This window comes from Rhinoderma darwinii, chromosome 9 (assembly GCF_050947455.1).
Source record: "Rhinoderma darwinii isolate aRhiDar2 chromosome 9, aRhiDar2.hap1, whole genome shotgun sequence".
Taxonomy (NCBI): domain Eukaryota; kingdom Metazoa; phylum Chordata; class Amphibia; order Anura; family Rhinodermatidae; genus Rhinoderma; species Rhinoderma darwinii.
In genome coordinates, this window is record NC_134695.1 from 103095625 (window position 1) to 103221313 (window position 125689).

At 43.8% G+C, this 125689-nt stretch overlaps 1 protein-coding gene and 1 pseudogene across 1 annotated transcript; both read right to left on the minus strand.

Annotated features, from left to right (window-relative positions):
• Nucleotides 1-11147: 11147 nt before the first annotated feature.
• Nucleotides 11148-100512, minus strand: LOC142660228 (polycystin-1-like protein 2). Its single transcript, XM_075836812.1, has 43 exons — nucleotides 100167-100512; nucleotides 97688-97852; nucleotides 97105-97284; nucleotides 94537-94647; nucleotides 93156-93303; nucleotides 89124-89350; nucleotides 86344-86748; nucleotides 86046-86138; nucleotides 85087-85124; nucleotides 82483-82606; nucleotides 82165-82372; nucleotides 78744-78861; nucleotides 77210-77354; nucleotides 75523-75726; nucleotides 70889-71034; nucleotides 69628-69813; nucleotides 64466-64591; nucleotides 64138-64296; nucleotides 62953-63077; nucleotides 61755-61881; nucleotides 60984-61112; nucleotides 60516-60741; nucleotides 59626-59816; nucleotides 59308-59538; nucleotides 58760-58861; nucleotides 58380-58558; nucleotides 57393-57539; nucleotides 57057-57256; nucleotides 55557-55780; nucleotides 39892-40102; nucleotides 39348-39576; nucleotides 38846-39074; nucleotides 38647-38743; nucleotides 35435-35569; nucleotides 33767-33952; nucleotides 33334-33661; nucleotides 33021-33154; nucleotides 32783-32910; nucleotides 23245-23405; nucleotides 21343-21553; nucleotides 19645-19746; nucleotides 17375-17506; nucleotides 11148-13349 (listed from the first exon to the last, which is right to left on the minus strand). The coding sequence occupies exons 1-43, from the start codon at nucleotides 100510-100512 to the stop codon at nucleotides 13236-13238; spliced, it is 7407 nt and encodes a 2468-aa protein (XP_075692927.1). The 3' UTR covers nucleotides 11148-13235.
• Nucleotides 48811-51025, minus strand: LOC142661283 (extended synaptotagmin-1 pseudogene; annotated as a pseudogene).
• Nucleotides 100513-125689: the final 25177 nt, after the last annotated feature.

Sequence of the window (125689 nt, forward strand, 5' to 3'; positions counted from 1 at the left end):
AAAACGCATACGTAGCTGATTTCAAGAGAAACAACCTCTGAATCTAGTCATTTTTTGAGAGGATTTTAAAAGCGCTTTTGGTGTTTGCAAACGTATTTTGAGGCGTTTTTTTTATAGTGTCAATGGAAAATCAGCTCAAAAAGGCCTCAAGAAGTGACGTCAGTTCATTTTACAAGGCAGATTTTTACGAGGCTTTTTTTAATTCAGCATATGAACATCACAGTGTATTTCTCAAGGAAATCAATGGGAAACTGTTTGCAGGCGTATTTCAAATCGAGCATAATACAAGCCTTTTACGCTCCAAAATACGCCTGTAAGTAAGCCGTTTGAACATACCCGTAGGCAGCAATGGTGAGGACCTGCCACTGTGCTTTTTCATGGTCAGATTCCTGGTTAGTCTATGAGACACATGCTGCTGCTTTCTTTAATAGGTAGAACGGGGTGACTTGGAACCCTCATTTTAGTGATTGGCGGGGTCCCAGCAGTTGTTTCCCCCAGTGATCATACATTTATTATCTATCCTGTGAATAAATGTGTTTAGTGGGATAACCCCTTTAACGACGAAGGATGGATATATCCGTCCTAAGAAAGAGCTAGTTCCCGCATAGATACGGATACATCTGTCACTCTGATATCGCGGGTACTGCCACTATACACACAAGATCAGCGTCAGGAGTACGGCTGCTAGGCCTCATTTACACGAGCGTGTGTGTTTTGCGCGCGCAAAAAATGCAGCGTTTTGCGTGCGCAAAAGGCACTTGACAGCTCCGTGTGTCATCCGTATATGATGCGCGGCTGCGTGATTTTCGCGCAGCCGCCATCATAGAGATGAGGCTAGTCGACGTCAGTCACTGTCCATGGTGCTGAAAGAGTTAACTGATCGGCAGTAACTCTTTCAGCACCCTCGACAGTGCATTCCGATCACCATATCGAGTAACCTGTTTAAAAAAAAAGAGGTTCGTACTTACCGAGAACTTCCCGGCCGTTGCCTTGGTGACCCGTCCTTGGTGACGCGCCTCTCTTGACATCTGGCCCCACCTCCCTGGATGACGCGGCAGTCCATGTGACCACTGCAGCCTGTGCTTGGCTTGTGATTGGCTGCAGCTGTCACTTGGACTGAATTGTCATCCCGGGAGGTCAGACTGGAGGAAGAAGCCGGGAGTTATCGGTAAGTCAGAACTTTTTTTTTTTTTACACGTTCACGTATATTGGGATCGGAAGTCACTGTCCATGGTGCTGAACCAGTTTAACTCTTTCAGCACCCTGGACAGTGACTGTCTCCTGCCGGGTTCGGTCAAAACTAGTTCGGCCGAACCCGGTAAAGTTCGGTTCGCTCATGTCTAAGACACTCCGTTCGGATGCTTGTAAACAGAAAAGCACGTGGTGCTTTTCTGTTTACATTCAGTTTGACAGCTCTTGCGCGAATCACGCGCATGACTTCAATGGGTGCGTGATGCGCGAAAAACGCAGATTTTTAGAACATGTCGTGAGTTTTTTTCAGCGCACTCACGCTGAGCAAAACTCACGGACTGTCTGCATGACCCATAGACTTGTATAGGTCCGTGCGACCCGCGTGAAAAGCACGCGAGTCTCACGGACGTATATCACGTTCATGTAAATGAGGCCTTATACACAGCCTGGCCCCTGTTGTAGCTGCCGTAATCAAAGCGCTCTCCAGTTCCGTCAGTTTAACCTATTAGATACCGCTGTCAATAGCGAATGCGGCATCTAATGTGTTTGACAGAGGGAGGGAGCTAACTCTGTCACCCCATCGGCACCCCCATGACCCAACAAAGACCCCCAGGTCTGCCAAAGGCATGGCTTAATAGATTGCCTGTCAGTTTTACACTGACCGGGAATAATGCTTTGGTATACTAAGTATACCAAAGAATTCTATAAGCGATCAACAGATCGCAAAGTGAAGTCCCCTAGTGGGACAAAAAAAAAAGTAAAGCAGTTAAAGTTTATGATAAAAAAAAAAAAAAGATTACAGTAAAAATAAAATAAAACCACTTTTTTCCCCAAAAATGTTTGTTTTATTTAGTAAAAGTGTAAAAAAAACAACCATATATGGTATCGCCGCGTTAACACATTAACCAAACGCAACAATCTATGCCAAAATTCCTTTTTTTCTGCCATTCCCAAAAAAATAAAAGTTTATCAACAAGTCCCATGTACCCCAAAATAGAACCAATAAAAACTATACCTTGCCCCACAAAAAACAAGCCCACATACGGCTACATCAACAAAAAAATAAAAAAGTTACGGCTCTTGGAATGCGACGATGCAAAAACAAGTCTTTTTTTTTAAAAGGGTTTTTATTGTGCAAACGTAGGAAAACATATTAAACCTTTACATATTTGGTATCCCCGTAATCGTTCCGACCCTTAGAATAAAGGTGACATGATATTTACGCCACATAGTGAACGGCGTAAATTTAGGACGCGAAAAATCAATGCTGGAATAACTGTTTATTTTAATTTCTCTCCTAAAATAAAGTTCATAAAAGTTAACCAATATATTATATGCACCCAAAAATGGTGCAATTACAAAATAAAACTCGTCGCTCAAAAAAACAAGCTCTTATACGGGTATGTCCACAGAATAAAAAAAAGATATGACTCGGGGGCGTGGCTTAGCTATGGAGCCGTGAGCACGCGTTCTGGGGGAGCTCCGCACCAGCAGCTGAATATAAGCCATCTATTCAGGGTAAACCCGGCAGGCGATGCCAGGAAAACGTAGGGGAACCTGCCCTGGAACTTCCCGGTCCTTACCTCGCTCCTCTGGCCGCTGTAAAAGTATGGAGCGCTTCCTCTCCTCCTCACAAATGGCCGCAGACCCGCGAGCAGTAATGGCGGACGCATTGCCGCCACATCCGGCGACAGACATTTCGGCTCCCTCTCCTCCTGCTCCCCTGTTGAAGCCAGCTTATGCGGTCACGACTGCCGACACCGTGCCTCCCTGCTGCAGCACCCAGGATGCGGTAAGCTCTGTCTCTCCCCTCAACATGTCCTCAGTGGGAGATTTGCCCACCATTATACCACACACATATGCCCCTGAAGTACAGGCTGGGCCATCGGGCTTACACGCTGATCTACAATTACTGAGGGAGATGATACAAGCCCTCCCCACCCGGCAGGATCTTGACACTCTGGTGACCAGGGTTGAGCAGGCACATCAGCAAGATATAGCTGACCTGCGTCAGGATGTGATCAGAATAGACTCTAGTGCTCTTACATCTGAAAATACTGTGTCTGCTATTGACTCCAGAGTATCTGCTTTGGAAAGAGCTGCCACGGACACTAGAACACATTTACAATCCTTGGCGCTTCAGTTGGATGATCAGGAGAACAGAGGACGCAGAAACAATGTGCGTCTAAAGGGCCTTCCAGACCTCGGCCCACGAGACGAGCTGACAACTAGAGTTTCTATCATATTCAACAAGCTCACTAATCGACCGCCAGAAGCGACTTTCCTCCTGGACCGTATTCACAGAGTTTCGCGCCCAGGCCCGCTCGATCTGTCTTCTCCACGTGACGTACTATGTCGACTACACTATTATACCGACAAAGATGCAATTATTCGGGGTGCTTGGTCACATGGTCCGGTCTCAGTTGAAGGAAGTACGGTTACTATATACCCTGATGTCTCCCCACGGACACTCTATATGAGACGGCTTCTACATCCTCTGCTTGAAAAGATCAAGTCTGCAGGCGCCACTTATAGATGGGGACACTCGTTCCATGTTGTCGTTAAGAACTAGGGATGCACGGTGCATCGAAACTTCGATACTGTTTCGATACTGTGCATCCCTAAACGGTTCGATACCGCTATTTCCTGTATTTTGATACTGAGCTGCGCAGCCACACAGCTCAGTATAGTAATACATGAATGTATGGGAGCGCGGCTGCGGCTGTGTAATTCAGCCACAGCCCCGCTCCTGAGTCATGATAAGTTTGCGGGGTCAGGATGATGCGATGCGGCCATCGCTGCACTAATGAGCGGCGGCACTGGAGACAGAACATGGCGGGCGCTCTACAAAACACCCCCATGTTCTGTCCTCAGTGCCTGAACTGCCGCTCATTAGTGCAGCGCCGGCCGCACCTCCTCATGCTGACCGCGCGCGCACTTCCTGTCAGGAGCGGGGCAATGGCTGTATTACACAGCCGCAGCCCCGCTCTATAACGGCGGAGATCAGAGAAACCTCTCATCTCCGCCGTTATTCCCCTGAATGCTGCGATCACAGCTGACTGCAGCATTCAGGAGAAAATGAGAAGGGGGGATGCCCCTGGATCGCGTCACCGGGAATTCCTGTGACGCGATCGAGGGCCATACCATATATGGGCAGACAGCCCAGGGTCTATTTACGGACCCCAGGGCTGTCTTACAATATTTCATGTTGTTAGGACATACCCAAGTATGTCCTAACAACTGCCTGTGTGCTATCTGTCCACAGGCTAATGTACTGGCACATATCTGATATATGTCAGTACATTAAAGTTTAAAAATAAAGTAAAAACAAAGTATTGTTAAATTTTAAAAAAAATACACATACGCCTTTTTTACAATAAACATTAAAATAAGTCTCAATACATAAAATATTCACACATTCAGTATTGGCGCGCACAACAATTTTTTTGCATCATTTATGATGTGTACGCTGTAAAAAAATGAAATAAACACGGCTTTCATTCACTTATTAATGTGAGGCGCGAGGTGCGATGAATTTACCCTCCATGTTCCTCACATTAATAGTAATTAACCCCATCATGTACCTCGCACATTAACCCATTATGACTGAGAAACATGATGGGATTAATTACTATTAATGTGAGGCGCGTTCAAAATTCATCACACGTCGCGCCTCACCTCAGAAAACGTAAGAATTTTTTTTATTACTGTTGGCAAAAGTATCTAAATTGGTATCGAAATCGCAATACTAAACGAAGTATCGGTATCGAAGTCCAAATGCTGGTATCGTGACATCCCTATTAAGAACAACTCTGGCTTCTACCTCCTGCGCCACTCCTCGGATCTTGAGGGCCTATTTCGTTTTCTTCAGATCGAGTCTTTCCCAGTTCCGGACTGGTTACCTCTGGACACAATTTAACAACCTCAATGTCGTCGCCCCAACAGACCTAGCCAGCCCATCCGAAGCAGATCCATCCCGGGAGCACCACATCTTCCGTTAATCGACCTCTCCCGCCGGGTCCCGCTCGAGGCCTAAAAGAGGACATTCACGATAATATGCTTTTACTAGTCACTGTTTTACTAGGCCGCCTGCAGCATTGTCGTTCAAGGGACTCAATGTCGCTAAATGTTATTTTGTCCATTTAATGCTTTGCTATGCACCTAACAAGGTTCTCTTGCAACCAAGTGTTTTGCCCGGCTTTTTCATAAGATACCCAGGTTTCTTGTATAAATATAGTGGCTGCTACAAGTATCTACCTAGCCCTCAGGAAATGCGGGCTGTTTATACCGTATTAGCTTAAGTGTCAAGTATAGACCGACATAAAATTGGTTAGTGTCCGAAGATGATTATAGGGTGTGTTATCACCTGCAGCCCATGAGGCACTTAGCCTACTGTTACCTCCCCCATTCCCTCCCTCTTGATGATTCGATATACTGGACAGCTGATTGCGACGTGGTTTAGGGGGAGTCTCACATGATTCTTCTAGCCTGTATCTCCTGTATTTTAAAAAGAGATGCACGTTGGTTTTATCAATGTTTGTGCCTCCGTCGCCTCCCCCTAGGTAGGCGATGGAAGAAATGGTTTACTGTTTGATGATTATGTTTGCTCCCCCCCCCCCCCACCCGTGGTTTTCCAGGTCCCCACAAATCTAACAACCTTCCTTTACAGGTTTTTGTACCTTCTAGGAGTCGGCCTTTGGGCCTCTTTCTTGTGTACCGTCTAAATCTCTTTCTTTCTTATCCTTACCTGTCCTCTTTTCGTCCCTTCCTTATCCTTCCACTTCCCCTCCCCCTCCATTGCACCCTAGGGCAGACATGACGCAACACACACACAAACGGACCTGATAATAGGCTCATTGAATGTCAAGGGGTTACACAGCCCTGGAAAACGATCCATACTTTTCAATTTGCTGAAAGGCAAACATATACAGGTGGCGTTCCTTCAAGAGACGCACCTATGTCAGCAAAAACCTTTCAAACTCTCTAACGCATGGTTCCCCAATGCATACCATAGTTTTTCTCCTGACACGAAATCCAGGGGGACAAGTATTTTGATCTCCAGATCTCTCCCTTGGGAATTCAAGGGGTCTCACAGTGATGGATTGGGACGGATGCTCTTGATCAAAGGAGCTATTGACTCTCAAGTATACACCTTTGCTTCATTTTATCTACCCAACTCCGGTCAAGGCACAGCCCTTGTTAGCTTTTTGAATGCTCTGGAGGAGTTTGGAGAGGGTACCATTGTTCTGGGAGGAGACTTCAACGTAGCGCTAGATCCCACTCTAGACACTTCCGTAGGTTCGTCATCATTCTCGAGGGCACATTTGCGCCGCATTATGAAATCATTTCACGAACATCAATTAGTGGACACATGGCGGCCCCTACATCCAGCTGATAGGGACTTTTCTTTTTACTCCGCAGTACACGACAAATACTCCAGAATTTATCTTTTTTTCGTCAAACATCACTCGCTACACTCTATACGCTCTGCCGACATTGACTCAATTTCCTTTTCAGATCACGCTCTAGTCACCTTGACCCTCTCGCTACATTCCCCTCTATACCGCCAATCTCAGTGGAAATTGAACCCAACGCTTCTTTCGGATACAGTTGTTATTGCAGATATTCAGCGCAATATGGCTGACTATTTCGCAACTAATGTCACTGAGACCACCAATCCTCGCATTATCTGGGAGGCTCATAAATGCGTGATCAGGGGTATATTTATCAAACATGGAGCCCGCCTGAAGAGGGAACGGGCGTTGGCCACGGTCCGCTTGCTGTCCGAGATTGAGATCCTTGAGATCTCACACAAACGTTCCCGTGACCCGGAATGTAGGATTGCCCTCCTCCGCAAAAGAGGGGAACTGCGTACCATACTGCTGGCCCGAGCCAAGGCTACGCTTTCTAAATGTAAACGTCACTATTATGAATATGGCAACAAAAGTAGTAGATCTCTGGCTAGAGCCTTACGTATTCAACAAACCCAGAATTATATACCCTCCATAGTATCCCCCTTACAAACACGGCTTCGTTTGCCGTTGGATATAGCCTCTGCATTCCGGGATTTCTACGCTGCTCTGTATAATACGGACTCTACTAATACGTCCGTGGCATCCCGTGAATTCAGGTCTAATATCTCAACTTACATCGCAGATTCTGGTCTACCCGCCCTATCGGAAGAAAATATCACTAGCCTGGAAGAACCACTTACTACGCAAGAACTCTCATACGCTTTAAAACATTCCCGAATAGGCAAGGCACCTGGCCCAGATGGATTCACAATCCAATACTATAAAAAGTTTCTAACGGCTCTGGGTCCGCATTTCCTAGCCTCCTTCAATTCCTACTCTGCCTCCTCCCCCATCCCTCCCGATGCCCTTAGGGCTCATATTGCGGTGATCCCCAAGCCTGGGAAAGACCCTACACAATGTGCTAGCTACAGACCAATATTCCTCCTCAATACGGATATCAAATTGTTTGCCAAGATTTTGGCGGATCGTCTTGCACCACTGATTGGAAGAGTTGTGCATACAGACCAGGCAGGGTTCATGGCAGGTAGAGAGGCACGTGACAATACAACTAGAGCCATCAATCTTATCCACAAGGCCAAAATCTCCAATGTACCCCTTATGCTTTTATCTACGGACGCGGAAAAAGCGTTTGATAGAGTCAACTGGACTTTTATGGAAGAAACCCTCTCACGTCTTGGCCTTGGATCCCATATGATGGGCTGGATAATGTCCCTGTACTCATGCCCATCTGCCCGAGTTCGAGTGAATGGACTTCTCTCAGAGGAATTTTCTATACACAATGGCACCAGACAGGGCTGCCCCCTCTCACCCTTGATCTTTGTACTGACACTAGAACCCTTTTTACGCCATATACGTGCGAACCCAGATGTGAAGGGACTAGAAACGAATACCTCAGCTAACAAGGTGGCTGCTTACGCGGACGATCTGCTTTTTTTTCTGACCAATCCAACCGTCTCCCTTCCTAATCTCATGCGGGAATTCCAACGCTTTTCAAGTTTATCCAATTTTAAAATTAATTTTTCTAAGTCCGAAGCCCTGAATGTTTCTCTCCCACCCCATCTTTCGGTTTTAAATGGAATCCGACAGCTCTGAAATATTTCGGGATTCGCTTATCAGCAGATCTGAGATATCTCTTCCAATTGAACTTTCCTCCACTCCTTGCTGAACTTAAGGCAGACTGCGCCAGATGGTCCAAAGGCACCTTTACATGGATGGGTCGCTGTACCATCTTCAAAATGAATGCACTTCCCAGGCTACTATATCTATTTCAGACCCTTCCCATAGCCATCCCAACACAGTTCTTTAAAACGGTCAATTCTCTTCAGATTACGTTTGTTTGGAATGGTAAGACTCCGCGTCTCTCCCGCACACTATTGTGTCGATCCAGGGCATCGGGAGGGCTTGCACTCCCTGACGTTCGCACCTACTACATCGCATCTCATCTTGCTCGGGTAGTTGATTGGTGCAGACATGCGACCTTTAAGTCTTGGGTGACTCTGGAACAGAGTTTCTTCTCTATTCCATTATCGGCTATCCCTTGGCTACACCGTAGCCAACTCAGACATCTCCACCATCACCCTACTATAGGCCCAACAATAGTATGCTGCTCTCTCCCTTCGGTAAGGACATCTTGCTTGCCACTCCCTTCCTCCATGTTTCCGATACTGGGCAATCCATCCTTTCCCATTAGCATGACGGACCCAACTTTCCGTACATGGCAGACCTCGGGATGGTATCGTGCAGATCGGTTCTTGACAGACGGTGAATGGCTCTCTGTTGCGGATCTGGCCCAGATTCCAGATCTTCCTCCGCTGGGACACTGGCGTTCTCTGCAACTACGACACTTTTTAGCCTCTATCTCATCTCCTACATCCTACCAAGTGGTCAAGTCCCCACTAGAGATACTTAATACAGGCTCTGATTTAGCTAGACATACATTGTCCGCAATCTATAAAATCCTTATGGATCCCCCCGATATGCCCACCCCTACATACATTTCAAAATGGGAAGAGGATCTAGAGATGACCTTCTCCCCCACACAGGGGCAGCGTATACTCCTTATAGCTCAAAAAACTTCCATCTGCTCAAGATACCAGGAGGCAAGCTTCAAACTACTCTCTCGCTGGAATAGGACCCCAGCCCGCCTACATAGCATCTTCCCCACAGCGTCCCCTATGTGTTGGAGATGTGGGCAAGACATTGGTACCCTCCTTCACACCTTCTGGTCATGTCCCCTCCTTACCCCATTCTGGGAAGGCATAAAACGGGTGATAATTGAAGTCACAGAGACAAGTATAACTTTGGATGCGGCCCTCTTCCTTCTTCATCATTGCGACATCCCAGCGAACAAATATAAGCGCTCTCTGCTCCACTTTCTAGTGATGGCAGCACGTCATTGCATCCCACTACGTTGGAAGGATCCTTCTCCCCCTACGCTATCCCTCTGGGTTTCACAGGTTAACGACATCATGCATATGGAGGACTTGACATCCGTTATTCATGACTCAAGCTCCAGGTTTTGTCAAACTTGGTCTCAATGGATAGTTTTTCAGGATTCGGACTCCTATAAAGACATCATACGAGAGCCACATTCCTTTAGTCAGCCTGAATAGCACCTCAGCCTTTGGGATGCAGTGGAGGGTCCCCTCCTTCTCCTTTCCGCTTTCACTTTCTTTCTTCATTCTCTTGCTTGGGAATTCAGCTCCAGCCTCATTTTGGAGATTTGAGATCCCCTTTCATTATCTTCTCTTTTTCAATCAGAACACTGTTGTATAACAATGTATTTATGCTTTTTGTACATTTGCTGTCGGATTATGTACTCTAAATGTGCATTGCCTTGTTGCATGTACCCTTTATGTTACAAAATGGACCTCTTGGGTCAACAAAATAAAGAATTAAAAAAAAAAAAAAAAAAGAAAAAAGATATGACTCTTGGAATGAGACAGTGAAAAAAATAAAAAATAAATCCTTCAGAAAAGGGCTGTATCTGCAGTTCTCAATATTTCATTATATAAGCACCTGGTGCCACTGGTCTCCATCTAGTCGTCCCCCACCTACTGCACTCTAATCGGATAATTCTGCATTTTGCCTTTTTTTCTTGATCTGTGCCTGTTTTCTGGGCCCCCTCCCCCCTTTCTCTGTCTCCTCTTTCTTTTGTTTGTCCTCTGTGCTCTCCGTAGCGTTAATTCTACAAGTCGACTGCGGGAGGAAGATTTGTACACAATGCCAGCGAAGAACAGCAAACTCTATTTCCACAGCAATGCGGCTGATGTATGAACATCTCCGATCCTGGTCTTAAGTGTGTTCTTGCTTATCCTTGATGTGGACCCTCCATGGTCCTTTAATTACGCATCTTACCCCATGGTTTGGGGTTATCACCAGTCTTCTTATTACTTTTGTACCTTTACTTGTAAATGTAATAAACCTTCAAATTTTCAAAAACAAAAAAGTGGCTATGCATCTGCGGTTACTGATGGGCGGTATAAAAACAGTCGAGCACATATCTTCAGTTCATGATAATGGATTGTGACCAGGCAGACAAGGCCACTTCTTTACTGGGAACGCAGACCGGACACCCCTGTTTTTCAGAAATGATCATTGGGCCTCTAGTCATACTTTTATGACATGTCCAGTGGCACTTGATATGATAAACCCTTTAACCTAAACTTTCAATAATGTATTGTTGATATTATTAGTATTCGTGCTTTGAAATCGGTACACGTATGCTTATATTGTGCGCAGAAAAATGGCGCACATCCTCAAATTTGGCACATACGATTTCTATTACCCGAGCCCCCTTTTCTATACACTTTTAAAAACGCAATGAAAATAAGATAACAGGAAAAAAGACACAATAAAGATATGTACAAATTATCTGCTTGAAAATCTTGTAGATTTATTATGTGTAATTTTAAGTCAGCAAAAATATAATATAGCTAAAATAAAGAGATAACACAAGACATGGATGTACAGAGAATAATATACATAAAATAATAAATAGAATAGCTACATACAGTTACATCATGGACTTTGCATTGTGGCATTTTCTTCTATTCACAACTTGAACAATACTTGCTGCTCGTGACTGGAGATTGTGTTCATGGTTTGCTGCCTAGAAGGTTTATTAGTGTAGAAAGTGAATGTACTCCTGGAAAAACAAACGTTACCACTAAACATGTACAGGTACAAGTGCAGGCGACCGCGAATGCTGATAAACCCCGTCAGCGCTGGTTAGTTTTCCATAACTTGGACAACGTAGCCTAACGGTGGCATCCCTCACCTATCCGCTATTATGGCATCTGTTTAACGTATACGTCATGAGCTTTTCATGGTATATACATTAAAATCATGCTATAATAGGCTAGAGGTGACGGATGACACTGGTATCCGTCGCCGGCGTCCATCACCCATAGACTATTATAGAATCCGTTTATGTATACACCATGAAACACTCATGACGTACACGTTAAATGGTTGCCATAATAGTCGATAATAGCCATACAGTTCATACAACATCCATAAACTCCCATGTTAAAAAAAAAGTTTATACTGTGCAGTAAACATATTTTATGTAATCCCATTTTATGGAATAGCTTAGTCTACTACGCTATTCCATACCTAAAAAAAAAGGACACACTTTTGACCTCCTTTGGGTGAAGGGAGCCCTATGGATACATTTAGCGTGTACGTTGGGAGCTTTCCTGAGGTACGCGTTGAATGTAGGGCCGCACGTAATGTGAATGGGGCCTTAATCAGTTTCAGCACTTTTTAAATGGATATTCCAACCATAGATATTTATGGCATATTCCTGGGATAATCCCTAAATGTCTGATAGCTGAGAGGTCGCACCACTGGGGGTTCTGTATCACCTATTGTGCCTTTGAACACGGCAGAACGCAGCTGCAAATTGGAGACGTGATGGGGGTGAGTCGGCATTGCATGTGTGCGACACTATCCTTTAAATTAATTTATTAACAAAAGTGTCCCATGGCTCTAGTTGTAAGTAAAGGGCCCATGACCTTCAGGCTACATGCACAAGTTGCGTATTTTGCTGCGGAAAATACGCACCAAAACTGCAGGAAATCCGCAGGTAAAAAAAATGCACCAGATCTCACGTTTTTTTATGTGTTTTTTTGGTGCGGTTTTTACGTTTTGCTGCGTAAATCAGGTTCGTTTTCATGCTGCAGGTTTTGGTCTGATTTTACTCCGAATTAGGCAGATACAATTCGCAAGAGAAAACGCAAGATAAATTGACATGCTGCGGATTTTAAAATCTTCACCGCAGGTCAATTTCCGTCCTGAAAAATACTGCAACGTGTACATGAGATTTCCTGGAATCTCATTGACTACGCTGGTACTGTATCACGCTACGGATTTGCCCCACCAAATTAGCGGCATTTTTGCATGCAGTTTTAAGTGCGGCCAGATGTTACATCAAAGTCTATAGATAAATGCACTACACACAACCGTGTTTTGGTTTGTAGCGTTTTTGAGCCAATTTTGTGGTCAGTGGCAGCTGTTTCATACGCAGCACGCTCTCGGTATGGTGTTTTTTCCCCATAGGCTTCTCTATAGGACTTCAAAAAAGCATGTACAAAATAACAGCAAATGAAAGACACCACAAAAAATGATACTAAAAACGCCATAAAAAAAAGGCACATTACATTTGAAAACGGCTAGCGTTTTTCTAAGTGTTTTTTTGGTGCAGTTTAATTATCAGAAAAATTCTGTGTGTAAAGGAAGCCTAAATGTCTTAGGGCCCAGACCACTCTCAGTCCGCCCCGGTTACACACAGGTACTATTTTTCTAAAATAAGTAAAATCAGCTTTATATAGCAGAAGGACATCCATAAACCTTGAGCACAGGAAAAGAATGAAACCTGATGACAATTACAGAAACCAATCAGATCTGTGCTGTCATTTTTCTATAGAATGAACATATGACTGGTTACTATGGTTACAGCGCATTAACATAAACAATTGTTTGGATATATAATATAGATCTAGATCTTCAGTTATTCTGACAATTTGCATTTGTCCCACCATCCTCCTTCTTACGCCGTAGTCCAAGAAAACTGCAAATTTTCATCAGCATAAGATCAACAATTTCTTCCTCTTCTGACGCCTGTATAGAAAAGAATACACAATAAACACTTCATGGTGTGTTACCACAAGAGCATCTCCTGACATGTTGGCTCTGTTCACACCTGCGTCATGATGCAGTGCCCAATCCGTAACACAACAGATATTACTGGCGTCCATGATGTTGTGGTGTCTGTCGTTTTGATGGGAAAATTAGTAATAGACACAACGCTATTCTTCCCATCAAATATTGCGGATTTGCCACGGATGTGAACACAGCCTAAAAGATGGAAGAATTAGACTTAGGCTGGGTTCACACGAGCGTGGCGTTTTTGCGCACGCAAAAACGCGGCGTTTTGCGTGCGCAAAAACCACTTAACAGCTCCGTGTGGCAGCAGCATATGATGCGCGGCTGCGTGCTTTTCGCGCAGCCGCCATCATAATGACACTCCATTTGGATGTTTGTAAACAGAAAAGCATGTGGTGCTTTTCTGTTTTCATTCATCCTTTTGACAGCTGTTGCGCGAATCACGCAGTTCGCACGTTAGTGCTTCCGTGCGACATGCGTGGTTTTCATGCACCCATTGACTTCAATGGGTGCGTGATTCGCGCAAAACGCCCAAAGAACGGACATGTCGTGACTTTTTTTCAGCGGACTCAGGGCAGATTCAGACGAACGTTGCGTTTTTGCGCGCGCAAACAAAGCGGCGTTTTGCGCGCGCAAAAACCATTTGACAGCTGCGTGTGTCATCCGTGTATGATGCGCGGCTGCGTGATTTTCGCGCAGCCGCCATCATAGAGATGAGGCTAGTCGACGCCCGTCACTGTCCAAGGTGCTGAAAGAGCTAACTGATCGGCAGTAACTCTTTCAGCACCCTCGACAGTGAATGCCGAACACAATATACAGCAACCTGTTAAAAAAAAAGAAAAAGTTCGTACTTACCGAGAACTTCCCTCCCGGCCGTTGCCTTGGTGACGCGTCCTTGGTGACGCGCCTCTCTTGACATCGGGCCCCACCTCCCTGGATGACGCGGCAGTCCATTTGACCACTGCAGCCTGTGCTTGGCCTGTGATTGGCTGGAGCTGTCACTTGGACTGAATTGTCATCCCGGGAGGTCAGACTGGAGGAAGAAGCCGGGAGTTATCGGTAAGTCAGAACTTCGTTTTTTTTTTACAGGTTCATGTATATTGGGATCGGAAGTCACTGTCCATGGTGCTGAAACAGTTTAACTCTTTCAGCACCCTGGACAGTGACTATCTCCTGACGTCGCGTACCGGAATTTTTTTTGCCGGGTTCGGCCAAAACGAGTTCGGCCGAACCCGGTGAAGTTCGGTTTGATTATCCGGGTTCGCTCATCTAAAAAGACACTCCGTTTGGATGTTTGGAAACAGAAAAGCACGGGGTGTTTTTCTGTTTACATTCATCCTTTTGACAGCTGGTGCGCTGTTTCAGTCGGTTCGCACGGAAGTGCTTCCGTGCGACCTGCGTGGTTTTCACGCACACATTGACTTCAATGGGTGCGTGATGCGCGAAATACGCTGAGATATTGAACATGTCGCGTTTTTTGCGCAGCTGACAAACGCTGCGCAAAAAGCACGGACTGTCTGTACTGCCCCATAGACTTGTATTGGTCTGTGCGTGGCGCGTGAAAACCACGCGGCCCGCACGGACCGAATACACGTTCGTGTGAATCCCCCCTCACGCTGAGTAAAAATCACGAACATGTCTGCACGGCCCCATAGAGTAATATAGGTCCGTGCAAATCACGCGTGTTGCACGGACATAATTCCCGTTCGTCTGAATGAAGCCTTAGTTAGGGGTTTGCAGCTGGGACGTCCACCAATGTCCCGAACAAGAGGGTCTCAGTATTTATTTTTACCGGTGGAATGGCCGCACACTTGTAAGATTCTTCAACCCTATTGATCTTAAGGCCGTGATCACACACACAGTTTTAATGCACTTTTTAAATCAGTTTTTTTAGCCAAACTCAGAAGTGGACACAAAAGAAAGGAGATGCATCAGTCTTTTCATTATACCTTTCCTTCTTTTTGGATCCACTTCGGACTTTGACTAAAAAAAACTGAGCCAAAAAACTGCATCAAAACTGTGCGTGTGATCCTGGCCTTATAATCTGTGCGTACCATCTGCTTGTTCAGGCCACAGCTCCCAGACCTCTACCAATGCAATGTGACTATTTCACATTTCTGACTGACATGTAGAAATATCGTTGAATTTGTATATCAAAATAATATGTTAGTAAATAAAATACAATAAAAACATATAATATTGGATAAAATGCGAATGTTTTTGTGCTCATGCTTGGCAAATGCTTGCTGTATTGAGAGAGTTGTATATAGGCAGTCTATAGACATGATATAACATAGGCTGTTACACCTACATGCACACCGGAGAGCACATTAGTAAGTTATCACTCACTGCCCTTGGACGTCTATTTAAAAACCTAAAGTATTTATTTACTGTAGATAAAACACAGAACACAATGTTAAGCAACCTCTGATTCTTAGGCTTCGTTCACATCTGCGTCGGGGCTCCATTCATGGGCTTCGTCGGACCTTTCCGTCAGGGGAACCCATGAACAGAACCCAAACTGAAACAAATGGAAACCATAGCTTTCCGTTGCAAATTGTTTCCGTTTGTCACCGCTCTGTAAGGTTTCCGTTGTTGTCACACAGTGCAGTAAAATTAGGGTTAATACCCGGGATTACTGCAAGTGGCATGATTTTGTCACGGTTTTGCAAATAAAATGTTGTTTTGCTGAGAATTCGACGTAACCTCGACAATAAACTGCAATTTGACCGCACCATGTGAATAAGCTCTAATTTACCGTATGGTAGACAAGCCACATAAAAGATACAAACTACAGCTGCCTTAGGACCTGTTCACATTGAGGTTTGTTTGCTTGCAGAAAAAATAAGCCTCAGGAATTTCCTTCAGGAATTTTGAGGAAGATTTTGAACTCCATGCACTTTTTTTTCCTGCGTTTATCGTGTCATTCTTTGCCCATGGCCATTGACTCTAATGCAAGTTTTTTTTCTGCCTCCCATTGATATAAAATAGGAGGTCAGAGGTGGAAGCTGCAGCAAAAAAAGAACATGGCACTACTTTTTCCTGCAAGCGGCCAAAAGCCGCCCAGAAAGAAATCTTCTCTGCCTCCCATTGAAATCAACATGGGTGATTTTGGTATTTTATTTTTTTTCGCTGATTCCGTCACGGTTCCTGCGTCAAAATCAGCACCAAAAAACTCAGTGTGAACTGATTCTTAGGGTATGTTCACACGGCAGCGTCCGTAACGGCTGAAATTACGAGGCTGTTTTCAGGAGAAAACAGCACCGTAATTTCAGCCGTAATGGCATGTGCAGGCGCTTTTTGCTGCGTCTATTACGGACGTAAATGGAGCTGTTTTTCCATGGAGTCAATGGAAAACGGCTCCATTTACGTCTGAAGAAGTGACATGCACTTCTTTGACGCGGGCGTCTTTTTTACGCACCGCCTTTTGACAGCGGGGCGTAAAAAAAATGACCATCGGCACAGAACATCGTAAAACCCATTCAAATGAATGGGCAGATGTTTGCCGACGCTATTGAGCCGCTATTTCGGACGTAATTCGGGGCAAAAACGCCCGAATTACGTCCGTAATAGTGTGTGTGAACATACCCTTACAGATTACTGATCATTTGGATATTAGTCAATCCCTCCTCTTTGGTTATTTTAAGGAGCACAATTTAGGAATGCTGCGAGTTTAATAGGACCCCAAATCTACTTCAGGAATAATACGGGCAATAGTATGGGCAACTTTACATGGGAGCCTGCAAGCCAAATTGACAACAAGGTAGCCAACGGAGATTTTCAGAGTGATATACAAATACTGACAAGGCTTATAGTCACATGTCCCATTTTTATAGAGCATCAAGTAAAAGTGTTTTTTAAAAATATTGCCTGAAAAAAACATAACATATCATGGCAGAGAATCACAGAATTTTTGTATTTTGTGGCATCCTCTGTATCACTGTAGTGTTGCCGATTCATTCACTTATATCATCACTAACCTGGTGATTCTTTTGTTCTTCAGTGAATGCCACCAAGATAACCGAAATAAAGAGATTCAATACCACAAAAGTCATGAAAATAATACACGATCCAACCAGGAAAGAGCCCAGAACTGGATTATAATCCAACACCTAAGAAGCGAGAGACATAGAATAATCATGATGTTGATAGAAAGTGGTGATCAGCAGTAGCCATTGTGCTCAGGACATCCATGCGGACCGTGGCCTTCACCTCTGCTGGAAAATGTAGGTCTTAGGCCTCATTTACACGAGCGTGTGTGTTTTGCGCGCGCAAAAAACGCAGCGTTTTGCGTGCGCAAAAGGCACTTGACAGCTCCGTGTGTCATCCGTGTATGATGTGCGGCTGCGTGATTTTCACGCAGCTGCGTGATTTTCGCGCAGCCGCCATCATAGAGATGAGGCTAGTCGACGTCAGTCACTGTCCATGGTGCTGAAAGAGTTAACTGATCGGCAGTAACTCTTTCAGCACCCTCGACAGTGAATTCCGATCACCATATCGAGTAACCTGTTTAAAAAAAAAGAGGTTCGTACTTACCGAGAACTTCCCGGCCGTTGCCTTGGTGACGCGTCCTTGGTGACGCGTCCTTGGTGACGCTCCTCTCTTGACATCTGGCCCCACCTCCCTGGATGACGCGGCAGTCCATGTGACCGCTGCAGCCTGTGCTTGGCTTGTGATTGGCTGCAGCTGTCACTTGGACTGAATTGTCATCCCGGGAGGTCAGACTGGAGGAAGAAGCCGGGAGTTATCGGTAAGTCAGAACTTTTTTTTTTTTTACACGTTCACGTATATTGGAATCGGAAGTCACTGTCCAGGGTGCTGAACCGGTTTAAACTCTTTCAGCACCCTGCACAGTGACGGTCTCCTGCCGGGTTCGGTCAAAACGAGTTCGGCCGAACCCGGTAAATTTCGGTTCGCTCATGTCTAAGACACTCCGTTCGGATGTTTGTAAACAGAAAAGCACGTGGTGCTTTTCTGTTTACATTCAGTTTGACAGCTCTTGCGCGAATAACACAGTTCGCACGGAAGTGCTTCCGTGCGACCTTCATGGTTTTCACGCACCCATTGACTTCAATGGGTGCGTGATGCGCGAAAAACGCACGATTATAGAACATGTCGTGAGTTTTACGCAACGCACTCGCGCTGCGCAAAATTCACGCATCGTCTGCACTGCCACATAGAGTAATATAGGTGCGTACGACACGCGTGAAAAGCACGCGCGTATATTACGCTCGTGTAAATGAGGCCTCAAGGGGGTTTTACACTGGGCAATTATCGGGCAAACGATCGTTCATAGCACACTCGTTACCGATAATTGACCTGTGTAAACGCTCAATCATCTGCTGATCGTATCGTTTTAAAAAAGTAAAATATTATTGTTGTCGGCAGCACAACAGGGAGACTCGCTGCCGGCATGATCATAATGTATGGGGACGAGCGATCAGAGTAACAACCGCTCGTCCCCATCCATAGCTCCGTGTGACAGGAGCAAACGAGCGACGATCAACGATGTCTCGTTGATATTAGGGCCTTTACATAGCAATTCTGTCGCGTTGATCGGTGTTCTCTGCACCGGCCAAAATCGGCCGTTGTAATAGATGCTTTAGCTGTAGTCATAAACGGAACTTCTAAATACACATGTATAATACAACATTTCTGGTGCTTTTTTTTAAATTATTTTAGCAACTTTTTTTGACTTAAACGGCACAATGCAAACTCTTAATGAGTCAAGTAGGAGCAAGTTCCTGCAGTACAGCTCTATTGCTATTCTAGATCTGCAGCAATTTCCATAATCTGAACAACGTGGGAAGATTTTATAACTAGTGTCTGAGGTCAAATAATCCTATTTTCATATTCTTGTCCACATGGCATGAGGACAGGAGGTTGGGCCACTCAAGGGAGACGAGATTTGCAGGTAATTTGAACTTTTAAGGGTTAAAGATCCGTGTACATTCCATGTAATACTGAAGTTTGTGTGGGATCTGCAACCCCTCAAAGTTTAATTTTGTAGTGTTTTTTTCCCTTTGGGTGCTTCAACTTGCTGTCCACCTCGCCTGTAGCCAAGAGTATAGAAATAAGGTTTTATGGTGATTCTGCATATCACAAGAATAGCAGATATTGAATGTAGACCCCGCAGTTGCCAGGCGTCGCAATGCAAAATGTAAGTTTTTTGGAAAATTCCACTCTTCTCTGTGTATTGCTCTCGGTTCATTCATGTCTATCTGCAACAATGAACTACGTTTGACAATACCTCCTCATAGTTGAAGATTCCCAGCTGAAGGCTGACCATAGTCTTTGCAGAGTCGAACACAGTCTTGTAAGAATTCAGCTTCCATCCAAATATCAAATTACACTGCAACCATCGGAAAAAGTCAAATATTAACAAGATTATTTAGCATTTTCCATAAACACTACGTTTTTTGAGTAGTGACGTCACATCCATTGAGACATGACTATGGCAGCCAACTACGGCACAGCTTTGTGGACGCAACATCACAGGACAGAGACATGATTGGCTGCTATGGTCATGTGACATGATGTCTCGCGGACCCCGACGGTGGAAACAGAATATTTGAAAGATTGTTATTTCTCAACCTCCAGCACAGTAAAACCTCATTCACATGCGGCATAAGAAAATCCTCATTGGATTGCAAGCATGCTGCAGACTTTCAGATACACAGAAGGCTTTTCTGTCGCAGACTATTGCAGCAAATTTAACCTGCACTGCAACAAAACCTTCTTCAACCCATGTTTATTTAGTTGCAGATTTTTTAGGCTGTGGATTTAGGCTTAAAGTTTAAAAGGGGGTTATCCCACCACAACTTTTCACATATCCAAAGGATACATAATAAGTGTTTGATCGCTGAGGGTCCCAGCGATGAAGAGAACGGAGCGGCGGTCACGCATGTGCACTGCTGCTGCATTCACTCTTTGTGGGACTGCCGGGTGATGTACTTGGCTATCTCTGCCAGTCCTATAGGGAATGAATGGAGCGGTAGAGCAAATGCGTGATTGCTGCTCCGTTCATTCAGGGGATTCAGGACCCCTGTTCTCTTGATCAGTGGTGGTCCCAGCAATCAAACACTTATCAACTATCCTGTGGATAGGTGATAAGTTGTTGTAGTGAGATAACCCTCTTAACTATTATATAATGAAATACTATGCAACTTTCTAACATATTTTGTGCAGAAAACCTGTCCTGACCTAGTCCTTTCTACTTACAGCTTGAGGGTTTCTCACAATGTATCAGTGTAGAGAGAGATTTGTGCTGCTGTGTTCACATCTGCATCAGGGCTCCGTTCTGCGGTTCGTCAGAGCTTCCCGCCAGAACAGGACCCTGACTGAAACAAACGGAAACCATAGGTTTCCGTTTGCATCACCATTGACTTCAATGGTGATGGTTCCGGTGCCAATGGTTTCCGTTTGTCTCAGTTGGGCAAGGGTTCCGTTGTTTTGACAGCATGAATAGCAAAATTAAACACTAGGCCCCATGCACACGACAGCAAAAAACCTCCGTTTTTGCGGACCGCAAAAACGGAGCCATTCACTTTCATTGAACACTGACACCTTTCCGTAGCACTACGGAAGGGTGTCAGTGCCGTGGAAATGTTACGGGAATTATGGAACATGTCCGTTCTTTCGCATTTTGCGGGCCGTGCTCCCATACTTTGTATGGGAGCACGGGCCGAAAATGCGGCTGTCAGTCAGCGGCCGGCCGTGCCCGCAATCGCGGGCCGTGATTGCGGGCACGGTCGTGTGCATGGGGCCTTACTGCCAGGTTTCCATACAGATTAAAGCTGATCACTGGGGGTCCCAGCAGGGGGACACTTTGTGATCAGGTTATTGTCAATGGACCCTTCTAGAAAGTAGGGATTGTCCAAAGCGGAGAATTCCTTTATATAAAAAACATGACAACAGCACTGAAGTAATAGAGCACTAAGGCACTCACAGCAATGGAATAGGCCAGAAACATTATAAGAATGACAGTAATAAATCCGGAGATGTCTCCCCAGGCTCTGCGTAGTGTTGCAGTGATCATGTTAAGTTTTGGATTCAGTCTCAGGAGATGCCACAGTTTAATGGTTGACAGAAGTACTAGGAAGGCAATGAGGTAGCCCAAGGCAGCATCTGCTGCTGCAGTTTCATTAAAGCTTACAAACCTAAAAAAACAAAACATAAGATTAGAAAAGAAGAAAACAATGGCATTATTTTATTACATGTCCACTATAAAGAAGGGTAGAACAACAATGACAGTATTTGGAATTAAGGAGGAGAACATTTTTCAGTAGCAGACTTTTCATTGAATGTTTGCACCACTGTAAGTGCAATGTGCCAGTCTTCTTAGGCTATGTTCATATGGTGTTACAGTGTAAGTCGGGCAACCCTCGCAATGAAGGCCTTCAATGTATGCCACTCTATGGTATACAGTGGCATACGTTGCCCATTGACTTTGCAGTACGGAGCTGCAGGGGACTCAGTGTGCCTTCATACAACCCCTTGCAATCCTGTCCTGATCATGTGCTGCTCACACAGGTCCACAGCTATAAAAAAGATCTCTAGTCAATCACTTATCTAGGGCAGCATATTCAGCTGACAGATCCGCTTTAGCTCTGCCTGGTCTCTCTGCTACAACCATTTCATTAGCTCTGTGATCAAATACTGAATGAAGCAGCTACTTCTTTCATTCAGAGCAGGAAATCCCAGCACAATCTGGAGTACCAATCTTAAAGAACTTGTGTGCAAAGCCTGTACAGCAGCAGACAGAGTCCTTACAGCTCCATATTACAGAGCCATAGGCACTCCATGTGCTGACGACGGCACTGTATTCTCAACTAGAGGCAATGCTTCTAAGGGGGAATACCTCTTATACGGAAGGTACATGCCATATCATGCAATGTAATCCATGGGAAAAAACATCAGTGCTGTTTTACGAATACATAGAGGACAAATCCATAATATGACAATGTGCATTAGCCCCTACATGCAGCCAATAAGCCTAGTCTGTGTGTATACAGGGTCTGTTATCACATCCCATACTCTCAGGAAGTCTGTACCTTGCTAGGGATGCTACAGTTTGATTGACAGGGGGATGAGTCTCCAGATTACTACTAAAAAAGAATCAATTTACAAAGTACAAAACCTCTCGGGGGACTGCAGACAGTGTGCTGCATTAGAACAGCATGTTGTGTAATCTGTCTTTACCACTTTTAAAACGAGCGCCGATCGACAATGCAGCTTGTCGATCGGTGCTCATTGCTCCCTTGAAACAGAAAATGATTGATCGTTACTACGATCGCTCGTCCCCATGTATTTGCATCATGTTGGCAGCACATCTCCCTGTTTAGATGTGCTGCCGACTGGCGATAATTTTTTTGTCGGCATAAAAGATGTGATCATCCGATGAACCAGCGTTTTACCGTTCATCGGCTGATCGTTGACGAGTTTACACAGGGCAATGATCGGGAACGAAGGTGCATATGAGCGCTTGTCTTCCGATTTTCGGCCCGTGTAAAAGGGCCTTTACTGTGCCACTTACAACCCCATTATACTGTATGTAGCACTTGTTAAGCAACAAGCTAATTGCTGAGATCATTTGATGTACTTTGTAGTACACCCTCCTGTTTCTTTATTGCCTCATTTACTAGTTGCTTCTTTCTTGCAGCAAAGCTGGTTCAAAGTACATTCTCGGAACAGCAGGATACTAATCCCAGCAAGTATTTTATGCTAACTCATCTGCTCTGTACTTTACACTGGGAGGCCACACAGGCTACACAGCGCTTTACCCTGCAGAGCATTTCACATTATTTATATTTACAAAATATGGATCATAGTGAGAACATTTCCAATTTACTCCTCCTTGTGGTCCTGGTAGTAGTTGATATCTCTATTTCCAAGAATGGTCCTTTTCACGAAGACAGACAAGGCGCTCCAACTGATTAGAATTATTGCCAACTCCAGCAGGTTCCACTTGCTCCGAAAATATCCCCACTTTAGAGTTTTCATGAGTTTTCCCTGTAAACAGTGCACATAATAATAATAAAAAAAATAATAGTAATAATAATACCTATTTGTAAAGTTTATCATACTCAACCTCTCCTTAAGGTTAGTTCACACGGTGGATTTTGATTCCATCCTCCCATTGACATCAATGGGAGGTTCGGGCGGAATCCGCTGGAAAGCGAGCAGGACGCTTCTTTTTCCCCACCAGCTGAAAAAATCCACTAGCAGGAAAAAGAAGGGTCCGACTCCCATTGAAATGAATGGGAAGCAGAATTTTGTAGCTGGATCTGATGCAAAATTTCCTCTGTGTAAACATATCCTTATTGTTCTATTCTTTTTTCTTCAAGATATTTAGATAAATATTAGAAAAATGGTATAAAGCATCCAAATTGGTTACAGGACTCACTTCGTCTGTAGAAATCTAAGAATATACACTACCGTTCAAAAGTTTAGGGTCACTTAGAAATTTCCTTATTTTTGAAAGAAAAGCACAGTTTTTTTCAATGAAGATAACATTAAATTAATCAGAAATACACTTTATACATTGTTAATGTGCTAAATGACTATTCTAGCTGCAAACGTCTGGTTTTTAATGCAATATCTACATAGGTGTTGTAATGGCCGGAAGGAGGTGAAGGGAAAGTGAGCCCTAATCTACCCACCGCCCTGTCCCTGCCTACTTGCAACGACCCGCCCTAGGCGACGAGGTACAACTGGGCGGCGGTCCCTACGCTGTCTAAGTGCACAGGAAAACAAACAGGGAACATGCAAGGGAAGGGGCAGTAGCCACGGAACGCCACGAGGAAACGGAGCGGCGAACGGACAGTCAGGACCAGGACGAAGTGAGTACACCCAAGCGGGCAAGGAGACAGAAGTAAGCCAGGGGCAAAGCAAGCAGGTCAAGCAGAACTGCAGCAAGGCAGAAGCACGGCAGAAGCAGGCTGGAGCAAGCAGCAGTGGGGCCAGGAATCCAAAAGAATTACAAGCACTGAGGGAGAGAACAGGGCAGGTAATAAAGGACAGGGGGCGGAGCTAACTCCGACAGACCAGGCCGCGATAGGCTCTCCCACTCCTGAGCCTGCCACCCTGGTTGGTGGGAGATGGTGTCAGTCGAACAGGTCTGGCCTCAGGTGTGGATTGATTAATCCCAGGAGTATACCTAGATGAAGTACCTGGCAGATCCCTAACAGTACTCCCCCTTTTATGAGGGGCCACCGGACCCTTACTAAGGGGACCCGGTTTAGTGGGGAAGAGAAGGTGGAACCTCCTGATCAATACCCCAGCGTGAACATCACGGGCAGGTACCCAAGTCCTCTCCTCCGGCCCGTATCCTCTCCAATGGACCAGGTACTGGAGGGAGCCCTGGACCATCCTACTGTCCATAATCTTGGCCACCTCGAATTCCACCCCCTCAGGGGTGAGAACGGGAACAGGAGGTATCCTCGAGGGGGACCAGGACGGGGAGCAGCGTTTAAGGAGGGAGGCATGGAAGACGTCATGTATGCGAAATGATGGGGGGAGCTCCAGACGGAAGGATACAGGGTTGAGGACTTCAATGATCTTATAAGGTCCAATAAATCGGGGAGCAAACTTCCTGGACGGGACCTTAAGGCGCAAGTTCCTGGACGATAACCAGACCAAATCCCCGACGACAAACCGGGGGTTAGCAGAACGTCTACTATCCGCCTGAATCTTTTGTGCGCTCTGGGATGCCTCTAGGTTCTTCTGAACCTGGGCCCAGACAGTGCACAGTTCCCGATGAACATCCTCTACCTCAGGATTATTGGAACAACCAGGGGAGACGGAGGAGAATCTTGGGTTAAACCCGAAATTACAGAAAAACGGGGAGACCCCTGACGAGTTACTAACCCGGTTATTCAAGGAAAATTCAGCAAGGGGAAGGAATGAGACCCAATCGAATTGACAGTCAGAGATGAAACACCTTAAATATTGTTCCAGCGATTGGTTGGTCCTTTCCGTTTGGCCATTAGTTTCGGGATGGAAGGCGGAGGAGAAGGACAGATCAATCTCCAACTTTTTACAAAAAGCTCTCCAAAATAAGGAAACAAATTGTACCCCTCTGTCAGAAACGATATTGACTGGGGCCCATGGAGACGCAGGATGTGTTTCACAAACAAAGAAGCTAACGTCTTGGCGTTAGGTAGCTTCTTAAGGGGCACAAAGTGGCACATCTTGCTGAAGCGGTCGACTACCACCCACACCACCGACTTGCCCTGAGATGGAGGCAAATCGGTGATAAAATCCATGGAGATATGGGTCCAAGGTCTCTGGGGAATGGGCAAGGAACGTAGTAGGCCCGCAGGTCGGGACCTAGGGGTTTTGGACCTAGCGCAAACCTCACAAGCGGCGACGTAAGCCCTAACGTCTTTAGGCAACCCAGGCCACCACTAGTTTCTGGTAATGAGGTGTTTGGTGCCCAAGATGCCAGGATGACCAGATAGAGCGGAGTCATGGTTTTCCCTGAGTACCCTCAGCCGGTATTGCAGGGGAACAAACAGTTTGTCCCCAGGGACGTTCCCGGGAGCTGCACCCTGATCAGCCGCGATATCAGAAGCTAAATCAGAATCCGTGGCAGAGACGATTATACCAGGGGGTAAAATACAAGCAGGATCCTTCTCAGAAGGAGGATTGGCCATGAAACTACGTGACAGAGCATCAGCCTTAATATTCTTGGACCCAGCCCTATAGGTAACCAAGAAATTAAATCTGGTAAAGAATAGTGCCCACCGAGCTTGTCTAGGATTAAGCCTCCGGGCCGATTCTAGGAAAACCAGATTCTTGTGATCCGTAAGGACCGTTACCTGGTGTCTGGCCCCCTCCAGGAAGTGCCGCCACTCCTCAAAAGCCCATTTAATGGCTAGAAGTTCGCGGTTGCCAATATCATAGTTACTCTCCGTGGGCGAAAACTTCCTAGAGAAGTAAGCACAGGGGCGGAGATGGGTGAGGGAGCTGGTACCCTGGGACAAGACGGCCCCCACTCCCACCTCGGAAGCGTCAACCTCCACAATAAATGGCTCCTCTTGGTTGGGCTGAATCAGCACGGGGGCCGAGATAAAGCACTGCCCGTGGCAGCCCGGCCAGCAAACGAGACCTGAAAGGGAAGCAAAATTTTATTGCGTTTCACATTAACGGGAAATACCTGTGCGCCCAAGTGACCTCCCCGATGATCACTTAGGCGCGGAAGTTTTCCGGCTTCTTATTCTTGCGCCTGGGACAGGTGTTCAGTAGATGCTTGTCGTCCCCACAGTAGAAGCAGAGACCATTCATTCTGCGAAACTCCCTACGTTGTCGAGGGGACATGGAGGCCCCGAGTTGCATAGGTACCTCCGAGTCCTCCGTGGAGGGGCGAGGAGACGGGACCTCGGGGGGGATCGCAGAAAAGTCAGAGGGGAGCACACTGAAGCGTTCTAGCTGACGTTCCCTGAGACGTCGGTCAAGTCGTACTGCTAGGGCCATAACCTGGTCAAGGGAGTCAGACGAGGGGTAGCTAACCAGCAGATCCTTCAGGGCGTCAGATAATCCTAACCTAAACTGGCACCTTAGGGCCGGATCGTTCCACTGAGAAGCTACGCACCACTTCCTAAAATCAGAACAGTATTCCTCAACCGGTCTCCTACCCTGACGTAAGGTCACCAGCTGACTCTCGGCTAAGGCAGTCCTGTCAGTCTCGTCGTAAATGAGTCCGAGGGCAGAGAAAAAACGATCAACAGAGGAAAGTTCAGGGGCGTCAGGAGCCAAGGAGAAGGCCCACTCTTGGGGCCCTTCCTGGAGTCGGGATATGATGATACCCACCCGCTGGTTCTCGGAACCTGAGGAGTGGGGCTTTAGGCGGAAATACAGTCTGCAACTCTCCCGGAAGGAGAGAACCGTCTTACGGTCCCCTGAGAACCGGTCAGGTAACTTGAGGTCGGGTTCTAGAGGTGAGGTGAGGGGTACTACTAAAGCAGCGTCACCCTGATTGACCCTTTGGGCCAGGGCCTGGACCTGTAGGGAGAGGCCCTGCATCTGCTGGGCCAGGGTCTCAAGGGGGTCCATGATAGCGTCAGCGTAGGAGAAATGGTAGACTAGGTAAGGGCTTGTAATTATGTAATGGCCGGAAGGAGGTGAAGGGAAAGTGAGCCCTAATCTACCCACCGCCCTGTCCCTGCCTACTTGCAACGACCCGCCCTAGGCGACGAGGTACAACTGGGCGGCGGTCCCTACGCTGTCTAAGTGCACAGGAAAACAAACAGGGAACATGCAAGGGAAGGGGCAGTAGCCACGGAACGCCACGAGGAAACGGAGCGGCGAACGGACAGTCAGGACCAGGACGAAGTGAGTACACCCAAGCGGGCAAGGAGACAGAAGTAAGCCAGGGGCAAAGCAAGCAGGTCAAGCAGAACTGCAGCAAGGCAGAAGCACGGCAGAAGCAGGCTGGAGCAAGCAGCAGTGGGGCCAGGAATCCAAAAGAATTACAAGCACTGAGGGAGAGAACAGGGCAGGTAATAAAGGACAGGGGGCGGAGCTAACTCCGACAGACCAGGCCGCGATAGGCTCTCCCACTCCTGAGCCTGCCACCCTGGTTGGTGGGAGATGGTGTCAGTCGAACAGGTCTGGCCTCAGGTGTGGATTGATTAATCCCAGGAGTATACCTAGATGAAGTACCTGGCAGATCCCTAACAGGTGTATAGAGGCCCATTTCCAGCAACCATCACTCCAGTGTTCTAATGGTACATTGTGTTTGCTAACTGTGTTAGAAGGCTAATGGATGATTAGAAAACACTTGAAAACCCTTGGGCAATTATGTTAGCACCGCTGTAAACAGTTTTGCTGTTTAGAGGAGCTATAAAACTGACCTTCATTTGAGCTAGTTGAGAATCTGGAGCATTACATTTGTGGGTTCGATTAAACTCTCAAAATGGCTAGAAAAAGAGAGCTTTCATGTGAAACTCGACAGTCTATTCTTGTTCTTAGAAATGAAGGCTATTCCATGCGAGAAATTGCCAAGAAACTGAAGATTCCCTACAACGTGTGTACTACTCCCTTCAGAGGACAGCACACACAGGCTCTAACCAGAGTATAAAGAGAAGTGGGAGGCCCCGCTGCACAACTGAGCAACAAGACAAGTACATTAGAGTCTCTAGTTTGAGAAATAGACGCCTCACAGGTTCTCAACTGGCAGCTTCATTAAATAGTACCCGCAAAACGCCAGTGTCAACCAGTGGCGGATTAAGTAGACCATGGGCCCTGGGCTGTTACCCAAACTTGGGCCCCCCTTCCTCACCGCCACCCTGCCGCGCCGTAACTATTTTTAACACTACCTTTTTGGGCAAGCATTAACAGTGTTACGATTTCCCTTGTCACAGCGCGGTGTCCCTACATACTGACAGTATCACACTGTGCAGGGACACAACCTCCTGACAAGGGGAATTGTCTATCAGTCCTGGACTGCAGAAAGACTTTTTGTGAAATACAAGGATTCCTATAATAAACATGTCAGGAGAGGTGACAGATTCTCTATAAATCTAGTGACTCACAGGTGACGACGTCTCAGATTCTAGTAGTTTTTTTCCTCTTTTCTTCTCCATCCGGTCCAGCGCTCATGACGACTTCTCCCGGCCATGACTCATTTCTGCAGAATTTGCCACTCAGACGTCTCCTCACTTTTCCAACATTTCCACACCTATAAACGAAAATAAAGTTATCATGGTGCCACATACTGTACCCCTAAATATAATAGCACCAAACACTGCGCGCCTGAATATAATAATACCACACATTGTAAAACACCACATACACACAGCCCCCTGTACATAGTGCTACACACAGCCCCTGTAGATATTACACAATCCCATAGATAGCGCCACATAGAGAACCCTGTAGATATTACACACCCCCATAGATATCGCCATACACAGCCCCCTCTATATATCACACATCCCCCCCCATAGAGAGCGTTACACACAGCCCCCTATAGATAGTGCCATACAGCCCCCCTGTAGAGAGCGCCACACAGCCCTCCCCCTTGTAAATAGCACCAAAAAGCCCCCCCTATAAAGAGCGCCACACACATACCACTGTGGAAAGCACTACACAGCCCCCCCCCTTGTATATAGTGGCACACAGCGCTCCCCCTTGTATATAGTGGCACACAGCGCTCCCCCTTGTATATAGTGGCACACAGCGCTCCCCCTTGTATATAGTGGCACACAGCGCTCCCCCTTGTATATAGTGGCACACAGCGCTCCCCCTTGTATATAGTGGCACACAGCGCTCCCCCTTGTATATAGTGGCACACAGCGCTCCCCCTTGTATATAGTGGCACACAGCGCTCCCCCTTGTATATAGTGGCACACAGCGCTCCCACTTGTATATAGTGGCACACAGCGCTCCCCCTTGTATATAGTGCCACAAGGTTATGTACACATTTAAAAACTTTATATTATATATATATATATATATATAAGTATGTGTGTGATTGATTGATTTCATTAAAAAATCTTTTCACTTTTTGAGATACGGCTGCTTTGTATCCTGTATCCGTCAGGTCAGCAGGACTGACAGGATCAGTGACACGCAGGATCCACCTCAAATCTATCACATCTAAGATTATAATTTAGTGCAGGGCCCGTTTCACTGATCCCGTCAGTCCTGCTGACCTGACGGATAAAGGATACAAAGCAGCTGTATCTCAAAAAGTGAAAATATTTTTTAATAAAACGGAATTACAAGTTGCACCAAACACACATTTTTATAAAAAATAAATAAACACGACGTGATTTTTGCGACGTTTTTTCCGTAGACAATTGCTATTTTAGAATTTTTATTCATAAAGTTTGAAAATAATAGTAAAAAAATAAGCTTTTTTACGTTTCAGCTATTTTTTTGGGTAATAACACAGTTTTACCCTAAAATAGACCTGTTATTTGTAATCGTCATTGTTTACCGTAAATTTTAATATATTACATGTCTATATTAGGGTAATTGGGTCAGCGCTAGCGTTACAACAATGATTGGCGGGGGGGGGGGGTGTTTTTATTTTGGGGTGGGTATTTTATGTGTATTTATTATTTCTTTTTTTTTTGCACTTTACTTTACTATTTTTTTATTACTATGGTCTGTCCCCCAAAGGTCAAAGAAGACCTTTGGGGAACTTTATATATATTTTTTCTTTATTTTACACCAGGTTTTTCCACTGTAACTGGGGCTGCACAGCAGCCCCAGTTACAGGGGAAATCAGCCCTCTCATAGTGACGATTGTCACTAATAGGGCTGTGCTGGGTCTAGTTAGACCCAGCAACAGTCTGTCACTAACGGCACCCGGCGATCATGTGACCAGTCACATGATCACCGGGAGGAATAGAGACAGCGCCGCTGCTGCGGTCTCTATTCCTATACACAGCGTTCATTGAACGCTGTGTAAGAAGACATCGGAGAAGACAGAAGCAGCGAAAGCTGCTTCTATCCTCTCCTCAGGGTCCCCGGCAGTCACTGACAGCCGGAGACCCGACATTCAGCTGCCCGATCGCGCGGGCAGCAAGTTAAAACCCGAGCCGTAGAAAGTCTATGGCTCGGGTTTTAAGGACCCATCCCTGACCGCAAAAATACAGCCAGCGGTCGGGAACCAGTTGGGTAGGAGGATAACTAACCTCAGCGCCGGTGACCGCCCGGCTCTTCTCTTCTCTTGCAGCTTTGGAGTAACAGAACAGCCGTCCGTCGCTGTTCTGTTACTCAATGGCGCACTTGTCAGGGAGGCGTGTCCTACCCCTTTCCCAGGCAAATTCCCTGCTCCTCCCCTCCTCATCTTCGGAAGTTAGCAGCGCTAGCGCGCTGAATAGGTTTGGAAGATGTGCGGTTCGGGCTGCCATGGGCCCCCTGGGAGCCTCGGGCCCCGGGCGGCCGCCCGAATCGCCCATATGATAATCCGCCACTGGTGTCAACGTCTACAGTGAAGAGGCGACTCCGGGATGCTGGCCTTCAGGGCAGAGTGGCAAAGAAAAAGCCATATCTGAGACTGGCTAATAAAAGGAAAAGATTAATATGGGCAAAAGCACACAGACATTGGACAGAGGAAGATTGGAAAAAAGTGTTATGGACAGACGAATCGAAGTTTGAGGTGTTTGGATCACACAGAAGAACATTTGTGAGATGCAGAACAACTGAAAAGATGCTGGAAGAGTGCCTGACGCCATCTGTCAAGCATGGTGGAGGTAATGTGATGGTCTGGGGTTGCTTTGGTGCTAGTAAAGTGGGAGAATTTCATCCTACAACAGGACAATGACCCAAAGCACACCTTAAAAAATTATGCAAGAACTATTTAGGGAAGAAGCAGGCAGCTGGTATTCGATCTGTAATGGAGTGGCCAGCGCAGTCACCAGATCTCAACCCCATAGAGCTGTTGTGGGAGCAGCTTGACCGTATGGTACGCAAGAAGTGCCCATCAAGCCAATCCAACTTGTGGGAGGGGCTTCTGGAAGCATGGGGTGAAATTTCTCCCGATTACCTCAGCAAATTAACAGCTAGAATGCCAAAGGTCTGCAATGCTGTAATTGCTGCAAATGGAGCATTCCAAGACCAAAGCAAAGTTTGAAGGAGAAAATTATTATTTCAAATAAAAATCATTATTTCTAACCTTGTCAATGTCTTGACTATATTTTCTAGTCATTTTGCAACTCATTTGATAAATATAAGTGTGAATTTTCATGGAAAACACAAAATTGTTTGGGTGACCCCAAACTTTTGAACGGTAGTGTATATAAAAGTAATATAGAGTTAGGGGTGGCGTGGTGCTAGTATTGCATATCTAACAGTAAATTACTTTTTTATCCATGTCATGTAGCAATTGCGCCCATACGATTAGTTGGAACCAAATTGCTAGTGCTCCTGTCACTTTCCACACAACACTTTCATTCCAATGCTTCTGTGTCACTCCTGTTGCTCCATCCTTCTCGTATAAGAGTAGAGAAAAGCAAAAAGCGAATACTTAAACTCTTGAACCTTGCCCTTAACCCCATCTCTGTTTTACGTCATTGTATGCTTTTAACTTTGTAGGAAGTCAAAGTTGCACTCCTCGTTGTATGTACAGCTGACAACCCCTATAACATTATACTACAAGACAAGTCCTGGCTGCAGAGGACACAAAGAAATGTATGGCCCCACATGCACGAGTCCCTGTAGCCGCTGCTATTCACCAGCCCACTAATGTATGTATGGCATTTAACCGTTGAGAAGCAGGGACACAAGAGTTGCATGTGCACTGGAGAAAGCCGGCCTATGGTACATCACGACATTTGTGAGGTCAATATTACACATTCATTCATCTTCCTAGGATGTGAACATTATAAACATCTGACAATGGACGTCAACCAGACCTCATCAGACTTCTATACCTGCATCACCATGTAGTAAATAACAAAGAGAAAATAAATAACTTCAGCTGCCACCACAAAGATGTGTAAGCCATCAGTGTACGGGTACAAGCGGATGCTCTGCAGATCAGCATGAGTCAGGAAGGTGCCTTAAAGACAAGAAGGAGATGGTGATACTTTGATTTACTGCATTTCTCTTGCTGCAAGATCTCCATAGTTGCTGATCAATATGTAACAATATTATCATCGCTGCTCCTACCTAATGCATTTGTCTCAAACATCAGCCTGACAAGGCAGAAGAGGTTGACGTTGGCATTGTAAATGGTAAACTCCACAAAAACCGCCCTGGTGTGGGTGTCCAGCCAGACATTGTTAAAGAGATACTGCAAAATCCTGTACGGGATATAATGATTAAATATTAATGTAAGAGAAGACTATGTTCACTTCATGCTTTTAACATAGGAAAAGATCATACCAATTTTTTGGGCATTATCCTATACAATTCTGCACTTTGCTTGGAACAAAGATGATTGACTTAGTTTGCTGGATATAATTGGGTTACATATATTTACCCAGATGCAGTCGTTCGATCACCTCCTAGATTCACCACGTAGCCCCCTCCCCGGTATGTGGTCAATCGACCCCAAGTTGGGTGACTTCGAAGTTTCATCTGGCTTCTGTAGCTCCATGCCGAGTCGGAATCAGATGCATTGCTGAGAATTGAGATATTCCACTGTTCACCATACTGGTCCATATCTTCTGCATCCAGAGAATAAGGAGCCCGACAGTCTTCAATTGTGGTTTGTAGGACATGAGCTACAGGGCACGAGTCGTTCTTGACGCGAACTTGACGGATTCTCACGCTGCCAACAAGTTTTGAGTTGCCATCTGTTACAAAACCTGTTTCAAAGTAAACACATATTAAAGGGATTATCTGGTTTAAAATAAAACAAAAACACAATTTCAATTATTATAAGGGCATATACAACTACGAATAATACCAACCTGGATAAGTTCCATATAAGTTATTGATCAAGGTAGTGTTTGCCCAGTTAAAGAAATCTTGGTAACTACAAACTTTCTCAAGTCCATTAGTGAAGCTATTTTCAATATGCTTATTGAGGTAGTAGGAGTTTGGATCTCTCTGCCCATATGCAACGAGAAGAAGCATCCATAGAAATCCCAAGTATGCTGCAAGATAGAAGTTACAGTGATTCCTTATGTAACATAAAAAAATTACATAAAACAGCTGTTTTTATCTGTTTTCAGAAAATTTTATTTAGGATTAAATGAGTCTAAGGGGTGTGTCTATTTCCAAATGAGTCTAAAGACTAGAGCTTCAGTGATGACTTTCACCAATCACATTGTCTATTGCACAGATGTGAATGGTAAAGGCACATGATAGGGAAATCAGCTGTTAGCTTGTAGAAGAAGCTGCTAAGGTGTATTCCTAGCTAATGAATATAATTATAAAGCAGCCATTTTTTTTTTAAAGAGGTACTCCTATCTCGGACATTTAGTGCATATTTACAAGATATGCCATAACTGACCGATAGATTTATTATATCATTCTAACATGATTTATACAAAAACATTAAAAAGAGAGCATTTTGGTGGTGACAGATAATCTAAAAATAAGGCCCTATTACACCGGCTGATTTTGGCCGGTGCAACAAGCGCCGATCAATGAGACAGCTTGTTGATAGGCGCTCGTTTGCTCCTGTCACAAGGAGCTATGTATGGGGACGAGCGGTTGTTACGACGATCCCTCATCCACATACATTATTATCATGTCGGCAGCGCATCTCCCCGTTTACACACCAAGATGTGCTGCCGACAACAATATTTTACTTTTTTAAAACGATAGGATTAGCAGATGAACAAGCGTTTGCTTGTTCATTTGCTGATCGCTGCCCTGTTTACACAGGTCAATTATCGGGAACGAACGCTCAATGAACGCTAGTCTGCCCGATAATCGCCCAGTGTAAAACCCCCTATGCTCTTCAAATGAAAACACTGCAGTACATTATAAGATGCATAACCCTCCAATCAACAAGATATTGAGACTACAATAAGATCTGTCACAAATCTGGTCATGTAAGGCTATCCCATTTTTTATTGCAATTCTACAATCAGACCATATGGCTGTGTAGGGGGAATATATGATTATCTGACACACTTCTATATTGGGATACCTCTGCCATATCCCCAATCCTTCCTTATTTCACATACTGGGGGACATGAGGACAGGCAGATGTATCAGCACCAGTCAGATCTCTTGACAAATTTGCCCGTCTTTAGACATATCAGAAGCAGGGCTTAATCCCATTTCGATTATGCTACCTCAGGTATTCAGAGGTTTATTAGGACTCACTCCCTAATGTAATATATTGGGTAAAAAAAGGGAGGAAAATCTACCTGTTGATTTTTCTTAAAAGGGGTAGGCGGCCAAATTGATGGCTATAATAGTACAAAAAGCTGTGCACAGTCATCATTAGACGAAGAGGCATGATGCTTCCCTAAAGACGATGCCGCTTTGTGTACGTTTTTGGCAGGAGTCACAGTGGTCCTAGCAATATGCCACCAATGTCTGTGATGAGCCAACCCTTTTAAAGTATATTTTACTCATATGTTGTACCTGATATACCGGAAGGAAATGTGGTGAAAGCTTACCCAATATTTCCCGTATTAAAGCGAAGACCCTTTGCTCCTTTATAAAGGTATTCTTCATTCTTGAGACATCAGTAGGAGGAGGAGGCTGGTAAATGTTACTGTCTCTGTGAGATTCTAGCAAAACATTTGAATCTCCTGTGGGAATAAAAAAAATGGTCTTATAGGTAAGTTATATTTAAATCTCCTTTCTGATTATTAAAACTTTAGCCCAAAAAAAATCTTGTCTCATTAGATTTTTTTAAACTGTGTTTCATAATTTTAAAGGAAAGTGACTAAACTTAGGCCTCGTTCACATCTGCATTCACGTTTCTGTTGTTCTGCTCTGTCAGAGGAGCAGAATGGAAAAACTAGAAGCGCCGGTTCCGTTGCACGACGGACACCGCTGGCAGCCAACATTATTATCATTGATGAATACCTATACGAGTATAGACCATTGGCATACGCCAAACAATAATGCGTCCACACAAATCATAAAGCAAATATCAATACCTATACCAGACTGTGAAGACTACTAGTATATCCAGAAAATGAAACACATATAGCACAAGTCATGTACCATGACAATATAAAATAAACTTTATTGAAATATACATAACATATTGGCCATCAAAATATAAAAACAATATAGCACACAGTTAAAAAGGAGAGTATGGAGGAGCTGCATGAATAATCCAATATATATGCTACCATACTATAAACATCCTGTGATGTGGTAACAAATGCAGATATCTATAGAAAAGATGATCATATAGATCAAGTATTTGGACAACAGAAGCACATAAATATATTTAGCACCTGACAGAAGAGCACACAATTGTGCATGCATATAAAAGTATACAGCTAGAGCTCCAAGTTGCACCCAAAACAAAGACCATGCTTTATAAATAAAGGATATTGCACAAACCCATGGACTGCATGATAGGAAGCACGCAGGAACACTCCACACTGACCGCCCCCGACGCACGTTTCGCCGTCAGCTTTCTCAAGGGGTACTGACTGATGGGATAGTGGTTGTTTTAAATATAAAATGCAGAGGGAGGGGACTACACGAATAGCCAAACACTAAGCAGTGTTCACAGCATATGGAGATCTGCAATCACAGATCAAATTACACCTACCATGCTGCAGGCACCATTAGGCTATGTTCACACAGGGCACTTTGCAGGAGGAACATCCGCCTCAAAATTCTGTTTGGAAGTCCGAGGCAGATATTCCTCTCCCTGCACGCCGATTTACGCTGCAATTCTCGCGCCGCTCTGCGCCCGCGGCCATTGAGCGCCGCGGGCAAAAAACAGCGCGAGACACGCTTTCTCCTGCCTCCCATTGAAGTCAATGGGAGGTCAGAGGCGGAAGCGCCCGAGGATAGGGCATGTCGCTTCCACTTCCCGCGAGGCAGTTTCACTGCTCGCGGGAAAAAGACCCCGACGCCTCCCATTGAAATCAATGGGAGGCGTTTTCGGGCCGTTTTTGCCGAGTCTTGCGACGCGGTTTCCGCGTCAAAAGAACTCGCCAAAATACTCTGTGCGAATACAGCCTCAATGTGCACGGACGACGGAAGCCACATTCGTCTCTGCGGACGCCATCATACCTGCTTGGCGCATGCGCACCGGCACTGATCCGGATGTCGGAAACTGTGCCATGGACTTAAACTACAAACTGCGCATGCACACTGCAAAAAGACTAAAGGGAGGGGCTGGCATTATACAGGGAAGGGTTAGTGGCCATTTAAGAGCCTGGCAGTTAAGCCAGAAACCCAAACACGAGATAAAGGTCATGTACTGACCAGGAGTGCCGTATATAGCACTAAAACAATCTACCCCGGGAAAACATATAAATAGTGAAAGCATAGTTAATACATTAGTCGGTACTTCCGAGTACCTGGGTATCTCACAAGGTAGTTGAGACATTATCACTGGACAGCTGGAGCACGCACATAAAAATCCCATATACATAGACGTGAATGAATATACATGCATACATAAATACACAACAATATCAATATTCTACACATATTAGTACATCACTGTAAATAGCACCATACAATTAAAAATTCCACTTTATTTTACAATAAATACCATCGTAAAAAAAATAAAATAATTTTTTGACATATATAAATATACAATGTACCCCCATATAAACAAATAATAGTAAATAGTGTACATTATTATCATTGATTTTAATGATTCCCTGTATGGGACCCCGTCTATAGGTCAGAGCAGAAAGCTGCTGCAAACAGCAACTCTACTTTTCTCTTCCATTCATTCAAATTGGCTCCATAAAATACTATTTTTCCCACTTGCTTTTGCGACCCCTTTAACAATTTTACATGTTACAAACATAAATTAAACAACACAAATTTTGCTACTTAAGTACCTTCTATATGATTTTTTTTATTCAATATTCTAAAACAAAACCTTACTGAACACCTTTGGACGACTCATTTCTATTTCACTGGTCCCCCAACAATGAGCTGATCAAAATGGGGCTCTTCCTAATGGAACCCCTGGTAATCCCTCTACTTCAGGACACCCCTGCTTTAATAGGGTGCATGGAAGAGTACAACCCTTCTAAAGTCCTATGCCACACGCCAGCATTATGTTTTTCATCTGTCCCTTCTTTTCCCTATCTTTGGCGCCCATTGTCCTAGATTATGCAGTGAACATGAACCAGCAAGCCACTTCTTGTCTGTATTATGGGTGGTGCTTTATTTAGTATATAACTACTGGTGACCACAGATTTTGTATCTATAATATGTAAAGAAAGCGTATCACCTATACATGAAGGTATTGACAGTAGTAGATGAAACGGAAGGATATGAGTGGAAAATGGCAAGCAGCATGATGTAAGTTATTTTACTGTAAAAACATAACAGAAAAATTATTTTGCAAGTGGAGTTTAATGCCATGGGAGAACAGTAGACCTCTGTTCTACATTTTGATGGATAATGTTGAGAAATGGTAAACTTCAATATTAAAGTAAATATATTGAGCAAATAATTGCTAGGTTTTTATAGTTGGCGGACCACAACTCACACTTGTCCGATCTACATAAGGACCCTCGTTTAAGATATACAAGGGATGTGACTTGGTATCTAGAACGCATGACTTCTTTCTCTGTTGTGTTCATATTAACCAAAAATCACATCGTGTTTATGGTGCCTCATTGCTTGAACAGGAGAATACTCCTCCTGTTGAAGAACTCTTGTGAAGTACCTTGTGCCGAAAGGTCTCCATGAATGGTGGTTTCTTCCTCATCTTCTGGTTCAACTTTCTTTAAAACTAGAGCGAAAAATGCTGCGAAACCAAGTACCTGTAATGTATAAGAGAGAAATATTATAACAACATCAAAGTCTGTACCCACTAACACCTTCGAGTATGTATATACTATATAAGCAGAAACTTCCTACTACACCTTTAAAGGCTGCGTGATGAAGAGACTCTCAAAAAATGAGATGGCCATTGAAATGAGCCACTTGATGGAACTGTCCTTCCCGTAATGCAAGCCATACAACATAGTGAAGAATCCAGATACACCACTAGTAGCCAGCACGAGGAACCATCCAATGAAGACAAACCACCAGGGCAAACCCTTGGGGGTGTTTTTCTTCTTCTCCTCTGAGAGACTCATAGTGGAGGAACATCTGCAGAACATTAAGGCAGAAGAAGATAAAGCTAGTCAACTAAATATATAACAGATAATTACTATGTTCTAGCTCTAGGAATAAGATGGCTTTAGATAACCTATAATGTGGCATATATATATATATATATATATATATATATATATATATATATATATATGTATATATATATATATATAATGCATGGGCATACTTGTACTCTCTGCGGTGAAATGTCACTTGAAACAAAAGGTGAGGTAAGTGTAGGTGAAAGTTTAGTAAACCGGATCTCACATTTCACTAGTAGACGCAGAGGCATAGAATTTGTTCTCCAGGACTTCCTTCATGTGTTGGACTTGTGAAACAGCCTGGATGTAATTTTGAGGGTTCTGAAACTGAAGAGGTCCTAGAAGCTCCAGCTTCTTCTCTATGTGCTGCAACTGCAGGTAAAGGTAACGGTTTTGATCTCCTCTAGGATGTCTCTCTCCAAGTCCTTTTTCTGGGGTGGGGGTTCTCGTTTCATCTGGAAACAAAATGCATGAGTGCAATATCTGAGTACATACCCAAGCTTGGATTAAGTGCAGAGGCGTGACTAAGAATTAATTGCCCCCGTCCCCCACCTCATTGACAGTAAGCAGAACTGAAGCAACAGAAAGCATTAAGTTATTTTACTTGAGGAGCGTTGAAAGGGTCCATAGTAGTGTCATATTCTGTACATGGGAGAACCCATATAGTAACACTAGATAGAATGCCATCATTTTTTATTTGTTCCCATAAACAGAACAGAGTTTAGACAGCTCTGCTGAAGGGAAATATCTGAAGGATCTGGGTAACTTACCATGTAGGTCTACAGAGCCCAAGCTGAGGGTCAATGACCTCTCCTTCTTCTTACTATCATCATAAAACTCTTGACCAATTCTGTTCTGCCTCAGGATGATGTCTTCTACTAGTGATAAAAGTTTATTGATATCCGCTGACTTCCCAATATCTACATTGGGTAATGGAGCCTTCTGGGCTTTAAAGAGGGAGTTGGCAATTCTTCTGATGTCCTATGAGGCACAGAGGTGAATAAAACTTTATTGGTGTCATTCTTCATTAGTATGCACTATGTAACAGTATTATTGATACTTGCCATACACAAAGCTGCATATGATAAATCTGGCTTATATCAGGACATCCTGTATGAGCCAGAACACAATCCTCTAAATGAGAGCGGCTCCTACTCTTAAGAATAAGAAAGCAGCGTATATGACTGTATAAGGCCCTGTTCACATATGCACTTTCACATTCCATCTGGGTTTCTGTCACTGGTTTCTGGTGGCCAGTAGAGTTGGACTGGCCCACTGGTGCATCAGAGGATCCTCCGGTGGGCCCTGGCATGGACATTAGAATGGCTGCTTCCCCCTGGTGACTGGTGTTGAAAACAACATCTCACCGGGAATCTGGATAGGTTTACAAGTGCACTGTGCAAGGAAGGGGCTCTCAGCCTATCAGCACACAGTTTACATCTCTAGTGCCGCAGAGGAGAAGGACAAGTCACTGACTGCATGCACATGACCCCGTGCACATGACCGTTCATCCGTAGTTACGGTCCATGAATACGGGCCCATTCATTTCTATTGGCCACAGACACCTGGTTTCAGTGTTTCCGTGTGCTGTCTGGTGTTAAAACTGACTTTACACGGACAAAAAATACGTGTGATTAAAGGCTATGTACACCTTTGAAAGGGATTATTTTTTTTTTGTCAAGCAGGACCTGTAAGGGGCCTAATTATTATCTTTGCTATGGACCCCTCTCCCCTACTCTCCCTATATGTATGTCGCTGTTCCCAAAGCAATATAAATTGAGCGCTTTGCAGAGCCCTTGTTGGATCATGCAAAAAATTCCAAAACGCCATAAAATAGATGCAGGGTAAACAACTTATCAAAGTAATAGAACACAATTACTTACAAACAATAAGCTTTTTGCAACCAATAAAACATTACGATGCTTTGGGACATATAATGCATATCCTACTGAAGTAACAAAAATCTTTGATAAACATTGGCAGATACTGAGGGCGGACCATGACCTATGGGAAGTGAACGGAAAATAACATAGTATCCCCTCTACGAAAGGACAAAACCTAAAAGACATCTTGGTAAAAAGTAATAAAAAGGATACCTGGTTCACATCTAAATAGTGGTATCATCGTCGGAGTGCTGGAGTAATATATGTGGCCAACTGCACATTGCAGTCTATATGATAAGTGTCATGTATTAGATATTTTTAATGACACTGATTATTGACTTCCGGATACTAAGTCTGTGGGCATGCGCTATAGATTGTATTTTGATTCACGGAGAGTAAGGCTGGATTCACACGAACGCGGCGTTTTGCGCGCGCAAAAACCATTTGACAGCTCCGTGTGTCATCCGTGTATGATGCGCGGCTGCGTGATTTTCGCGCAGCCGCCATCATAGAGATGAGGCTAGTCGACGTCAGTCACTGTCCAGGGTGCTGAAAGAGTTAACTGATCGGCAGTAACTCTTTCAGTGACAGTGAATTCCGATCACCATATCGAGCAACCTGTTTAATAAAAAAAACACGTTTGTACTTACCGAGAACTTGCCTCCCGGCCGTTGCCTTGGTGACGCGTCCTTGGTGACGCGCCTCTCTTGACATCTGGCCCCACCTCCCTGGATGACGCGGCAGTCCATGTGACCGCTGCAGCCTGTGCTTGAGCTGTGATTGGCTGCAGCTGTCACTTGGACTGAATTGTCATCCCGGGAGGTCAGACTGGAGGAAGAAGTCGGGAGTTATTGGTAAGTCAGAACTTTTTTTTTTTTTTTTACACGTTCATGTATATTGGGATCGGAAGTCACTGTCCAGGGTGCTGAAACAGTTTAACTCTTTCAGCACCCTGGACAGTGACGGTCTCCTGACGTCGCGTACCCGAAATTTTTTTGCCGGGTTCGGCCAAAACGAGTTCGGCCGAACCCGGTAAAGTTTGGTTCGGTTGTCCAGGTTCGCTCATCTCAAAGACACTCCGTTTGGATGTTTGTAAAAAGAAAAGCACGTGGTGCTTTTCTGTTTACATTCATCCTTTTGACTGCTCTTGCGCGAATCACGCAGTTCGCACGGAAGTGCTTCCGTGCGGCATGCGTGGTTTTCACGCACCCATTGACTTCAATGGGTGCGTGATGCGTGCAAAACGCCGAAAGAACGGACATGTCGTGACTTTTTTTCAGCGGACTCACGCTGATGAAAAATCACGGACATGCCTGCACGGCCCCATAGACACATATAGGTCCGTGCAACGCACGTGCAAATCACGCGCGTTGCAAAGACATTTTTCCCGTTCGTCTGAATAAAGCCTAAGTCCAGGTACAAGCGCAGTTTGTTCTATTAAACATTTTACAAAGTTATACAAATACATGTGCACTGGGTGTATAAATAATGAATTACGAATAGAAGAATAAACCATCTGAACGAAGATCGTGAACAAGCGCTATTGATTTTATTTCGCTCAAAGAGGATAAGTCTAGATGCAGTCTTGGATACTGCGTGAGTTGTAATATTTTTTGTACAAGTCTAAGAGATGTTTAATATGAGCGCAAGTGCGAAATAAATGGGATGGTAACACGGTCACTGACTGGCTCAATTTGCTCCGTGACCCCTGCACGTCCTATAGGAGGTTATAAAAGATATGGGATTCTATAGTCTATACACCTTATCATTAGCCTCAAACCCCCGAATACGTCGCACGTTGGTGAAATACATTGCGGAAGCTTTTGTTTGAGTTCTATTTCGCGATCGCCAGCATCTAAATAACTATAAACGTGAATAAGCGTAGATAGAATCTGCAGACTAGCAGGGTTGACATTGGAACGTCAGCAGGGGTAAATCTGTTTATTTTGTGCAGCATAAATGAATGATCAGTATTCCCAAGTGTGACATAAATACTCTATATTAGCTAGCGGTAACAAACAATGTTAATATACTGTAGTAATAGCTGGTAGATCAGTGTTTTAAAGAGTATTCTTTTTGATTTATTGCTATAATAATAATAAATATAGTAAAAGTAAACATTTTAAAGCTAAGGAGTATCAGGGTATGTTCACACAGCTTATTTTCAGCCGTTTTTCTGGCCATAAACGCCCCAAAAAACGGCTGAAAATACAGGGGCTGAAGACCTCCAAACATCTGCCCAAAGATTTCAATGGGAAAAATTGAGTTTCATTCCGACGGGGTGTTTTTGTTACGCGGCCGTTTGTAATAACAGCGCAAAAAAAGAACACCACGCAAAAAAGTAGTACATGTCACTTCTTGAGCCATTTTTGGAGTCGTTTTTCATTGTCTCAATAGAAAAACAGCTCCAAAAACGTCCGTAAAAAAACCCATTAAAAAAGCTTGATACTTTAAAAACGACTGAAAATCAGAGGCTGTTTTCCCTTGAAAACAGCTCCATATTTTACAGCCATTTTTAGTTTAGCGTGTAAACATACCCCCAAGAGTAGTAGCTGCTAGAGTTAGATCATAGTCACATAATCCTAGGTCCAGGACTATGATAGATCGCTAAAGACTGTAATAATAAGCTGTATATTGCTTGAGGTTGTCATAATATATACTATAGTGCTGAAAGCTGTAATAATGGTTTGTTGTTGGAGACTAATAATACACTGTCTTTACCTGGAGGCTCTAACAATAATCTGTCAATTGCTGGAGGCTGTAATAACACACTGTCTATTGCTGAAGGCTGTAATAACGCACTGTATATTGCTGGAGGCTGTAATAACACACTGTCTATTGCTGGAGGCTGTAATAACGCACTGTCTATTGCTGGAGGCTGTAATAACGCACTGTCTATTGCTGGAGGCTGTAATAACACACTGTCTATTGCTGGAGGCTGTAATAACGCACTGTCTATTGCTGGAGGCTGTAATAACGCACTGTCTATTGCTGGAGGCTGTAATAACGCACTGTCTATTGCTGGAGGCTGTAATAACGCACTGTCTATTGCTGGAGGCTGTAATAACACACTGTCTATTGCTGGAGGCTGTAATAACGCACTGTCTATCACTGGAGGCTGTAATAACGCACTGTCTATTGCTGGAGGCTGTATTAACGCACTGTCTATTGCTGGAGGCTGTAATAACACACTGTCTATTGCTGGAGGCTGTAATAACGCACTGTCTATTGCTGGAGGCTGTAATAACGCACTATTGCTGGAGGCTGTAATAACGCACTGTATTGCTGGAGGCTGTAATAACACACTATTGCTGGAGGCTGTAATAACACACTGTCTATCACTGGAGGCTGTAATAACGCACTGTCTATCACTGGAGGCTGTAATAACGCACTGTCTATCACTGGAGGCTGTAATAACGCACTGTCTATCACTGGAGGCTGTAATAACGCACTGTCTATTGCTGGAGGCTGTAATAACGCACTGTATTGCTGGAGGCTGTAATAACACACTGTCTATCACTGGAGGCTGTAATAACGCACTGTCTATCACTGGAGGCTGTAATAACGCACTGTCTATTGCTGGAGGCTGTAATAACGCACTGTCTATTGCTGGAGGCTGTAATAACGCACTGTCTATCACTGGAGGCTGTAATAACGCACTGTCTATCACTGGAGGCTGTAATAACGCACTGTCTATTGCTGGAGGCTGTAATAACGCACTGTCTATTGCTGGAGGCTGTAATAACGCACTGTCTATTGCTGGAGGCTGTAATAACGCACTATTGCTGGAGGCTGTAATAACGCACTGTATTGCTGGAGGCTGTAATAACGCACTGTCTATCACTGGAGGCTGTAATAACGCACTGTCTATTGCTGGAGGCTGTAATAACGCACTGTATTGCTGGAGGCTGTAATAACACACTGTCTATCACTGGAGGCTGTAATAACGCACTGTCTATCACTGGAGGCTGTAATAACGCACTGTCTATCACTGGAGGCTGTAATAACGCACTGTCTATCACTGGAGGCTGTAATAACGCACTGTCTATCACTGGAGGCTGTAATAACGCACTGTCTATCACTGGAGGCTGTAATAATGCACTGTCTATCACTGGAGGCTGTAATAACGCACTGTCTATTGCTGGAGGCTGTAATAACGCACTGTCTATTGCTGGAGGCTGTAATAACGCACTGTCTATCACTGGAGGCTGTAATAACGCACTGTCTATCGCTGGAGGCTGTAATAACGCACTGTCTATCACTGGAGGCTGTAATAACGCACTGTCTATTGCTGGAGGCTGTAATAACGCACTGTCTATTGCTGGAGGCTGTAATAACGCACTGTCTATCACTGGAGGCTGTAATAACGCACGGTCTATCACTGGAGGCTGTAATAACGCACTGTCTATTGCTGGAGGCTGTAATAACGCACTGTCTATTGCCGGAGGCTGTAATAACGCACTGTCTATCACTGGAGGCTGTAATAACGCACTGTCTATCACTGGAGGCTGTAATAACGCACTGTCTATTGCTGGAGGCTGTAATAACGCACTGTCTATTGCTGGAGGCTGTAATAACGCACTGTCTATTGCTGGAGGCTGTAATAACGCACTGTCTATTGCTGGAGGCTGTAATAACACACTGTCTATTGCTGGAGGCTGTAATAACGCACTGTCTATCACTGGAGGCTGTAATAACGCACTGTCTATTGCTGGAGGCTGTATTAACGCACTGTCTATTGCTGGAGGCTGTAATAACACACTGTCTATTGCTGGAGGCTGTAATAACGCACTGTCTATTGCTGGAGGCTGTAATAACGCACTATTGCTGGAGGCTGTAATAACGCACTGTATTGCTGGAGGCTGTAATAACACACTATTGCTGGAGGCTGTAATAACACACTGTCTATCACTGGAGGCTGTAATAACGCACTGTCTATCACTGGAGGCTGTAATAACGCACTGTCTATCACTGGAGGCTGTAATAACGCACTGTCTATCACTGGAGGCTGTAATAACGCACTGTCTATTGCTGGAGGCTGTAATAACGCACTGTATTGCTGGAGGCTGTAATAACACACTGTCTATCACTGGAGGCTGTAATAACGCACTGTCTATCACTGGAGGCTGTAATAACGCACTGTCTATTGCTGGAGGCTGTAATAACGCACTGTCTATTGCTGGAGGCTGTAATAACGCACTGTCTATCACTGGAGGCTGTAATAACGCACTGTCTATCACTGGAGGCTGTAATAACGCACTGTCTATTGCTGGAGGCTGTAATAACGCACTGTCTATTGCTGGAGGCTGTAATAACGCACTGTCTATTGCTGGAGGCTGTAATAACGCACTATTGCTGGAGGCTGTAATAACGCACTGTATTGCTGGAGGCTGTAATAACGCACTGTCTATCACTGGAGGCTGTAATAACGCACTGTCTATTGCTGGAGGCTGTAATAACGCACTGTATTGCTGGAGGCTGTAATAACACACTGTCTATCACTGGAGGCTGTAATAACGCACTGTCTATCACTGGAGGCTGTAATAACGCACTGTCTATCACTGGAGGCTGTAATAACGCACTGTCTATCACTGGAGGCTGTAATAACGCACTGTCTATCACTGGAGGCTGTAATAACGCACTGTCTATCACTGGAGGCTGTAATAACGCACTGTCTATCACTGGAGGCTGTAATAACGCACTGTCTATTGCTGGAGGCTGTAATAACGCACTGTCTATTGCTGGAGGCTGTAATAACGCACTGTCTATCACTGGAGGCTGTAATAACGCACTGTCTATCGCTGGAGGCTGTAATAACGCACTGTCTATCACTGGAGGCTGTAATAACGCACTGTCTATTGCTGGAGGCTGTAATAACGCACTGTCTATTGCTGGAGGCTGTAATAACGCACTGTCTATCACTGGAGGCTGTAATAACGCACGGTCTATCACTGGAGGCTGTAATAACGCACTGTCTATTGCTGGAGGCTGTAATAACGCACTGTCTATTGCCGGAGGCTGTAATAACGCACTGTCTATCACTGGAGGCTGTAATAACGCACTGTCTATCACTGGAGGCTGTAATAACGCACTGTCTATTGCTGGAGGCTGTAATAACGCACTGTCTATCACTGGAGGCTGTAATAACACACTGTCTATTGCTGGAGGCTGTAATAACGCACTGTCTATTGCTGGAGGCTGTAATACGCACTGTCTATTGCTGGAGGCTGTAATAACGCACTGTCTATCACTGGAGGCTGTAATAACACACTGTCTATTGCTGGAGGCTGTAATAACACACTGTCTATTGCTGGAGGCTGTAATAACGCACTGTCTATTGCTGGAGGCTGTAATAACACACTGTCTATTGCTGGAGGCTGTAATAACGCACTGTTTATTGCTGGAGGCTGTAATAACGCACTGTATTGCTGGAGGCTGTAATAACACACTGTCTATTGCTGGAGGCTGTAATAACGCACTGTCTATTGCTGGAGGCTGTAATAACGCACTGTATTGCTGGAGGCTGTAATAACGCACTGTCTATTGCTGGAGGCTGTAATAACACACTGTCTATTGCTGGAGGCTGTAATAACGCACTGTATTGCTGGAGGCTGTAATAACGCACTGTCTATTGCTGGAGGCTGTAATAACACACTGTCTATTGCTGGAGGCTGTAATAACGCACTGTCTATTGCTGGAGGCTGTAATAACACACTGTCTATTGCTGGAGGCTGTAATAACGCACTGTCTATTGCTGGAGGCTGTAATAACACACTGTCTATCACTGGAGGCTGTAATAACGCACTGTCTATTGCTGGAGGCTGTAATAACACACTGTCTATTGCTGGAGGCTGTAATAACGCACTGTATTGCTGGAGGCTGTAATAACGCACTGTCTATTGCTGGAGGCTGTAATAACACACTGTCTATTGCTGGAGGCTGTAATAATGCACTGTATTGCTGGAGGCTGTAATAACGCACTGTCTATTGCTGGAAGCTGTAATAACACACTGTCTATCACTGGAGGCTGTAATAACGCACTGTCTATTGCTGGAGGCTGTAATAACACACTGTCTATCACTGGAGGCTGTAATAACGCACTGTCTATTGCTGGAGGCTGTAATAACACACTGTCTATCACTGGAGGCTGTAATAACACACTGTCTATTGCTGGAGGCTGTAATAACACACTGTATTGCTGGAGGCTGTAATAACGCACTGTATTGCTGGAGGCTGTAATAACGCACTGTCTATTGCTGGAGGCTGTAATAACACACTGTCTATTGCTGGAGGCTGTAATAACGCACTGTATTGCTGGAGGCTGTAATAACGCACTGTCTATTGCTGGAGGCTGTAATAACACACTGTCTATTGCTGGAGGCTGTAATAACGCACTGTCTATTGCTAGAGGCTGTAATAACACACTGTCTATTGCTGGAGGCTGTAATAACGCACTGTCTATTGCTGGAGGCTGTAATAACACACTGTCTATCACTGGAGGCTGTAATAACGCACTGTCTATTGCTGGAGGCTGTAATAACACACTGTCTATTGCTGGAGGCTGTAATAACGCACTGTATTGCTGGAGGCTGTAATAACACACTGTCTATCACTGGAGGCTGTAATAACACACTGTCTATTGCTGGAGGCTGTAATAACACACTGTATTGCTGGAGGCTGTAATAACACACTGTCTATCACTGGAGGCTGTAATAACGCACTGTCTATTGCTGGAGGCTGTAATAACACACTGTCTATCACTGGAGGCTGTAATAACGCACTGTCTATTATTTTTTTTATAGTTTTATTTACTGGGCAGGCTATGATGGAACAAGTTGAAGATGGTCGTTCCACTGCAGCTGGGGAGATGAGGTAACGGCAATGGTGGTCTTCTGGCCATCATGCCTTTCTATGAAGATGTTCTTGGTTATGCAGAAGTCATCCTAGTGATGTTATGAAAATAAATTGGATGTTAAGTGATGACATTGGTGAAGAGAATATGTTACGTCTGAGTGTGAAGAAGCCACTTCTTATCACTCAGTAATGGTCACATCCGGTAAATTTGTCACATCAGGTAAGAAGGTCACATCCGGGAAATAGGTAAAGTTCGGTAAATATGTCACATCCGGTGAATAGGTCAAGTCCAGGTTCTGAAGAAATTTTTCATTTCATTCAGAGAAAGTCACAATCGGTATATAGGTGAAATCCGGGGGTGTAGGTCCAAAAAGCTGTTTAGTCTCTCTTCTTCTTGAGTGGTTTCATTGTTGTCCATAATAGACGCCAAGATAAAGATGTTCTGATCTAAAAGCTTGAAGGTCTTGAGGGGACACAGTTAGAAGAGAGAATCCTCATTATCAGCTTCAGGTAGATCCTGCTGTTTGGTCCTGAGTCTTCCAGCTGAAACCACTGGTCTAATGTCAGCTGGTGAGCAGTGAGGATCTCGGCCAATGGAATACACAAGGTGCCTAATGGGTCTTGTTTTTTATAATTTTTCACTTGTATGGTCAGGTTGTCCTTGCTTGGATCTTGAAGGAAGAAGTGGAATGACTCCTCCCATAGTGGAGTTTTTGTGTTGTAAATAGTCCTGCTTTCCCGGCTCATGTCTTGAACCGACAGCTTCACTAGAGGACTTGGTTCTTGTACTTTCCTCACTGGAAGCTCTTCTGCCCGATTTAGGTATATCATGAGCATTGCGGCAGAAGGTTTTACAATCCATGTAGATAATAATACACGGTTCAGTTTCATGACCTGTTGGAGTTGGGAAGCATTGGGGAGGAGGTTCAGCCATTCCAGTCTTAGGTGTATTTTCCCACTCTTGGCTTTCTCTAGTGGGAACCACTCGTCAATTACTTGGGAATTCTTTACGTCTCCAAGATCCAAGCTCATTCTTCCCAGAAAGTTGTCCTTGCCTGGATCTTGGTCAAAGAGCTCGACCTCTAGTTCCTGACCGGGCACCTCATTAACCATCGCCTCATACATCTCGTTCCACACAGGGTTCAGATCGTCTTTGATAACGCAGCTGTTAAAGACCTGATGTCCCACGCGCACAATGGCATAAGGATCTGATTTCCCTGATAGCAAGCGTCCTATTTGAAAGTCCTCTTGAGATAGATCCTGGGCTTCCCTGAGATAGATTCTTACAACTCCCCTCGGCAGTGGGGAGCGCAGCTCGGCTACAGGCATGTCGCTTGCTAGAGGAACAGTCAGGCGATTTGGCAGGACAAGGTATCCAGCAATGATGTCCATCATTGCTTTATCAGTCACTGACTCTAGTCCAGGGATGTCCAGTAGGTTGGCCAGACCAGTGAAATTGATATCAAGCATCGGTCTCTTTATGAAGAAGGCTGTGACTGCTCCAATGATGGGAATGTCACCAATAAGAGGCTCCAAGATGACACGAAGTCTCCCATGAAACTGAACATCTTTCACTCCAACTCTTAGATATTTTTTGAGTTCTATGCCGATTTGTAGGTCTCCGGCATAACTGATGTCCAAATCCATAATAATTTGTGTGTTGCTCAGTTCTGTTATTGTGGTGACTCCATTGATCTTTGGCCCCTTCTTTCCGATGCTGATCCTTGAGAATTTAAATGTGGAGAGGTGGGAGCTGAATGATTGAACGAAAGGTGTGATAGTCTCTGTCAGAAGTTTCTCCAGGTACAGTCCAATATATGGCCACATCTGCACCATAATCTTATTCAGCCACTCCACCTTCTCTAGATCAGAAGCCAGGACCCCGGAAGGCGGCTCCTTGGATATGTCCACTCGAGCAGTTGTTTTGCTCTTCTTGATGTCCCTCAGTACTGCCTGTAGTCTTCTAAACTTGCGGTCTTTAGCTTTAGACCAGGCCATGAATAGAACTAGGACAATACGCTTGCAATTGATGCCTATGTCCAGCAGATCGCACAAATGGAGAGGCAGCACGTATATGAGGAAAATCCTAATTAATTTTCGCAAATCATTGAAGAATGTCCCCCTTGTAGATGGGGGAGATCCTAATCTTGGTTCTTCCATGATGACATTTAGCTTCTTTACCAGCAAGGATTCTCTATATTTACCTCTGATTCTGTCACAATACAAGCTGGTGATGTCATCCACTCCATTGTTGATGAGGTCATGCCCAGTGATTTCCCTATCAGCCCTGACTAGGGGACATCACTGGTCAGGGACTCAGCTTGTTGACTCTACAATAATAATTATATGCTTTGTCCAGAGGGAAAACATTAGTGTAGAGATGAGCAAATCTGTATAAATTCAGTTCTCCATTGAATCTCCATAACGTGAATCTAATTTACCACTAAAAAAGAGAATTGTGTCTAACATGTCTAGGAAGTTTCACTAAATCCCTTATGCCACCATTTTGATATGTGTAGTGCGATTTGCGACATTCTTTGCCAAATCATAAACTAATAAATCCTATGACAGTATTCATAAATCTCCCCCTATATATTTATATATACAGGAATCTCCTATAGATCCTGCTCACATAGGACACTACTGTGGTGGTAAAGCGGATCTGTCAGCAGAGTTACGCCATGTTATGTGAGGGAAGCCATCAATGTAACTATATGAGGGCTTGTTTTTTGTGATAGGAGTTGCATTTTTCAATTTCACCATTTTGGGCTATATATAACTTATTGATTGAGGGTATGTGCACACGCTTACTAAAAAACTTCTGAAAATACGGAGCTGTTTTTAAGGGAAAACAGCTCCTGATTTTCATACGTTTTAAAAAACGGCTCCAAAAACGGCTCAAGAAGTGACATGCACTTATTTTTCGCAGACGTCTTTTTCGCGCCGTTTTTTGAAAATGAGGCATAAAAAACGCCCCGTCGGAACAGAACGCCGTACTTCCCATTGAAATCAATGGGCAGATGTTTGTAGGCGTTCTGCTTCCGTTTTTTCAGGCGGTTTTCGAGGCGTAAACGCCCCAAAATGTGCCTGAAAACACCACGTGTGCACATACCCTGACTGTTAGGGTATGTTCACACGCTTAGCAGAATACGTCTGAAAATACAGAGCTGTTTTCAAGGGAAAACAGCTCCTGATTTTCAGCCGTTTTTTTTAACAACTCGCGTTTTTCGCTGCGTTTTTTACGGTACTTTTTGGAGCTGTTTTTCTATAGAGTCAATGAAAAACGGCTCCAAAAACAGCTCAAGAAATGGAATGCACTTCTTTTTTGCTGGCGTTTTTACGTGGCCATTTTTAAAAACGGCCGCGTAAAAAAAGGGCCCGTCAGAACAGAACGCCGTTTTTCCCATTGAAATCAATGGGAAGATATTTGGAGGCGTTCTGCTTCTGATTTTTTCGGCCGTTTACAGCCCGAAAAATGGCCGAAAATAACCTGTGTGAACATACACTTATTATCTCTTTCTGGGGAAAAATCAAAATGAACAGCAATTCCACCATTGTTTATTTGCATTATAAATTTTGCGCCATTCACTGTGTGGGAGAAACAACATGTTTATTTTATGGGTCGGTACGATTACAGCGATATCAAATATGTATAGATTTATTTATGTTTTGCTACTTTTGCACAATAATAGCACATATGGAAATATATAATACGTTATATCTCGTCGCATTCCAAGATCAATCCGTTGATGAAGTCATATGTGAACTTTTACCGGACGACTCATATTTTTATAGAAACATTTTGGAGTGAAAATAAATTATTGATTAGCTTTTTTTTTTTTAGGGGGGTCGGAAGGAATGGAAAAGAAAAAAAAATCTGCCGTCCTGGGGTAAAGATTCAGTTTGTGCCCTAGCCCTGTATCTAAATACCCTAGCCAAAGCGGAGTGGCTTGTTGGTGTCAGTCCGTTTTGGCACCCAGCACCCCAGGACACATGACCCGTCAGTCCCTACCCCATGTATGACCCTACTCCAGGCAAAACTGATATACTGTGCAGGAACAGACACCGACAACAGAGGTCCCCTGTCATGTAGAGAGCATTAGGCCTCATGAACATAGCGGTGCCCGTAATCATGGTCCGTGATTACGGACACGGCCGTCCGCTGGTGGTTGCTGACAGCCATCCGCATTTTTGGCCCGTGCTCCCATATAAATCATGGGAGCACGGTCTGTAAAAAGCAAAAGATAGGACAAGTCATATTTTTTGCAGAGGCTTTCTACTGCCCCAGACACCTTCCCGCAAATATACGGGAAGGTTTCCGTGGTCAATAGAAATTAATGGGTCCATAATTGCGGACCATAATTTTTACGGTCCGCAATTATGGCCGAAATCTATGATCGTGTGCACGGGGCCTCAGTAGAATAATAGTGGATACTACTGTGTCGACATATTCTTCTAATTAAAGGGATATTCCCATCTCAGACCTCCACGGTATATTCACATGATATGCCATAAATGTCTGACAGGTGCGTGCCCGATTATTTATGAAACTTCCACAGACGTAAATGGGGAGAGCCGCGCACATGCGCACCACCTCTACAATCATTCTCTGCCTGGATGCAGCGGCCGCCTCACCAGGTGGGACAGGGTTCGGCGTACCCACATTCTCCACATAGGTGCGGTCCCAAAGGTGCTTCCCAACATTTAAATCCCTATTTGTGGGACTTGTTAAGCCCCGATTCGCCTTCATCCTTTTCTCCCCTCTATTGGTTGAACTTGATGGACATGTGTCTTTTTTCAACCGTACTAACTATGTAACTATGTAACTATGTAACTCCTAAAGGACCAGACGATTTTGTGTATTCCTGATCAAGAGCTTTTTATTTAAAAAAAAATTGAATTTTTTATGTTTTACTACTTTTGCACAATAACAGCTTATTTTATGGAAAAATAATAGTTTTTATCTTGTTGCATTCCAAGAGCCATAACTTTTATATTTTCCCGTCAACGTAGCTATATGAGAATTTTGGGGTACATATAATTCATAGATTAGCTTTTATTTTTTTTATTGGGGGAAAACAAAACAGCAATTCCGCCAATGTTTTTAGTAATCTCTTTGTCAAACTGCCTAGGAGCAGCGTCAGACTGGCCCACTGGAGCATCAGCCTATCAGAACACAGTGTACATCAGCATGCTGCGCTATAATCTCCGGTAATCTCGGCTGGAACTGCGCCGGAAGCCCCTAACGGAGCCTCCAACGCAGATGTGAACAAGGCCATATGAGTGGAATCTGTGTGTGGCATGTATCCAGTGTGTTAACTGCCTTGTGGGAATGGTGGGTGTCCGATGAGTGGCGTGTTTTCAGTGTCCTATTTGCGTACGTAAATTATGCATATTAACATCTGTATTCCTTCTATGTGGTTTCCTTGTGTCAAGCACTTCCTGGTTTCACTTTTATTTTTTTCTCTGCATTTCTTAGCACGTTGTCGGTGTGCTGTCCGTTTTATTTTCACGCACCTATAGACTTCAATGGGCAAGTCTGGTCCGCAAAAGTGGACAAGAATAGGACATGCTGTGAGTTTCTTGCAATGGACAAACACTCCATGAAAAAGAAAAATGGATGTGTGAATAACATTTCACTTGTATGGGTCAGTGTGCTGCCCGGTGTTAAAACTGACAGCACACGGACGAGAAATACGTGTGAATAAGTCCCTATAACAATTTGTTATATCTTTTCCCATCTTGCTTAAAGACGTATTCCCAATTTAGACATTTTTGGTATATCCACAGGATATATAATCGTATTGAGCCGCAGAATAAAGTTAAAGTTAAAAACGAAAACCATAAAACAATGTAGGAATCGCAGTTTTTTTCCAATTTTAGCTCACAAAAAATCTATTTCAGTTTCCCAGTACATTATATGGTACTTTAAATGGTGCCATTAGAAACTACAACTCTTCCTGCAGAAAAATAATCCCTCACACTACTCTATTGATGGAAAAATAAGTAAGTTACGGCTCTTGGAAGGCAGGGAGAGAAAAACGAAAATGAATGATAAAAAAAAAATGGCTCAGTCCTTAAGGGGTTAAGAGAGCAGCACACATGCGCGGCCTTCTCTCTACTAGTCCCCGTCTAGAATTTGCGGATATGTCATAATTGTCTAAATTGGGAAAATCCCTTTAAATAACCTACTTGCCCATTCCTTATCTTATAGATGTCTTGTAGACCTTCATAATATAAGCACATTTTATTACATCATTAACAGTGGCCATGTACATATATATATAATTGACGGGTGCGCCCCAAGAATGATTTCCTCTGGTTGGTCGAATGTACTCTCGGCCGGCATTCCCTGCGGCGTTCAGGGCGGATACGCTACGCAGCTTGACGCAGAGTATCCGCCCTGAATACGCTGTGTGTGTTCCTATCCTTAGGGCAACAGCCCTAAATATTATCATTGAAACAGCCTCACTGCTAAAGGTAGAGAATATAATGACCACATATTGATTCAGGGTGACCAATCAATTGCTGCATTGGTAAACCTAGTACTTGTAATATATTATTATTATTATTATTATTTTTTCATTTTATTCTTTTTTCAAACCTTTCCGGCGCTCATAGAATGTTTAACTGCTTTGCCAAACAAAATAATCGTAATATAATATTCATGATGAAAGCCTATATAGGAATGACTGTACCTTCAAAACAGCATCTGGTGTAAGAGCTGAGCTGGAAACAATTGGTGAAGGAGACTTGTTTTCAGTATGTGATGTACAGTCTTTTCCCACTTTTTCGGAAGACTCCTTTGTTGGTTTAGGTCGGACATGTCTGAAGATCTGAACTATCAGGAGGTTGATGGGGAACATCAGCAAGGAGCTCTCAAATCCAATCATCACTTCCTGCCAGGTGAATTCAATCTTACCTTGGATTACAGACAACAAGTCATGCAAAATTACTGCGTTAGCACAATATAATCTATTGGTTCTCCGGACATTCAAAACATTGATCATGTACATTCACTTCTATGGGGGTTACGGAAACAGCGTAGCTCAGCGAGCACTCGGCTGTTTCTGTAACTCCCGACCACCTAACCAGGAAGTGGCCGGGAGGCATCAGAGCGGAGTAAGCTAGAACGGGGTTTAGGGGGCCCCATTCTAGAGATAGATGCGGGTCCCAGAGGTGGGACCCGCATCGATCGGACTTTATGGAATATCCTGTGGATATGAAATAAATGTCCAAGATGAGAAAACCCCTTTAAGGCTGGAACTAGACCTAGATTTTTTTTTTGCAGTGAGCAATTTAATCACTGTCCATCAGAATGCATTAGGCTAGGACTATCGCTGAAATCGCTGTACATAGGAATGATTGAGTATCTTGAAAATCTCTTTATTTGTGTAGTTCTGAAATCCCAGCATATAGTGATTGAAAAAAAAAAAATCGTTCGCTAATCGCTTGACTGGAATCATTTTGAAGAGATTTTTTAAGCTACTCAATGTATTTCTATGGCAGCGATTTATACCAGCGATATAGAAGCGATTTTTTGTAGTGAGATAAATAGCTTTAGTCCAATGTGTTCCTATGAAATGCGAAAAAATACAAAAAAAAAACCCCAAAAAAAACGGTCTTGGTCTTGCCCCAGCCTAACCCATGAACTGAATGACTGCATATTGTTGTTTTTTTTTTCATTTCATAGGAAATTCGACATGCAAATACAGTGTGGGGAATTTATTAAGACGCGTTTCAGATTCCAGCCTTAATCTAAAGGGCGCTGGAGTACGATTTGGAGCATCTCTGGCCATCCTTAGGATAGGCCATCAATATCAGATCAGTGGGGGGTCCGACTCCCAGGTGTTAATCATTGAGTAGGACGGCCCACTAGACTCCTAAGCATAGAAAGGGCAGATGTTTAAATCAATAATTTACAAGTTATACGGAATCTTTTCCCATATCAGTCTGTTCAACTCCTCTTGCTTTATAACGTGCTGCCTGTAGATAGGACTGCATTTTCACTGACCGGTTCCCTCTAAATTTGATGGTAGCAGCCACACTGCTAAAGGTATAATATACAGTGTACTAAATGGGAGGTTCAAGATAGGCAATGTGTAGCCAGCGAATTTGCCAATAAATACATGTTTAACCAAGAAGAACCAGAACTGGAAATATGAGTTTTGTAGTCACATACTATATACAGTCATTACCTAAATCCATCTTCTGTTCAGTAGGGTCTGTGGGCACCCCCCAGAACATAATGCTGGTCAACATGGTACACAACAGCAGGGAGAAGCAGCAAGATACTCTCTGTACCCGGGTGAAAGGGCTTCTGGGAGAGCGGCTAAATACAGAGTACCAGATATGCCCATCTCGAAATCCTTTCGAGGTCTTCATGAAGAACAGATTGCTGAAAGTAGAAAGTGTGGAAGTTTTAGTAGATTGGATTTATCCCTAACATCACTAGCGTGGGATTCCTCAGATAATATAAAGCATCGGCTCTTTTATATGTTTAGTTCTATTTGTGTGTTATTGTCAGTTGTTACCTAAACTGCTTCATATCCTCTTCTGTGGCGACATTGAACTCCTTATCCAACACACAATCTCCCACCTCAATGGAAAGCCAGGAGTTACAAAGGAAGTATCGCCTCTGGTCCATTTCCACGTCATGTACCAACACTCTGTTCACATACCTGTGACGACAAGAATGATGGTTCAGAAAAATAACACTGCACTGAAAAATTATAATGGATTGTTCATTTTATAGATTAGTTACATGTCTTCACTATATCACTATCTGCGTGACCTCAACTCCATTCAGAAACTGCACACAATACTTTACAACTTGACAGAAGGGGCAACGGACGTATGTTTGATGGGGCCATTAGATGGTGGATTTTAAAGGTGGCCATATACATTAAATAACTGTTCAGCCAGCAGTTACTTCTTCCGACTACCCAACGCGTTTGGCTTATTTCAATGGGGAAACAGGAATAAGCAGCAGTCAGTCACCTCTAGCAGCTGCTTATCTCCCTTTGGAACAAAAGATGGGCATGTTCAAATCCAACATGCCCGATCTTTCTTTCACCCAACATAAGTCTTTAGGGGGGGGGGGGGTCAGGTGGCCCTTATACACTATAGATTGTCGGCTGGTTCTGCAGGAATTGGGGGGTTCTGCAGAATTCTGTCTAATGTGTCTGGACATTTTTAGCCTCAGGCACATGCTTTAGGGCTCATGCACATGACCGTTTCCATTTTGTGGGCCGCAAAACACAGATCCTAGTGGCTTCCATGTGCTGTCCTTTTTTTTATGCAGACCCATACACTAAAATGGGTGAGACGGGCTACAAATACGGACACACGGATCCGCAGGAACAAGGATGTGTGCACGGCTTCATAGCAATGAATGGTTCAGTATGCTATCGGCAAAAACATTGGTTGCTACACTGAAGAAAACAGCGGTCGTGTGCATGAGCCCTAAATCAAAGTTGACCTTGTGTTTCATATATTTCTAATACAGAATTCATTGTTACCATGAAGGCTTATCCCCTGAGTTGTCATGCCAGAGTCTTATACGCTGTAGTTCTCCAAGAGGCAATAAAGTTGTCATCAAGAAAACATCGGACCCTCCACGCACAAAAACAATTCCATCTGGGTCATACAAGTGGTGAGGTTCACTCTCTCCATCAGAGCCATACAGCGTTAGGGTTACCTACAGAAAGGAGTTTGCATTAGTTAAAGTGTTTTTGCTATACTGAAAATAAGTCAGATATAACCCAAGATAATACCGCCATTGAGAAGATCATTGGAATTTTTTTTCGATTATGAGTTCTACGTGTCTTTGGCTTTGGGAACTATTGATATAAGTAATTTGTGGACTGTGATAAGGGGATGTATTGTCCTACTTACGTACCTTGGATGTCGTTGCAGCTCCTCTTCGATGACCAGTAAAAACAGTCACAAGATACCGATACTGGGCAAATGGGTCATTATCTTCAAGTGCTATGATCTTCACCTAGATCAAAACAATGTGGGTTTGGTTTATTGGAAATTAGGCTTCGTTCGCATCCGCGTCAGGGTCCCGTTCCAACGTTCCGTCGGAACGGAGCCCTGACAGACGCAAACGGAAACCAAAGGTTTCCGTTTCCATCACCATTGATTTCAATGGTGACGGATCCGGTGCCAATGGTTTCCGTTTGTCTCCGTTATGCAAGGGTTCCGTCGTTTTGACGGAATCAATAGCGTAGTCGACTACGCTATTGATTCCGTCAAAATGACCGAACCCTTGTACAAACCTATGGTTTCCGTTTGCGTCTGTCAGGGCTCCGTTCCGACGGAAATCTCAGACGGAGCGGAGCCCTAGCGCAGATGTGAACGAAGACTTATTTGTATCTACAAATACGAAGGTAACTAATGTAAGCGAACAGATTAGCTTGCTTGTTAGTACATACAACTACCGACCTTGGAATTATCCTGGATATCTTTTCTCCTAGCCCAAATCAACACCAACACATAGACAAGAGCAATGCACCCAACCGTGGTCACCACCATAGGGTTGTCTACAAACGTAGCAAAAAGCTCAATAGTTCTGCTCACATCCACAGCATTTGGCATGACGATAAATGAGCTTCCGAAGAAGGTTAAATGGGTGCAAAGACACTGGATACTATGGGGAGTCGTTTTTGGTCCCACCTGAAATAAAGTGATAGTCAAGTGACTTGATTTTTTTAAAACGAATCCAGCGACATAAAACATGTTTATTGGACTTTATCTACTCACGTGACAGCCGGTGTTATTCCATCCCTGATTTGTCTCATCCCAGAACACACACTGAGAAGTGAAGCAGGTGACTGATATAGATATCGAATTTATATGGAAATCCTCTTCCTCTACCTGCGGTCTTACAGTCAAGTAGTAGCTACCTTCCCCATAAAGCTCCTCTGGGTTTATCACCCAGGAATACACTTTATCTTGGAGAAAATTTTTATAGTGATTAATACATTAAATATTAGCATAAAATAATAGGTTATGAGATTATGCTCAGTATGTTGTATGTCGTATTATGGTGGTTGTATTTGGAGAAAATGATCAAGATATGTCAAGAACTAAAACTTGATACTTTACTATGTAGTGGATCAAGTGCTTATTATGTTTCCACATCCAGGAAACTAGCAACTTGGATCCTTTTTTACATCATACATGATGGATATGATCCATTTTGATGAAGATAGCACTAACTTATAGTACAGAGATGCCAACAGTTCTATATGTTACATTAGGCATATTACTGTTACTAAAGCTTTGTTCACATCTGTGTTGGAGGCTCCGTTAGGGGCCTCCGTTGCAGATTCTGCCAAAAATAGCCTGACAGCGCTCCCTGTCGGGCTGAGGAAGGCTCACATAGAATGTCTATGTGAGCTGTCTTCAGCCTGACGATGAGCGCTGATCACAGCCGAAAGAGCAAAGCACACAGCGGAGCGCTTCTGCACCACCGTTTCAGCAACGGTGGGGGTCTCAGCACCCGGACCACCACCGATCCAAAACTTTTGATATGTCTCTATGACATATCAAAAGTTTGATGAGAGTGTTGTTCCTCTTTAAGATGAGATTACATATTCATAGCTAACGCTAGACCCAGCACCACTGTATTTAGTTTCCCATATATTCACCTTCAGGATATTGTCCATATGGCAGATGAGTATTGATATCGTAGTTTGTTTCATTCGGATGATATTCATACCCCAGATACAGTATCAAAGGTATGTCCTCACTGGGTTCCAAATGGATGATAAGAGGATAGTGGGGCGATGTTATGTTTACCTGGAGAGATGATAAATTGGCCAGAAACAAAGTGCTTTTCTCTCCTTCAGCAATTGAATCCCTGGGTAACATTATCTGAATAAAAGCAAATAAATTTGTAAGTTAAAATAAAGCATTCAAAAATGAAAAGAAAGAACACGGAGGTAGGCCAGAATCCCTCACACTGTACTATCGACTTGACGGATTGTAGCCCCACAATCTGCAGCCTATGGGGAAATGTCTATAGTATCCACCTAAGTACAGGTTGCAGCTTGCTCCTTTTCTACCTTTGCATGAGTTACTTATAGGTAATGACACATAAGGAAACACCTTTTTACCTCTATGTATTCAGCGAGATCCTTTACAGGGATAACAGATCCATTTGTGCTGGTCAGGCGCAGTCCTCCTACAGATCCACTAATGTCGATTGTGTTAGAGGAGAATGGATTCACTGAAAAGCTCACCATCTGGAATAGAGAGGTCATGTCATAAAGGTTCTAGAAAAACAAAAGTAATGTTATAGTAACAAAATAAAGTTTATTGTGAAGTTAGCCAGGGATATGATCCTCGTATAGATCTAGAATCTTTAACTTTTGCAAAGGTTCTTACATACCACCTCCAACCTCATGTGTATAGATCTCTATAAAATCTGTGATAGTCACTTGGAGGAATTTATCATAACCATAACTTTCCACTAGATGGCGACAGATCATTAGATAACTTTGAAAACTTGCTAAGAAATACTCACGCTCTCGCTTCCAATACCAGCTCAGGTGCAGAGAAACAATCTCTATACTATTATACTATGTACATACATACATACATACATACATACATACATACATACATACATACATACATACACACACACATACATACATACATACACACACACATACATACATACATACACACACACACACACACACACACACATACATACATACATACACACACACATACATACATACACACACACACACACACACACACACACACACACATACATACATACATACATACATACATACATACATACACACACACACACACACACATACATACATACATACATACATGTTTGGTATGGTTTGCCATGGTACACTTGCCCGAAGATCCAGAGCCTCTTCGTCACCCATCTGGAGGTTCAGAGAGGATAATGATGGAAGGGTAAAAGCTGCAGAGCTTACATCTGGAATATTTACTGATGCTCTTTCTACTTGGTCAGACTGTAACCTGTTGGAGCACAAACACAAATAACATAATACATATACTTTTGGGATGATTTATTAATACGGTCCTAAAGTTAGGCAGGATAAAACTAGACCAGAATGGCAGAAGCTGCACCAACTTTTTCACAATGGCGCACGCTTTATGATAAATTTGGTGTAAATAGCTAGACATGTTGAACACTTTTCTCTTTCCAACTCAAAAAAATGGCACATAAAATGATTAAATCTGGCTCCTCAGCCACTTTTTCTAGACAATGTTCACAACTATTGCGGTATTGAAAAGAAATTTGAAAACCACAATTTTCAAACAGTTGCATCAAACACGGTTTGGATTTAGACGAGCGAAAAACTCGTCCGTGTGCTGTGCGTGAAAATCACACCCAGCCCACTGACCCTATTGATTTCAATGGGGCCATTCACACATGCAGGCGTTTTCACGCACCTATGCGCCCATTGAAGTCAATGGGTGCGTGAAAATCATGCAAACAACACGGCTGTGCGTGATTTGCAAATCAATTCCATTGAAAAATAAAAAAAGATGTGCGTTGCGAGTGCGTGAAAAACGCATGCCACTCGCAAAGCACAGATGCAATAACGCAACGCACACGGTCGATTTACTCACGTATTTCACGTGCGTGAATCTGATACGCTCGTGTGAATGTAGCCTTACATGAGGAGCTTCCATTAAAAATACAGTGAACGCTGTTTTAATTTGGAATTTCAGTGCAAGAACCACCGATCTGCAACATGAAATCTGTGAAATTCATCTAAAACACTTCTGCTTTGATCTGAATAGGAGAACTTATCAGACAATGATGAGTATAGTGGTTTGAATCCTGAAAATGCCCCCATGACAAGTCTGAACTGGGCAGAAAGTGTTGTCAAGGGGACAGCACTGATAATACAGAGTATAAGTAAACTATTACCGTATAAGAAAACTTTTACAATTTGTTGTGTATATGAAAATTAAACACAAATATATGTATATATATTACTTGCAGTATTTCTCCTTTTCTTTTATTCCAGGCAATGAGGCCGCTAGGGCCTGGAAATAATACATATATACTGAACATACCTGTTTATATACATGGTAGCAGCAGGAGCCATAAGTACCATGGGTTCATTATTCGGTAGTTTCCCCACCAGTAATGCACTCTGCAGATTCTCTACTGTGTTGAGTAAATGGAGCGACATTGTACTCTACAGAAAAAGAGGATAAAGTGAACAAATACATCTAAGGCCTCGTTCACATCTGCATTGGGTTCCCGTCCTGACGTTCAGTCGGATCTTTCCGTCAGAACGGGACCCTGAACAGACACAAACTGACATGGTGGCCATGGTTTCCGTTTGTCTCTGTTGTGCACGGGACCAGTCGTTTTGCCAGAGGCAATAGCGAAGCAATAGCGTAGTCGACTACACTATTGCTTCCGGCAAAACCATGGGCACCGGATCCGGGCACCGGAACCTCTGGTTTCCGTTTGTGTCAGTTTGTGTCTGTTCAGGGTCCCGTTCTGACGGAAAACTCTGACGGAACGCCAACACTGATGTGGAGGCCTACAGCATTAACAAAAATACATGTGTTATAATAATAAACATGTTCTACACAATAAATGGTTGTCAAAGTCTTTTTCCCAGTATAATCTGCAGAATTTTCTGGCTTCAGTATTTCAGCATGTTAGAAAATTATGTTGTGGGGACTCAAAAGCTAAAACCCGACCAATGTTCTGAATATTTGTGACACCCTGTAAGGCCCCATGCACACGACCGTGCCCGTAATCACGGTCCGTGATTTCGAGCATGGCCGGCCGTGGACATTCACCTGCATTATAAGTATGGGAGCACGGTCTGTAAAATCAAAACAATACAACATGTCCTATTTTGTAGGGATGATTTCCCGTAAATATACGGGAAGGTGTCCGTGCGCCATAGAAATGAATGGAACCGTATTTTGATCCGCAATTACGGTCCATACTTGCGGACCAAAATTTACGGTGGGGTGCACGGGGCCTAAATGTCTGTTCCCTTCAGGTTAGGCTTTGACGTGATTCACTATGCAGCTCGGATTGACTAAGCATGAAATCATAATGGGGGAGATTTATCAAAACTAGTGTAATAGAAAAAGTTAAGGAGTAGCAGCCAATCAGATTCCAGCTCTTATTTTCCTAAGGCTCTTTGGAAATTGAAAATATTAATCTAATTGGTTGCTATTGGCAACTGCTCCACATTTGCACTGTCATCTGAATACTAATGGCAGACGTACTATGCTACTCCCAGTAGTCCCATTCTTTGCGCTGGCCTCCAGCACGTTACTCATGGCATTAAAAAGATGGCTTGCTGTTGTTTCCTTCGTCGGATCTTGTTCATTGCTTATGGTCAGCAGGGACTGGCTGACATCTCTCAACAAACTGATGGCATCCACCTTGAAGAAAATTATACATAAGATCTAACGGTGCGGCCGTAGTAGTTGATAGTATACATTTTTACACTATCGGTACCAAGGCTTTTGATGCGTTTTCTCGGAGTCAGTTTTAGGACATGACGTCCATTGGTTTGAATGCATTGCCTTATACCGAGAGTGCGTGTCTCACCTGAGCTGACGAAGAGAGCTCTTCACTTCTCATTGTAATGTCTTTCAGGACCTCGGACATCTCAAGAGCTGTGTGCAGTGTTGTCACATTAACAGCAGAGAGCGCTGTAATCATCACTTCACGCAACTAGGGGGGAAATGAAAAAAGTTATAGTATGCGTGACTGAATAATGGCCGTATGTTCACCTCCTAATAAGCTGTAATGCATTTATTTCAGGAAACATTTAGGAAAAAGTTTGCATATACATTAAATTTGTTATCCCGCACACATTGAGGTCAATGGCTGATGTCAGAACTGCTAGCTATTGTTAGGATCCAGCATTTTAGGCGATATTAATGGCGCAGTATCTTTATGTGATCTTACTGTATCTTAAGATGATTACAGCTAATAAACCCTTCTTCCATAGGAAGACAACTCAAATGCTTACAACTTAGGCTTCGTTCACATCTGCGTCAGGGTTCCGTTGTGACGTTACGTCGGAGCTTCCCGACAGAACAGGACCCTGACTGAAACAAACAAAAATTATAGGTTTCCATTTGCATCACCATTGATTACAATGGTGACGGATCCGGTGCCAATGGTTTCCGTTTGTCTCAGTTGTGAAAGGGCTCTGTCGTTTTTACGGAATGAATAAGGGCCTGTTCACATCACCGTTTGCTTTCCGTTCCGGGGTTCCGTCTGAGGTTTCCGTCGGGTGAACCCCGCAACGGAAAGTGAAACCACAGCTTCCGTTTCAGTCACCATTGATATCAATGGTGACGGAAACATCAGTAATGGTTTCCGTTCGTCACTATTCTGGCAGGTTTCCAGTTTTCCGACGGAATCAATAGCGCAGTCGACTCCGCTATTGATTCCGTCGTTAAAACGCAAACCTGCCGGAGTGGTGACGAACAGAAACCATTACCGATGTTTCCGTCACCATTGATATCAATGGTGACTGAAACGGAAGCTGTGGTTTCACTTTCCGTTGCGGGGTTCACCCGACGGAAACCTCAGACGGAACCCCGGAACGGAAAGCAAACGGTGATGTGAACAGACCCTAACGAGGTCGACTACGATATTGATTCTGTCAAAACTACGGAACCCTTGCACAACTGAGACAAACGGCAACCATTGTCACCGGATCCATCACCATTGAAATCAATGGTGATGGAAACGGAAACCTATGGTTTGCATTTGTTTCTTTCAGGGTCCCGTTCTGACGGGAAGTTCCGACGGAACGTCAGAACGGGACCCTGACGCAGATGAATGAAGCCTTACCTGCTTGTTCACTGATAATTTTCAAAATGATAACCGCCCAGATCTGATTCTTGTTTACACCAAATAGAAACATTCACAATTTACATTCAGAGGTTGGACACCCTCTTGGCGTACTTCCTCCCACAAGGTGAAGTTTGCTACAATGTATTAGACTACATTGATACACTAGAAGAAATCCATCAACTGTGTAAGCAGGGCTAGGTTAAGACAGGCTTTTAAGTGAAGTTCTATAAATAGAAATGCTAAAGTTGGTAACGCATGGTATGATTTTAGAAGAACTTATATTGTAACATGGTCAGAAGTTTATCAATACTTTTCTTTTCCTGCGTAAAGATTCAGTTTGATGCCACCCTAACCTAAAAATATTCACAAGATTGCAGTTGAGAGAACGTAGCTTGTTGATGCCTTGATGCCACCCCCCCTGGCACCCAGGCTCATGAGCTGCCAGCACCCCTTGACTTCGACCCTGCACATAGTGATAATGTAGTTAAAGAGTGACTGCATTTTCATCAAACTTTTGAAATGTCAGAGATATTTGAAAAGTTTGGATCGGTGGCGGTTCGGGTGCGGAGACCCCCACCGTTGCTGAAATGAAGGTGCAGAAACACTCGGCTGAGCGCCCTGCACCTTCGGCTGTGATCAGCGCTCATCCTCAGCCTGAAGACGGCTCACATAGACGTTCTATGTGAGTTGTCTTCAGCCTAACAGGGAGCGCCGATCACAGCCGAATGAGAAAAGTGATCAGCTGAGTGTTTCTGCACCTTCATTTCAGCAACGTTGGGGGTCTAAGCACCCGGCCCCCACCGATGACATATCAAAAGTTTGATGAAAGTGCATTCGCTCTGTAATTATATAGTACCAGTATATTTGTGAAGTGTAGGAGAAAACCGGAGTGCATGCAGGTACAGAGGGATTATTCAAACTCCATTCAGATGTTGTAGGAGTAATTTTTCTCAGGGTCTCATTGTGACAAGGCAACACTGTTAACCACTCAGCCACCATATCCAAGGGGGAGAAAATGATAACAACCTTATTCAGGATCCCCTGTTTTTATAGATCATTTGAACTTTAAGGGTATGTTCACACTGAGTATTTTAGCGCTGTTTTGACGGGGAAACCCAATTGGAAACAGTGCCAAAATATGCCCGAAATCGCCTCCCATTGATTTCAATGGGAGACGGAGGAATTTTTTTCCAGCGAGCGCTAACAAAACCCTCGCAGGAAAAAGAAGCGACATGTCCTTTCTTCTGGCATCTCCATCTCTGACCTCCCATTGACATTAATGCGAGGCAGAGATCGTATTTTTCACTGCATTTTTTGCCCATGGCGCTTATGGCTGTGGGCGGAAAACGCAGCGAAAAACGCGGCAAATGTTCTGATGGCAGGTCAAAATCTGCCTCAAAATTCCTGAAGGAATTTTGAGGCAGATGTTTGTGACTGCAAAAAACTGTGTGAAAAGGGCCTTAGCGTATGTTCACACGGCCAAATTTCAGACGTATATGAGGCGTATTATGCCTCGTTTTACGTCTGAAAATACGGCTCCAATACGTCGGCAAACATCTGCCCATTCATTTGAATGGGTTTGCCGACGTACTGTGCAGACGACCTGTTATTTACGCGTCGTCGTTTGACAGCTGTCAAACGACGACGCGTAAAAATACAGCCTCGTCAAAAGAAGTGCAGGACACTTCTTTGGACGTTTTTGGAGCTGTTTTCTCATAGACTCCAATGAAAACAGCTCCAAAAACGGCCGTAAAAAACGCCGCGAAAACGGCGCGAAAAACGCCGCGAAAAATGCGAGTTGGTAAAAAAACGTCTGAAAAGCAGGGTCTGTTTTCCCTTGAAAACAGCTCTGGATTTTCAGACGTTTTTGTTGACTACGTGTGAACATACCCTAAGATGTCCCTAGCCAACACTGGACATCCACTAAGGCCTCATGCACACAACCATATTTTTTTTACTGTCCGCAAATACGGATCTGTAGTCATCCCTAGATACAGCACGCAGTCCGCAAATACAGTCCATAGTGCATCCGTAGTTTATCTGTATTTACGGATCTGCAGAGAAAACAGGGAGGAATCTTGCCGTTGCATCGCAACGGTTCCGCAATTACAGATGGCAACGGTTACGTAATTACGGACAAGAATAGGACATGTTCCTTAATTTACGGATCATTTCTACGGCACAGATACACATCTGTAAATATACGGAAAGGTGTCCGTGACCAGTGGCGTAACTACCGCTGTAGCAGCCATAGCGGCTGCTACGGGGCCCGCGGCATGAGGGGGCCTGTGCCACCAGCCGGCATGGCCCCCCCCATGCCCGGAGGCTCCGCTAGAGGCCACTATAGCTGCTACAGCGGTAGCGACGCCATATTCAATTGTGTTTGCGTCCTTCGGACGCAGATGCTATTTAACACTATAAAAGAGCAGGGAGGTATCTCCCTGCTCTGCCATAGGCCACTGTAACAGTGGCGTAGCTCTAGGGGTAGCAACGGTCGCAATTGCGACTGGACCCCTAATCCTGGGGGGCCCACAGGACCCCCATAGCTACACAGCTCTGACCGCGCTGGTCCCGCTTCCTGAATGCTTGAGCAAGAAGCTGACGGCTCCCTGCACCAGCATTCACTCTGCCGTGAGCGGCTCGACGCAGGCAGGCGCGATGTAGTGACGTCATCACGCCTGTCTACGCCGAGTCTCTCATAGCACAAAGCGGAGGAGAAAGATCTGCCACCAGTCGTGGGAACGGGGATAGGTAAGTGATTATGTTATTATTTTTCTATTAGGCACTATGGGGCATTATACTGGGTAGGAAAGGGGGCTGATATGGTGGCAGCTATAGGAGAATTTTACTATATGAGGGGCATTATACTGTATGGACGGCATTATACTGTGGAGACAGCTATGGGGGGCATTATACTGTGTGGGGCAGCTATGGGGGGCATTATACTGTGGGGGCAGCTATGAGGGGCATTATATTGTGGGGCAGCTATGGGGGGGCATTATACTGTGGGGACAGCTATGGGGGGCATTATACTGTGTGGGGCAGCTATGGGGGGCATTATACTGTGGGGGCAGCTATGAGGGGCATTATATTGTGGGGCAGCTATGGGGGGGCATTATACTGTGGGGACAGCTATGGGGGGCATTATACTGTGTGGGGCAGCTATGGGGGGCATTATACTGTGGGGGCAGCTATGAGGGGCATTATATTGTGGGGCAGCTATGGGGGGGGCATTATACTGTGTGGGTCATTATACTGTGTGGGGCAACTATGGGGGAATATTTAGTGTTTAAATCAGTGTTTTATGGTGATTTATTGACTTTACCGATGCTCTATTGTGATATGAGGATTTATTATATCTATTAAATTGGGTTAAAATTATATATTTATGGTGGATATTTTCTATGATGTTTACAGAGCCAGAGTGCTTGTTAAATGATATATATCCAGTGCACCCGACAACTGACCATAGCAGCACTGCACTGGTGAACTGCCCTTCTTTCTTCTCTTTTTGCATGATCTGTCTCGTGTTGAAAACCAAATCTCAGAGATATTGACTATTTCAATTGGCAGGAAATTGCTATTCTCACTAGATTAAATCGTGCAATTATCCATACCGAGCAGCATCAGCACATTGAGGATCCGATTATTCTTCGTTTGAGAATTGGTATGAGTGACCGGGTTACAAAGAACTTTTCCAATGTTAAGAGGGTCTTTTTGTGTGATATCAAGTCCTTATGATTGTCAGAATCACCATCTCAATCGCTCCCAATGCACAAAATAATTCTGGGCCTTACCACAATATTACTCGCAGTATGACCGGCTAAAAGCTCAGCGACTATAATAATGTACGGTATTTAGCACATAAAGGTAACATGATGATTTAATGGCAGGCAAACCTCTTTTTTGTTGTCAGCTTGGAGCGATAAATTGTGGTGGTCTTTAAGGGCTTCTTGGTTGAGGACAGAAGACACTGATTTGTACAGCTGAATGAGTGAGCTGCTGTCGCTTCCCTCTAAAATGTTCGATGACCTTTCAGACAGGAACAATGCCAGGCTGTCAGTGCTTGTCTCGTCATATCTGACCTGGAAAAAGATGGGCATCTAATTAAGTTCTTTGTTACATAAACAATAAAAAGGTAGCATAGCAGGATTTGTGAGGCTCCATGCCCCTCCCCCAGTAATGACATTGCCATTTGTGATTAAAGTGGAAAAGTTTTCAACATCTCTGCTTGCTTTCATTCCTTCACGGTTTTCTTCCAATGGACAAAAATCTGTCACGGTCATGTGATCGCCACTCTGGCGCATGGCTATTCAACTCCTTGCTCCTTTATATTGTGTTTTTATGATGTATCACGTTTACAAAAAAAAAAATAGTTTTGTGTTGCCATATTCTGAGAGCATAAGTACTATTTTTTCATCGATGGAGGAGTGTAAGGGCTTATTTTTTTGCGTGGTGATGTGTAGTTTCTCTTGGTACTTTTTGGGGGTTTATACGACTTTTTGATCACTTTTTATTTTGATGGTAAGGTGACCAAAAAACATACATTTTGGGGTAAATAATGTTATATTTAAATAGTTTAGACTTTTAATGACGCAGTTATATCAATTTTGTTTTTAGTGATATTGTTTACATTCATTTTTTTTAACTTTAAATATTTTTTAATTCTTTTGTACATTAAAAATAACTTTAACTCTTTTTACATTTTTCCCCTATGGGACTTGAACAAGCAATCGTTTACCTATGTATTTCAGTGTATTGTGCTATTTAACGGCTCCTATAAAAGCCCTTTGACAGTCCTTAGAAGGGGTATAAAGAGGCAGACCTCTTCTTTTGGACCCTAAGCTGCCATGGCAACAATCGGAACTCCACAATCACTTCTTGGGGTGCGTCATGTGGTGACAAAGAGGGCCCCATGGCGGCATCTAAGGGGTTAATCGTCCGGGATCAGAGTTATTTCTTATGTCGGACACTACAGTGTAGTGTCGGCTGTATGTTATGAAGTACAAAGCTCTGATAACTGTATTGTAACTGTAACGAGCCATGCACCTGTGTGTCCATCTTGTCTTTTAAAACGACAAAATATGAAAAAATTAAAATGCTAGTAATTGTGTGCACAGCATAATAAATCCAAGTCAAGGAAATTATAGCATTTTTTACCTTCACTTTCACCGTGGTAGTGACTGAATCACCGAAGTTATTTGTGACAGTAACAGTGACGTTTAACAAGAAGCCATTTTCTTCTTTTCCAATAGGTAAATAAACAGAGGGAAGTTCTTGATTTGGACCACAGTAGAGCTGAGATTCTAAAACATAAAACAAAAAAAGTGTGCAAAATTGCGCATAGACATTGAAACATTTAACTTTGGCCTCATGCATATGACCATGTGTATTATAGAGTGCAAAAGGGTGCGCCAAACGGAACAGATCCCTCTACAGACATTTAGTGCTCCTTTAAATAGCTGACAATATTAATACAGCAAATGAATTCAGCAGAGACGTGATATAAACACTTGTTTTTGAGCAACAGGTACATCATGTGGCACATATATATAAGGCTGGGTTCACACGACCTATTTTCAGGCGTAAACGAGGCGTATTATGCCTCGTTTTACGTCTGAAAATACGGCTCCAATACGTCGGCAAACATCTGCCCATTCATTTGAATGGGTTTGCCGACGTATTGTGCAGACTACCTGTAATTTACGCGTCGTCGTTTGACAGCTGTCAAACGACGACGCGTAAATTGACTGCCTCGGCAAAGAAGTGCAGGACACTTATATACATTATATGCGGGACACTTATATACATTATATGCGGGGCACTTATATACATTATATGCAGGACACTTATATACATTATGTGCAGGACACTTCTATACATTATATACGGGACACTTCTATACATTATATGCAGGACACTTATATACATTATATGCGGGACACTTATATACATTATATGCAGGCCACTTATATACATTATGTGCAGGACACTTCTATACATTATATACGGGACACTTCTATACATTATATGCAGGACACTTATATACATTATATGCAGGACACTTATATACATTATATGCAGGACACTTATATACATTATATGCAGGACACTTATATACATTATATGCAGGACACTTATATACATTATATGCAGGACACTTATATACATTATATGCAGGACACTTATATACATTATATGCAGGACACTTATATACATTATATGCAGGGCACTTCTTTGCAACGTAGTTTGAGCCGTTCTTCATTGAACTCAATGAAGAGCAGCTCAAGATTTCCGAGCGTCACAGACGCCTCGTATATTACGAGGAGGAGCTTTTACGGCTGAAACGACGCAGCTGTTTTCTTCTGAAAACAGTCTGTCACTTCAGCCGTAAATGACAGCTAGCGTGTGCACATACCCTGAGGGTTGGCCCTGTGAACTGTCAATGTTACTATGGAGGAGAAATTATATTTTCGTGGGAAATTTTAAATGGGGGGGGGGGGAATAATGATAATGGATGTGTGGCTGCAGAGGTACCCATACTGCACCTTATTTATAAGCATTCTGCTTTATTATAAATGGTGAGCACATATGACAGGCCAGGAGAGTTGTACATATGTGTCTGAGACATATTTATGGGCCGTACAGGTATTTTATTTTATTTTTAATCAATTTTTTCATGTTTTTATTAAAATAATATAGACAAGTCTTTGACCCATTGCGTACCTAGAAAAAAACTCAGACGGGAACATAGAGTCCCCTGCCAGTCCCTTACTTAGCCCCTCTCTTCTGCTGCATTAAGGAGAAGGATTGGACAACCACTGCCCTCTTAGGGCATATGAATCTTATAAAGGGGAGTCACCTCTATTAGGTGGAGCAGAGAGACGCTGGGAATAGCAGCTACTCCTCTATTGGGCTCAACATCAATATGTATTCTGTGGTCGCCATTGCATGTCTGTACAGCTCGAAGAACGACTTTAAAGAGGATCTGTCAGCAGTTTATTAATTCCCTATCTCCTAACTAATCTAATAGGCGCTATGATGCTGATAACTACAGTGTAAATTGTGTTCCAAAAAGTTTATTATTTGCAATTTATTATTTTTTCAAAATATTGTTATGTGGCTATACTTGCCAAATAGGAGGTGACTCTTTGTTTTCTCTGTGGGCGGTGTAATATTTTCTGTATGACTCTGTCCAATCAGCTGTGATCTCAGCTTTAATCGCCAGATCACGCTGTGTTGTCACATCCGGCCGCAGGTCCTTCAACACAGCGCCTTAGCGTTCATCCAGTAAGACGTCCGTCACAACTGCTGCTGTGGATGAGAGTCGTCCTGGCACGGCTGGAGGCGATGAAGGGATCCTCTTCCTGGAGGAGCGCTGAGTTTCTGTGTTGAAGGACCTGCGGCCGGAAGTGACAGCACAGCGTGATCTTGCGATTGAAGATGTGATCACGCTGTGCTGGGATGAGGAGAACTGTATGACGCTGATTGGACAGCGTCATACAGAAAATATTACACCGCCCACAGAGAAAACAAACTTACCTCACACTTGGCAAGTATAGCTGCATTAGCATATTTAGAGAAATGCACATAACTTTGAAAATAAGAAACATTTAGGAACACAATTTACACTGTAGTGATCAGCATCATAGCGCCTACTAGATGAGTTAGGAGATAGGGAATTAATAAACTAGATACAGATGCTCTTTAAGCACCGATCCAGTACTACATCCCAGCCGCATCTTCCTCTCTCAACTGGGACTGTAAGTCTTTTATTCAAAAAAGCTCTATTATGATCCATGTCGTACAGATCCATAATAGGGCATCCGTAGACTGCATTGGGACCCACATGTGTTCCTAAATGTGTTCCATTGGATGCCATAATACGAAGAATGTCGTATTACTTATCTTGAAGTATTGCTTCTAAGGGTATGTTCACACACACTAATTACGGACGTAAATCGGGCGTATTAACCCCCGAATTACGTCCAAAATTACGGCTTGAATGCGTTGACAAACATCTGCCCATTGAAAGCAATGGGCTGACGTTTGTCTGTTCACACGAGGCGTAAATAGACGCCCGCGTCAAAGAAGTGACCTGTCACTTCTTGGGGAGTAATTGGAGCCGTTATTCATTGACTCCAATGAAAAGCAGCGCCAATTACGTCCGTAATGGACGCGGCGTTCAAGCGCCTGCACATGCCGTTACGGCTGAAATTACGGGGCTGTTTTCTCCTGAAAACAGCCCCGTAATTTCGGCCGTAACGGACGCTGTAGTGTGAACATACCCTAAGGGAGAATACGGTGCAGAACAGAGGCACCACATGGCAGCAATCGGAGTGACTACAGTCGCCATGTGCAATGAGCCTAAGTGCAAATGAATGTGCGACTCCAGCTCTTCAAGTGACAATGCAATATCGGAATGAATTGACCAGTGTATTGACCAGTGCAATCTAGTGATTTGCATAGAACAGCTCCAAAAGACAAGTTGGATGTTTAGCTCTGGCTTTATTTGGTCACATTTTAAATAGATTATCACATTTTAAATTAATTGTCACATTTTAAATATATTACCTGATATATTATTTATTTGATTTTGTGTTGTCTTCAACGTAATATGTGATTATATTTAAGTGCACTGAAGGTAGTAATGGTTGATTGAGCGCTGCATTTCATGTGTGACGTTTAGTCGCTGTGTATCCCAGCCATATACTCCTTATTTTACCACTTTTTATTTATTTATTGCATAAGGCATCATTTACACGAGCGTAATATACGCGCGTGCGACGCGCGTGCTTTTCACGCTTGTCGTACGCACCTATATTACTCTACGGGGCAGTGCAGACAGTCCGTGAGTTTTGCACAGCATGAGTCCGCTGCGTAAAACTCACGACATGTTCTATATTTCAGCGTTTTTCGCGCATCACGCACCCATTGAAGTCAATGGGTGCGTGAAAACCACGCAGGTCGCATGGAAGCACTTCCGTGCGAACTGCGTGATTCGCGCAAGAGCTGTCAAACTCTGAATGTAAACCGAAAAGCACCACGTGCTTTTCTGTTTACAAACATCCAAACGGAGTGTCATAATGATGGCGGCTGCGCGAAAATCACGCAGCCGCGCATCATATGCTGCTGCCACACGGAGCTGTTAAGTGCATTTTGCGCACGCAAAATGCAGCGTTTTTTGCGTGCGCAAAACGCACACGCTCGTGTAAATCAGGCCTAAGAATAAGCAATTAGTCCTTATTAAAGGCCTTGTTCGCTTTGGAAAATCCATACTTTTTAGAAGGGTGACTTGATAAAAACCTGATCACAAAGCGTCCATCTGCTGAAACCCCCCAGGCAAACTTGGCAGTGTTACATTTCTCTGCAGCACCATCACAGGGGAAATTAAGTATTACACTGCCCATTCATAACTATGGGTTTTCTGTGTAATGCAGGACAGGACAGGTCCTCCAGAGCAAGAGATGCTCTTTGTATACACTCTCCCCTCTGGCCAAGAGATGAGGATCTTCCTCTATTGACTCAGAATTACCTAATGGGGTTTATGAAAACGCGTCTTCTAAACACGATAACCCCTGAAATGACATGACGCTTGTGTGCAATAAAAAGAGAGATTTTACATCTACTATATAGATGGTCTCTCAGAATAGTTTATAGTGGTGGATTCAATGTAACCCTGATGGACAATTAAAATGCTGAATATTGAATGCAACCTTATGTACCGGTGTATTTTATTGTTTTGGGCTGTCGGGGGCACTACGTCTAGTTCAGTCTGATCTGCTGACACTTACCCGGCTTAGGATAGAAGCAGTAAGTGAGAGAGATGCGCTGATCTTGATTGCAGGAGTCAGTGAGAGAACATGGAGAGAGGCAGGAGATACGGAAGCTGGTCAGTACAGACCCCTCATTGGGATATATGGTACAGTTTGGAACCTCTGTAGGTGGCAGGGTGCTAACCACTATCGTATCTTCTCCATATTCATGAGAAGTCTTGGCTAAAATAAAAAAGACAGATGCAAAAATACAGAACAAAAACAATGAAAACATCATTGATGAAAAATTAAAAAGGACTTCTGCAGTATCACTAACACCTTTAATTTATTGAATTTATACTGAAGCTGGCCTGGCTGCAGAAACCTGGATGTTATACATTAACCCTGTAGTGGCAAGTGGATGGCCGTCCATGTAAAACATGGACAGGCCGGGTCTGCCAGAGTAAGAGCCACCGTTTGCAGCGCCCTCCGCTCTAATATTTAATATGTCAATGGTTTGTCTTGACGAGACAGCACCTTTAAGTACAGACATAAATATTGCTCTATATGCTTTACTTTGTTCATCAAATTCTTCACAGCTCCGAAATGACTGCCACTATTCAAGCGAGTAGGGATGTAGATATTGATGTATTTAGTAATAGTAACAAGGTCTCCATGAAAACATCAGTCCGGACAATTATCAGTGCCAACAGATGGATGATCCATGTTTCCCCTGACAAGCTACAGCCCCCATAGACATTAGATTGTCTACAGGCAGCTGTGACAAATACACATGACATGAACTGACGTGGGACTAGTTTGGTCAGTAGAGTACAAATTGATAAGATCTCTATCAAAGCCAATGCTTTGTTTGAAATTAAATATTGAACTCAGTACATAGTGATTTGTTTCTTGCAAGGGTTAACCCTGCTTAAAGAGTCCCTGTCACCACATTATAAGTGCCATATCTCCTACATAAGGAGATCGGCGCTATAATGTAGGTGACAGCAGTGCTTTTTATTTAGAAAAACTATCTATTTGAAACCACTTTATGAGTGATTTTTAGCTTTATGCTAATGAGTTGCTTAATGCCCAAGTGGGCGTGTTTTTACTTTAGACCAAGTGGGCGTTGTACAAAGGAGTGTATGAATATACATCACTACCTTTATTCAGAATCCTGACACTTCTGAATCTTTTCTGTGAGATTCCAGCAAGGCAAGCGTAATCTCGTTTGAAATGACAGGTTACATCGTAATCTCGCAAGATTACGTTTGCCTTGCTGGAATCTCACAGAGACGCTACATACATGTCAGGATTCTGAATAAACATCACGTCCCGGCTGGTAGTGATGTATATTCATCATCAGGACACTGCAGTAATGTTAGTGTTTGTGTAATTGACTGCACTAGCGATATAGCTATATCGCTATCTGCAGTGTAAATGAATGGAGAGAAGTGCATGACGCTGATTGGTCACTGATTGGTCAGCATCATACACACCTCTGTACAACGCCCACTTGGTCTAAAGTAAAAACACGCCCACTTGGGCATTAAGAAACTCATTAGCATAAAGCTAAAAATCGCTCAAAAAGTGGTTTAAAATAGATCGTTTTTATAAATAAAAATCATTACTGTCACCTACATTACAGCGCCGATCTCCTTATGTAGGACATAGGGCACTTATAATGTGGTGACAGAGCCTCTTTAAAGAAGGTATTCACACTCACCTATTAGTTTTATTCTGACAGCACCTTCGGCATGGTCCTTTAACAATGTGCTGTTCAGGACTAGGGTGGACAAGTCACTTTGCAATAGAGTAAGAGGACTAGGTCTGAAATCACGCAGATGGCAAACAGCAGGAAGAGTTACAGACTGGAAAGAAGAGAGAAGTTGGGAAATGATATGATATGTTAATAACATTAAAGGCATTAAACCCCCTATTAAGGCATATGGAGATCTTAGAGGGGCTCTTTGCAATTTCATGTGACCCCATAGAAATAATTACATGCGATATTGCGTCATTTAAAGTTTTCTTGCTTTGAGAATAGCAGCCATAGGTTACTCATTTTTGAATTTTTATTCCATGGCCATCTAATATTGTGCACCTTCAGCAGCTTGTTTTGTTATACGCCTTAGGCTCTTGCCTGTACTGACCCCCATCCATTTGTGGGATGTTTTTATTGTGCTAATCGTTGCCTTTTTAAGATACAGACTTTCCTATATAATATTATTTTCGTTTACATGATTGTAGCATTTACCTTGATAAACCATCGGATAATATAGTCTATGTGGACATTAGTCTAAGGGCTTGTCCACACGTAACTGAATTGCTGCAGAAATTTTCTGCAGCAATTCCACAGAAACTAGCAAAAATTCTGCTGTGGAAAAACCGCACTTGCGGTTTTTAGTGCAGAAAATGGTGTGGATTTTGCTGCGTATTTCTCAATGCTGGGAGATGGTGATCTCTGAAAAATGCAGCAATTCAGTCCACTTTCCGCAGCAGGAATTGACATGCTGCGGTACGAATAACGCGCACCGCAGGTGAATTTCTGCTCAGAAATTTTACGCAGCACAAGGATGAGATTTGTTAAATCTGACCCACTTTGCTGCTACTGTATTCTGCTGCATATCTTCCGTCGGAAAATACGCAGCAATTCCATTACGTGTGGACGAGCCCTTAGAGTGAGTATCCTTCTCTCTAAGTCTAAGGCTCTGTTCACATTAACGTCACATTAATGGAGCAATGACTGTTTTGATGGCTCTCACTGACTTATAATGGGGCCGTCAAGCATCCATAGGGTTTCTTTTTTTTCCACGCCAAGAATAAGGCTGCAGACTACGCTTTCCTTGCCATCAAAAAGCAATGGAAACCTGACAGAATGGAGACTGGTGAACGGCGCCTAAAGGATCCCATTGTCTTCAATGAGAATGTGTTTTGAACCAGAAGTACCAAAGAGGCCTGTCTGTCTGTCTGTCTGTCCTATCCAGCCAAGCGTTTTTTAAAAGGTGGAACGAACGGATTGCTCTTTGATAGGTGTGAGCAGAGCCTTATACGGCTTAGGTTCAAATTCTAATATTAATCGATCATTCATTATTAAGTCAGTAGTAAAACAAACTTGAAAGGAGATGCTGATATAGGCCATCCGTATGTCTCCAGCTAGTTTAGAATATCAAGCTTTCAGGGTATGGCGGGTACATGGAGTTGCATTGATGTAGAGCTCCATTATGTGTGATGTATCCTGTGTGCTGTGAGACACTAACCTTCTGTATTAAGGTCTTATCGATATACCAGCTGTATGTAACACCATCACAGTTTTCACAAGCAGCGCTGAATACCACTGCCTCGGAAACGTTAATATTTTTGCAGTTCATATCACACCTGAAACAGATTAATGTTACTTAACAAATTCTAAGGCTGAGTACACATGCTGCTGTTTTTTTTATCGCAATTCGTGGCAAAATCATGCCATTTAGCAGCTATTTTCCAAAAATCGCAGCAAAACAGTGCGGTTTTGCCGCAGCACTAAAAAGGCATTTTGACTGTGACATGTAAACTCAGGCTAAGGCCCCATGCACACGACCGTAAAATCGCCCGTAATTACGGGCCCATTCATTTTTATGGCCGACAGACACCTTCTCGTATGTCTTCGGGAAGGTTTCCGTGCCGTAGAAACCTGCCGAAAAAAATAGGACATGTCCTATTTTTTTATTTTACGGACCATGGTCCTATAACTTATAATGGGAGCACGGCCCGTAAAAACGGCTGGCTGCCCGCGGCCGTCCGTGCCCATAATTACGGGCACGGTCGTGTGCATGAAGCCTTAGGCCCGATTCAGACGAGCGTGTCCGTTTTGCATCCGCAATAAACGGACGTATTTAATACATTTAAGTTCCATGTGCCATCAGTGTTTGCTCCGTGTGGCATCAGTTTTTCATGTCGGTGTTGGTGCACATTTTTTATTTATTTATTTGTTTCTCAACATTTCTTTAGCAACTGTTGCGTGAAACACGGACAACACACGGATGACGTCCTTGTGCTGTCCGTGATTTTCATAGACTTCATTGAGCGACGTGGTCTGCAAAAACGGACCAGAAAAGTACATGCAGTGAGTTTCACGCAACGGTAACACGCTGCGTGAAAAATCACGGATGTCTGTATAGCCCCATTGAATTGCATAGGTCCGTGTGCTTTTTTAACGGACAGCACACGGACGTATACAACATTCACCTGAATAAGGCCTTAGATAAAAACAACCTCCCTCCCAAGAAAAATTGGCATTATATCCACCTACAGAAGTAGAACTATATCCACCGCAGTGCAGCTGTTGTCATATTACTTACATTAAGCATAAGCCAAGTCCACAATATCTAAGTTGATTATCATATGAAATTGTATAATTTGTTTCTTGTCAACACGTAAATATACAAACTATTTAGAGTTGTGCAAAGTCTGTGATAGTGATGGGGCATTCTAGGTCTGTATAAAAAGCAGTTCGACAGCTAATACATTTAATCAGATACTGTCAGTATGACATTTCCCCTATTTTTCAATTATAAGCGCACATTTTTTTTTTCAAGTTTTTCCTTCTTTTTTTTATTGCATATGTTCAAGGATGGACCACAGAACATGTGCATGCAAAGTAAGGCCTTGTTTACACTAGCAGAACCCACATATAAGTTGTTTTAATATATTCATTTTATTCAAAGGAATGTATCGGTTGACATATGCCTCTGTTTTATTAGGTTTAAACATATTCCTTGCTTTGTTCATCAGTTTAATATCTACATAAAGGGTTGAGTAACGTTGCAAAATACTTTGCTTTACTGTTTTCCTTTACAATTACATTGCTTTACTTATCTTGTACTGAACCCGGATTAGAAGGTGTTTTATAGTCAATTTAGTCCACTTTCCTCCACAGCTGCATTCACAATTCTGCAGGCCACTAAGTTTAAATCTCCCTGCATTCCCTGCTGGCTGAGTATCTGAACCAAGCTTGTTGTGTTAAACTACAATCTGTTGCAGGCTCTATGTCAATCACTGTATAGTCTGATGTAGGAAAAACTTGTTCTGACAGAATGCAGAGTATTGTATTATAGGAGATAAGCAAAGCCATTAGGCTGGGTTCACACGTTGTGGTCAAAATGCGAATTACGGCAAAAAACACGTTGACCTCTATGTGTGAACCCAGCCTAAGGGATGTGTCTGGTAACAGTTTCCAATAGCAATCATTAGAATCGCGAATCTCTGGACTATAACATTTTGGAAAACTAAAGCAACGTATTTATAAAGTTAATCAACCAACATCTTTTGAACAATGTTATCAGAACTTGTATATTCAACATAGTCAGAGCAATAATCGACCATTCTCAGGGATCAGAGGTATAAATGTGGTTGCCAATAATTAGTGTAGTATAAATATATAAATGTAATTCAGGTGCATAGCGATACGGAGTGCAGAAGTTTGGAGGTCTCTTTGAGGAGCATGGTACTATTATTGACATGTTATAATTGAAGGGTCCTGTTACGGATTTTGCATTGGGGCCCAGGGGTTTCGAGTTACTTCTCTATTGTAAATATAAAGTGCAGTGGTCCCTCAAGTTACAATGGCCGCAGGTTACAATATTTTCAACCTACAATGGCCTTTCCTGGATCAGCGTAATCTGAAACTACATTCAACTTACAATGCCAGAGGCAGTGCTGATGAGTGGTGCATACGAGTGCCAGAGATCCAGCCAATCAGCCTGCACAATTCACTGGTAAAACTCCTGAGAATCAGCATTACATATTAGGGGCATGTAGCGGAAATCCATGGGCGCTGTATTAGGCTCTGTTTGCAGAGCGTTTGAGCCTTCTGCTAGAGCTATACCCTGACGTATACCTCCAACTGAAAGCTGCAACACATGCCACCATACTAAATGAACGTATAAGAAATAAGGTACGATGACACCTGCCGGCCCGGCGTATGCCAAAAAGACACAAGCATACGCCAATTTGTTGTATCTGCTTATTTTTCCCTAATCCCTCCCAGACGTATGATGTATTCTTACGTCATGGCTGGGTAGGGAGAGTAGGGAGCAGGCTCACGGACTGAGCCTGCTCCATACTACGCTGGTGTCGGCAGTATGATACAGCTGACACTTCATTGCAACGAGCGGGATCTTGCTAGTTTAACCACTCAGATGCTGTGGTCAAAAGCGACCGTGGGGTGCCGATGGTTGTCATGACAGCCTAAGGGCCTAATGAAGGACCTTAGGTCCGCCATCTTTGTACTCTTTGTACTATAAAACGCCAGAGTCGCTGTTTTTTGGTCACTTCATCTCCAACACAAAATGGAATAAAAAGGTGATCAAAAAACTGGCATGTACCCAAAATGGTACCATTAAAAATGGTACCATTAAAAACTACAGCTCATCCTGCAAAAAAAATAAGCCCTTATATTGCTCAAATGACAGAAAAATAAAAAAGTTACGAAGAACACGGCAACGCAAAAAGTTATGGCTTTTGGAAGGTGGAGAGGAAAAAAACGAAAATGAAAACCCAAAAAATGGCTGCAGCGGGAAGGGGTTAATCTTCATTTTATAATATTTTGAGTAGACTTTATGGGGGCTTCAGAAGCAATTACTAGTTTATCATAGAGTTATGGTCTCAAACGACAATAGTTTCTGGGTAATTCACTGCTACCTGATTTTGGGTCGGAGCTGAATCTTGGAGGTCACATAGAAGCACTGCTCATCTTCCACAGTGTCCTCATCACTATAAGTCACCACCGCCCGGATAGTGAATGCTGAATTAGAAGGTGGGAGACAGGTCGCAGGGATCACAGTCATATATGAGGAGATGTTAATGAGATTCTGCTTCACACACTCAAACCACCCAGTCCAGCAAGATCCTACATGAAGAAATGACGTGGGTTCGTTTACGATTATGTCGCACACGCAGCAATAGTAACAAATGTATTCACTACAATACAGGACATGAAATCTGTGAAAAGTCTTTTACCACATGTCCAGGTGATACTAGCGGTACTATTGCTAGGCCATTGTAGAGTAATGTCGGAGAAGGGGCTGACATGTCTGCGAGGTTCTATATGCATCCGTATTGTTCTTTTCTCCTTAATGACATCCTGTAAGACATAACTAAAAGGATAACAAATAATACTGGACACCATAATGTTATTAATATGATTTAAAGGGGTTGACAATCCTTTTAATATGAGAGCTGTTGAGGAAATCAACCTATCCCTGCAAGTTCGGCTTCCATGATCCCCGGCAAACTGCTGATTTTCCCAGGAAAAGATGAATGTAATGTAATACATGGACAGCCCAAGTACGTCACAGCGAAAACCTCTCGACACTGGCTCAATGTGGGGAAACCCACTCTATGAGATCCATATATTATAAGGGTATGTTCACACGCACTAATTACGGACGTAATTCGGGCGTTTTTGCCCCGAATTACGTCCGAAAATAGAGCCTCAATAGCGTTGACAAACATCTGCCCATTGAAAGCAATGGGCAGACGTTTGTCTGTTCACACGAGGCGTATATTTATGCGCCACTGTCAAATGACGGCGCGTAAATAGACGCCCGCGTCAAAGAAGTGACCTGTCACTTCTTTGGCCGTAATTGGAGCCGTTATTCATTGACTCCAATGAATAGCAGCGCCAATTACGTCCGTAATGGACACGGCGTTCAAGCGCCTGCACATGCCGTTACGGCTGAAATTACGGGGATGTTTTCAGGCGGAAACATCCCCGTAATTTCAGCCGTTACGGACGCCCTCGTGTGAACATACCCTTATAGAGCATCTGGAGAGACGTAGTCCTGATGGGACAACACCTTTAATCACATCATTATGATAGCCAGAAAAGCCTAGAAGACAACTGATATTTCCATTATGTATATAAATGATATTTAATAATTTGCTTACTGTTGTTTACAACAATATTTTGCTATGATTGGTTTGATTTTCCAATTTTCCACTACAGACTTTGCTACAAGTCCGTGGCAGTCTCATAGTGAAACCGCAGCAAAATCGTCATCATGTGTTACATCAGATTTTGCTGTGGATTTTCACCCTTTGCATTGCAACTAAGAATCGTCTCTTAAAGATAGCCATACACTTAAAGGGGTTGTGCCATAAAACACATGTATCCCCTATCCACAAGATAGGGAATACACGTGTGATCGCTGGGGGTCTGACCGCTGGGACACCCCATCGATAAGGAGAAAGAGGGACCGAAAGTCCCCAGAGCGCTACATGAGAGGCTTGGACTTCTGGGTTCAGTGTCTGGCTTATGTGTTCGGCAGTTCCATAGAAATGAATGGAGAGCCGCTCACGCATGCGCAGAAGAATCCCATTTATTTCTATGTAGCTGCCGAACACATAAGCCAGATACAGAACCCGGAAGTCCAAGCCTCTCATGTAACGCTCTGGGTGACTTTCGGTCCCTTGTTCTCCTTTCGGTCCCCCCAGCGATCACACATGTATCCCCTATCCTGTGAATAGCGAATACATGTGTTTTATGGCACAACCCCTTTAAGGTAGCTGTCGGCGAACGATTGTTCGGCCGACAGCTATTCCTTCTGACTCCCCCATACAACTGCACACTTGGCTCGGCTAAAGGCCCTTTTACACTGGCCGACACTCGGCCGATGCAGCGAGCGCCGATCAATGAGAGATCGTTGATCGGCGCTCGCTTGCTCCTGTCACACGGAGCTATGGATGGGGACGAGAGGTCGTTACTCCAATCGCTCGGCCCTATACATAATTATCATGTCGGCAGCGCGTCTCCCTGTTTACACGATCATTTTTAACTTTTTTAAAACGATACGACCAGCAGATGAACGAGCGTTTGCTCGTTCATCTGCTGATCACTGCCCTTTTTTACATAGGGCAATTATCGTCAACGAGCGTTATATGAACGCTCGTCTGCGCGATAATCGTCATGTGTAAAACCCCCTTAAGCGTGCATGTGTTTTCAACAGGGAGAAGTGAGAAACCCGCTGACAGACTCTTCTGGCAACGGCTTTGGGTGTCAGGTACAGTAAGCTGTAATGTTGCTTTCCCCATAGTTATTTTCTGGTCACTGCTTTGTACTATGATCAATGTTGTATTCTAAATATGTTCCATTTGTATTGACTAATAGGCAGGGATGGACTGTAAGTGGTCTCTGCCTCTGGCACTAAAGGTCATGGGTCTCTTACCAATTATAATACATTTGAGCTAGATTCGCACAATGGGGGAAAGGAAAAGTGTAGCAGTTGCCCATAGCAATCAATCAATACCGATTGGTGGGGGTCTCAGTGCTCGGACCCCCACCAATCAAGACCTCTGACATGTCACTATGACATGTCAGAAGTTTGTTGAATGTTTAGTTACCCTTTAAAAGAAAGATTTATTCTTTTAGCTGCAATTCAGGTTTTGGAGGAAAAAAACAAACTGCATGCAAAAACTGCAGAGTATGAACAAGGCTGTAGCCAGTAGCATATAAGGTTGTCACTAATATTAATTCAGCAAACCTCATTTAAATAAAGTATACAGTGTCAGAATTTTCGGAGCATTTTACGTGAAAGGAATAAAACAATTCTGATGCATTCTCACCTTTTCCTCTTCACCTCCACCATGTTTTTCTTCTTTCTCTATTTAACAAGAAAATGAGACACAAATATAAACTTTATAAGTGTGAAGTCATATTGTTCAGCATCAGCATTGATAGCAATGGTGGATCAGGATTGTAAGGGTATGTGCACACACACTAATTACGTCCGTAATTGACGGACGTATTTCGGCCGCAAGTACCGGACCGAACACAGTGCAGGGAGCCGGGCTCCTAGCATCATAGTTATGTACGATGCTAGGAGTCCCTGCCTCTCCGTGGAACTACTGTCCCGTACTGAAAACATGATTACAGTACGGGACAGTTGTCCTGCAGGGAGGCAGGGACTCCTAGCATCGTATATAACTATGATGCTAGGAGCCCGGCTCCCTGCACTGTGTTCGATCCGGGACTTGCGGCTGAAATACGTCCGTCAATTACGGACGTAATTAGTGTGTGTGCACATACCCTAAGAATCAATTCCCAGACATTATGTATAAACAACATACTGAGGCACATTTATAAAAATTAGCATTTTGCCGGCAGTTCTCCGTCTGTCAAACGTGGCAAAAATGAAAAATGTTATCAGTAGTTGGTCATATATATAGATATAGATATAGATTGAAGTACAGATGAATTTGGTTAGACACTTTTCTCTACCTTACACCACCTTATGGCTGGCGTACATTACATGAATATTTTGCACCCAAAAAAAATAAATGGATCACATCGTTAATAAATCTGCCACGTTTTATGACTCATCTTAGCCACGTCCCTTCTTCTAGTCATTTTCCAAAACTATCAAGGTGTCAATGTGTCTAAAACACATAATCAATTTGGTGCATGCCATATACTCCACATTTTTTGGCGCATTTTCCTTAGTAAATCTTACCTAAGGTTGGATCAATGCCAATGTTTCACCCTTTATACTATATCATTGCGTACGTGGCATAGACTCCATTACCTTTCTCAAGCTTTTCTGCCACTGTAATGTTTCCGATGTTTAGGCTGATGTTCGATACGGCATTTCCAGCAATAACTGTGACCATATAAATACCTTTGAAGATCAAAATGAAATAAATTTAGTTATATCGGCATCTAACATAAATACAGATGCATTATAATCAATGTACCTCTGTTCCATACAATCAACGACACATCAATAGAAGAAGGAAAACGAGTGACCTTTGCAAAAGGCATCACCAAAATAATGGCAGACATCAAAATACATTACAAATCTTATTACTAGTAGACTATTGTACCTGCTGAGCCAACGATGATGTTGTATAAGTGTGGCTGGGTGGTTAGACATTGCCCAGAGTGTGTCTTGGCATCATTAGATCCTGTAATCTCAATCATTACATCAGCTGGTACCCCATGAGATATTGTCACATTTATCTGCAATTCCTTCCCTGCTTCCAATGTGTTGGCAGATAAATGAGCTTGTAAACCAGAAACCGCCTCAATAAGATGAATGGTAATACTGGTGTTGAGTTGGACTGAGGTTTTGTGACTAGATGCAATAATCTGCAGCTGGTGAACTCCAGGGCCAATAAGCTTTTGAGATGCAATGTCCAGGGTCAGGTTGTGAGAAGGATGTCCGGGTTTCACCCTGGATTCTGTTAAAGTCACATTATCTTGTACAATAGAGATGTTCATGTCACTACCTATATAAAAATAAGCAAAAAAAGTCTTAGTCAACTAGTTCATATATATTGCCATAGTCAACATGTAGATAGTAAAAATAACTAATAGATAGTAGTAAATAGTACTAATGTGCAAGTAATCCTATTAATGTGGGGGTAAATAAGCAGCTAACAGATGCCTCTGCTACCACTGACCTCCTCTGGGCACAAGGATGAATGGATTAAGATCCAACCTGCTAGATTCTTATTTTATCATCAGATGTTGGGTTGCTGGATTGTTTCTGGATCCCATCAGCAAAAATCTACTTTCTGTGACCAGTTTAAGAGATTAGACACAATCTAATATATATTTTGGAAAGTTTGTTTGAAGCCCAATTTTTCATTGGTTTGAAAGCAGTCCATGTGACCGCTGCAGCCTGTGATTGGCCTGTGATTGGCCTGTGATTGGCTCCAGCAGTCACATGGTCATCCCGGGAGGCCGGACTGGAGGAAGACGCAGGAGTTCTGGGTAAGTTAACTTTTAATACTTTTAACTCCAGCGATAGTCACTGTCCCGGGTGCTGAAAGAGTTACTGCCGATCAGTTAACTTTTTCAGCACCCTGGACAGTGACTATCCCCTGATGTCGCCTAGCAACGCTCCCGTAATTACGGGTGCACACACGTACCACCCGTAATTACGGGAGCCTAATAGACCACTTCCATCACCGTTTTCACGGCAGTTTTTCACAGATCCGTGTGTTCCGTGGATTGGAACCGTGTGCTTCCCGTGTGTACTCCGTGTACACTTCCGTGTTTCAGTTTCCGAGAGGAAACTGAAACCCGTTCACACTATGTGCACGATATTGTGAGTGCCGCACATGATATTCCCTGTCCAGCGGTACTCACTGTCCAGGGTGCTGAAAGAGTTACTGCCGATCAGTGCAGCCCCTTAACTCTTTCAGCACCCTGGACAGAGACTACCGCTGGGCAGGGAATACCATGTGTGGTGCTCACAATATAGATTAATGGCTCATTAAAAAAAACCTGCAAAAAAAAAAAAAGTTACTACTTAACCAGAACTCCCTGCTTGTCTGCTTCTTCCTTAAGTCCGGCCTCCTGAGATGACGTTTCAGACCATGTGACCGCTGCAGCCAATCACAGGCTGAAGCGGTAAAGTGGACTACCGCGTCATCCAGGGAGGTCGGACTGAATGTCAGAAGAGGGACGCGTCACAAAGACAACGGCTGGGGTACGTATGAACTTATTTTTCTTAATATCGCTGCGTTCCATCACTGATCAGCTTCCTCTTCTCTCTATCAGTGCTGACAGAGAGAAGGGGCTGCCGATTAGTGCAGTGCAGTATCTGTCTGTATGTGTACCTCTGCCTGCCCGGACGTTGCTAGGCAATGGCTCCGTCACACACGGATGCCTTCCGTGTGCCTTCAGTTTTTTTGACGGCCCCATTGACTTGCATGGGCCTCACGGTCACGGAATCTCGGACCAAAGTAGGATACGCTCTACTTTTGTCGGAACGGAGCAACGGGACCGTCAAAAAAAACTGAAGTGTACAAGGCCCCATTGAAATGAATGGGTCAGGGTGCTAGCCGTCTGAAAAACGGCTAGCACCCTGAAGAAAAAAACTGAAGTGGGCATGAAGCCTTATATGGGCCTGCCTGTGCCGTAATTACGGCCTGAAATAGGACATGTTCTATATTTTTCAATGGCCCGAATGAATGTATATTGCTTCATTTCATTTCTTTTATGCTTCCAATAACATTATTTACACTCTCTAGCAATTAAAATCATATCGAGAGGTAACAATTAAATTCATACTGAGAGGTATTTAAATAGTGAGCTTTTACTCTATTCATACCGTAAGTCAACCTCCCGAGCAACGCCGGATATAACAGCTAGTTGTGATATGTTTAACTTATACAGAGATATGCAGAAGGAATTATTGGGGATCCCAGGGAGTGTAATCTTGGAAGACGTAAAGTCATCATATAGTTACAAAGTCAAAGTCATCGGTGCCATAAAATTTACTACACTAAAAGAGTGGAGAGGGTCATAAGCACTCCGTGTGCCACCTTATGGTGGTTGATGCAGCTTGTATTACAGAGTTATTCTCCTCTGAAAGCAATGCTTTAGAAGAGAATAGTTCCGGTATACAGCATCCAATGGAGCCTGGCACTTTTTTGCTATAGTATTCATAAGGAAATAATCTTTATGCCACTGTATGAAACCAGAAGTATACAGAAGTACATTCGAGCTCTAAAGAAGTATATGGGTGCCGTATTACAGTTGTGTGCAGCTCCGAGGTTGTTCAGAGCCATAATATGCTCATGTGCATGAGGCCTTATGTGAACCTTACAAAAACTGTTTACACATTAACTATATGGTTAAGGTTATCTCTCACCTGTGTTTATTTCCACCTGAATCCACAAGGTCTCTCCATATACAGCTCTACAGGCTTCATCTGGGGACTCATGTTGGCTTAAACAACCAGTAACATTAAGGGTGCTGGTGCTTTCCTCCACTATGATGTTATATTGTGCAGTCACATGCCATTCACTAGTAGAACATTCTACAAACACAGTAAAGTCTCCAGGAGATGTGTAGCTGTGAATGATACTGCTTGACACACTGAAAGATAAAACAGAGACCACGTTCATATCCATGGAAAGCAACGGTTTCTGATTGTGCCATGGCGCACTACAATGACTATGACAGATGAACCAGCTATTAGATAGGTGGTAGTAGGTTCTCCAGGGTAGACACGGTAAAAAGACACAATGCCAAGAAGAAGTGACCATTTACAACCATAGATAACTTCATCTTGAAAATAAAGACTGGGGTTTCTCTGTAATAATAATGCTCATGAATATGATTTACATTGTAATAAAGCACAAACAGTTTTCAGTAAATAAAAGTAAGGTAAAATGTAATGGCCGTGGTTGTGGACCGTTGGCATCACTTACCCTCGAGCGGCTGCAACCAGTGAACTCTAGCTGATGTCTCCCTCCTCTGAGACGCCGGCACGTATTACTGTCCTTGGCTACTTAAAGGGCCAACACGCGCACCAGGAAAATGTCCCCCAACATATCCCAGCATACCAGGAACTACAAAATGAACTCTGCCCATTTATTCCTTGTCTGAGCAATGTTGTGTCCACCCATGTTTGTCCTGCATATGGTTCTTTAGCTGTATCCTGTATCCCGTATCCAGTATTTGCGTCCGAGTTACATAGTTACATAGTTACATAGTTACATAGTTACATAGTTTGTACGGTTGAAAAAATACACATGTCCATCAAGTTCAACCAAGGGAAGGGAAAGGGGAAGTGGGATAGGAAAGGGGAAGTAAAAAATTTCTACACATAGCAGTTAAAATTTTTTTGTTCTAGGAAATTATCTAAGCCTTTTTTAAAGCCATCTACTGTCCCTGATGTGACCAGCTCCTGCGGTAGGCTATTCCATAGATTCACAGTTCTCACAGTAAAGAAGGCTTGTCGCCTCTGCAGGTTGAACCTTTTTTTCTCCAGACGGAGGGAGTGCCCCCTTGTTTTTTGAGGGGGTTTTACATGGAACAGGATTTCACCATATTTTTTGTATGCGCCATTCATATATTTATATAAGTTAATCATGTCCCCCCTTAGTCGTCTTTTCTCAAGGCTAAATAGGTTTAGTTCTTTTAATCTTTCCTCATAACTTAGATTCTCCATGCCCCTTATTAGCTTCGTTGCTCTTCTTTGTATTTTTTCCAACTCCAGGGCATCCTTTCTATGAACTGGAGCCCAGAACTGGACTGCATATTCTAGATGAGGCCTCACTAATGCTTTGTAAAGTGGTAATATTACCTCCCTGTCCCGCGAGTCCATGCCTCTTTTGATACACGACAATATTTTGCTGGCCTTTGAAGCAGCTGATTGACACTGCATGCTGAAATTTAGTTTATGATTTACAAGTACACCCAGATCCTTCTCAACAATTGACTCCCCCAGTGTAGCTCCCCCTAGGACATATGATGCATGCAGGTTTTTCGTACCCAGATGCATAACTTTACATTTATCTACATTAAACTTCATTTGCCAAGTGGACGCCCAAACACTTAGTTTGTTTAAATCTGCCTGCAATTCACAAACATCTTCCATAGTCTGAACTATATTGCATAGCTTGGTGTCATCTGCAAAAATAGAAATAGTGCTATTAATCCCATCCTCTATATCATTAATAAATAAGTTGAATAATAGTGGTCCCAGCACTGAACCCTGGGGTACACCACTTATAACTGGGGACCATTCAGAGTAGGAATCATTGACCACAACTCTCTGGATACGGTCCTTGAGCCAATTCTCAATCCAATTACAAACTATACTTTCTAAACCTATAGTCCTTAATTTACCCATTAGATGTCTATGAGGGACAGTGTCAAATGCCTTTGCAAAGTCCAAAAACACTATATCCACAGCGGCCCCTCTGTCTAGGCTTCTGCTTACCTCTTCATAAAAACAAATCAGGTTGGTTTGACAGCTTCTGTCCTTTGTAAAACCGTGCTGGCTGTTACTTGTAATACTATTTATTGTCACATAATTCTGTATATAGTCCCTCAATAGCCCCTCAAACATTTTCCCCACAATTGATGTTAAGCTTACTGGTCTATAATTACCCGGCGAAGACCTAGTGCCCTTTTTGAAAATAGGCACCACATTTGCCCTGCGCCAGTCCCTTGGCACTATACCACTCATGAGAGACTCTCTAAATATTATGAAGAGGGGGACAGAAATAACTGAACTAAGCTCTTTAAGAACTCTAGGGTGTAACCCATCTGGTCCCGGGGCCTTGTGTACATTTATTTTATTTAATTTAGCTTGGACCATATCTACATTCATCCAATTCAGTATATCAACTGATATATTAACAGCACTGGCACCGGCTACATCAGCTGCTCTTTCTTCTGTTGTATATACAGAGCGGAAGAACCCATTTAGTAACTCTGCCTTCTCTTGATCCCCTGTGACCAACTCCCCATTACCATTATCTAGGGGTCCTACATGTTCAGACCTTGGCTTTTTTGCATTTATATGCTTGAAGAATTTTTTAGGATTTGTTTTACTATCCTTGGCCACCTGCCTTTCATTTTGTATTTTTGCTGATTTTATTACATTTTTACAGATTTTATTAAGCTCTTTATATTTTACAAAGGCTGCAGATGTACCCTCAGATTTGTATTTTTTAAATGCCCTTTTTTTGTCATGTATTGCCCCTTTCACAGAAGGTGTAAGCCATGTGGGGTTTAATTTTAGTCGTTTATACTTGTTACCTGTAGGAATACATTTTGCACTATAATTACCCAAAGTAGATTTGAAAATCTCCCATTTATCATTTGTCCCATTATTTGACATTAGTTCTTCCCAGTCCATATCCTGAATTGCAGCCCTCATCCTGGGGAAATTGGCTTTCTTAAAATTAAATGTTTTTGCCCTCCCAGCCTGCGTTTGTTTTTTACAGTATAGGTAAAATATAACAATATTATGATCACTGTTACCGAGGTTTTCACGAACATTGACATTCCCAACAAGATCTGCATTATTAGAAATGACCAGATCCAACAGAGCTTCACCTCTAGTCGGGTCTTCCACAAACTGGCCCATAAAATTTTCCTGCAACAGGTTGAGGAAATGTCTCCCCTTTGCAGTTGAAGCCGAACCATGACACCAATTAATATCCCGGAAATTAAAATCTCCCATTATCACTACAGTACCCGCCTGTGCAGCCCGCTCCATCTGTTTATATATTTGACCTTCTATCTCTTCAGTTATATTGAGTAAAGTCAAGTATCTGAGACGACTGCATTATCCGTGTTCTGTGTCAAGTCAAGTGTCCGTGCCAAGTCAAGTGTCCGTGCCAAGTCAAGTGCCCGTGCCAAGTCAAGTGCCCGTGCCAAGTCAAGTGCCCGTGTCGATTTCTGTATCCATGTACTGTATCCAAGACAAGTCCTGTTATCGAGCACAAGCCTGTTTCCGATAGTCCGGCACAAGCCAAGTTTCCGACAGTCCGGCACAAGTCAACTACCAGGTTCTCTCGTCCTACAGACTATCATTGACTGTTATTTGATCTGCTGCTTCTCCGCTACAGCGAAGCGGCCCAGTGGGTCCATGTACCCCACAGCCGTGACACAGAACAATTAATAAGTACAAATACGATAAATTGTAATGTTTTTATGTGGTAAATGAGGTGCTGACAACATTGCAGTCAGTGGGGATAAAGTCAAGTATGTGGCCATTTATTTTACAAAAAGGAGACTTCAGCCACATAATCCTAAAAAGCCAAGAAAATGGACTAAAAAAAGAGAAAAGCATTGCACAATCCCACTTCATACATGACAACAAGCACATAATGTTGGTGTAATAGCGTCAGCTTCTGTGGCTACATGATATCGTTTGACTTACTTATCCGGCTGATAGGGATCAATAGTGTTTCCATCTCCAGTGTTTATAATGCAGGACAGATTCCCGGTATAATCAGAGAGAAGCCATTTGATAGATAGAGTCACGTTTTCAAACACAAAGCATTTATTAACTAAGTCAAGCTGCAAACCTGTATAAAAAGATGGCAGATTAATAGAGTATATCACCAGTGGTTGGTAATACACTTTAATTACAGGTATACAGCAAGTGGCCCATAGAGGTTTGCCGACATTGAATTAATGATTGATGTATTTATCTCTCAGTAGCTTTATATATTTAACTCAAATTTAAATTCACTTATTTTTGTTCTCATATTGCATGTACAGGATCGGCATAATGTCAGATTAATTCTGTAAATGCATAGTGCAACGGCAATGTACATAAGGCAGCCCAGTCCCTTTGCTGTGGGTCCTGTTTTAAAGAACGGACAGTCAGACCCTCTCCATTCTTACACAGTCTTAATTTTATTTAAAAATATGCAAGTAAAACTGTGTATAATTTTATTCATTTTAATTCATTCATTCTCGTGGTAAAGATATATGACATAATACCTTTGTTCATTTGTTAGTTACCGTAGTTGGTGCATATTTTTTAAAGCTTCACTGAATGGACAAAACACACACAACGGTCGCTCTATCACGATACCTCTTAATTTTGTAGGGGTAAAATAGAAGCAGGGATATGCTGCATAATGAGCAATTTTCTATTTTTTGGATGACATGAATCCGTAAAAACCTCAACTATGGGGCAAAAGATACAAAATATTTCTAAATAGAAATACTGTCTTTTTAATAGGGGGTTTATAATCTGGGACTTCTTGCCTTTTGTTGTTTTCTCTTTTTTTAACCCAATATAAATGGTTTAACATTGGTTAACTTTGTGATACTATGGGCAAAAGCTGTAAACACAGCTATTGGCCGGAGTGGAGGTGGCCAATTCAGTCTCAAAGTTTTACTTACGTGGTCCTTGCCAATAGGCCGGGGATTCCTTGGCTTGCCCCTTCAGCCTGCCTGTACACTCAGGTCCCAGGCAGAAGTTGTCATAACCCACCCGTGAACCTGTATGGGAAGTACTACAAGCTCCCGAGAGATCATGAGAACAGCTGCTTGTGACCTAAACCTACAGCCAGGCTGCGTGATCATGTAAGTAAAATTTTGGGACTGGGTTGGGCACCTCTACTCTAGGCAAGAACTATATTTTCAGCTTTTGCCCGGAGTATCACTTTAAATAAATCCTGTAATAATACAAACAAACGGTCACTGCATTGTATTACACTCTGGTCCCTGATTGCTGTTCTTGGAGATCACTACTACAGGGGTAAAGGACATGTTGGTCATTGAATACACTGAAGCATGGGACTTACCTTCCATGCAGCTATACCAAACAGACAGGTAACTACCAGACCCAGGACACGGATCTCCAAACTGTGCAGCATCGGAGGCGATTTGACAAGCCTGGAGCCCATGACACTGACCTTATAGAGGAAAACATTATCAATTAGCTTTCCAACAGTAGGACACCATGTCAGCAGCATAATGTCAGAGGACTCTTCTAACAAAAAGGGTTTGTCCAAAGTGAACAACCCCTTTTAGTGACCAAGGCTATGACTGAAAGTGCAAAAAAAATAAAAAATCTATTCAAATGACTAGAACTAGAAAGAGATAAATAAACAAGAAAAGAAATAGGAATGTAGAATTAGGGTATGTTCACACACAAACATAAAATACGTCTGAAATTACGGTGCCGTTTTCAAGCGGAAACAGCTCCTGAATTTCAGACGTTTTTGCAAGTGCACGCGTTTTTCGCGGCGTCCATTACGGACGTAATTGGAGCTGTTTTTCAATGGAGTCAATGAAAAACGGCTCCAATTACGTCCCAAGACGTGACATGCATTTCTTTGAGGCGGCAGTCTTTTTATGCGCCGCGTAAAAAAAAAGCCCGTCTGCACAGAACACGTAAGACCCATTGAATTCAATGGGCAGATGTTTGCCGACGGTTTGGAGCAGTTTTTTCGGCCGTAATTCCAGGCGAAAAACGCCTGAATTACGTCTGTAAATAGGGCGTGTGAACATACCCTAAGATGAGACAAGGTGAGATAGCAAGGGTCAACCCACAAGGTTCACTAGGCTATGTTCACACTGCGGATTATTAATGTGAAATTATCCGATGTGGAATTGGCTGAGAAACCGTGGCAGAAATCCAAGGCTAACCCTCGGATTTGTGCCGCGGTTTTTAAGTAAAAACTGCCGTTATTTTTCTTTCCCATTCAATGCGGCTAATCTGCCTGTGGTTGCACAACGCGGTTTCTGTGATTTCAAGGCGAAAACCACGTCAAGGAGTAACATGTCAATTGTTTTTTTTACAGTGAGACAGTTTGCAATTCTGCCCGCTGAACAATGAGGTGGTTTCCCTTTGAAGACACTGGGAGGCTTGTTAGGGTATGTGCACACACACTAATTACGGGCGTTTTTGCCCCGAATTACGTCCGAAAATAGCGCCTCAATAGCGCTGACAAACATCTGCCCATTGAAAGCAATGGGCAGACGTTTGTCTGTTCACACGAGGCGTAATTTACGCGCCGCTGTCAAAAGACGGCGCGTAAATAGACGCCCGCGTCAAAGAAGTGACCTGTCACTTCTTTGGCCGTAATTAGAGCCGTTATTCATTGACTCCAATGAATAGCAGCGCTAATTACGCCCGTAATTGACGCGGCGTTCAAGCGCCTGCACATGCCGGTACGGCTGAAATTACGGGGATGTTTTCAGGCTGAAACATCCCCGTAATTTCAGCCGTTACGGACGCCCTCGTGTGAACATACCCTTAAAGCGTTTTTCACGCTGATAAATACATGGAAAATGCATCGGAATCAGTGTAAAAATTCAGCTGCGTGTAAAAGTCCTAAGAAGCTATCTAGAAGTACCATTCTTGAGGAAAGCTGTATGACCTGCTCTGTTCCTTGTATTTAATACCTTCTATCTGATTTATCTAATGAATCGGCTTGCTGGAGTCTAGAATTGGGTTTATTTTGATTCACCACCCTCAGCATTAGCCTCTACCAAGATATTGCTTACCAGCTACCATAAAACATAAGGGAAACAAGTAAGAATAGGTTCTCACTAGGTTCAGGTTCTGCATTCGTGCCTGTACATTTGAACAGTGCTGCCAAACATATGCCCGCAGATGTATGTAACTCTATGTCTATACAGTTGCATACGTCTGCTATTGACTTCCGTTGTAAAAAAAAATGTATGCCGCGCATTATACGTTTTTTTGTGGCATGCAGTTGTACTGAAAAGCATTTAAATTCAGCTGTAAAGGTAAAACAGCTAAATGTATTTCAAAAGGACATTGTTATTGCATACGTCTGGCCAACAGAACACTATGAGAATGAAAGACTTCGATGTCGGCAGCATTTTCTGACATAGACCGCAAACATAGAAAAGAGACTTATTCCATCATAGGCAGGCTAAGGATATATGGGGAAGCTGAAAGTGTTTGGCAAACCTACTATGTGCCAGAAAACAGGGCCTGAGTGGGTGCCTTTGGGTGGTGCCGTGCGAAAGGGTAGCTGGTCTTCAGTGCCAGGATTGGATTGTAGTTTATTTAATAGGAGTTGGTGAATTAGTCTCTGTGCAATACTTATAATTATCCATTGTAGTTCTATACTTACATTCTGATAAATTGTGTTCTGGAAAGTGTTTTGAGTCTATAGGATGCCCAATTATGTGCTTTTCAGGGGCTCCAACAAATATGTATGGTGTACTGTACCTGTCCACCATGCAATTTGGAAAAACAATTGGCATCCTCATATAAGTGAATTTATATATTTACCTATTATAACCATTTAACAGAGGGTTCCTGCATGCTTGATTCCTATTTTTATTTATGTACTTTAAACCAACTACTTGTCCTACCATATAACAAGTCTTACCTGCAACTTGTTCTCGAACACTGTTCCAGCTGCAGCCACTTGTCGCAACTGAAGCTCTCCCCTGGGTACAGAAATAGGGGCTCTTTCGTCCATAGACACAATCGGTAATCTGCACCACTTCTCCAGACCCGCACTGTAATGTGGCATTCTGGTTATCACAGGCAATGGTATGACGAGACTCTGAAATTATAAGAAAGCATAAAAAGATTTCAAATTGAGTGAAGGTCAGTCAATAAACTTAGGACGCTCAATAGTTTGATAATATGATGACTGGGAGTCTGACCTGATGTGGTTGGTTCGTTTTACAGTAACCTGTTCAATAGAGGGCGCTATTGATGGGGGGTGATGGATTAGTATATATATATATATTAGTGAAGGATGGAGCCAGAATAGGAGCTGCAGGAGCCATCATCCTTACTACATATAAGTGTGTGCAGGAGATGGAGAGGGCAAGCTATGATTCTGACCTTCATTATGCAAGGTTTGGGGGGGGGGGGGGGGGTGCGCATTGTGAAACCCTCAGCTTGGGCACCAAAACAACTTATTCCATCCCTGATCCAATAAAATGTGCACAGTAACTTACCAAATTCGCAAATAAAAAATATTTCCTGGCTGCAGTTTTCAGTTGTTTCCCATTGGTGATCAGATTCTTTCTTTAGGTAGCCACATCTCCCATTGCTAGCAGAGGCATTTTGGCTAGTCCAGTAGCTATAGGTCACATTAGATTTATCCAGCCAGGTCAAAGATTCTATGTAAAGAACAGACTACATGATCGCTTTCATACAAATATATATAGCATTGTAAAAAAAAAACATATGTGGAACCCGTAACAAGTACATAAAACATTATTCCATAAATCTAAAATTTTGGACAATGTCTGTAGGACGGGCTTGTTTGCATGACCGTCAGAGTAGCTCTCCATTCTTGCTCACAGAGGGGATACTAACGCGGGGGATCCCCATCTATGAAGTTTATATGCCCCAAAGCGCATTTGGACAGGGGTTTTCTTCATGACGCAAACCCCCATAGGGTCAATGCACACAATGCCTATTACGTGCCTGTGATTGGCTGCAGCAGTCACATGGGATGAAACATAATCCAAGGAGGCCGCGCTGGAGGGAGGAACACAGACTTCTGGGTAAGTATCAGACTTTTTTTTAACAGAGTTGCGTTTTTTTGGCTGGATCGCTGCGAACCCACCGCACAAAACACAACAACTGCTATTTTGCGAGATTTAGCTCCCTATTGAAGTCAATGGTGAAGTCCCGCAACAAATAAGCGGCGTTTACGCAAATACAATTGACATGCTGCGGAATAGAAATCCACACCGCAGGTCAATTTCTGAGCGGTTTTCCCGCTCAGTATTTACGCAGCGTGTGAATGAGATTTGTTCACATCTCATCCACTTTGCTGCTAGTGTATAATGCTGCGGATTTTTTGCAACTAATTCCATTGCGGAAAATCCACAGTATTTATGCAACATGTGAACTGACACTTAGGGTACGAACACACACAGCGTATTCAGGGCGGATTAGCTGCGTCAAGTTGCGCAGCGTATCCGCCCTGAACACCGCAAGGAATGCCGTCCGAAAAATCGCACCACATTGTGATGCGTTTTTCTGGTGCAATTTCCGCTGCGTAAAGCAGCGCCATAAAAATTAAAAAGAACGTTCATAGTTACCCCCTCCCTCTGCTCTGCGCGCTGTCCCGCCTCCTGGGATGACATTGCTGGCCACGTGACCGCTGCAGCCTGTGTGCAGCAAATGTCGCAACACTCACCACTTTGTTGCGGGTTTAAGCACCCCGTTGAATTCAATGTGAAAACCTGCAACAGAAGAGCTGCGATTCCGCAGCATTAATTTACATGCTGCGGTTGAAGAAACCGCATCGCAGGTCAATTTATGTGTGTTTTTTTTCGGCTGCATTTTTCCGCAGTGTGGGGACGAGATTTGTTGAAATTTCACCCACACTCCTGCTACTGTAATACGCTGCGGATTTTCAGCAATTAATCCGCGGATAATCTGTAGTGTTTACGCTTTAATATTTCCATCTCACACAAATATAGCATATCCACAATATATAGAAGGTGTGGGTTTCAGCTCTGGGACCCACACCTATGTGGAGAACAGGGCAGAATATGAATAGAGAAGCGGACAATGACTCTCTCCATTAAGTTTTATCAGAGTTAGGGTATGTGCACACACACTAATTACGTCCGTAATTGACGGACGTATTTCGGCCGCAAGTACCGGACCGAACACAGTGCAGGGAGCCGGGCTCCTAGCATCATACTTATGTACGACGCTAGGAGTCCCTGCCTCTCCGTGTAACTACTGTCCCGTACTCTAATCATGTTTTCAGTACGGGACAGTTGTCCTGCAGCGAGGCAGGGACTCCTAGCGTCGTACATAAGTATGATGCTAGGAGCCCGGCTCCCTGCACTGTGTTCGGTCCGGTACTTGCGGCCGAAATACGTCCGTCGATTACGGACGTAATTAGTGTCTGTGCACATACCCTTATGGTAACAGCCGAGTAAGGACCCGCACCTATCACACATTTAAGGCATTTTCTGTGGATATGCCTTAATGTGTGAGATGTGAATACCACTTTAAGTTACATAAATAGTGCAACTACATTAAATTCCTATGGTTTTCTCAGTCATTCAATGGTTGCGTGACTCAAATTGTAGTGTAGCCCGAGCCATATGATGTGCTAAGTATACAGAGATGAGTGCAGGTATAGTGGGCACAAAAAAAACTAATGCAATTTTAGTCAAGTGCCCCGAAAATATATTGTATTAGTTGGAAGTGTTTTAAAATATTCTCCCAGTTTCATGCTTCTTGAGTTCAATGCAATTTTAGTGCCTGCAATACAGGGATACAAATCATCTGAGGTGCCAAGGATACAGCAGTAATGTAAGTACATTTTCTCAAACCACTAGTTGTCTGCATTTAGAAACATACAAAACCAACACAATAGTAAGCTATAGGTTAACTCAATGACACTCAAAAGTAAAATACAAATGACTAAAAACGATATAAATGTTTCTGAAAAAAATATACCTTCTCCTGAGTCCACCTGCACTTCTGAGTTATGGACAAGACCGATCCACCAATCGACATCTTTAGACAGATGATCACCTAAAAAATTCTGTGTTCCCTGATTATGGATGAAAACCAGATGTCCTCCTCCTCTCTCGCACCAGGACTGGGCACTGTGGAAGGTGCGTTCAAGACGAACAAATTCATAGCACGATTTGTTATAGGGTACCTGGTACTTGGAGCAAGGTATGGAGTCTGCATGGATGACAGAAGCAAGACAAAACAGAATTAGGAACATGAGACATGTCCTACACTGAGGACCCAACATGGTGCTGCCCACATTCAGTACTTCTATGAAATGATACATTCAACAAGTCCTGTTATTCCCTAACCAGTCACGAGTGACGTCACTCTACCAATGACCACTTTCTGCTCCATTGTGCTTTGGCCAGGCTATAAAAAGAAGAATAAATTATAGATGGTATTATCCTGTTAGATACACAATACCAGCCATCTATAAAAATAGCTGAAAAGCACAATTGTAAATCTGGGGAGAGCGGCTCTAATTACCATACAGCATTGTTTGGTTGGGAGAAGATAAGACTGTAATCCTCTTCTCTCACAGGTGGTGATTGGAGATAATCCTGCCAATTTTTTTTTATGTTTGTCCCTATGTCATTATGGCAAAGGTGAATTCAAAGCAAGGCACTTCTAGCCAGCAAATAGAACTAAAGAAGGGAACAATGAAAATATGTTTCACCTGGTATAGTTCTATACATATATACGTAATATTAGTACTGATCTTTAGACGGGTGGGTGAGGGTTGGCACTGTTTGCTCATCAATATAGATGGTATATATATATTTCCTTGTTGAAATATCCCATGTCCTATTCTACACATATCACGTATATGTGATGCACACGTGATCTAGTTCTGATATTTAATTGGGTTATAGACTGTGTGCAGTCAAGGGAAAAATACTAACCCTACTAATGTCTCCTTTACAGCTGCCATTTTGTTGGAGTCAACTACATAAAGTTGAATGCAGCCCGATTTAAAAAAAAAAAAAAATGGCTGGCTGATTAACACTCTGGGGGCACTAGATGATGTTAGGATATTTAGCAACCCATCTAGGAGTCATGGGACCAAGCTTCAGTATTAATAGTGCATTAACTGTAAATGGCCATAATTGTGGTCCCTAATCCATCTGCATATATCTTGCTAAAAATTTGTGAGCCTATTTCAATGAATGCAGTAGAAATAACTAATTGCTGGGATGATCAGCTGAGTTGGCTATTTAAATACAAGAGCATTTTACTAGGTTGTGAATGGGAACAATTTGAAAGGGTTCACTAACCCAAAGAGAGCACCATTTTCCTTTTTTATACCCATGGTGCCACTGTATGCTGCCACCATGGGGATACTTCCATAATAATGCATGCAATTCAATATGTCAGGATTTTTAAAGGAGTCAGCAGAAAAGTTAGTGCCACCCATAACATTATCAATTAAAGGAAGGGCAGGGAACACTGCCCAGTTGATTTCTGATACATATAATATGATACTCTAAGGCTACATTCAGACTAGCATGTCCGATTTGCAGGCGTAAAAAATGCAGCGTTTTTCCTAAATTTCTTGTCCGTGTGTGTTGTGTATTGGCATCAGTGTGCTTTGTGTGTGGCATGCGTTTTTCACGTCCGTGCAAGCACTTCATTTTTTTTTAAACTTTATTTCTCTGCTTTTTAATGTATTTGATGCGTGAAACACATCATGTCGTCCGTGTGCTGTCCGTAGTTTTAACACACACCCATAGACTTCAATGGGCGACTAGGTGTATGAAAACACACCAATATAGGAAATGCAGTGCGTTTCACACAACAGACACTCGCTGCATGAAAAACAGCGCATGTGTGAATGGCCCCATTGAATTGCATAGTTCCGTGTGCGGTCAGTTATTTCAACGCACAGCACACGGACGAGTATTACGCTCATCTGAATGACCCCTAACAATAACAATGCCAGCAATCTGCATTAGCAGTTATTTTCAATATAGGTTATCAACCTGAAATACTTTGGCTAGGGGGTGTCTGCATCCCAACCTCAGTTTGTTCTTTGAACATTTACTGTCCAATAAACCTGTATTATCACTTTCTACATTTCTTCATGATTACTGTTATCTTATAAACTAATTTGTAATTGCCGCTATTTAGATGTGATCTTAATTGGAACGCAAGATAAGGAATATGTGTTACAGGACATAGGCCTATAGATAGCCTAATTTCTGTGCTGTGGTATGATCAATATGGTAAAAAAAAAAAATGTGCTGACAAATATGCTTACATCCTTGTAAATATAATCAAAATGATAATGTTAATAATAATAAGAAAATTAATAATTAACAGTATCTTTGAACTTATAAGGCCCTTTTTACATTTGCATTGGAGGGTCCGTCCCAAATTATGTCATACGTTTCCTGTCAAAACGACAGACACCATGAGGGAATCCGATGGACTCCATTATAACTCAATAGGATCCGTCTGGCACCGGTGGTATCCGTCGCACAACCTGTCCAGCACTGCATCGCGGCTTTCATTATAAACAGAATAATGTATTTAATGGTAGAGCAACTTCCGAACAAAAGCTGAAACACACAAGACAAAACTGAGTCCTGTATCCAGGCTATAAAGAAAGTAGTTACCAATTTGGTTCGCCGCGGAGCTGCATACAATAATGAACAAATAAAATAAAACCTCTTCAAAAATCAGCACTGCTCGTTAATAGTTACTTTTCAGGATCCATACGAATGCTGCAATAGGGTCCTGTCCAGTATAATTCGGCCTCCTTTTTCTGCTGCTTTCTCTCTGCTTCGGCGTCTCTGTCATAAGCGCGCGCTTCCCTTCATCCAGCACTATGGATGGTGCTGTTTATAGCGTCCAAGACAGCGGGCCGTCGGTTTTACTCAAGGAGGAAGGTTCCACAATAGGGGAGTATGCTATCTCCTTCCGTACCCTGGCAGTAAAGTTGGCATGGAACAATGAGGCACTGGTGACGACCTTTTAGCAGAGACTGCCCACGACCTTCCTTCTACCTTGGATGCCCTTATCCTGTTAGCCACTCGGGTTGACATGAGGATCTGGGAGCACACTCAGGAGGTTCGACAGGAGAGCCGGGGTAACACACCAGCACCCTCGGACCAGAGACCACTATTGCCTTCCCCTAGTGCACTACCTGAAGATAGACAAAGTCCGGTTGTCCGAACAAGAGAAGCAGTGCAGACGCTCGTCTGGATTATGTATGTATTGTGGCCTTAAGGGTCATTTTGTGCGCAAATGTCCACAGAAACCGGGAAACTCCAGCACCTAGGGTTGGTTGGAGACGCAACTCTAGGTGGGATGTCTCCAAACGTCAAAACCTCTTCCAAATTATCGATTCCTGTGGCCATCGTCTCCGGAGAGACGTCACATCCCTCCTCTGCCTATCTTGACTCCGGACCAGTTGCTAATTTCATCCAGCAGGATCTAGTGAATTGCCTACATCTACCCACAGTTCTTCTGGAGAGAACTCTGGCTGTTGCGTGTGGGAATGGTCTACCATTGCCCGATCCGATTGGGTTCATCACGGAACCATTGACACTACAAGTGGGATCTCTTCACTCGGAACAGATCGCCTTCCTTATATTACCCAAAGCTATTAATCCTATCCTGCTGGGTCTGCCAGGGCTTCGCCTACACGCTCCGGTTCTTGACTGGAGTTCCGGAGAAGTTCTTCAATGGGGTCCCAGATTCCATAGTCATTGCCTGTCACAAGTTCGTCCTGTTTTTCCCCCTCTGCCTCAGTCACTCTCCGATCTGCCTTCTCAGTATGCTAGTTTTGCGGATGTCTTCAGCAAGCGAGAGGCTGAGACGCTGCCTCCACATCGGAATTATGACTGCCCCATTGAACTGGTTCCAAATGCTTCTCTTCCCCGTGGACGGGTATATCCTCTCTCCTTGCCAGAGACTTTATCCATGTCAGCCTATATCAAGGAGGATTTGGAGAGTGGTGTCATATGAAAGTCTTCCTCCCCGGCCGGGGCAGGGCTCTTCTTCGTTAAAGGAACAGTGTCATCGCAAATAATTTTTTTATATGTTAAAGATGTTAGTGCTGTAATAAAAACGTTTATATTCATTTGTGTGTTTGTGTTTTACTGTTTCTTATTTTTACACTTTTTCTTCCCTATGGGGGCTGCCATTTTTTGTTCCATTTCTGTGTGTGTCGATTAACGACACACACAGACATGGAATACGGCAGCCACAGTCCCATAGGGACTGCGAACGGCTCCCGTCCCATTGACTGCCGTGTACGGCGTCTGTGTGGGAACTGCGCATGCGCCGCTCCCACACAGTCCTATTCGAAATTGGCGCCGTCCGGCGCCATTTTCCTGTGGACCGGAAGTCGCGGCCGGACAGTAATATTACTACTTCCGGTCGCGGCTTCCGGACTTGTGCACATGGAACAGCGGCAGCAAACGGAGCGGACGGGCCGGAGGGAGCCGCGGCGGCAGGAGCAGGTAAGAGATTTCAATGTATGTTAGTGTTTGTGTGTGTTTACTACTGTATGTAAACCTACTACACTGTGGGTTACCTCAAAAAATGGCGACACACAGTGTAGGAGGTTAAACCTTTCAAACCCCTCGTTTATCCCGGCACTAGCCAGGATAAAGGAGGGGTGGATGCTGAGAGCTCACTAGAGCGAGGGCTTTTAACCCAATGTTGCAATGCTGCAAATTGGGAACAGCCCCATCTAGTGGCCAAAAATGGGTAGTATTATAAATTAGAAATAATTTATAATATTTCCTGGCTCGTGCCAAAAAAAAAAAAAAAATTTGAACAATGTTTAATCACCCACACACTAAATGTTTAAATTTAAAAAAAAAAACATGTTTTTCTGGCAACACATTCCCTTTAAGAAGATAGACAGATCTCTTCGATCCTGCATTGACTACCGTGGTCTCAACCAGATCACGTTCAAGAACAAATACCTGTTGCCACTTATATCCGAACTGTTTGACCGTATACGAGGAGCCAGGATTTTTTTTTAAATTAGACTTGCGTGGGGCTTATAATTTTTTTTTTAATCAAATCTATTTTTATTGAGTATGAAATACAGAAAAATAAAAGACATCAAAATAGTACATCACAAGAACACAAAGCATTCTTCATCAACTAGTCTCACATACACTCTTCCAGGAGCATTAAAAAGCAATGGAGAGATTGGTGATATGAAAATTCAAGTAAAGCATCGCATAACCTTCATAAAGTCGGTAACTGTATGTCACCTAATAATAAGGCAAAAGCATGTGTTCTTATACAGTTGCTTGAGAGAAAAAAATATATCCATAGATCAGACAGGTCTACTAGGCAAAATTCAATCCATTACTTCATCCAACACCGTATGGCTTACTCAAGTCAATGAAGTTTATTAACACATAAAACATATTAGTAACAAAAACTAAAAGTAATGAATATATACTCAGAATATGCTGAGCAAAAACACATAATGGGAGGGAGTGGTGCAGGGAGTAGGTCGGGAAAGTAGGAGGTGGGGGAGGGGGTAGGAAGGAAAAAGGGGGGGTGCGGGTGGTGGCAATACCCTACTATACGAAGAACAATGAATTAAGATATTTTCCTAATTAATTCATCTCTACGTTGAATCCAAGGAGACCACAGCTTTAAGTACAAATCGTAAGTATCCTCAACTCTATTGGAAAGTTCTTCCATACGACAAATTTGATTCACCTTGTCAATTCAGCTGCTCACTTTGGGTGCTGTAGTTTGCAACCAGTGCAAAGGGATTAACATTTTTGCTGCTGCTAGTAAATGCGTATGTAAATATTTTTTGGACATGGCCATGTTAATCGAAGGGAGCGCTAACGCTATGACCTCAATGGACAACGCAATAGATGTATCACATACCAAATTGATATATAGCTCAATCTGTTTCCAGAATGTTTTAATCAGTGGAAAATTCCACCAAATGTGAGAAAAACATCCTACATGTGACTTACATCTCCAACAAAGATCATTTGCAGCTAAACCCATGCGGTAAAGAGCTAGTGGAGTTTTGTACCATCTAGTGAGCAACTTATAGTGATTCTCTTGTAATTTGACGCACCTTGAAAATCCATGGGAATGACACAGAACCCAATTCCTATCTCGGTTCGACAACTGCAGCCCGAGCGCCGACTCCCACGATGACACGAAAGATGGCAGATCTGTTATAGCGTGGGGCTTATAATTTGATCCGAATCCGTCAAGGGGACGAGTGGAAGACGGCGTTCAACACCCGAGACGGGCACTACGAATACCCTTTGGACTGCGTAACGCTCCCGCAGTCTTTCAGGAATTCGTCAATGATATCTTTCGAGATCTCCTCCATGTCTGTGTTGTAGTCTATCTCGATGATATTTTGATTTTCTCCCCAGATCCGACGACTCACCGGAGGCATTTCTGTCAGGTTCTACTGCGATTAAGGGAGATTCGTTTATATGCCATGTTGGAGAAGTGCGTCTTTGAAAAGAAGTCTTTGCCCTTCCTGGGCTACATCATCTCGGATCAAGGTCTCAAGATGGATCCTGAGAAACTAAAGTCTGTCCTGGAATGGCCACGTCCTCAAGGCCTGCAGCGTTTCCTGGGATTCGCCAATTTCTACCGGCAGTTTATCCCAAACTTCTCATCACTGACTGCCCCCGTCTCTACCCTTACCAAGAAGGGTGTGAACGCCAAGGTGTGGACTCCAAAGGCAGAATCTGCATTTATTAGCCTCAAGAAAGCCTTCACTCCAACCTCTATCCTCCATCATCCTGACGTGTCTCGGCAGTTCTCATTGGAGTTGGACGCTTCTTCTGTTGGTGCAGGTGCACTTCTGTTCCAGAGGAGCTGCAAAGGAAAGGCAGTAGTATATGGCTATTACTCGAGACTTTTTTCTTCTGCAGAGCGCAATTACTCTATTGGGGATCGGGAGCTACTGGCCATCAAATTGGCTCCGGAGGAGTGGAGACATCTGCTAGAGGGCGCAGCTCACCCCATCCTGATCTACACCGACCACAAGAACCTTACCTATCTCCAGTCGGCCCAACGGCTGAATCCCTGTCAAGCCAGGTGGTCGCTGTTCTTCACCTGTTTTCAGTTTGTGCTCCACTACCGTCCCGCAGACAAGATTTGTGAGGGCCGATGCCCTGTCCAGGTCATTTGAGATGAATGACACGGTGGAGTCCCTTCAAAGTATCATAGACCCGTCCTGCATAGTCACTGCCAATCCTTTGCATGTTAGAGATATCCCTCTGGGGAGGACTTTTGTTCGTTTGGCAGACAGGGGAAGAATTCTCCACTGGGGACAGAGCTCTAAACTGGCTGGGCACGCTAGTGTTCGTAAGACCCGAGACCGGATTACTCGTCACATCTGGTGGCCCACGCTACCCAAAAATGTTGTGGACCTCGTCTCTTCCTGCATGGTGTGTGCTTCTAAAAACGTTGCTTACCCAGGGTTGGTAGGAGAGACAACCCTGGGTAAGAAAGGACTTCCGTCTAAATTGTCCATAGTGTCCGGTGAGAAAACGCATCGGGTCTCTGCGTATCTGGACTCTGGATCCGCTGCTAATTTCATCTCTAGAGACCTGGTGGATCTTCTTCAATTACCTACTATCCCTCGTTAGAGGCCGTTGACGGTTGCATCTGTAAATGGACTTCCTCTGCCAGATCCAGTTTTAGCTGTGACCAAGCCACTGAGGCTCCAAGTAGGAGCTCTCCACTCCGAGTGGCTATCGTTCTTTGTCTTGTCCAAGGCCGTTAACCCCGTGCTGCTGGGCCTGCCTTGGCTCCGACTACATGCCCCTGTCCTGGACTGGAACACTGGAGAGGTTCTCCAGTGGGGCCCTGAGTGTCACAGCCGTTGCCTGGGACAGATTCATTCGGCTCGACCTCCTCTGCCTCAGTCCTTAGCACGACTGCCGGGTCATTAGGCTGCATTTTCGGACGTCTTCAGCAAGAAGGAGGCGGAGATGTTGCCCCCACACCGGGCCTATGACTGTCCTATCGAGCTGATTCCGGGTGCATCCCTTCCACGTGGTAGGGTATATCCTCTATCCTTACCAGAGACTCTGTCCATGTCTGCCTATGTGAAAGAGAACTTGGAGCGGGACTTCATACGGAAGTCTTCCTCCCCGGCAGGAGCCGGGTTCTTCTTTGTCAAGAAGAAAGATGGTTCTCTGCGTACCTGTATCGATTACCGGAGTCTCAACCAGATCACGGTGAAAAATAAGTATCCGTTGCCATTGATCTCAGAACTATTTGAACGTATATGTGGGGCCAAGATTTTTTATAAACTAGACCTGCGGGGGGCTTATAACCTAATCCGGATTCACCAGGGTGACGAATGGAAGACTGCATTTTACACCCGTGGTGGACACTATGAATATCTAGTAATGCCCTTCGGCCTGTGTAATGCCGGTCTTTCAGGAGTTCGTTAATGACATTTTCCGGGACCTCCTCTATGTTTGCGTAGTAGTCTGATCTTGATTTTTTTCCCAGATCTTATGACTCATCAGAGACAAGTTCTGCTGCGGTTAAGGGAGAATCATCTGTATGCCAAGTTGGAGAAGTGCGTGTTTGAGAAAGATGCTCTACTCTTCCTGGGCTACATTGTCTCGAATAGAGGTCTCAAGATGGATCCTGAAAAGGTAAAGTCCATCCTGGAATGGCCATGTCCCCAAGGCTTGAGGGCCATACAGTGCTTTCTGGGATTCGACAATTTTTACAGACAGTTCATCCCAAACTTCTCTTCACTGACCTCTCCTATTTCTAACCTCACCAAGAAGGGCATGAACGCCAAGGTGTGGACTCCTGAGGCAGAGTCCGCATTCAATAGCCTGAAGAGTGCCTTCAAGTCAGCTTATATCCTCCATCATCCAGATGTTTCTCTACAGTTCTCGTTGTAGGTGGACGCATCCTCTCTCGGTGCTGGCGCACTCCTGTTCCAGAGAGGTTCCAAGGGCAAGTCAATGGTATGTGGATATTTCTCTAAGCTCTTTTCTTCCGCAGAACGCAACTACTCGATTGGGAATCGGGAGTTACTGGCCATCAAATTGGCCTTGGAGGAGTGGAGACATCTACTGGAGGGCGCAGCTCATCCCATCCTAATTTTTACAGGCCACAAAAATCTCACCTACCTCCAGACGGTCCAACGGCTGAATCCTCGTCAGGCCAGGTGGTCGCTGTTCTTTACCAGGTTCCCGTTTGAGCTCTATTATCGCCCGGCTGACAAAAATGTGAGGGCCGATGCCTTGTCCAGGTCTTTCGATACAGAAGACACCATGGAAATTCCACAGAACATTATTGATCCGTCTTGCATTGTCTCTGTCAATCCCCTGCAAGTTGGGGACATTCCTCCAGGGAGGTCTTTTGTGCGCCTGGCTGACAGAGGGTGAATCCTCCACTGGGGACACTCCCCTAGACTGGCAGGTCCCGCGGGGACTCATAAGACCCGGGATCTAATTGCTCGTCATTTCTGGTGGCCCACGCTGCCCAAGGACATTATGGACATTGTTTCTTCCTGCTCAATGTGTGCAGCTAACAAGGTCGCTCACTCCAGACCTGCTGGCCTGCTCCAGCCATTGCCTGTGCCCGATGCTCCCTGGCAGCATATAGCTATGGACTTTGTCACTGACCTGCCCCTCTCTGCTGGATGCAGTACTGTCTGGGTGGTGGTGGATCGATTTTTGAAGATGGCCCACTTCGTTCCCCTGACCGGTCTTCCTTCTGCTCCTCCACTGGCCAAGCTGTTCATCCAACACATCTTCGAACTGCACAGCTTGCCGCAGCATATTGTGTCTGATCGGGGGGTTAAGTTCACCTCAAAGTTCTGGAGAGCCCACTGTGGACTCCTAGGTGTAAAGTTGGACTTTTCCTCGGCCTACCATCCTCAGTCCAATGGTCCACTTCTTCTCCAAGCAGCACGATTATTGGGTGCAGTTGCTCCCGTGGGCTGAGTTCTCTTACAACAATCACATCAGCGAGTCCACACAGAAGACACCGTTCTTTATTGTCTATGGCCAACACCCACGAGTTCCTCTCCCAATGCCGGATACGTCCGAGTTACCAGCTGCTGACACGGCTTTTAGGGACATTCTGAAGATCTGGCAGCAGACTCGATCCTCCATCCTGCTGGCGGTCGACCGCATGAAATGGAAGGCAGACAGGCAGAAGAGAACCTCCTCAGTTTCTTCCCGGCACGAAGGTCTGGCTGTCCTCCTGGAATATTCGACTGAGGGTGCTGTCATACAAATTTGCTCCCAGGTTCCTCGGACCCTTTGAGATCCTGCAGCGGATCAAGCCTGTCACCTACAAGCTTCGGCTACCTCCTACCCTCAGGATCTCCAACTCCTTCCATGTCTCTCTCCTGAAACCAGTGGTGCTGGTCCTGGGGGTTTGTTCCTGAAGGGAGGTCCTGGGTGTCAGAAGAGGGGGCGTAAGAGGGGGGGACACTGTCATGTCCGTGGCTGCGGGCCGTCAGGTTCACTCACCTCCTGATAGCCGCAGCCATGGGTCTGCGAGCGCTGGCCCCAGTCTCCTCCTCAGGAGAGGCCAGCACTCAAGTCCACTCACTTCGGCCGGGTCCCGTAGGGTGCCTGCACATGCTCGTGCATGCTCTTAAAGGGGCAGCGCACGCACCAGACTTTCATATGTAATCAGCCCATGAGAGCCCTGGATTATAAGAAGGACCCAGTCCCTTGCTTCGTTGCCTGAGCATTGTTGTCCTATCCTAAGTTTGTCTTGCAAATGGTCCCCTAGTGTTTCCTGCTCCCAGTGTTCCCTGTTCCTGTATTCTGTGCTATCCTGATCTAGTGCCGTATTTACGGGCACGGGTGCGTAAATACTGGTGCAATACGGGTCGAATACGTGTGACACCGGACCCGTATTTACGCCAGTATTTACTGGAGGACAAAAATACGTTTGTGTGCATGAGGCCTTACATGTCAGCTACAGATGGGACAGTCCATTGCTGGACCTCAGGGGCTCTGTATTGATACGGACTCACTATCCTGAGCCTAGGCCTACTAGAACATCATCTAACCCTCTTTTCAGCAGTCTGCCTTGCAACCATCCGTAGCAACTTACAGCCCCCCATTTACAGCAGCTTTTATTCTGTAGCATTCAGTCTGCCGTGATGTGCTGATATACAATGTAGCAGCTCCTGCAGGAGCTTAATTCACAGATTAGAGGCTGTTTGAATTCTGAAGAATTCTAAATTCAAAGAAGGTCTCTGCAGGTCAGAGGTAAGGAATTCAACACTGCTTAGGCCTCGAATTTAGGATCCACATCACTTCTGGATCCAGTAGTTATGCATTTCAATAGGGCTATCGATAACGCTATATACCAAGTGGTGTTAAACAGATAAAAATAATTTATGTAAAGTCCAAAAAAAAGTTTAGTATGTCTTTTGCAGTCTTCAGGAGAAGCCATCATAGTGGTTTGGGACAGATAAAGAACAAAAGAAAAGTGAACGATTCCAATCAGAGAAGACGTCACCTGTGAGACACTATATTTAATGGTTGTTTATTCTGCCTGTGTCTGATCAGTACCGAATACTCTTATATGTTCTGCAGCAAAATTATACTCTGCAGATCGTCTTTGTAGATCTGGTATCTTACGAATATATATCATCATCATATGGCGGTAAAATTTGTTATAATGGTCTTTGTATAGTGATAGTGTACATTTGTCCCTGACTGCAAGAGCAAGTGTATGCCAGTACCTGACTGTGGGATAAGGTTTTTCCATTCTCCACTTTTATTTTCCTTGTTGTATTGCTGGTGTCGACTACATAGTAGCAAGGAGAGTGATCAAGCAAGCAAACTGCGCCATGGAGTGCCGCTTCTTTCCAACCCCGCCCCCCCAGAAATCTTAGAAACGACTCTAAATACAGAGGTATTCTTTTCTGGAAGCAAGCACTTGGCTATTTTTTGTTAAGTGCTGCTAGTTTTCCTTTAGCGTATTTTCAAACACAGCAGATTTGTTGCAGAAATTCAATCTGAATGGAGCTTGCAGAAAACCATGTGTATGCTGCATAAACTCCATTCAGATGTATGAAACTGCTTTTGAGTTGCAGAAATTTCTATAACAAATATGCTGCATGTGAATATACCCATTAATGTCCATTGATCTAAAAAACTAAAAAAATACTTCCCAACAATCTCTACGAACGTAAATATTTAAAGAGGCTCTGTCACCAGATTTTGCAACCCCTATCTGCTATTGCAGCAGATCGGCGCTGCAATGTAGATTACAGTAACGTTTTTATTTTTTAAAAACGAGCATTTTTGGCCAAGTTATGACCATTTTTGTATTTATGCAAATGAGGCTTGCAAAAGTCCAAGTGGGCGTGTTTAAAGTAAAAGTCCAAGTGGGCGTGTATTATGTGCGTACATCGGGGCGTTTTTACTACTTTTACTAGCTGGGCGTTCTGACAAGAAGTATCATCCACTTCTCTTCAGAACGCCCAGCTTCTGGCAGTGCAGACACAGAGCGTGTTCTCGAGAGATCACGCTGTGACGTCACTCACAGGTCCTGCATCGTGTCGGACGAGCGAGGACACATCGGCACCAGAGGCTACAGTTGATTCTGCAGCAGCATCGGCGTTTGCAGGTAAGTCGATGTAGCTACTTACCTGCAAACGCTGATGCTGCTGCAGAATCAACTGTAGCCTCTGGTGCCGATGTGGCCGACACGATGCGGGACCTGGGGCAGGAAGTGAGTGACGTCACAGCGTGATCTCTCGAGAACACGGCTGTGTCTGCACTGCCAGAAGCTGGGCGTTCTGAAGAGAAGTGGATGATACTTCTCGTCAGAACGCCCAGCTAGTAAAAGTAGTAAAAACGCCCCGATGTACGCACATAATACACGCCCACTTGGACTTTTACTTTAAACACGCCCACTTGCACTTTTGCAAGCCTCATTTGCATAAATACAAAAATGGTCATAACTTGGCCAAAAATGCTCGTTTTTTAAAAATAAAAACGTTACTGTAATCTACATTGCAGCGCCTATCTGCTGCAATAGCAGATAGGGGTTGCAAAATCTGGTGACAGAGCCTCTTTAAATTGCAGGTTTACATTTAACAATTATTTTACAGCTTATTGCAGTGTTGCCTGCTGCATTGCATTCTGAATGCAATACTTCTGAAACTGTGAAACGGGCCTTCTAGTTGTTGGGGAGATCCAGCTGGGGAGATTGTTCAGATAGAAGTGATCATAAGCTGACCGTCCTTCTCTGGCTGCATCAATCTCGGGACAAATTAAATATATTTTACATTTTAACATGGACTTCGACCATGGGTGATGAGGCCCAGGCATTGTGTGGCTGGTGAGGCCCCAGTAGAAAAAGTTTGAGAAGCCCTGGTTTAACGTATAGGTCATAATCTTTTTATGACGTATACGTTAAACAGATGCCATAACAGCCTACGAGTGACTAATGCCGTATAGTATACACCTCAAGAAAAGCTCCTAAAAAGCTAATGACGTATATGGTAAACAGATGCTTGTGATGGATACCATACAGTGGCACCCGTCATCCATTATCCCCCATGTTAAAAAACATATAACGTGCCGTATAATCTTCTTTTAATAGATTCTGTTGTATGGGATAGCATAGTCTACTATGTTATTCCATACCTTTTTTTTTTTTGCAGTATACTGGCATATATCAGCCAGACGAGGCCAAAAGGAGGCGCGGTCGGGCTAATGGAGCCATTTGGAGATGTTTACGGTATGTTCACACGTCCTATTTTCGGCTGTTTTTTGGGCCATAAACGCCCGAAAAATCATAAGCAGAACGCCTCCAAACATCTGCCCATTGATTTCAATGGGAAAAACGGCGTTCTGTAAAGAAATGGCCTAAAAAAAGAAGTGCTGGTCACTTCTTGCAACGTTTTTGGAGCTGTTTTTGGTTTACGCCTCGGACCTCCCATTGACATCAATGTGAGGCAGAGAAAGCGTATTTCACGGCTATTTGCCCGTGGCACTCAATGGGCGCGAGCTACAAACGCCGCGATAATGCAGCAAACGACATGCAGGCAGATGAAAATTTACCTCAAAATTCCAAACTGAATTTTGAGGCAGAATTTTCTGCCTGCAAAATACTCTGTGTGAACTCAGTCCTAGTGTGTAGGCCGGGAGCTTTCCTTATGTTTAATACATCAAAAACGTGATGTGAGTAGGGCTAAGCTGGGCTGAAATTTGGTCAGCAACAGGTGAATGATCCTAAGAACGCCGGCATGTTGACATCTGAATAGATAAATAAGAAAAAAAACTAGACTGAATGTTTGTTTCGTTTTTGGGGAAAAAAATACTAAATCCATTTTTTTATTTTTTTTTTGTCATCAGAGGTTATTTTATTGTAGAAGTTGGTGAGGACCACCCAATTAGGCCCTGAGAATTAAAAACATAAAATTGAGGGAGGGTGTACTTTCTTCTCTCATGACTGTATAAAAAAACCATAATGGCAGCACTTGTAGTTTATTACCTATGTAGCAGCCATTCTCAGGTGATACACACTATGTAGCAATTGACTAACAATGAGTTTTTATCTAAAGGATCAATTCAGATAACAAACCTTTGCTCCATTTTGCCAGTACAAATCATTAAAAACTCCTGAAATGGCTTTGAGTAATAATAACGATAACATTGATCACGTCCACGTGGAAATATTTAACTAAAACAACAATTAGACTTTGATTCATCCCATCCAACTGATAGCACCACATACACTTCACTGATAAACATACATCTCATGCAAGCACGTTTCTTCTCTTACAGAACGGATTACAAGCGGCTGCCCGGGTATATGTATTTCACTGGTGCTTTAAATATCACATAATGGGTGAAAGCTCCTCCCATTTTTGATAAGACATCACCCCCAAAACAGCATAAGATCATAGGGTCAAACAAAATAAAAACGTATTTGTAGCAGTCTTGTCACTTTAGATTTTAAACAGTAAGGGTCCTTTTACACGGGGCAATTATCGGGCAACCGAGAATTCACAAAACGCTTGTTACCGATCATTGCCCTGTATAATCAGGGCAACGATCAGACGGTGAACGAGCAAACGCGGATTCATCGGCTGATCATATATTTTCTGCAGCCTTAAATATTATTGTTATTGGCAGCACATCTCCCTGTGTAAACAGGCAAACGTGCTGCCGACATGATAGAAACGTATGATCGTAGTAACGAGTGCTCGTCCAAATACATAGCTCCTTGGGAAAGGAGCAAACGAGCGCCGATCAATGAGCTGTCTCGTTGTTCAGTGCTTGTTATTATGGGCAAAATGGGCCAGTGTAAAAGGACCCTTACATATACCTGTATATCTGATGTTGGGTAACTTTGCAGATACTTTGCTTTACTTATCTTGTACTGATCTGGAGTTGCACTATGTCCTTTCATGCAATTCCGGTGTCAACTCTGCATCTCACATAGCTAGGATTTCCACCTTTTTTTTTACCCGAAAATATGGGCCAGGCTGACAAAGTGGTGTCATTTTGTGGGCGTGGCTTAACCACAAAGTGTGATTTGCCACTTATATCTGGGAACTATTCATTGTTTGTCAACACTATGTAAAGCAAGCGTCCGGCCAAACAGTCGCATATGAGGTTAAGGATAAATAGCAATATTCAGCCCTGCCATTTATCTTTGAAGGCTATGTGAACCTTTGAAGTCACATTTCGAAGTATATATATATACTACCGTTCAAAAGTTTAGGGTCACTTAGAAATTTCCTTATTTTTGCAACAAAAGCACAGTTTTTTTCAATGACGATAACATTAAATTAATCAGAAATACACTCTATACATTGTTAATGTGCTAAATGACTATTCTAGCTGCAAACGTCTGGTTTTTAATGCAATATCTACATAGGTGTATAGAGGCCCATTTCCAGCAACCATCACTCCAGTGTTCTAATGGTACATTGTGTTTGCGAACTGTGTTAGAAGGCTAATGGATGATTAGAAAACACTTGAAAACCCTTGTGCAATTATGTTAGCACCGCTGTAAACAGTTTTGCTGTTTAGAGGAGCTATAAAACTGACCTTCCTTTGAGCTAGTTGAGAATCTGGAGCATTACATTTGTGGGTTCGATTAAACTCTCAAAATGGCTAGAAAAAGAGAGCTTTCATGTGAAACTCGACAGTCTATTCTTGTTCTTAGAAATGAAGGCTATTCCATGCGAGAAATTGCCAAGAAACTGAAGATTTCCTACAACGGTGTGTACTACTCCCTTCAGAGGACAGCACACACAGGCTCTAACCGGAGTAGAAAGAGAAGTGGGAGGCTCCGCTGCACAACTGAGCAACAAGACAAGTACATTAGAGTCTCTAGTTTGAGAAATAGACGCCTCACAGGTCCTCAACTGGCAGCTTCATTAAATAGTACCCGCAAAACGCCAGTGTCAACGTCTACAGTGAAGAGGCGACTCCGGGATGCTGGCCTTCAGGGCAGAGTGGCAAAGAAAAAGCCATATCTGAGACTGGCTAATAAAAGGAAAAGATTAATATGGGCAAAAGCACACAGACATTGGACAGAGGAAGATTGGAAAAAAGTGTTATGGACAGACGAATCGAAGTTTGAGGTGTTTGGATCACACAGAAGAACATTTGTGAGACGCAGAACAACTGAAAAGATGCTGGAAGAGTGCCTGACGCCATCTGTCAAGCATGGTGGAGGTAATGTGATGGTCTGGGGTTGCTTTGGTGCTGGTAAAGTGGGAGATTTGTACAAGGTAAAAGGGATTTTGAATAAGGAAGGCTATCACTCCATTTTGCAATGCCATGCCATACCCTGTGGACAGCGCTTGATTGGAGCCAATTTCATCCTACAACAGGACAATGACCCAAAGCACACCTCCAAATGATGCAAGAACTATTTAGGGAAGAAGCCGGCAGCTGGTATTCTATCTGTAATGGAGTGGCCAGCGCAGTCACCAGATCTCAACCCCATAGAGCTGTTGTGGGAGCAGCTTGACCGTATGGTACGCAAGAAGTGCCCATCAAGCCAATGCAACTTGTGGGAGGGGCTTCTGGAATCATGGGGTGAAATTTCTCCCGATTACCTCAGCAAATTAACAGCTAGAATGCCAAAGGTCTGCAATGCTGTAATTGCTGCAAATGGAGGATTCTATGACGAAAGCAAAGTTTGAAGGAGAAAATTATTATTTGAAATAAAAATCATTATTTCTAATCTTGTCAATGTCTTGACTATATTTTCTAGTCATTTTGCAACTCATTTGATAAATATAAGTGTGAGTTTTCATGGAAAATACAGAATTGTCTGGGTGACCCCAAACTTTTGAACGGTAGTGTATATATATATATATATATATATATATATATATAAACTGTGTATAATGTGATTTTTATAATATTTTTCAATTGGTTTATATTAAAAAAACAAAGTTACTTTTTGAGATACAGCTTCTATGTATCCTGTGTAAATAGAAGCTGTATCTTGCCGTCTAAGCCAAATCCGTCAGTTCTGCGGGACTGACGGCTTCAGTAAGCGCTGGTCCTTCATCTCTATGACACACAGGATCCACCTGTTATGAATCACATCTAAGTTCATCTAGTATGGAGTTCTAATAAATAGGATAATTTCCCTAGTGGGATTAATAAAGTATCTATCTATCTATCTATCTATCTATCTATCTATCTATCTATCTATCTATCTATCTATCTATCTATCTATCTATCTATCTATCTAGAACTGTGGCTGACTTTTATGGGCACCGCTATGGGGGCAATGTGGCTGCGTGTGTTATAAGAGAATTGGGGCTGACATTTATGTGGGCAAGCTACTGGCTCTGTTATGGCGGCACTGTGGCTGCGTGTGTTATGAGGTAACTGTGTCTGACTTTCATGTGGACACTGCTATTGTTATGTGGGCATTGTGGCTGGCTATCAATAATTTGTTACAGCATTTTCAGCACTCCAATCAGTATGATTGGCTGCACCATCTCAGCTTATAAACATAATATGTAGCAGCCTTGACAGTCTCACACAGTACAAGGACCACCACCTTGTGTATTTGCGATGAATACTCCCATCCATTACAGGCTTGGCTCTTGACCCCCTCTCTACCAATATCACAGAATTGTGCTGGGAGTGGCCAGTGTCAGGACAGTGTGACTGGTTGAGGATTACACATAAGGATATCCTACATGTAACCAACCAGGTCTGGGAGGACATTACGGGATTGTGTGCCCAGTAACATAACCCCCACACATCACACTGTGTTGAAGGCTTTACCTGCTGTGGAGGAGGGATTTACCATAGCTGTGGCAGCTGCAGCCTCAGGCAGAGGACAGCAGCAGGCACACCGCTATATCAACACTATTGAGCCACTACAGACATACCTCCCAACTTTTAAGTATCACAAAGAGGGACAACCGCTGCGGCGCGCGCAGCGAGTCGCAACAATTATCTTTCTTTAATACAATGCCTCTAATCCCACCCAATCCCCGCCCCCTATTCAGCTCACACAGTATCATGCTCCCATACAGCCCCGACACAGTATAATGCCCTCTAGGTGCCACTATACAGTATAATGCCCCCATAGCTGCCACCATACATTATACTGCTCTATAAATGCACCTATACAGTATAAAGCCAACACAGATGCCCCCATACAGTATAATGCCCACAGATTCTTCCATGCAGTATAATGCCCATGTGGATGCCCCCATGCAGTATAATGCCCAAACAAATTCCCCCATACAGCATAATACCCACATAGCTGCCCCTAGTGCAGGTGCCCTTGTAAATAGTGACACAGTGCCCATGTAGATAGTGCCCATGTACATAGCACCACAGTGTCCCCTGTAGATAGTGCCCCTATATAGTGCCTCATTGTCCATGTCGATAGTGCTACATACCCCTTGAATATAGCGCCACCCCCCATTGGGACTCCCTCTAGGAGCGGAATCCCCAGCCAGAGCATAGGCCGGGGATTCCGCTCCTAGAGGGAATCCCTGATGTCACTGTCCATACATGGACAGCGACATCAGTGGCTACTCCTTGAGCGGAATCCCCGTTGTCGACTCTGGCTGGGGATTCCACACCAGGAGTCACTGACGTCAATGTGCATATATGAACAGTGACCTCAGGGGTTTCCTCTAGGAGCCGAATCCCCGGGCAGATCATCGGCAACGGAGATTCCGCTCAAGGAGTAGCCACTAATTCTGAAGCAGGGAACCATCAGCTCCCTGCTTCAGAATTAGTTCAAAGCGGAGGAACAGAGGGAGCTGCTCCGCTCGTGGAGGAGCGCTGTGCTTGGGGAAACCTTGACGTTACTGTCCATATATGGACAGTGACGTCAGTGGCTACTCCCTGAGCAGAATCCACGTTGCTGACTCTGGCCGGGGATTCTGCTCCAGGAGTAGTCACTGACATCAATATGGACAGTAACGTCAAAGGCTTCTCCGAGCACATCGCTTAAAGTAGCGCTGTTCCCGGTGAGTCCTCGGCGAGTGGAGGATCTCCCTCTGCTCCTCCACTATGAACTAATTCTGAAGCAGGGAGCTGATGGTTCCCTGCTTCAGAATTTGTTTGACAGCGGGGCATACCCCCGGCCACCCGGATCCTGGGACTGTCCTCACATGGCCACCAATCATGTAGGTGTGAGTCTATCTTGGCAGCCCCAGAAACAAAGCGGGGAAGAATGGGTACATCTGGGGAAGGAACTAAATAAGTATGGTGAAGAATATTTATGGAAGTCTCAGCCAAGCTAACTTAATGACTTCCCTTAGATACAGCTGTACAGCAATGCTGCCACTGAGGGGAGGGGGTAGGTTCACCCCTAAATCTTGTTCCCAACAAAGCATAAACTGTAGTTTAGTATTATGGGGAAGAGCATTAAACATCGAATATAACAGGGATATAGTCCCACATTGGAATGTATAATTACGGCATATAGGTTTGAACCGGGTACAATTGGGTCTCTTCATCTCCTGAGGGAGCAGAGAAGTAAGTAAGAGGAAAATTTGAGCCTTACGGAAACTCTCCCTAGAGGGGATGGATCAAACTTGTCCTGGAACTACTCGCTGCTCATCAATTTAGAAAAAGAGGCAAACCAAGGATATTTAGGTTTTATCCACCATTAAAATGGGCTTGGGGACATACCAAGCTGAAAAGCAGGTTTCTTGAAGAATGTTGTAAGGGGTGAAGGGTAACCCTGTCATTTAAATTTAAAGCGGACACTCTGCCATAGAATGAGCAATAAGTAAATGATAGGTCATTCGGTGGGAGGGGTAAGGTATTCCACATAAGAGCTGCCATGGAGGTAAACGGCAACTGGTCATTCCCCAATCTAAATCCAGAGGGGAGCTCAAGCTGGGGAGCTAAAAACTTAATTGAGCAATTTGAGCAAATTTATAGTAACCCAGAAGATGGGGCACAAAGAGGCCTCCTGATCGTTTATGATAGCACATCAGTTTGTTCTGGGGGCGATTATAGTTCCAAAAAAACGTGTAAATTCGGGATTGAAAATGATTGATATCGTTTTTGGGCAAGGAGATTGGAAGATCATGCATAGTTATTTTTATGGGGAGAGGGGTATAATTATCTACTGTGCGAACCAAGTATCAGGCATGTTAAAATCCCATATGCCCGATCCTTTTGTACCCTGACATCTATAGTGTTAGTGGATCCTATTAACCACCTGCCAACGCAGCTATTTTTCAATTTTTAACTTTGTTTTTACCCTCGTTGCCTATCAAAAGCCGATTAATTTTTCCGCCGATATAGCTGTATTGCTGAGTTCATACTGGGCGGACATGCTGGGTAAAAGCACAGCGCGTATCCGCCCTGTGCGCCACAGGGAATTCCCGGGCAAAAAAAAAAGATGCAGTTTTTCGTCCGGAATGTCCACTGCAGAAAACTGCAGCACTTATAGCAGGCCGGCCTCCTGGCATGACCTTTTATCCCAGGAGACCGCTGCAGCGGCGGTCACATGGGATGATACGTGTTTTTCTGCTCAGCATTTATGCAGCGTGTGGATGAGATTTGTTTTATCTCATCCACTTTGAAAAAACCCGCAAAGTGTGAACTGACCCTATGAGAGCTAGAGCTTTTGCAGGACGAGTTCTAAGGAAAATGGGAAATGGAAGGTCTTGCTAAAAACTTAATTTAACATTTATTTTTTTAGTCCCACCAGAATGTCCGCTGAGGAAAACTGAAGCATTTAGCCGGCAGCCAATCACATGGGGTCGGTCCTCTGACGTCATCCAGGCCGGCTAATGTTTCATCCCATTTGAACGCTGATACAGCCTGTGATTGGGTTTTATTTAAATCCTATTAATTTGCATTGTACTGTTCATTCTTGCAAATTTTCGGTACTGAGAATCCGTGAAAAAAAGAACTTGATTTATAAATAATTTTATTGTAAATTTAGAAATTTGAATTTGGTGGAGATTTGCAAATCAGTGGCACAACAGGCATTGCAAAGATGACAACAGGTGCTATACTGTAAGTGGTCCATGTTATATAATAGTAAATAAACAATCATGTAATTATTATCTGATCCGATAGATAATTAGACAGATAAAAACACTGTATGCCTCATGTACTTTTTTGAGTGCCATATTAGGGCTCTGTACACAAGCTGTAATATGGCTTAGTGCATGAGGCCTTAGGCCCCATGCACACGAACGTGCTTTTGCGGCCACAATTCCCCCGAAAATCCACGGGAGAATTGCAGCCCCATTCATTCCTATGGACACTCCGCCCCCGGCCGACCCGAAAATCACAACCGTGCACATGGCTACGGTTGTGTGCATGAGGCCTTATCGTGTATTTAGGTGTTTTAGGGCTCGTCCACAGGTAACGGAATTGACGCGTTTTTTCCGGCCAGAATTTCAGCTGGAAAAAAAGCTGCAGAATACAGTAGCAGCATAATGAATGAGATTTAACAAATCTCATCCACATGCTGCATAAAATTTCCGAGCTGAAATTGACTTGCGGTGCATATCGGCTCTGCTCCGAGACTCTGGAATTCCCCGACATCGCTGTCCACATATGAACAGCGATGTCTGGGGCTTCCCCAGAGCCGGAGTCCCGTGCAGAGCGCTAGTATCGGCTCTGCTCCGGGACTCTGTGGAATTCCCTGACATCGCTGTCAACATATGACAGTGTGTCAGGGTCTTCCCCAGAGCCGGACTCGCGTGCAGAGGTGCTTGTATCGGCTCTGCTCCAGGACTCTGTGAAATTCCCTGACATCGCTGCCCATATATGGACAGTGTGTCAGGGTCTTCCCCAGAGAGGAGTCCCGGGCAGAGCGCTAGTATGGGCTCTGCTCTGGGACTCTGTGGAATTCCCTGACATCGCTGTCCATGTTTGGACACACGATGTCTGGGGCTTCCCCAGAGCCGGAGTCCCGTGCAGAGCGCTAGTATAGGCTCTGCTCTGGGACTCTGGTGAAGCCTCTGACATAACTGTCCATACATCGGCAATGATGTCAGGGGCTTCCCCAGAGCAGAAGTCCCAGTGATGTCAGGAGCACAGCTGGAGTCCCAGGAAGAGCCTACTAGCGCTCTGCCCAGACTCCAGCTCTGGGGTTGCCCCTGACATCTCTGTCCATATATGGACAGTGATGTCAGGAGCAGAGCTGGAATCCCAGGCAGAGTGCTAGAAGCGCTAGAAGTGCTAGAAGCCCCTGACATCACTGTGGTAGCATCTGCGGAGGGCACTGTTACAGCATCTGCGGAGGGCACTGTGGCAGCATCTGCGGAGGGCACTGTGGCAGCATCTGCGGAGGGCACTGTGGCAGCATCTGCGGAGGGCACTGTGGCAGCATCTACGGAGGGCACGGTGGCAGCATATACAGAGGGCACTGTGGCAGCAGCTACAGAGGGCACTGTGGCAGTATCTAGAGGGCACTGTGGCAGCATCTACAGACGGCACTGTGGCAGCATCTACAGAGGGCACTGTGGCAGCATCTACAGAGGACACTGTGGCAGCATCTACAGAGGACACTGTGGCAGCATCTACAGAGGACACTGTGGCAGCATCTACAGAGGGCACAGTGGCAGCATCTACAGAGGGCACTGTGGCAGCATCTACAGAGGGCACTGCGGCAGCATCCACAGAGGGCACTGCGGCAGCATCCACCGAGGGCACTGTGGCACTATCTAAAAAGGGGCTGCCCAATCTTGACATAGGTGCTAACTGAGCCTCCGGACTGCATTTAGCGACACTTAAACTGGAAAGCTGGATTGTTGAAATAAGCACGTGGAGAAATATCTCAAATTTTAAACCTAGCGGTATTATTATAGTAATGTAGTATTATTATTTTTATAGTAATATAGTGTTATAGTAGTTCAAATAACTAATTGATTAACAATTGTATTGCCTGTGATTCTCTCTTGTTTCCTGGCTCTGCTGTTCCAGCTATTACTATTTACCTCAGCTTCATATTGACCCTGGTTTTACTGACTACGCTCCTGCTCTGCGTTTGGTACCTCGTACACTCCTGGTTTGACTTGGCTCGTTCACTACTCTTGTTGCTCATGGTGTTGCCGTGGGCAACTGCCCCATTTCCCTTAGCTTCTGTGTTTCCTTGTCTGGTTGTCTGTCGGGCACATATTGAGCGTAGGGACCGTCGCCCAGTTGTACGCCGTCGCCTAGGACGGGTCGTGCAAATAGGCAGGGACTGAGTGGCGGGTAGATTAGGGCTCACCTGTCTGTCTCCCTACCCCGTCATTACAAAAACAGCTCTGAAAACGGCCGTAAAAACCGCAGCGAAAAACATGAGTTGCTAAAAAAACTTCTGAAAATCAGGAGCTGTTTTCCCTTGAAAACAGCTCCGAATTTTCAAACATTTTTTTAGTAAGAGGGTGCACATACCCTTACCCTGCTCCCAGTGTTCCCGTGCCATGCTACCTGTATCTTGTATCCCATGCTGTGTTATTGTGCCTGAGCCTGTTTAGTAATTTGAGTGTGTCCTGCTGCACCTGCTGTCATCCTCCACGTTTGGCGAAACCTGCTGCACCTCCTGTCATCCGCCACGTCTGGCGCAACGTGCTGCATCTGCTTTCATCCGCCACATATGGCGCAACCTGCTGCACTTGCTGTCATCCGCCACATCTGGCGCAACCTGCCCCATCCACATCCATCCGTGCTAAAGCACCTGCCAATTGTCTGGACTATCTCAGGTACTTTCGTGCTACGTACTTTTTGTATAGGACTTGTGCATTGACTGTGACTTGGCCAGCTTCCTCTCCGCTATGGCGGAGCGGCCTAGTGGGTCCACATACCCCTAGATCGTGACAGGGAGGACAAGTCCCTCTCTGCTCACCGGGAAAACGCCCAACCCTTGGCGCCAAGATTCTCTCACTTTTACACTATTAAGTAAGGTTCCGCCCTCCTCTCGAGGTGCACAACTCTGTGGCTAAAATTGCACGTCTCTGAGGTATCTGCACTAGTGTGTTAGGGACCTCCCTAAAATGGCGCCCAGGAATGACACTACTCAGGATGGAGTCATGCGTTAGAAATATTCTTATTTAAGTCAATAGGAGGTTCATGCAACTGAAGTTGCATAAAAGCCTTGTGAGAGCTGAACTTCCATGCAACGTGACATGCAACAGTAAGTTGCATGACCAAAGTGATCATCTAGCCATGGCCTAACTGTGCTGCAGAAACAACGTCAAAATATATAATTCAATTTAACAAAAAAATATACAGTGAAGGAAATAAGTATTTGATCCCTTGCTGATTTTGTAAGTTTGCCCACTGTCAAAGACATGAACAGTCTAGAATTTTTAGGCTAGGTTAATTTTACCAGTGAGAGATAGATTATATTAAAAAAAAAAAACTAAAAATCACATAGTCAAAATTATAAATATTTATTTGCATTGTGCACAGAGAAATAAGTATTTGATCCCCTACCAACCATTAAGAGTTCAGCCTCCTCCAGACCAGTTACATGCTCCAAATCAACTTGGTGCCTGCATTAAAGACAGCTGTCTTACATGGTCACCTGTATAAAAGACTCCTGTCCACAGACTCAATTAATCAGTCTGACTCTAACCTCTACAACATGGGCAAGACCAAAGAGCTTTCTAAGGATGTCAGGGACAAGATCATAGACCTGCACAAGACTGGAATGGGCTACAAAACCATAAGTAAGACGCTGGGTGAGAAGGAAACAACTGTTGGTGCAATAGTAAGAAAATGGAAGACATACAAAATGACTGTCAATCGACATCGATCTGGGGCTCCATGCAAAATGTCACCTCGTGGGGTATCCTTGATCCTGAGGAAGGTGAGAGCTCAGCCGAAAACTACACGGGGGGAACTTGTTAATGATCTCAAGGCAGCTGGGACCACAGTCACCAAGAAAACCATTGGTAACACATTACGCCGTAATGGATTAAAAGCCTGTAGTGCCCGCAAGGTCCCCCTGCTCAAGAAGGCACATGTACAGGCCCGTCTGAAGTTTGCAAATGAACATCTGGATGATTCTGA

Bases quoted from the DNA above. Each gene is read 5' to 3' on its own strand.
- LOC142660228 (XM_075836812.1), bottom strand. From the start codon at position 100,512: ATGTATCATTTCATAGAAGTACTGAATGTGGGCAGCACCATGTTGGGT. The intron at 77,355-78,743 runs GTTAGTGTCTCA...TCTTCTTTCCAG, and splicing joins ATAAGACCTTAATACAGAAG to TCTGTAACTCTTCCTGCTGT. The intron at 17,507-19,644 runs GTATTGTCAAAC...CTCGCTTCTTAG, and splicing joins GAATCTTCAACTATGAGGAG to GTGTTGGATTATAATCCAGT.